Source organism: Narcine bancroftii, chromosome 7 (assembly GCF_036971445.1).
Source record: "Narcine bancroftii isolate sNarBan1 chromosome 7, sNarBan1.hap1, whole genome shotgun sequence".
NCBI classification, from domain to species: Eukaryota; Metazoa; Chordata; class Chondrichthyes; order Torpediniformes; family Narcinidae; genus Narcine; species Narcine bancroftii.
In genome coordinates this window covers 45,027,383-45,171,561 of record NC_091475.1, presented here as the reverse complement: position 1 = coordinate 45,171,561, position 144,179 = coordinate 45,027,383, and the positions used below count along the sequence as shown (strand labels likewise).

The 144,179-nt window shown below is 39.7% G+C and overlaps 2 protein-coding genes across 19 annotated transcripts; one reads left to right on the top strand and one right to left on the bottom strand.

Moving 5' to 3' along the window:
• Window positions 1-36,901: 36,901 nt before the first annotated feature.
• fancb (FA complementation group B) lies at window positions 36,902-75,687 on the bottom strand. 5 transcript variants are annotated; one of them, XM_069889928.1, is made up of 10 exons: window positions 75,330-75,417; window positions 72,714-74,101; window positions 69,548-69,703; window positions 68,099-68,197; window positions 63,379-63,507; window positions 62,924-63,090; window positions 61,787-62,244; window positions 55,349-55,577; window positions 42,165-42,237; window positions 36,902-37,266 (listed from the first exon to the last, which is right to left on the bottom strand). In XM_069889928.1, the coding sequence occupies exons 2-9, from the start codon at window positions 73,749-73,751 to the stop codon at window positions 42,201-42,203; spliced, it is 2,313 nt and encodes a 770-aa protein (XP_069746029.1). In that variant the 5' UTR covers window positions 73,752-74,101; window positions 75,330-75,417; the 3' UTR covers window positions 36,902-37,266; window positions 42,165-42,200. The 5 variants fall into 5 exon arrangements, with proteins under 5 accessions (XP_069746029.1, XP_069746030.1, XP_069746028.1 ...); XM_069889929.1 differs by lacking the exons at window positions 36,902-37,266; window positions 42,165-42,237 and adding an exon at window positions 44,182-44,456; XM_069889927.1 differs by lacking the exons at window positions 36,902-37,266; window positions 42,165-42,237; window positions 75,330-75,417 and adding exons at window positions 53,602-54,311; window positions 75,601-75,687.
• mospd2 (motile sperm domain containing 2) lies at window positions 75,422-141,951 on the top strand. Of its 14 annotated transcripts, XR_011341813.1 has the most exons (18): window positions 75,423-75,524; window positions 75,625-75,682; window positions 81,774-81,929; window positions 82,888-82,974; window positions 85,747-85,901; window positions 89,893-89,953; window positions 91,036-91,074; window positions 91,158-91,282; window positions 100,010-100,186; window positions 104,313-104,401; window positions 113,729-113,825; window positions 114,070-114,166; window positions 117,869-118,001; window positions 125,017-125,120; window positions 130,981-131,031; window positions 134,551-134,612; window positions 138,815-138,984; window positions 139,093-141,951. XR_011341813.1 is itself a non-coding variant. In XM_069889931.1 (17 exons), the coding sequence occupies exons 1-17, from the start codon at window positions 75,504-75,506 to the stop codon at window positions 138,875-138,877; spliced, it is 1,575 nt and encodes a 524-aa protein (XP_069746032.1). In that variant the 5' UTR covers window positions 75,423-75,503; the 3' UTR covers window positions 138,878-141,951. The 14 variants fall into 14 exon arrangements, 12 of the variants coding, with proteins under 12 accessions (XP_069746043.1, XP_069746032.1, XP_069746034.1 ...); XM_069889931.1 differs by having other exon boundaries at window positions 138,815-141,951; XM_069889942.1 differs by lacking the exon at window positions 81,774-81,929 and having other exon boundaries at window positions 75,422-75,524; window positions 138,815-141,951.
• Window positions 141,952-144,179: the final 2,228 nt, after the last annotated feature.

Below are 144,179 nucleotides of genomic sequence, written 5' to 3'. Positions count from 1 at the left end.
ATGAGTTGTGTGCTCCAGTACTGTTGGGTCTAGACTTCCTGTGTCACCTTAAAAGCATGACCTTGGAGTTTTCTGATCCCCTCCTCCCAGTAACAGTTCAGAACAGAGGGCCCTCAAAATCAGGACCCACTTGCAGCCTTTCCACGCTGAACATCGACCCTCTCCTTCTATTCTCAAACCTGTCTGGCGACCATAAGCCCATCGCCACCAAGAGCAGGAGGTACAGCGTGGCAGACAGAGAGTTCATAAAGATGGAGACCCAGTGCCTGCTGGAGGAAGGGATCATTGAGCCCAGCACCAGCTCATGGAGAGTGCAAATGGTGGTTGTAAAGGGGGAAAACAAGTCCAGGCTAATAATCAACTATAGCCAAATTATTAACCGATACACACTTCTGGACCCCTCCCTCACATTTCGGATATGATGAACGATATTGCGCAGTATCGGGTCTATTCGACAATCGAACTGAAAGCTGCCTATCACTAGCTGCCAATCCATTCCAAGGCCACCCGTACTTGGCATTTGAGGTGGACTGTATCAGTTCCGGAGGGACCCTTTCGGCATTACCAACTTGGTGTTTATCTTCCAGTGGCAGATGGACAGAATGGTGGACGAGTATGCGTTGAAAACTACCTTCCCCAAACTCAATAATGTCATCATCTGTGGCCACACCATGGAAGACCATCACGCCAATCTCCAGAGCTTTCTCCATGTGGCGAGAACCCTGAATATCACTTACAACTCCGACAAGTGTGTATTCAGGACTACACAACTGGCTCTCCTTGGCTGTGGTAGAGAATGGCGTCATTGGCCCCAATCCTGATAGGATGAGCCCCCTGTTAGAGCTCCACCTCCCTAAGACCACAAAGGCTTTGAGGAGATGCCTGGGATTTTACTCATATTACGCCCAGTGGATCCCTCAATACACCAACAAGGTTCACCTACTCTTAAAAGCCACTACTTTCCTCCTCTCGGCTAAAGCCCAGATGGCTTTCAATGACCTCTGAAGCCACATTGCAAAAGCCGCCATGCATGCAGTGGATGAGAATGTACCTTTCCATGTGGAAAGTGATGCTTCGGACATAGCCCTGGCCCCTACCCTCAATTAGGCAGGCAGGCAGGCTGCCTTTTTCTCACGGACGCTTCAAGGCCATAAGCTCTGGAACCCGTCAGTGGAAAAGGAGACTCAGGCCAGTGTAGAAGTCATAAGGCACTGGAGGCACTACCTGGCTGGTAAAAGATTTATGCTCCTCATGGACTAGTGCTTTGTCGCATTCATGTTCAGCAACGTCAAGAGGGGAAAAATCAAGAATGACAGAATTGCTAGATGGAGGATCGAACTCTCCACCTTCAGTTATGACATAGCTTATCAGCCAGGAGCCCCTAATGATCCCCCAGATGCCTTGTCCAGGGGATGTTGTGCCTCTGCAGACATCGGCCAACTGCGGTCTATGCATAATGAGCTTTGCCATTTGGGGTCACCCACATAGCTCATTTTGTTAAGACCCACAATTTGCCCTATTCGATAGAAGATGTCAGGGAGATAACCAGGTCATGCCAGATCTGCACTGAGTGTAAGCCGCACTTCTATCGCCCTGCAAAAGCACACCTGATCAAGTCATCCAGGCCCTTCGAACGGCTCAGTGTCGATTTTAAGGGACCTCTCCCCTCCACGAACGGGAACATCTTCTCCCTCTCGGTCATCGATGAGTACTCCCACTTCCCATTCACCATTCTTTGCTCAAACATGTCCACCTCATTGGTTATGAAAGCCCTAGACTTCATTTTCACTCTGTTCGGGTATCCCGGCTATATTCATAGTGACTGGGCCTCAGACTTCATGAGTGAAGAACTGCGTCAATATCTGCTGGTGAGGGCATCGCACCCAGCAGGACTACAAGCTACAACCCCTGGAGGAACGGACAGGTTGAAAAAGAAAACGCCACGATCTGGAAGGCTATCAAACTTGCCCTGAAGCAAAAAGGCCTTCCAGACTCTCACAAGCAGGATGTCCTCCCCATCGCGCTCCACTCTATTTGGTCACTACTCTGTACTGCAAACAATGCTACTCCTCACGAGCGACTGTTCACGTTCGACATAAGGTCAGCATTGGGCCCTACATTTCCAGCCTTGCTCATTAGTCCTGGTCCAGTCCTACTTAAGAAGCACATGAGGAGAAGCAAGACCAACTCCCGGTAGGAGAGGGTGAAACTGCTCCATGCCAATCCCACATACGCCTACGTGGAGTACCCAGATAGCAGGGAGGACACCGTCTCCATCAGGGACCAGGCACCTGCTGGAACAGAGGGTCCATTGCCTCAGGTGCCCCATAAGCTACTGAGATCTTTCTTTCCACCTCCACTCAGGGCCTCAGGGGATTCAAATGCACTTAACATCCCTCTATTACACCAAGTTACGTAGTGTTGAGGTGACATTACAGTTATGCACTTAATTCAACAACTGGATAATACAAACAAATGTTAAGAAAGAATGAGAGGGGTGAGGAGAAAATGTAAAAGCAAGGTTGTGGCATATATGAGAAGGGAGGATATGGTGCACCTTTATCAAACTTGATTGTGCTGCAGCTTGACAACTGCTTGCATTTCTGGTCACCGCTCAAGAGAAGAGATGTGATCACAGTGGAGAAGGTGCAAAGCAGTGTTACGGGGTATTTGCTGGATATATGAAGAGAGAGTAGAGAGGCTGGGTTTATTTTCCTTGGACAGGTGGAGGCTGAGGAATGAGCTGACTGAGGGATATCACAGCAGGATAGAGAGTAGGAAATGTTGCCCTTTGTTAGAAGTGTCGTAAAAAGTAGGATATGGGTTTAGAATAAAAGGGAAGTGCTTAACAAGCAATTTAAGTTTTTTTTCCACCAAGAGGGTGGTTGGAATCTGGAATTCCAAAGTGGAAACAGGCACTCTCCAGCATTTCAGAAATATCTAGGAAAAAACTTGAATTGCCAAGATATTGAAGGCCCAGGGTAGGTAAACGGCATTGGTGTATATTGTAATTGGCTAACAGTATGGACATGGTGGCTGAAGGCCCTTTTCCTGTGGAGTGTGGCTCTGTGTGATTAAAAAGTGAATGAAACAAAAAAAGATCAATCAAAGGAAAAATGACAGAAAGCAAGGGAAAGAGAGAGAGCAAAAGCAACTAATTTATGAGCCATGGGTCACCCATAGAAACATCAGAGAGAATGGGACTGATGAAGTAGCGGAAAGATTCTGGGGATAGATTTAAGGGTATTTTATATTCTGCTTGAAATGATGAATGAAAATTGAAACTGACTTAAATGTACCATTTATTTGCCACTAAAAACAATCTATTTCCTTAAGTGCTCGAACAAAGCCAGCAGTTTCCCAGTTTCTGTTAACTGATGGATGGAAACTGTACACTCACTGATGTACTGAAAAACATGGTTTGGACACTGCCAGGTGAAAGGTAAAAGCAAAAGAGTACTTTGGAAAGAAAGGGATTGCAGCTGGCTGATGTGTGCTGAGGACTTTGGAGTGCTTGAGCAAGAATCGCTAAAGGTTGGTTTGCAGGTGTAGCAGGCTATCAAGAAAGCAAATGGAATGTTGGCCTTCATTGTTAGAGGGATTGAATTTAAGAGCAGGGAGGTAATGCAGCAACTGTACAAAGTATTGGTGAGACCGCATTTGGAGTACTGCATGCAGTTCTGGCCTCCTTACTTGAGGATGAATGTACTGGTTTTGGAGGCGGTGCAAAGGACGTTCACCAGGTTGATAACAGGGAAGAAAGGGTTGGCCTATGAGGAGAGATGGCATCATCTGGGACTGTACACGCTGGAATTTAGAACAATGAGAGGGGGATCTTGTAAAAACATAAAATTATGAAAGGAATAGATAAGATTAAGGTAGGTATTCCCATTGGTAAGGGAGACTAGAAGTAAGGGACACAGCCTCAAGATTCAGGGTAGTAAATTTAGGACGGAGATGAAGAGGAACTGCTTTTCCCAGAAGGCGATGAATCTATGGAATTCGCTGCCTATTGGAGGCAGTGGAGGCGACCTCAGTAAATAGATTTAAGACAAGATTGGATAGATTTCTACATAGTAAGGGAATTAAGGGATATAGAGAAAAGGCAGGTAGGGGGAGACAAGCCTATCATTAGATCAGCCATGATCTCATTGAGCAGGCTCGACGGGCTGGATGGCCAACTCGTGCTCTAATTTCTTATGTACTCAGACTCAAAATTTACATGAAGGATCATCGTAAGCCAAAAGTACTAGGCATGCTCAATAAAGCCTCAGAACAAAATATACACAGTCTATTCTTCACTTATACGAGCTGAATGAAACCTATCTGAAATTGTTGTGGTGTCAGAGGTGTGCGATATCTCACCAAGTATAAAAGTCATGTACATGTTTCTATAGAAACAATCACACTTGCCGTATTAGCTTATGTGACGCTGTGTGGTAGTTTTAACAATACTATTGTCTGCTGCTGTCCAAGCACAAAGGGAGGTTACATTATCATTACAGTCTCTATTCCAAGAAATTCAAATGCACTTAAATAAAATTACTGTACAAAATGAACTGAGTTAACCTGGGTCTGTTCATGATGTGCTGGGAGGTATTTATTTGCAAACTTTATGGAAATACATGTGTTCCCCTAATCAACTGCTCCTACAGCACAGGAGCAGGCTCTTTGGCTCAACGTGTCCTTGCTGAACCTTCAGGACTGTGGACTCATATTCTTGTACTGCCTGATGTCGTCAGTTTGCACTTAGTGGAAAGATTGTCCATTGAATCACAGCACCACTGAAAGTGTAAGTGTTGGTTAGGTATTTGTATTCATATGTTTAAATTAGTTGGGTAGAAATTAAGTAATATAAGAGAAGCCCCCTTCCTTTGAATAGAGAGCAAGAGGGGCTCCCCAACTCCATACAGCACAGAAAAGTGGGAAACATGACACTGATCAAGAGCTAAGAAGATGAGATGTGCATTCTGACAAGGAACTTGATCCTATTGGGAGAGCAAGCCAGTAATGTGTACTGACTCCGTCCGCTGAAGGTCCAGTCATTTTCAGATTGACAGCTTGTGACTAGTAAAGTGCAACACCGAGCGATGCTGGGGCCATCACTGTTTACAAAATCTTTTGATAAATTACAGGAAGGAAGTAAAGGCGTGGTCACCAAAATTGTACATGACACAAAGGATGTTATAAAGTGGAAAGGGATAACATGTCTTGAGATGGGATCAAAGGGTAGAAAAGCCAGGCAATGATCTTCGTGCGTGGAGGCTGTTTGGAATGGATTTCCTGCAATTATTGGAATAATAATTGTTAGCTCGCTGCTACATTCATAACTTATCCTGTTCATCACCTATTGTGATTCAATGGTTTTGTGGCTAAGTTTGCAGATGATACCAGATTGGTGAGGAACAGTAAGTGCTGAAACAAACTGAAAGTTTGCAGAGAGACTTGGACAGTTGAGGAGAGTGGGCAAAGAAATGACAGAGATACAATGTTGAGAAATGTAGGGTTGTACATTTTGGAAGAAGAAATAAACAGGCAGATTATTATTTGGAGTGGAAAAAAATTCAAAATTCGGGACTTGGGGGTCCTGGTGCAGGATACCCTAAAGATTAACCACCAGGTTGGATTGGCAGTAAAGAAAGGGAATGCTATGTTGGCATTCATTTCAAAAGGAATAGTGCAGAAGAGTAAAGAGGTGTTGATGAGGCTCTATGGGACACTGATGAGACCTCATTTGGAGTACTGTGTGCAGTTTTGGGCTCCTTATCACAGAAGGGATGTACTGATGTTGGAGAGAGTTCAGAGAAGAATTACTAGGATGATTCCTGGAATGAAAAGGCTAACATATGAGGAACATTTATCAGCTCTTGGACTGTATTCATTGGAGTATAGAAGAATGAGAGGGGGTCTCATAGAAACATTTTGAATGGTAAAAGGATTGGACAGAGTAGATGTGAATAAGATGTTTCCTTTGGTGGATGAGTCCAGGACAAGAGGGCAAAGTCCTAGAATTGGAAGATACCCATTTAAAAAAGAGATGAGGAGAAATCTCTTTAACCAGAGGGCCATGGATTTGTGGAATTCATTGCCACATACAGCTGTGGAGGCCCAATCATTGGGGGAGTGTTAGATATCTAATTAGTCAGGGTATCAAGGGATATGAGGAAAGGCCCGAAATTGGGACTAGATGAGAAAATGGTTTAGCTCATAGTGGAGTGGCAGAGCAGAATCGATGGACTAAATGGCCTTCTTCTGTTCTTTTATCTTGTGATCTGCTCTCATTCTACCCGTGATACGCGTGTAAAGTGATACTAAAAATACAGTGCTAAAGTAATAAAGTCGACGGCACTAAAAGCAAATGTCAATGCAATTTGGAGTGTTGTGCCCTGAACAAAACCATAGCACATCTCTTCTGAGCATTACAGTCTCTGGGTGGTTGAGACTTAGTAGACTTGCATTTCTGTACCACTTGATCACTACTGAATGTGGCATTAACAAACAGATCAGGCCAATTGCTTAGATCTATGCAAGTACATTTATTTATATGGACATACTACATTTGAAACAGCTTATAAGTGCACTATGCCATTTCTGAGAAAGAAACAAAAAGAAACTGGAATTACTTTGTGGGTAGATGGTTATTTTAAGTAAGTTTTGCTCCATTCATAATAATGTTACTATAGATAGGAGTGTGTTCTCTGAAGTGCAGAGGCACATTTAAGTAAATGCCTTGTTTTCTATTCACCTCCTGTAACATAAATATTTTTTATGTTTTTATGTAATTGGTCAGAGAGAAGTATGGAAGAAAACAAAACTTGACTGCTTCACAGGGAAGGGGGTAATCTATTCCGTCACACTGGGTTTTTCTTTATCAAAGAATACTACTGGAATCTGTTCTTTGCTCAGACACACATCCTTGGCCAATGGGGCTCAGAGGGTTAGAAATGTGTTCGATTAAAAGAGAATGTCACAGGAATTTAATCAAGAACTGATCTCAAAATAAAGCCACATGACATGCTCTTCCCAATCTTTTACTTCACTAAACTGCACAACAATAGCAACGTCAGAGCAGGTGAACGAGAAAATCTGCGGAGGTTGGGTTCTAGTGCAGTGCACAAAAGTGCTGGAGAAACTCAGCAGGTCCCACATCGTACGTAGGAAGTAAAAGGCAGGCGATACTTCAGGCCTGAGTCCTTCAGAGAAGTGGTGATAATCAGGCAGAGTAAAAATAAAAAAGGTGGGGATGGGGGGGGGGGGGGGGATAATCAGAGCAGTCACAGTAATATTTGTTCTCAAAAACCAAACACACAGGGTATCAAATGTTGATGTCAATCACATTGTTTATCTGGACAATACAGGGATTTGTATCTCTGCCATGTGCCCTCATGAAATGGAGTAATGAATCAAATGCCACTCAAATTTCCATAGATAACCAGAAGGTTGTTTGACTTCTATCTCAGTGTCAGAGTTTAATTTTATTTATTTTTTCACATTATTTTGCAACAATTGATAATCAAGTCACTCTGCTCACCACAAAGGGTAGAGGCAAAAAATGAACTGTAAAATGAACTGTTATGTTATCTCTGATAGACGAGAGGATGCATCCACCCCATTCTACTATCATATTAACTGGCCTGACCAGAAGAAGGTTTGCACAACAGCTGGACTGAGCTTATTTTTGAAGGGATTGGGGATACAATCAGCAAAGCAAAGTGGTTTTGGCAGATATTTCCATAGGCAAGGACCCAGGCTTTTCTAATTGAGCTTATTTACTTGCTGTTCTTTCAAAACACAACCTGGGGGAACTTTATTATGGTTAGCAGGGGCAGGATACCGGTGGTGATTCGACCACCAGTCTACTGCAGGTGGCGATCTCTGTACCTGCAGGAAGACCACCTAAGGGGCTGACTCCACCTGGCCGGCTGTCAATCAGCTGACCTGAATATAAACCTGAGCCGGCTCCTGAGCCAGTCACACAAGGAGTCACCAAGGCTTGAACTGGCGTTCAGACTTTTACTGGAATAAAGCCTGTTGTACAGTCTTTTGAGTTTTGTGCTTGTTTGATGCTACCTCAGTGCACCACAATACCATCTGTAGACAAACTGGATTCAGGGCAAAAGTGGGAGGGAAGGGAGACTGAGCAACTGGAAAAATTGATTGAGTCCTTGGGCAAGAAGTGTGAAGCATCTTTTGGGGTCTTTGCAAATCCACATCCTGAAAACAAGAGTTCTGTGTAAAAGACAATCTGTCTTTATGTGCTAGTCTATGATTGAAAGATGGAAGCCATGGTGATTGGTACATCACGATTAATCAGGCCGACAGTGGCTTAGAAGAGGAAGCAGTTGTAACCTAATTTACACATGCAGCCATCTTCAGCTCCTGATTGTTTCAGGGCTTCTCCCCATAAATTTTCTCTTCAGTATATGGAAGGCATGCTCAATTGGATTTAGATCAGGTGACTGTTATTGCCATTCAAGAATATTCCAGATTTTAGCTTTGAAAAACTCTTTTCTTGCTTTAGCAGTATGTTTGGGATCATTGTCTTACTGTAGGATGAAGTGCCGTCCAATGAGTTTGGGGGCATTTGCTTGAATTTGAGATGTTTCTATACATCTCAGAATTATTTTTTCTACTGTCATCAGCATTACATCATCAATGAAGATAAGTGCATCTCTGATCAGGTCCTCCGTGTTCACTGCAGCCAGCACACCCTTGAAGTCACAGGCCCGTCCAAGCGCAGGTCCCGAAGGCACTTGCACTCAATTCCCCAGGTCACTGCTTACAGGTAGTCAGGAGGTACCTAGCATCGACCTCATTTACCTTCTTCCGGTACTGGCTTTTCTGTATGTCCATTGCTGCTGGGTACGACTAGGCATCCCTGATCATTGAGTATACCAGGGGCCCGACATGGGAATACAGTTTTTGCACCCTGTCATCGTCTGATCGGACAATAGCAGAGGAGGCCTGCAGGAATGCTTTGAAGCAATGCAGCCAGAGGTCAAAGCTGTTGGATGTGTCAGGCGATTATGGGTCGAGGTCCAGCTTTTCTGACTTCAGGATCTGATCCATTATCAAAAATACTGTTGTGAATAAAATTGATGCACCATCAATAACTGCAAAGTCTAGAAGTTGTAGAGAGAAACTGATAGGCTTTTATTCAAAACAGAATGGATGTCCATCCATGTTGGCCAACTATCCTGGACTGAGAGGGGGCTATGGCACAGTCACCTTTATTCAGGGTTAATGGGAAGAGCCTCAGGCACAGTCAGCGCATCCAAACCTATACACAATGGTTTACCACAGTGAACAAGGGGCAACATGAAGTTTGCAAGCCAGAAGTTGTCAGACTTACTGTATCTAGAGCTCATTTTTCCCGTACAATGAACTATGTGATTTTTTTATATGAAAGTTAGCCATCATCCCATGTATAGCTTTAGTTCCCTTTAGATATTTTCCTCTCTTTTGATGAATATGCTCCCTTCATACATGCATGCCAGGAACAGTGAATAATTACACAAATGGTCATGCATTGAAAATTGATTGCTATTGGCACATTACCTTTCAGGCAAGATTTCTACTAATTCGCAAATTTAAAAAAAAAATATATATCTCGCACACACACACACACACACACACACACACACACACACACACACACACACACACACACACACACACACACACACACACACACACACACACACACACACACACAATACCAGTGGTCATTTTTTATCTCATAAATACCTATATAACAGTTGTGCACTCAAATGTCAATTGAGGTCGAAGCATTTCAAAGCGAATAGGATTTTCAATAGAAAGACTATTGGTTCCTTTTAAATTTCCAAACAATATATTTTTAACTGCATACCTTTTGATTGTCTTCATTTAAAATTTTTCAGTGGACTCTATGTTATTTAAAAAAAATTGTTCTTCATCCAGGCTTAATTGGGCCAACCAATAAGAAAAAATACTATCACAAACAGGCTCACTAAATGATTTCACAATTCCACAGTGCATCAATCTCCGATGCTTGAATTTGACCAGGTGATGTTTGAATTTCAATATATTTCTATATCTTCAGTGACATGATTCAACATGCAGATATAAATTTCCATAAATGATTTTACTGCAGTATTTTTCACCAGAACATAGTTATTCTGTAAAATTGATGGGGTGCAATCCCAGTTAAAATGACAAATAAAATGGTGGTGCTGTAACAGCAGCTCTACTATTGGCAGGAATCCAGAAGAGTTGGGAGTGGAGGCACAGTACTGCTCCCTGGGGTTTTATTGCCTGCTTATGATGCTGACAGCCCCAGACAGGCTTTAAACAGCTTGATAAAGGGGCCAACAGTGTTTTTCTAAACATCTTGTAAACCACTGAAGTCTGTTCCCAAGATGGCAGCGCCCATACTTGGCAACGAACCACAAGAATTCGCGAACTCGGGGGATCAACAAACTGATACATGTTTATTTCCACCCTTCAAAAATGTACAAGGTCAGCTGGATAATTGGATGCAATTGGGTTTCAATGTCCACAATCAGCTTCTACCGAGTTGTAACTAAATTGAAATTTAAAACTCAAATACTCTAGTTCCAGGTTCATCCTTATGAAAGTTTACTGCACCCTCTGTAACATAATAACATCGTTATTGTTTATTGCTGGAGAAACTGAAAACTAATGTCGGGAGGTTATTCTTCAGCGCGACATAACATTGATGAGACAACATCTGAAAAACAGTACAGTAACATTCTCCTTATTTAAAGCAGAGGCATTTCACGGATGAGCCGACTGATCCCGGGCCGTGTTCGCGGACGAGGCCTCCTTGCCCAGGCTGCCGGCCTATATGGAGATGATTAAAAACCTTTCCAAAGAGGAGCGGCCTAGCAACGCCGAAGCCACCTCTTGGCAACCGTCACAAACTCGGTGGGCAGGACGGGACCAATGACGCCGACTCGAGTACTAACCCGCGTGGACAGGCCGCCTACCTCAGCTGCACCATTTCATCTGATGCAAGGATCGACAACGAAATAGACAACAGACCCGCCAAGGCAAATAGTGCCTTTGGAAGACTACACAAAAGAGTCTGAAAAAACAACCACCTGAAGAAACACACAAAGATCAGTGTGTACAGAGCTGTTGTCATACCCACGCTCATGTTCAGCTCCGAATCATAGGTCCTCTACTGGCATCACCTACGGCTCCTAGAACGCTTCCATCAGCGCTGTCTCCGCTCCATCCTCAACATTTATTGGAGTGACTTCATCACCTACATCGAAGTACTCGAGCTGGCAGAGTCTGCAAGCATCGAATCCAAGCTGCTGAAGACCCAACTGCGCTGGGTGGGTCACGTCTCCAGAATGGAGAACCATCGCCTTCCCAAGATTGTGTTATATGGCGAGCTCTCCACTGGCCACCGAGACAGAGGTGCACCAAAGAAGAGGTACAAGGACTGCTTAAAGAAATCTCTTGGTGCCTGCCACATTGACCACCGCCAGTGGGCTGATATCGCCTCCAACCGTGCATCTTGGTGCCTCACAGTTCGGCGGGCAGCAACCTCCTTTGAAGAAGACCGCAGAGCCCACCTCACTGACAAAAGACAAAGGAGGAAAAACCCAACACCCAACCCCAACCCACCAATTTTCCCTTGCAACCACTGCAACTGTGCCTGCCTGTCCCGCATCGGACTTGTCAGTCATCAGCGAGCCTGCAGCAGACGTGGATATACCCCTCCATAAATCTTCGTCCGCGAAGTCAAGTCAAAGAAGAAAGAAGATTTAAAGCAGAGCGTTAATACATTGGAGGCAGTTCAGAATAAAAATTCTGAAGGTTTGGGAAGGTTGTCTTTTAAGGACTGCATGGCCTTGAATCTTCCAGAGTAAGAGATAACTTGATTGAAAGGTTTTCAAACAGTGGATGTGGAGAAGTTGTTTCCTCTTGAGGGATCTGGAAATAGAGGTCAGTTGGAAAATAAAGGGTCCCATATTAAGCATGAGTTGAAGCATAAATTCACGAAATGACTCTTTGGAATTCTTTTCCTCAAAAGGGCAGTGGAAGCAGAGAATTTGAATATACAAAGGTAAATAGAATTTTGATAAAGGGTCCCATCTGAAACAATGACTGACCATTTCTCTCCATGGAGCTGCCTGACTTGTTGAGTTCCCTCCACCTTATCTTTGTTTGCTCAAGATTCCAGCATCTATAGATTATTTTTTTGTTTTTCTAAGATACATGCACATTTTCAATAGAGAGAAATTTGGAGTTACAGTTCCAATCAGATCAGGCACAATCTTATTTCAATGCCAGTTCTGACTCAAGGGTCTAAGTTGCCTTATTCCGGGGCTGTTCGTGTGTTCCTGGCCATGTTTTCTTTTAGTGCAGCTGGCAGCAGGACCCATGCCTTGTTCTATAGTTGAGTTTGTGACTGCATCAGTAATACCACAGCTCATTAAAGCAGCTAACATCCCAAACACTGCTCTTTGATGAGATCCATCAGGTGAATTGCTCTCTGAAGACTCTGGGTAGATCTGGCTTCCACCTGAAAGCCATTCAGGGAAATATAGATTGGCAGAAAGAATAACTACTCTAATCACTAAAGGGGAGATAATAGATGCACATCTCATATGACGTACTTTAATCTGTGGATCCAGAACTGCAAATCTCAAATACAAAGCAAACAAGTCACCGTCAATTCAATCCAATCTTGTTTTTGTGTGTCAGCAGGGTACACGATTTCCTCCTCTGTAATATCGGGTCTGAACTTGGAATTACTTTGAAGTTGACACTGGTGATATAAACTGTGAAAGGTTTTCACTTTCCCATCAATGTATTGGCATCATTTACCTTGGGATGTCCAAAATTATACCTGAGATAATCAGCTTCTGCATTGTTTTCTCAATGAACCGTGCATTTATTGAACGACATATTAACATGTACTCCTGAAGCTGAAAATAAAATGGAGTCATATTTGAGGCTAGATCAATTTAAAAATTTCTGACAAGACAGTGATAGATTTTGGTGGTTCAGGGTATTGAGATAATGAGACAAGGGAAATGGACTGAGTAGGGTCCAGGTTCAAGATAACCCATTAAATAGCAGAACAGACTTGTGAATTGGAGTGGTGTACTTGTGTTCTATTGTTCTTGTTTTCAGGGAATTATAATTCCTCATCTTTTCAAAAGTTAAATAATCAAAACAAAATTTCACCTCTGCACAAGAGGGGATAATATAGATTTTTAGGAACTACCAACAAAATTATATACTCCATAACCCTTTTTTCTGAGACTGGTTTTCTACTCGACCACTGGCAGGTTTATTCTGGTGTTCATACTGTAGTTCACTCATGGACCTAGTCTGCAGTATATATGATGAAGATGTTGCGGACCGAGCGATCACACAGCTGGACAGACAGAATCGCCGCACTGAGCGGCTGGCACAGAATGGTGGGGGCTCCCCTTCTTTGCCCAGGAGAATTCCGTGTTTGCAGACCCGCGTGGGTTGATGAAGCACATTGCTTCCCTGCTGGCATGTTGCCAGAGAGACAATGACTCTGCAGCGTGCTAACTTCACTCCCTTTGGTTTTTAATTTTTTTTTCACACTATGAACCATATTAATCAAAATACACACAAACATTTCCCTCTTGAATATACACAGTGTTATTTTCTCCCCTTTTTTCCCCCTCCCTTCCTTCCCTCCCTCCCACCCCCTCCAAATCCATTAAACGTTCAACATATACAATACAATAAACCCATTAAATAATGTCATCACACAATGAAAATAAACAAGAAAATTGTGTCATCTACTTTTACACACTGGGTCAGTACATTTTGTCTTCTTCTCATTTTATCATTTTAGGGGGTGGAGGTCTGTGGTAGGCCCTCTCTGTTGTGTTCCATGTACGGTTCCCAAATTTGTTCAAATAATGTGAATTTATTTTTTAAATTATATGTTTTTTTCCAATGGAATACATTTATTCATTTCCATGTACCATTGCTGTACTCTCAGGCTCTCTTCTGATTTCCAAGTTGACATTATGCATTTTTTGGCTACAGCTAAGGCTATCATAATGAATCTTTTTTGTGCTTCATCCAATTTGAGGCCTAAATCTTTATTGCTTATGTTGCTTAAAAGAAAGATCTCTGGATTTTTTGGTATGTTGCTTTTTGTGATTTTATTTAATACCTGATTTAGATCTTCCCAAAACTTTTCCACTTTCTCACATGTCCAAATTGCATGTACTGTTGTTCCCGTTTCCTTCTTACAGCGAAAACATCTATCTGATACTGTTGGGTCCCATTTATTTAACTTTTGGGGCGTGATATATACCCTGTGTAACCAATTATATTGTATCATGCGTAACCTCGTGTTTATTGTATTTCTCATAGTTCCGGAGCATAGCTTTTCCTATGTTTCATTTTTTATCTTTATGTTTAGATTTTTTTTCCCACTTTTGTTTGGTTTTACAGCTTATTTCATCGTTCTCTTTCTCTTGCAACTTGATGTACATGTTTGTTATAAATCTTTTAATTATCATTGTGTCTGTAATCACATATTCAAAGCTGCTTCCTTCTGGTAACCTCAGCCTGCTTCCCAATTTGTCCTTTAAGTAGGTTTTCAGTTGGTGGTATGCAAACATTGTACCATGAGTTATTCCATATTGGTACTTCATTTGTTCAAAAGATAATAAATTATTTCCCAAAAAACAATTTTCTATTCTTTTAATTCCTTTTCTCTCCCATTCTCTAAAGGAAAAGGTCATCTATTGTGAAAGGGATTAGCTGATTTTGCGTCAATAATAATTTTGGTAATTGGTAATTTGTTTTTTTTTCCTTTCTGCGTGAATCTTCTTCCAATTGTTGAGCAGATGGTGCAATACTGATGAACTTCTATATTGCACCAGTTTTTCATCCACTTATATAGTATATGTTCTGGTACCTTCTCCCCTATTTTATCTAGCTCTATCTTGGTCCAATCTGGTTTTTCCCTTGTTTGATAAAAATCTGATAGATATCTTTATTGTGGTGCTCTATAATAATTTTTAAAGTTTGGTAGCTGCAAACCACTTGTTTGTACCATTCTGTTAATTTATCTAATGCTATCCTTGGTTTCTCCCCTTTCCATAAGAATTTCCTTATTATTTTCTTTAGTTCATTAAAAAATTTCTCTGTTAAAGGAATTGGTAACGATTGAAATAGGTATTGTATCCTTGGGAAGATATTCATTTTAATGCAATTTACTCTTCCTATCAGTGTTAGTGGTAAATCTTTCCAATGTTCTAAGTCATCTTGTAATTTATTCATTAATGGCTGATAATTTAATTTGTATAAATGGCCTAGATTATTATCTAGTCTAATACCTAGGTATCGGATTGCTTGTGTCTTCCATTTACATGGTGATTCTTTTTTAAACTTTGTGTAATCTGCATTATTCATTGGCATCGATTACTTCACTCCCTTTTGTGAGGTGCACTGACATCACTCCCCTTTATGAAGCGCGTTGACTTCTCTCCCCTTTATGAAGCACTCTGACATCACTCCCCTTTATGAAGCGCGTTGACTTCACTCCCCTTTATGAAGCGCGTTGACTTCTCTCCCCTTTATGAAGCACTCTGACAACACTCCCCTTTGTGAGGCACACGATTGTTTAAAATTAAAAACAGTTGGCAGTTGACTCTTCTCTGGTAAGCTGTGTTTCTTGAACTCTGTAGTTAGTCCCACTAAACTCGTGACCCTGATGGGTGCTCAACGTCTTTTGAGCCCCAACAATGAAACATAGTGAGAAAGCCTGCAGAATGGATGCCACTACTGTGCTGCACACTGTGGCTGTGAAACTGCCCACCTTCTGGTCTCTCAGACCACGTCCATGGTCTGAGGCTCAGTCCCACATTAGGAACAGAACAAATGAAGCCACCAAATTCTGGCATGTAGTCGCCTCATTAGATGAAGATTCTGCTGCCAAGGTAGATGATTTTATCAACAATCTGCCCGAGGAGGATCAATACAGTGCTTTTAAGGCACATTTCCTCGCAGCTTTCAGCATGTCTGACCTGGAAAGAGGCACACGCTTACTCCACCTCGATGATTTGGGGGACAGAAGGCCATCAGAACTGTTGAATTAAATGCTTGCATTAGCAGATGGCCACTTCAACAGCTTAATGTTCAAGGTAACCTTCTTAGAACAGCTCCCTCATGACATCGCCCTGCTGCTCTCTTCTGCTGACTTCTCCAAACCAAGGGAAGTGGCGAGGGAGGTAGACAGACTTCACAGGGTACCGCAGTCTCTTGTGGCAAGGTTTCAACAGGTCACCTTGGGCAGTCAAGTCAATGTACCCACCGGTTCTACGGCACTTCACGAGCTACTGAGGAAGAAAAAGCCACTGGAGAACAGTGAGTGGTGTTTCTACCACAGAAAGTGGGGCAGGAGCATGCACTGCTGTGTGCTACTGTGCAGTTATGTGGTTGACTTCCAGGGAAACGACAACACCAACCGCCACTGATGGCTTCAGCGGTCGGTGACCAGACCGACCTATATGCCACTGATCAGCACATAGGATGAAAACTGCTAGTCGACACCAGAGCTTAGCTCAGTATCTTCCAATCATCCTCTTACGAGCAGGAATCTCGAGTGCCTCAAGCTGACTTGCATGCTGCCAATGGCACTACAATTAGCAGTTATGGTACTAAGTCGATACAACTGGTATTAGGCGACACACCTTACTGCTAGACTTGCATGCTAGTGGCTGTAGGACAGCCCATTTTGGGAATGGACTTCCTGAGGGCACATGACTTGTTGGTAGATGTGAAACAGCACCATTTGGTCCATGCCACCACATTCCACATATGCCCACTTTCTTCATGTCATCAGTTGGCAACACCGCTACATGTGCAAACATTCGCCACCGATGATTTTGTGAATGTATTAGCAGAGTTTCATGAACTACTTACAGCTTTCCTTTTCGTCTACCTCAATGGCATCTTAGTGGCCAGCGAGTCAACGCAAGAGTACAGACAACACCTGCGACAATTGTTCCAGAGGCTTTGGGATTTCGGCCTTTCTATCAACCTTGCAAAGTGTGCATTTGGCAAACACACAATTGACTTTTTGGGACATAGGATTTTGAACGCAGGCGCAACCCCACTTCCAGACAAAGTATCAGCCATTTGGGCCTTCTCAAAGCCCACTACAGTTAAAGGGCTACAAGAATTCCTGGGAATGGTTAACTTTTATAACAGGTTCATCCCAGCAGCTGCCAGGATCATGAAGCCCTTGTTCCACATCCTCACCAGCAAACCTATAAAACTGCTCTGGACTACAAAGGCCACAGAAGCATTTGACGAAGCAAAAGAGGTGCTTTCAAAGGTAACCATGTTGGCCTACCCCCATTTGCATGCCCCGCTTGTGCTCACATCAGATGCATCAGACATCGCTGTGGGGGCCATCCTAGAACAGAAAATATATGCCCACCTGAATTAAAGTACAGCATTTTCAACCGGGAGTTGTTGGTGCTTTATCTGGCCATCAAACATTTCAGATATTTTCTCGAGGGCAGGCATTTTACTGCGTTTACCGACCATAAGCCTCTAACATTTGCCCTTGCCAAGATTACGGATCCCTGGTCAGCGCAGCAGCAGAGGTATCTGGCCTATATTTCTGAATTTACCTCTGATGTGCAGCATTTGTCTGGTAAAGACAATGTTGTAGCTGATGTCTTGTCCAGGACAGAGGGCAATGTGATTACAGGATGGCTGGATCTCCAGGCTCACGCAATAGCCCAACAAGAGGACCAGGAGGTACAAGCTTTCCGTACAGCTGCTCTTAGGCAATGTTCCATTGGGCCCCGACCAGGTGAACATTCTTTGTGATACTTCAATCAGCCACTCACGATCAATCATCCCATTGTCTTGGCAGAGGAAACTTTTATACCACATTACCAGTCCATCTAACCTCTGACAGGGGAACTCAGTTTACTTCAACCTTGTGGAAAAACCTGGCGAGACTTTGTGGTACGCAATTACACCATACTACAGCGTACCACCCGCAGGCTAATGGGCTAGTGGAAGGTTTCCACCAGCATCTGAAACAAGCCTTGTGGGCAAGAATTAACAGGCCTAAGTGGGCAGATGAGTTACTCATAGGGAGTCTTGGTTTTCAAAGAATATTGGAAATTTGGTTAGGAGAAAAAGGGAGGTGTACAAGAGGTATAAAGAGCAGGGAGCTGAGAGTTTGAAGGAGGACTACAAGGAGTGTAGAAGGAATCTTAAGAAAGAAATTAGAAAGGCCAAAAAAAGGCACGAAGAGGCTATGGCAGACAGAGTAAAAATAAATCCAAAGGGTTTCTATAGGTACATTAAAAGTAAAAGATTAGTGAGAGATAAAATTGGACCCCTTGTAGATAGCGAAGGTAGGCTGAGTGAGAAGTCAGAGGAAATGGGGGAAATTTTGAATGATTTCTTTGCCTTGGTATTCACTAGGGAAAAAATATTGAACCAGTTGAGGTAAATAAAAATAGTGGGGAGGTCATGAAGCATATAAGGATAACCGAGGAGGTAGTGATGGCTGTGTTGAAAGAGATAAAGGTGGATAAATCTCCGGGACCGGACAAAATATTCCCAAGGACACTCAGGGAGGCTAGTGGACAGATAGTGGGTCCATTAACAGAGATATTTAGGATGTCACTGGTCACGGGGGTAGTGCCAAAGGATTGGAGGGTGGCGCATGTGGTTCCACTGTTTAAGAAAGGGTCCAAATGTAAACCTGGGATTTATAGGCCCGTGAGTCTGACGTCTGTGGTGGGTAAGTTGATGGAAAGTGTTCTGAGGGATGGTATTTACAAATATTTGGAGGTAAGGGATTGATAGGGAGTAATCAGCATGGTTTTGTCAGGGGTAGATCATGCTTGACAAACCTGATTGAGTTTTTCGAGGGGGTTACAAAAAAGGTTGATGAAGGGAAAGCTGTGGATGTTGTCTATTTAGACTTCAGTAAAGCTTTTGACAAAGTTCCCCACAGGAGGTTAGGAAAAAAGGTGGAGGCATTAGGTATAAATAAGGAGGTAGTGAAATGGATTCAGCAATGGTTGGATGGGAGGTGTCAGAGAGTAGTGGTAGAAAATTGTTTGTCCAATTGGAGGCCGGTGACTAGGGAGTTCCTCAGGGATCGGTCCTGGGTCCACTATTGTTATATATATTAACGATCTGGAAGTAGGGGTGGAGAATTGGATAAGCAAGTTTGCGGATGATACAAAGATTGGTGGTGTTGTGGACAGTGAGGAAGATTACCGTAGATTAAAAGGTGATTTAGGAAGGCTGGAGGTGTGGGCTGAGAAATGGCTGATGGAATTTAATACAGATAAGTGTGAGGTGTTACATTTTGGAAAGGCAAATCTAAATAGGTCGTATGCATTAAATGGTAGGCTATTGAGATGTGCAGAGCAACAAAGGGATTTAGGAGTGATGGTAAATAGTACCCTCAAGGCTGATACTCAGGTAGATGGTGTGGTGAAGAAGGCATTTGGAATGTTGGCATTCATAAATCGGAGTATTGAATTCAAGAGTAGGGAGGTTATGATGAAATTGAACAAGGCATTGGTGAGGCCAAATTTGGAGTACTGTGTACAGTTTTGATTACCAAATTATAGGAAAGATATAAACAAAATAGAGAGAGTACAGAGAAGGTTCACAAAAATGTTGACAGGATTTCAAGGTTTGAGTTACAGGGAAAGGTTGTGCAGACTAGGGCTTTTTTTCTCTGGAGCATAGAAGATTGAGGGGGGACTTGATAGAGGTGTTTAAGATTTTAAAAGGGACAGAGAGTAAATGTGGATAGGCTTTTTCAATTAAGAGTGGGGGAGATTCAAACTAGAGGGCATGATTTAAGATTGAAGGGGAAAAATTATAAGGGGAACATGAGGGGAAATTTCTTTACGCAAAAGGTGGTAGGGATGTGGAATGAAGCTTCCGGCAGACGTAGTTGAGGCGGGATCATTGGTTACATTTAAGGAAAGACTGGATCGTTACATGGAGAGGAGAGGACTGGAGGGGTATGGACCGGGTGCTGGTCAGTGGGACTAGGTTACGGCATGGACTAGTAAGGCCGAACTGGCCTGTTCTGTGCTGTAAGTGGTTATATGGTTATATGGGTGCTGTTGGGTATTAGAGCAGCACCTAAGGATAACCTGGAGACTTCTTCAGCAGAATTAGTGTACAAGTTTCCACTCCTAGTACCGGCAGACATCAATCCTTCTCCAGCCAAAGATAGATCCTCGTTTACAGAGGAATTACAAGAACTAAGAAACAAGATGGGTACCCTGGCTCCAGCTCCAGCAACTCATCATGGATCATTGGCTACACATGTGCCTGCTGCTCTTAACTCTACTTTTTGTATCTTTGTTCAACATCCATCCCACGCTACACTCCTGCAGCAACCTTACAAGGGCCTTTATAAAGTGATGCAGCACAATGGATCTACGGTGCTATTGGACATTGGTGGTCGACCAGAACTTTTTACACAAGACAGACTGAAGCCTGCACACATGGACATTGCTGAACCTGTGCATGTCCTACCTCCCTAGTGACATCACTCCCCTTTGTGAGGTGCGCGATTCGTTAAAAAAACAAAACAGTTAGTAGTTGACTCTTCAATGGTAAGCTGTGTTTCTTGAGCTCTGCAGTTAATACCACTAAAAAAGGTTAAAAATAGCCGGAGTCCAAAGTTTTAAGGCTCAAAGACGCAGCATGACTGCACTTATTAAGAAAGCCTTTGAGCTCTACTTCAGTTGCAAAATTGGAGACCATATTTGTTGTGCAACATGTGCAGCCAACCTGTTTATGTGAATAAACATGTTAAATTCAATAAAATCTAACTTAATTTTTCTCCAATTTCCTATGTGATGCAGCAGATCTAAAATTATCTTTATGTTCAGCTTGAAGTTGTCGATCATAATCCTCAAGTTCTTTTCAGGAAGCAAACTTTTTTCCAATTTAAAACCTAAAATCTAATTCCCAACCCACAGAACCTTTGTTCTTATTTTGTCACCAATACCTGTGTGGGCCACAGTAACTCAATCTGTCTTGTTCTACTTCAAGTTTTTCACCAGCTCCAAGGAGATCTCAGTAACCCTCGCACTGAGCCCTGAAGATTGCAGACAACATTGTTTCTCTCTTTAAATGCATTGTTCGCTACCCATATTATATTCTGTTTCACTCCACCACCTTGAATGATCCCCTGTACCATTATGGTATTGTCAATTGCTCCTGCTCCCTGCCCCTCAATGTCACACACACAGACTGAGAGAACCACACACTGCTGGATAAGTACAATCTGAGGCTCCTTAATGATGGGTCCTCATACCTGCCTCACAGTCAATTGTTCCTTAGCAATGACCGAATCTACTCCACTTAATCTAAGGGTTGTGGCTGCCTCCTTGAACAAAGTCTCCAGGTAATTTTTTTCCACCTTGAATCGTGCCCGAAACTCAGCCCCCCTGCACATCAACTCCAAATTGGTGTCCTTCAATTGCAGACATTTACTACAATCCTGTGGATTGTGGCAGAATCTCCCAGCTTTCACAAGCCTCAGCATTAACAAAATACCCGCCCCATGACGGTAGTCATAATTTATTGGTTTAACTCGTAATTATTGTATGTTTTGAATTGGCCATTTGTACTTGTTTATACTCATTCAGCAACATCCTGCACATTACACTTATCAAATCTTGCCTTTCCTATACACTGAACTATCTAAAATTTTTTAATCCAGAGAACTCTCTTCCTTTACTCAATGATTTCTCATTTTACAATCTCTCAGAGACTTCAGTTCATTGTACTTTGTATTGACTTCCTGTCTGACTGCAATGAGATCTTAAGAGTGGAAAATTTTCTCAGCAGTTTCCTACTCTTGAAGCTCAGTCAGAGATCTCCCACTCTAAACTGTGCTAATGACCTCTAACTGTTTCTACTCACTCAGTCACCTCCTGCTCCTGTTCTTAGCTGTCTCCCAGTTCCTGGACCCACTGAGTAATCTGCTCTGAAAATGTCCCAGAAGAACGTGGAACTCCCCCCTCCCCCCATCCCTCGCAGCCATACATTATCATCCCCTTCCTCATGGCAGAAATAACCAAACAAACTAAGCATAGATAGTAGATTTGAAAGATGACGTTGAAATCCTCTGGGCCTAAAAGATCCAGCTTCAGTCTACTCTAAGTAGTCTGGGCCTGCAGACATTGGATGTGTAAAAGCAGACATGAAAGGACATTCAAGCAATCCTGCTGAAGAGCAGAATGATGAACAGTAGTATCCAAAGTTATGGGGGAGTCTGACCTTTCAAAGTTGCATGTGGATCTTTAATGCATGTAATTGTGCTGCAGGGTAAACTGTTACATTGACCTTCATTGCACAGGCTTGATGATGTCGACAGCCCCCCCTTTGGGCATTGAAAAGATGGACTTCAAGCAGTATGACAAATCAGTGCCAGACGGCTCCATTTTGACTACATGGAGTGTAAATACTTCAATACTTCATTTGGTTGTGTATATCCTTCATCAGATGAAGGATGCCCAAGTGAATTCCTCAACTGCCTAAGAGTCATGTCTAATCTCTCCCTCTAGTGAGCTAACATCTATGCTACAATTTCCTTCACCCCGGCTACTGTGCATTTGTGCCTGAGATCTCATCAGGCGTGTGTCCTTCCTTTATCAGTGCACATGTTGTGTAAGTCTCAAAACTAGTAATGGTCTCTTCAAGATCTCTGGAGGCCACAGTGGAGTCTCTCCTTTAAGAGGTGGTAAGTGATACACTTACAATGCTTGATATTTGAAGAAATTTAGAAAGAAGTTGAGTTACTGTTTCAGGTCGATGACTTTTAATCAGATTCTTGCTAATTCTAGCCAGTAATTGGAGACCCACAAAATGTTAACTAAACTGGTTCCAGTGCAAGAATCAGATGAATTATATTGTTCTTCCCAGGCCAGTTTCAAGAGCATTTCTTCCCCTTTAACTCCACTAACAAATAGATCACAAAGAACATTCGCAATGAAGCACTGTGGTTGGGGAAATGATTCAGCTTTCCACTGATTTATAGTGGCTCCGCTGAGCTGCTCATGATGTTTTGCAGTCCAAATTCTGCATTTAAGCCCTCTTTCATCCAATTAATGAGTGGAAGTGAAAAGTCGGAATTTTACTTCCCCATAATGCTGATCTAACTTCAACTATGAAAAGACATGAGAGATTCATCAGCAAAGAAAATTCCATGGTTTCTAAAAATAAAACACATGGAGGAAGAGAATTCTCTCTTGGTTATTACCTCCAAGAGTGAAAGAAATTGTTGCTTCACATCTATGGTTTCTGATAGTGATGCAATGATGAACAGATGTCATCACAGATGTGATGTAAAACGAAACAAAAACAGAGAATGATGGAAAACTCATCAGATCAAGGGCTATTTACGAAGAATGGAACTTTAGGCCCATGAATTTTCATCTTTGCAGGCTGGGTGATGAGTTATTGATCTGAAATGTTAATCTTATTTTCAGAGTGCTCCTGGCATTTCCTTTTTTTTAAATTTTAGCTGTAACATCTGCATCTAGATCACATGCATTGCTAAAAGGCAGGCTTTCTCAATAGAGGCATACAACCAGGATTATTTTCTTTGCATTCCATTTGATGAGTTGTGGCCAGAGGGGAAGAATGGTATTCACGACAAACTATTATTTTTAATCCTGAAAGTTTACCGTTGTGCCTGCTTCCCTGAGGAGTGTATTCCCCTTATGCACCAATTTTTTCATTAAGGATATTTGTAAAATAGATAGAAATAAAATTTGATACTTTTACACATTTGACATCCATTATTATTGAAAGAGCGCAGAAGCAAAATATTGCTGACCTTAGTAATTTGAATTGAACCTCACAAATGCTGGAAATATTCCGCAGGCCAAGCAGCATCTGTGGGGAAGAAGAAAGAGCTACTGTCTCACTATCAAGGGCACCATGGGTTTTCACAAAAAGTAATAACCATATAACAAGTTACAGTACTGAAACAGGCCATATCGGCCCTTCTAGTCCGCACCGAATTACATGAAACTCCACTAATTCCATCTACCCACTCCCTTGCCCATAACCCTCCAACTCCCTCACATCCATGTACTCATCTAACTTCCTCTTAAATGACAGAATTACCCTGCCGCAACTACCTCTTCGGGAAGATCATTCCACTCAGCCACCACTCTCTGAGTGAAGAAGCATCGTCTTATATTACTCCTAAAGTTTTGCCCCCTAACCCTTAACTTAAGACCCTTTGTTCCAATCTCCCCTACCCTCAGGAGAAAGTGCCTATTCACATCTATTCCCTTCATAATTTTAGATACCTCTATCAAATCCCCTCTCCACCTTCTATGCTCCAATAAATAAAGTAATGTTCACATACCCTCAAAGAGGGAGATGCCAGAAATATGTTTACCAGACTCCTAATAACCATAACCATATAACCATTTTCAGTGCGGAAACAGGCCATGTCGGCCTTTCAAGTCCGCACCGGTTCACTAGAACAACTCCACTAGCTCAATCCTCCCGCTCTGGTGAATCTTTTTCTAATTATGGATTGTGTTGGCCCATTGCTGAAGACAAAACTGGAAATCAGTATTTGTGAACCGTCTCCAGGTTTCCAGAAGTAATACCACTTAAAAATATTAAAGCTAAAACTGTGTCAAGTGCTTTTGTGAAATTTTTCACTTTGTTTGGTCTGCCTAAAGAGATCCCATCAGAGCAGGGGTATAAATTTACGTCAGAACTGTTTCAGAGAGTTTATAATTTTTGAGCTAAACAGATCATGTTATCTGCATATCATCTAAAATCTCCAGGGACCTTGGGGAAGTTCCATTTGACCTTAAGAATGATAATTCAAAATGTATTCTGCTTAGGAGAAAAATCATCGTCATCCTGAAATGTTCATTCCGTTTCTCCCTCCCTCTGCCTGAATTACTGTGTATTTTAATGTTTTTAATTTAAAGGTACAACACACTAACAGCCCCTTCTGGCACATGAGCCCATTCTGACCAAACACACCAAAGAATCTATAAACCCCATATGTATTTGGAGGGTGGGAGGAAACCCACACAGTCATGGAGAGAATGTACAAGCACCTTACAGATAGTGCTGGATTCTAACCTGGGTTACCGGTGCTGCACTATAACCATGCAGGCCTAACGGTATTTATAGCATGTTTTAATTTTCTATTGAAAAGTCAATGATAGGTTTAAAATTCTCTAATTAAACAATAAATGAAAATTGCTTAAAGCAAGTCATTTGACACCACTGAGATATTTCTTATTTAATCAAGTTCTCCATGAACTAACTGAGCTAATTTAAACTCTTGGTGGAAAGCTGTTGGCAATGGACAGAGGCTGAGGAGAACATAGTTGTTTCGTAAGTCTTATTTGCAGAACTAGCTCCTCATAAAATGTAATATCCACATCCCCTCAACATCCAGACATACTGTGTATGGACATTCTTCACATTTTGTAAAGAATCAGTAAGAAGCAAAATCAATGATCACATTAGTCACATTGTTTATGGTAAAGTTCAGATGCATGGACATGGTTAAAGAGTTTTGGAAAGATAAAATGAATAATGCAGTAATTCATTGTGATAGTACAGATTCTATCACCAATGTGTATATGTACATATATACAGATGGTAGTGTAGGATGACTGTGATTGGCTGAGAGTGTAGCCACACCTACTGGCAGGTCTTAAAGGATTGCTCCTAGCCAGACCAGGTCATTCTGGACTGGTCGACCTACTTGTGATACGCTCCAGTCTTTTAGTTAATAAAAGCCTTGGTTTGGATTAACAAGTCTTTGGTTCTTTCGACGCGCACTACATTCAGCTAAAAAGTAGCTGATTTTATACTCGTGTTTAAGCAAAGGGCCAATCTGATCCTTTGAGGAATGCCAGTGTGATGCTGCAGCGGCTGATGGAAGAAAAAATGATGAAATCAATTTTTTAAAAAGTGGAAATGAGAAAGAAAAAATGAAAGAAAATAGAAAGAGGAAAAGAAATGGAAAGAAGACAAAAAGAACATCCACAGCAGTTGATAAGGAGGAATGTTTCAAACCCTTTACCTACTCATCCTCTATTACATTGAATTCTTTGGACAAGACACCATTGCTTATAAACAGGTAATCAAATAATTTTTATAAGAAAATAGCAATTTTGCACACCTGTGTATTTATGCTCTTTCGAGACCTTGATCCCAAACTATCAGTCTTAACTGACATGATTTAAATTCCCTATGTCTACACCTATGGATAAGACTTCTGAGCTACAGAAATGGCATGATATTTCTTACTGTTGACAATAAATGCAGATAATAATGGACAATAAATTTCAATTAGTTGCAACCTCGTACACTTGTTATCAATTATAAGGAAAGAAGATGACCTTTTTTTTTCAGCAAGCAAGACTAATCTGTCCAGGCCAATAATCCATTCAATTGCCAGCATAAAACACTGACATGCCCTGTGCACACAAGGAAACAATAAAGTTCAATTGGAGTTGGACAGAATCGTACCTATTGAATGTGAAAACATATCAAGAAATTAGTGAGCAAAAGGAAAACAAATTGTGCAGACTGTGGTGAACAACTTTAGAGAGCTTGCTGAAAAAAATGATAGGTGAATAAGCTTATTTTGATTTGAAATTTTAAATACATATTTACCTCAATGCAATTTAACAGGGGTTTATTAGTAGTTTATTAGTGCCTTAAAATAACAAGGAAACACTGGTTACAAAGAAGAGATAAGGTCCTTGAACTGAAGTATTAATCCTGTTTCTCTTTCCATGGATGTCCACTGAGCTGCTAGATGTTTCCAGCATTTTGTATTTTTATTTTAGATTTCCAGAATCTGCAGATTTTTTGTATTTTCATGTACATTTACATGTGAATAGGCCCTCTACATAAGAACATGATGTGTGCTAAAATTGTGTTTCTTGGGTTCTGAGATAATTAAAAGTTTCATGCTAGTAAGCATAATTCATCCTAATAAAGTTCAGATATAAGAAAAAGTTTAAGGAGGTTTCAATCAAAGCAGTTATTAAATTCCAGCTGCTTAGAAAGGATCGCTGATTTAAGCTCATCTTTAAGCAGCATTGGATGTGCACAGCTAACATGTGGAATCTACTGGATATCAATGAGGCCTAGCATATGGCTAGGAAAAAGAAGAATTACAAATGCAGCACTCCAGAGGAAAAGCCATTGCTGTTCTCCAGCAATTATTAAAAGTTCCTCTCTCCAAGTGGTTCCCACCAAGTAGCCAATTTCATGTGTCACTCTTTTTCTACCATGCCTACCCCCAGGTTGATCCTGATTTGTTAATCGGCATTTCTCCAAAATCTCTCTCCTTCACTCTGCCTCTTTTCCATTCTATGTCCTTATCCTCACTTCTCATGACCTTGTCGCTCTCCTGCTGCCAAACCAGGCTTGAGTCCCTCTCCCATCAGTCTAGGGTGTCCCTCTCATCGCTTCTTCTGATGAGCAGTAGTCCTAACTTAGCATACCACAGGGTAAAAAAAATGAAGATAAAAGGCATGTCGTGGTTGTGGAAGGAAGAGCGTTTAGGAACAGAAGCATGGGAATTACATCAGATCGCCAATAAAGGTGCTGCCAATAATGGTGGGATCCTGTGAGTTATTATGAGTCCAGAGGACCCCAAAACCCAGCAGCAATAGATATGCACCACAACAAAGGGTTACTTAAACAAAAGTTGCTTTTAATTATCTTTAAACATGAAAATAGAATCAAACTTTAACTTATCTCTATTGACTCACTTAACCTACTTAACTCCCTTCTAATTCTAATTGCACGTGTGTGTCAGTTCAGCAAAGTTCTTTGGTTCATAGTCCAATCTCACAGGTTGCAGGCAATGCTTATACTGTGCACAGAAGTTAACATGAATAAAGTTCACCAGGCTTTGGTTTTCCGAGAGAGAGTTTTTCTTGTTCCGGACATCCAGATCTGATTCCTTTTTAACCAGCCGCTCCAATGTCTTGCTGACAAAAGTTGCCCCCTTCAGGGTTCTCAAGGTGATAACCTCTTTCTTTCAGGTCACCACAGAGTTCCTTTCTGTTTCTCCTATTCCAAGGGAAACACTGGGCAGCCTGTCCTCTCCTTTGACGAGGCCATCTTCCAAAGCTTGCCAGCTTATCCCTCTGGAACCAATGTCTCTCTCCTCTCTCTCTACCTCCCTCCTCTCTGAGAGCAGAGTCTGGGTTTTTTTCTGTTCTCTACCTGCAAAGATCACATGACCCTCCAGACAGCAAGTTCTGTTTTCCAGACAAAGCTGCTACTGCCTGTTGTTACATTTGTTGCCTTTTGCAAATGACAGTCCATCATAAGTCTGAGCACTCTTGCAAAAGCTCCTGCAAAAACTCTGAGTTTTAAAGTGTTTGTGTGTGGCCTTCTCTAACAAACCTTTCCCAGTTAATCTCCCAAACACCTCTATATACTCTGTCACAGAGAGAAGCAGGAAGACTTAAGAGCAAGACATAGTGTAAGCAGAGTAGCTGGGAGAAGGCTGCCATAAGCTTATTGTAGATAACTGCCACATCATGATGACAAAATTCCAAAGAGATGTTAGGACTCCTTTCCTTGCATACTTGTTATGCCCACATCCTCACTCCTTATCACCAAATCAAACCTTTTTTTAAACATGTTATTTGTTTTAAGAAAGTACAGAAGACACCAAATCAAACCTTGACCTGCTTTCCAATTCTTCTGCTGCTTTTGTTGACCATCTTATCTTATTTCCGTTGCTTTTATCTCTAATGTAAAATCTTCACTGGTCATCCAGTGATACAGATCATCCAAAGAAGATATCAAAGCTTCTTGCAGAATGTGGATAATCAGGGAAGTCACCGGTGTCCCTACTGACTTCATCTGCAAGTGCATCCAGCTGCAGTTCTTTACAGACCATGTCTGGGAGCTGGAGCTGGATGAATTCCGGGAGTTATGTAGAGGCAGTCACACTTGGGAGGCAGGAGGAAATGATGGGGGAGGGGAGAGCTCACTGAACGGAGAGGGAAAAGCTGGAGAGCTGGGAGAAAGGTGACCAAAGGATGGGAAAGAGAGGGAGACAGGGGTGTACCCTAATGGAAACCAGAGAAGTCGATGTAAATGTCATCTGATTGGAGAGTGCCCAGACAGAATATTAGGTGCTGCTCCTCCAATTTGCGGGTGGCCTTGGTTTGGCAGTGCCTGAGACCATGGACAGACATGTTGGCATCGGGAGTGGGATGCAGAATTGAAATGGTTAGCCACTGGGAGATCCACACCATTGCTGCAGACAGAGTAAAAGTGCTCTTATTACATTTTTATGTATTATTGTGTGACAATAAACTAAATCTTTAAACCAAGATATGGAATTTTCTCCTCAGCTCTTATTCTTGGTGATTTGAATTTCCAAGCTCAACTCTCATGCCTTCCCTTTCAAACCACTCCTGGGCCTCTGTGAACTTTCCCTCCATGTAAACTTCACACCAGAAAAAGCAAATAAATCTGTGTAGTAAACTGGGATTCACTCGAAGTGTGCTGTACTGACGACTGGTCCCACCTCCCTGCACCTCCCCCTGGGGCCCGTCTAAACCCGCTTAAACCGAGAATCCCTCTGAAGCCTGTTCATGAACCCTACCTGTGTTGTAAGCTAATAAAAGTGTTAGTTCTCCCTCCAGTCGAGTGTGAGCTTTTATCTACGCTACAATCTGCAAATGCTCGAAATCTGAATCAAAACGCATCTTATAGTGAGCAGGCCAGCCAGCATCCATGAAGAGAGAATCAATGAAAGAACCTTGGCTCAATTACTTCATGAGTAGAAAATTTCTTATGCCTAAAAATCAGACATGTGAATGTCACCATCCACCGTAAATCAAAACATTGCTGATGTTGAAAATTGGAAATGAAAACAGGAGATGCTGGAAGCACTCAGTGACTCGAGCAGCACCTTTGGAAAGAGAAATGGTTCACATTTTCAGTCTGGGACTCTCCATCAGAATGTGGAAAGAGAGAAACACAATTTAAATTTCGGTAGGAAGGAAGATAGGGCAGTGAAGGGTGGAAAAAAAAGATTATCTCTGACAGTGTGAGTTCAGATGGGTTAATGGTACCATTTGCAAGCATAGAAAGCTTTGTCTGTGTAATACGTTGTAAATAGCAAAGCTGAGAGACATGACCAGCGGGGTAGATGTTAATGAACAGAATAATAAAAACGGAGCCAAACTGATGACAGTCAGAAGCTGCCAGTTCTAATACAGATGGAAAGAAAGACTGAGTTATTTAAAAATCAGAGAATTTAATACTGAGTTTTATATTTCATTGTTTTCAGTCCCTGCCACCAATCCATTCATTAATGATTGACTCCATCCCTCTTCCTGACACCAAGCAAGGATAGTTCCTGATGTTGGTTTGGTTTTTGTTCACGACATCAGGTTCCAACTGTTTGACCAGTCCATGACTAATTTCACCTTCTCCCATTTCTACAAATTCATCAAACCCTCCCCTTCATCCATTTATGATACGAGAAAAACACACACATAAATGTTGGAGGAACTCAGCCGGTGTCGCAGCATCCAGAGGAATAAGGAATAAGCAAAGAACAGGAAGGCTTAACCTTTTGATATCCTTGTCGCTGAGCCTTCTGCTCCTTCCAATTCCAGCTCATTCCCACACATTTTGTCCCCTCCTCGCCTCACCCATCTCCTTTATAACCTTCTCTAGTTTACAGCCTTCCTGGAAAACTGTGCCTTTCAAATCTGCGCTCCTCTGCATCTCTGAATTTCACTGAATCCTCTTTCATTTTGTAGCCATGAATGGAATTAGCTGTTGTTGATTCAGTTTTGACAATTACATCAATTCCTTGCCAAAATAGATGTGGCATTTCAAGAGAATTATTTATCTGGTTATATATTTAGCAGGAACATGATCAGTAAAGCTGGTAAGGACTGCTTAGTGAATTAAAAAAGCCTGGTGATAAATCAGCTTTGATTTGCTGAAATTCCATCTCCACGACAGAGGGACTCTGCATTTTAGTTGATTTAGACTGCAGCAAATTTGTGAGTCAGAACTGACTATTTCAGCCAATGTGAAAAATGTGGCAGGCTTTTAGTTTTAGCTGGTAAAAGTCTCAAATATAAAACCCTACGTATGTAACCTGATACATGAATGGTTAATTAAGAAAGCTATGCACGTCAACTAAGCATCATTGATTGATTTTTTTCATGTGGCAAGGTGATGGATGTCAATGCACTGATAGGGAACTGAAAGCTTTTCATATTTTAGACATCCAGCATCAAACCAGACATAGTACTTTGTGACACAGAACTCAGTTCGATGTGCTTTGATGAAGAAATGTATCTAAGCCAACCGGTCATAAGAGATTGGTTTGGAGATAATGAAATTATTAGATTTTGATTTGAATACTTCTGTATTCTTCTTCTTCCTTTGGGCAGTTCGTTGGGATCAATGATAGCATGTCCAAAGACTTAAACAAGGAAGTCTACAGATGCTGGGGTTGAGTGCAATACACAAATGTGCTGAAGAAACTCAGCAGGACATCCAGCATCCATAGGAAGTAAAGGTTGTCCAAAGTTTGGGGTCTGACAAAGGGCACAGGCCGAAAGATTAATGACCCTTTACTTCCAATGGATGCTGCGTGACCCGCTGAGTTTCTCCAGCACATTTGTGTATCGACTTGATTCCAACACTCGTTCTTTGGATCCTGATGAAGCTGATGAGACAATTCAAGGTTGAAAATTCAAATTTATTGTCAGAGTACATACACAATATCATATACAACCCTGAGATTCTTTTACCTGTGGGCCAGGCAAAATTTCAACTTATCGGTAATGGTAAACTGTACTCAAGAAAATTATATGTATACAAAAGAGAGAAATATAAACAAAGAAAGAACTGTAAACAAACTAACTGTGCAAATACAGTAAAAATTCATTTTTAGTAATAAATAATGTGTAAAGTAGAACACCTTAAATGAGTCTCTGATTGAGTTTGCTGTTTAGGAGTCTGATGGTGGAGGGGTAGCAATGGTTCCTGAACTTGTTGGTACAAGTCTTGTGGCACCTGTAACTCTTTCCTAATGGCAGCAGCGAGGACAGAGCGTGTCCTTGATGATCACTGCTACTCTCCAATGCCAACATTCCATATAGATTGTCTCGATGGTGGGGAGATTTTTGCCTGTGATGCATGGGCTGTCCACTACCTTTTTCAGAGATTTTTGCTCAAATGTATTGGTGCCCTCATACCAAGCCACGTTGTAGCCAGTCAGCACTCTTTCCACTACACATCTTTAGAAGTTTTCCAAGGTTTCCGATGTCATACCGAATCTCTGCAAACTCCTTAGGAAGTAGAGGCACTGATATGCTTTCTTCATCATGACATTAATGTGTTGGGTTCAGGAAAGATCCTCCAAGATACTGACTCCCAGGAATTTAAATTTGCTCACCCTGTCCACCTCTCATCCTCCAATCATCACTGGAACGGACACCTCTGGCTTTTCTTTCCTGTAGTCAACAATCAGCTCATTGGTTTTGGTGACATTGAGTGAGAGGTTGTTGTTAGTACACCATTCAGCCACGTTTTCAACCTCCCTCCTGTAAGCTGACTCATTGACCCTTTTTATGCAGCTCGCTACTGTGGTAACGTTAGCAAATTTGTAAATGCAGTTGTTGTCATACTGAACCCATGCAGTTGTAGGCTCTTTCAAATTGCAGCACCCGGGTAGCCCACCTGGGACCTGGGTGAGATTACTGGGTTGTGTGTGGTTCCTGAACCTTTCAAAAATCAGCTTAACCTACCTGTTAAATTGGGAACCCATCAATTTAAGGGGGATCTGCCCCTGCGATGATGTGGTGAGTGATGCATCATGGTGCTATGGGGAATCCTGTGTACTTTCTGTTCCCTTTCTGTTTAAATTTCCAGAGAAACTGGGTGAGCTATTTCTCCTTTCAAATAGGTGGAGGAGGTCACCCAGGTGAGTTTTACAGGGTTCCTTGACCATCTCCGCATTAGATCTGGGACCCCGGTAGATTTTGACTAGGCTTGCCTGGTTCAGCCCTTTCAAATAGCCCTGTACCTGGGTCTTCAACCTAAATTGCCTGGTTAACCCCATTTTACAAGGCACTTTGAAAGGGCCTACATGTGGGTGTAAAGTGAGTAGAGTAGGGGGCTAAGAACACCACCCTGTGGTGTTCCAGTGCAGGTGGAGATTGTGGAGGAGATTTTCTTGCCAATTCTCACTGATTGGGGTCTTGGATGTGATGAAATCTAGGATTAAATTACATAGTGAGGCCCATGTCTTGGGGTTTACTGATCAGTTTTGACAGAAGTGCAGTGTTGCCGAAACTCACAGGAGTGCTGCTCTGGCACCTCAGGGGGCAGCTCCGGGCACCTCTTGCAGCTGCTCTGCCATCTCCTTGTCACTGTTTTTGGTAAGCTCCAGCGCCTAAAAAATTGGCACTGCACCCTTGAGTTTTGAGGCAATAGTAATGTTGATTGCCAAACTGTAGTCCTGATGTATGCACCTTTGTTGTCTATTTGTTCTAGGGTTTTGTATAGAGCCAGTGAGATTGTTTCTACCATAGATCTGTTGCTGTGGTCAGCATATTGGAATGGATCCACGTTGCCACTCAGACAGGAGCTGATATGCTTCAATCCCTGCCTTCCAAAACACTTCATCACTGCGGATTTGAGTGCCACTGGTCATTTAGGCAGGTTACCACACTCTTCTTGGGCGTAGGTATGATTGAGGCTTGTTTGAAACAGGTACCACACCCTGCCGGGGTGAGATGTTGAAGATAGCCACGAATACATTGGCAAGTTGGTCAGCATAGGTTTTTAGTACTCAGCCGGGTACTCCGTTTGGACCAGATGCTTTCCTTGATTTCACTCTCCTGAAGGCAGCTTGTACGTCATCTTTGGATACTGACAGAAGAGAATCATCAGGGGACATGGTTCTTCCTTGCTTTAGTCATCAAGGAAGATTCCTTTATCATCAAGTTCCCATGGACCAGTCACCAGCAGACTGAAGACCATTAAGAGGGTCAACAAACTCGGCCAGAGATGGTTCAGGAGGTTCTTCAAGGGTAGGTAAGTAATTGGAGTGGTGATTTGTTCCTGATGAATAAACCTAAGATCCCAAAACCACCGAAAATGCTCCTTCTCCATTTTGAGCTGTCACAGGCCAAGAAATCGCTCAGGATTGTGAGAATGTAATATTTTTAAGGCAGATTCTTAAATCAATTGAGCTGTTGTTTCCACTGTCCATCTTGTAAGCCCTTTGCCTTAACAGTCCTTGGGAATTCAGTCTCTTTCAGGTCTAGTGGTAGACATGGAAACATTGCAGCCTGCCCATTAGATGTGATCGAGCATGATTCAGATCCCTATAAACTGAAAATGGACAATGACATTGATTTGATTAATTGTGCAAACAGTGTTGAAATTGTCTCTCTCTCATGCTTTGAGATGCCTGCTGCAGGTCATCAATAACTCGGAAGTCTACAGTAGGATGGAATCACAGCTGCCCAGTAAACCATTGTCTTCATATCTGATATGAGCTGATCTTCAAACACTATTTTCCTCAGATGTCTCAAAGGATGTGCTGGAATGTTGAAATTAATGGTGAAATTCAACAGCATGGGCTGCCTTTGGTGGGAGGTGGCTCCGAATATATGGAAGTGGTTCACATTTACCAGGGTTTGGCCGTGGACCTTTATTGCCAAGGGAGCGGTTTCTTACAGAGCAGCCAGATTGGAAGAAGACCTTTATCTTACAGAACTGAAGAGTAAGTCTCATTATTTTGTATGGTTCAATGAATGAGTTGACTGTGATTTAGGGCTTCACCTCTGAACGTGTACACATACAAGCCTCGTCTGCAATCTTTATTCACAATCAAAGTGGGAATACCTCTTGAATGCCTTTCAGAGCATGGAGTATCCATGGCTCTGCCCAACCCATTCTACCTCTATCACTTTCCATTAATGTTTCCTTAGCTTTTGTTTTCAGTTCTAAAGGACATATTTGAAAAATGTACCTTTTTCTACAAATGTTCAGTGTCCTATTGTATTCCCCACATTTTGTTTCTTTTTCCTTCTTGTTCCAGCAAAGCCTTCTATAATTTCCATCCTCATTCTCATTTGAATGACGGAAAAAAAAATTACCACCTTCTATTAATGAAAATAATAAACAGCTATCAGGTATTAGAACCTGTTATTACATTACCTAAATTGTTCTGAACATGTTTTAATGGTGAAGTATCTAGTATGTTCAATTCATGATCCAGTAACCTCCAGTTATAGCATTAAATGGGTTAACTCTGGACATTTCTGAACAATACATTACTACTACCTTGTGTCATAGGATGCATTATTTAATAATGAAATACCTCACAACCTATTTATTTGATGAATGAAGGCTGTCAGAAGCAATTCAGCGGTGATAGATACTCTGTGAGGTTTTTAGCATGTTAGCTGAAACTGCGCACAAGAATGTTTAGAGTTTAATAGTCTCTGACAGCTTGATTAAGCTCAAAGGTATGTGTGACTGTGTTGTTTGAACCATTCACAAATTGCTCCTACTCTCAAAGTATTGCAATTCACAAACCAACATGTATTTTCAAAACGCCCGTCAAAATACTTTTACCTTCTTTCTACCCCTTCCTTGACCATATGTTCCTTGTACAAGAGAGCAGGACAGTCCAGGCCACTTTATTTTAGCTTGATCAATTCATAAAGGTACCATCTTATTAGTTCACAGTGGGAGTTTGCCCAGACGTTCTCCTTAGTAATCCAATTGCCACTCAGTACTTCCCCTCCCTCTCGACCAGGAATTCAGAATAAAGTATGGCCAGTTTAAGATTGAGTTGAAGAATTTTGTATCTTAGATAATGATGAATCTTCAGAATTCTCTTCTTTCTACGGCAGATTAAAATTATTCAAGACTGATTCTGCTACCGTCTATCTCAAAGTTTATAAGGGATCAAACAACTGAAGCCGGGATCAACAAGGATTCGATTGAATGGCAGAGAAGGTCAGCAGGACCATGTGGCCTTCTGATCAAAATTAAGAATAAAATGCTCAACATTTGCAAAAGCACATTCAAAACAAACATTATCCAAATGTTCAAAAGAAGATGGCCTTCATATTTACCTATGGTTGTCACAAGCTAAGAAAGGAGGTGACAGCAAGCTACCGTAATCATAAACGCCAGCTGACAGCCTCCTGTCTCCAATTCAGAGTAGAGCCAACTCATTCATATATTGCTATATTACAGCCTCATTACAACTGCAACGCTCCTATTCAAGTGGCCTGTATAAGTCAGAGATCAGTTTAATATCAACCAACAAGCGAACAGTTATTGGCAGAAGCAAGGAACAGATTTAAGTAATGAGTGCAAAATCAGCAATGTTGTTCCTTCCCTGACTACAGTTTATTATTCAGTTTTGACAATTGCTCATTCATTGCTGTTTGCAATACTGGGTGATGCGATGGCAACTATTCATTCACATATTCACTCTGTCTGATTTCTGGAGTTATCCAATTTAGCCAAAGGGAGTTGGGGATCAATGTTGTAGGTGTATCTTCTTGTATCTTTCCTATTTACTGATGCTACCTGATCCCTGTTAACTCATTGCATACTATCAATACCCTTTCCTACTCCCACTTTCAAATCAAGGTATATTTGGAGATGGTGATGGTCAGTGTGATGGATGCTAATTAACAAGTCGGACTTTGGAGGATATAGAACATTGCTAGATTATTCCTAGCAAGGATGAATATTCATTAGTACTGTACTATATAAAGGATTGAAAATACAAAGCAGACCAGAAAATTTGTTTAATTGTGTGATTCAAGTTGCCACAAGCAGCGACTTGTTTGCAATGCATAATTCTAAGTACAAATTTTGGATTGTTTGGAGAGGACATGTAGAGAAGACTGTTGCATTGTCCCATTTTAGAATTGTGCAATTCTCAAGAAAGAAACACATTTTTTTCCTTTTCTGACCATAATTTAGAACCGATGAAGCAGGACTAAGAGTAGGCTAGGTTTGTCCTTTGTGACTGGTCAGATGTTCAATAAAATTGCACTGATCCAATCTTGGCTTCTGTACCACATTCACATTCCTTGACTCCAATTTCTGCCAATGTCCCAAAAGGTGCAATTTGGTTGGTTCATTTGCAAAACGACATGGTGTGCAGCTGAGTGGCAGAATCTGGAATAAGTTAACAAGAATGTGGGGAGAATAAAATAAATTTAGTGTAAATGAACATGGTTACAATGATCCAAGATTTTGGTGAAACCACACATGCAGTATTGTGCACAGAGGCTCTAAAAGCTCAGTGGTTAGAGCACTGGTCTTATAAACCAGGGGGTCACGAGTTCGTCCCTCGCTGGGACCTAATTGTGAATAAAGATTGCAGACAAGGCTTGCGTATGTACACGTTCAGAGGTGCAACCCTAAATCACAGTCAACTTATTCATTGAACCATACAAAATAATGAGACTTATTCTTCAATTCTGTGAGGGACGCTGGTCAAAGTGGTGACTTTCTGGGTTCCTTATAGTAGACAAAGTTAAAGAGTTTCATGTATGATGCATTCTAAATGTAGTATTACATGACAATAATGGAACCTTTACCTTTCTGGTCATAGGTAAGAAATATATAATTCAGGTGCAAAGGGTGCAGAAAATATTCAGAAGAATAATACTGGGGCGGAGGAGTTAATAATGAGATATATAGATAGGTGATTTCCTCCCTTCCCATAGTGCAGGAGGCTGAGGGGAACCTGATGGAGGCTTTTAAAATCAAGAGGGGCATCAATAAGATAATTACCCTCAACCCCTCACAGTTAATTGATAGAAACATGGCCTGTAATAAACACTAATCAAAGCCATAAAATGCTTCTAACCAGGATGATGTTATAAACACAAGAGTGGGGGGAGGTTTTTGATTTGTATTGCAGTCTTCATGATCTGAGACTATTGTGAAACATTTTCTATCCAAATTTCTGAAAAGTAGACTCTGCGCCGTGCTCATCCCTATTGAACCACAATTGGAAGAAGAGTAGTAAAAACAAAAAATGATTTCTGGGTGAAGTTTACTATGTCTATCACACCTGTCCCTCAATAGTAATTGGCCAGAGTGATCTGAGGGTCATTCAGTGGACCAACTGATTCACAGAGCGAGAGAACTACACTCAGGTTGGGGAGAAGAGTTTAAAAAGGAGCATTTTGTGGAGCTTGTTAGGTACTGCGAGAGCAGGACTGTGAAAAAGGAGAAGCATTTAAAAAGCACCAAGAGACTTAAGTACATGTTTAAATTCCTCCATTGGCCAATTAGCTATAGCTAAAGGAAGGTAAGGTGTGGCTCTGTTGGTAAGGAATGGCATTAAATCATTAGAAAGAGGTGACAGATTATGTTGTGTTTGTATTGTATATAGATATGTTCTTTGGAGATAAATTGGGGCAGGTTTTTTTAGTGTAGGTCACATACAAACACTTCAAAACAGATCTCGTGTAAAATACTGGAGCTCTGCTCAAGCCAGATAGGGCAGCTCCTGGGGGCCTTTGCAAAGCTTTGGGGAGTGCCCAAGAGACTTCACTAATGGATTGTTGTTTTGAAAAGCAACAGATGAAAGAGATCGGAGGAGTAGTTGGGAGTCGCAGGCTGTCTGAGAGTGCAGCTTGCTGTTCTAAGAGGGTCATGTGGGTTTTGCAAGCAGAGAGAGTTGAACAGTTTTTTCTCTGAGAGAGAGATCAGTTCTGCAATGCTACAGCCAGCAGCAGCAGGTGGGACTGGAACAGGACAAGCTGGAAAGCTTGTGGAAAACCCCCATTTGGAAGATGGATTGTGAGTGCTTAGTTCAGCCTGGTTAAAGCCCTTGTGGTTCATACAAGAAGAAAGGACTGGCTGCCTAATGTTTCACTTGAAATAAGAGAAACAAAAAGGAACTCTGTAATGACCTGAAAGAAAGAGGTTATGGGGCAAGTTTCTTCACCAAGACACTGACGCATTTGATTAAAAGGGATCAGTTTGTGTGTGTCCAGGAACAACAAATCTCTCTCTGAAAACTGACAAGAACCTTCCTGAGCGGTAACTATTTACCTTTCAAGCACCAAAGCCTGGTACTTCATAAATGTTAAATTCTGTGCACAGTATAAGAATTGCCTGTAACTAATGAACTTGGAGGAATGAGAAGTGAGATTGGACTGTGAATCAAATAACTTTTCTGAACTTGCATACACATTATATGCACGTGCGCTTAGAATTATAAGGGGATTATGTTAGGTTAGTTAATCGTGATAAGTTAAAGTGTGATCCTGTTTTCATTTTTAAAGATGATTAAGTAACCATTTGTCTTGGTGAATATCTATTGCTGCTGGGATTTGGGGTCCTCTGGGCTCGTAACAAACTAAATTAGTATTTTGCATCCATCTGTACTGTGGAAGATATTGACAGCCTGCCAGATGCCAAAGGGCATCAGGGAAGGGAAGTGAGTACAATTACTATTTCAAGGGAGAAGGTGCTCAGAAAGCTGAATGTTCTAAAAGGTGGATAAGTCTCCCGGACCAGATGGATTGCACCTTTGGGTTCTAAATGGAGTTGCAGTAGAAATTGTGGAGGCGTTGGTAATGATCTTACAAGAATTGATAGATTCTGATATGGTCCCAGAGGACTGGAAAAAAGCTAATGTCACCCAACTATTCAAGAAGGGAGGGAGGCAGTAGAAAGGAAATCATAGATCAGTGTTTGGGAATATATTTGAGTTGATTGTCAAAGATGGGGTAACTGAGTACATTGAGGCACTTGACAATAGGCCTTAGACAGTATGGTTTCCTTAGGGAAAAATCTTGTTTGACAAACTTATTGGAATTTTTTGAAGAAGTGACAAGCAGGCTGGATAAAGGAGATGCAGTAGATGCTTATGTCTTTGGATTTTCAGAAGTTCTTTGACAAGGTGCCACACATGAAGTTACTTAAGAAGATAAGTGCCTGTGGTAGAACAAGAAACATATTAGTGTGGGGTAAACCATTGGCTAATTGCCGGGCAAGAGAGTCAGAATATAGGGATCACATTCTGGTTAGTTGCCACTTGCAAGTGGTGTTCTACATAGGCTGGTTTTGGGGCGACTTCTTTTTCTGTTCTATATTCATGATTTGGATTATGGAATGAATGGCTTTGTGACCAAGTAGAGAAGCTCAAAAGAAGTTCACAAGGATGATTCCAGGAATGAAAGGGTTATCATGCGAGAAGTGTTTGACAGCTCTCGGCCTGTATTTGTGGAAATTTAGGAGAATGAAGGGAGATTACATGGCTCTGCGATAGAGGCGTTGGGAGCTCTGACAGGTGGACGGCTGATTGTGGGCTGATAGGAGGTTCCGTGACTGGAGTGGCAGGAGCTCCAGAGGCCGGGTTGTCTAGGCATCAAGAGCTTGGATGGGTGGGTGGTTGGGGTCAAAACTAGGGGGTCATCTTTTATACAGATCATACTGAAAACACCTGATTTTTGGTCTAAAAATGTGGTGGAAAATTATTACATGGGATCAACTATTACACGAGAATATGCAGTAGGTATTATTCTGCATTTAAAGAGAGACATTCAAAACAAAGCTGGCAAAATTAAACTGGACCTCAATGGGACATAGTGGGCAGAAATACTATATATTGTGCAACAATCTGGGACTTCCTGGCCTTCATGCCAACAGAGCTCAATGTATGAGTGCAAAATCAAGGCTGCTGCAATTGCAAATTTTGCCAGCTAATGATTTCAGATCACATTGTGGCCTTCCTGAATTCGCCAACATGTTTTCCTTCTGGCCCTATTAAGCTGCTTTTATAAACTTTTTACTACCAGAACCTTTGCTTGACACCTATCTCTGAGGAAGTTAATTTATCAAATGTTAGATGCCTAATTTGTAAGTTTACTAATCTATCCTTGCTGTCATGTCTCATCTGTTCAGGTTATGTTTTTATTTTTCCCTTGTGTGTTATTACCCACCATGCCCTATTGTGTTTCACCTGCGTCTGATTACCCACCTGTGTCCTATTAGCCTCCCCTCCCCTTGTGTATAAGTGGTGTGCTCTCATCCCTCTTTGTCAGTTTGTTCTAGCTTTTCCTTGTGTTAGCCCACTTGTGAGTGTTTTTGATCTTTGGACTGGGTTTTTTTGCCCCTGCCCCCTGATTTATTTGGCCCTTTGCTGATTGACCACCTGTACTGAACTTGTATTTCCTAGTGAAGATCCTGATAATCACTGAACTGAGTTGTGTGTTTGGGTCTATTCTCTGTGAGTCTAATTCCTTGATACTTGCAACTTGTTGTGTTCCTCCTTGTTACTGATGACCCTGTCAACTTGGTATCATCCACTGATTTATAACTTGTCTTTCTGATTGTCAAGTTTCAATTGGAAATATAAATTGCATGTGTTGCAGTCCTGTCACATTGAAAAGGCACACTTTCCCCTAATTTTTTTTTCCAACTGAAGCCAGTTAGAATTTCAGGTATCTACTTGTCTCTGGTCTGATTCTCCACTCGTATCCTTTAATATATCAAAGGCCTCTTGGAAAACTTGATCAATTCCATCTATTACATTACGCAAGGCATCCTTTCGGCAATACTTCAAATAATTAAATTTGAAGGGTTATACAAGACCAACTTTTGAAATCTATGAACACCATTCACTATTATATCTTTGGTTTCTGGATGATTTTATTAGAATTTCTGCTTTGTAAAGATTCCTTACATTTTCCTCTACTTGTTCCTTTTTGACAATTGGTCTAATGCAGGGGTTCCCAACCTGGGATACATGTACCCCCAGTGGTATATTTGCACAGGGGTACATTGAGTCTGAGAGAATAACCACTACAGTGCAATACATGGTGTTGCAATCTGCTGTCAGATTGCACAATGTCATGTTTTTTAAAAATCCTTAACTTTTAGGGGTACACAGAAACCTACAAAAATGCCCAAGGGGTAGAGAGGAACAAAAAGGTTGGGAACCCCTGGTCTAATGTTACTTATCTAATACACCAGGCCCTGTGGATTGGTACAACAATGCAGTTGAAGGAAAGGTTGTCTCATAGTTCCAATTGTTTGGGTTCAATACTGACCTCCGGTGCTGTCTGTGTAAAAGTTTGACATTCTCCCTATGACCCTGGGAACTCCTCTTGGTTGTCTGCTTTCCTGCAAATCAGGAAAGGTGGATAGGTGATTGTTAGAATGTGGGAGTGGTAGCTCGTTAAAATGTGGGGAGAATAACATTAGTGTAATTGAGTACTGGTGGTCAGTCTGGAGTTGCTGGATCTCTGTTCTGTTCTCCAGGTAAAATTGTGCAAATATTTCTAACAAAATTAAATTTAGAGGGCACGCATGCTGGGACCAGGAGCAGCTCTTTCACTTGTATGCATGTGTTATCTCTCCCTCAATTGCTCACAAACACACTCTTGCCTACACACCTTTAACACTTACTCCCTCTCATGCTCACATGTTCTCTGTCTTTTTTTCCCTCTCAGCCACACACAGCTCACATGAAAGTACTCTCTCCTACTCACACACAATGAACACATACACTTCCCCTCACACACGTACAATCTCTTTCTCAGTCTCGCACATGTATATGCATACCACACACTCACTCCTCTCGCTCCATTATTTTTTTCCTGCATTTTGTTGGAATGGGTCAAACAGTGTCCCCTAGTTACTATACGTAACTGTTTGTTACATTGGTGTAGAATTCTTACTGGTCAGCCTCTCAAAATCAAAACTATGAAATAAAAGGAGAAATTTTTGCTGCAATTTTTCAGGACAGCTCTTTTCTCTCATTCATTGGAATAATTTCTGTGGGCAGAGTTCTTTGAGGAAGGAAATCTATGAAAGTTTATTCAGCCGTGTTGGACTCCCAACAGTGCACAACACAAGTCCACAGCTGACATCCTGCTGAGGGAAGGCTGCCCTACAGTGTTTCCTCAGGAATTGCCCAAATCTATCAGCTGATCCATTGTCGATTCAGCAGATTTTCACCATTATTTTTCTCCATATGAGTAAATATCTGTAAAATTGCCTCTTTTACCACTCTGGATTCTTTTAAAATATATGATTGCGAACTATTCAGATGAAGTATGGTAATTTTTTTAAGTTTAATTCCTTGACTTAATATTAGTGTTTTTCATTTTGAGAGCAGTTAGACCATTTTTTATCTTCCAATGTTATGCCCACGACTCTGACATCTTAGTAATTATTTAATATTTCAATAATAAGGCTCTTGGTGCCTGCCACATTGACCACCGCCAGTGGGCTGATCTCACCTCCAACCATGCATCTTGGCGCCTCACAGTTCGGCGGGCAGCAACCTCCTTTGAAGAAGACCGCAGAGCCCACCTCACTGACAAAAGACAAAGGAGGAAAAACCCAACACCCAACCCCAACCCACCAATTTTCCCTTGCAACCGCTGCAACCGTGTCTGCCTGTCCCGCCACAAACGAGCCTGCAGCTGATGTGGACATTACCCCTCCATAAATCTTCATCCGCGAAGCCAAGCCAAAGAAAAGAAGAATATTTCAATATTACTGCTTCTGATTTTTTATCTTGCCCTTCTCTGAGGCTCTATTCCCAGTCCAATTAAAAAAAAAGATAAATCTCTGGAATATTTTACTGTTTAGTTTTAGGTTCATTGAAAATTTATTTTTCTAAATGGCTTTTTTGACTTCTAATCTCTTAAAATTCTCCCTTGATATATACTCCCCTGATGTTCATAATTTGTACTTTTTTCCTAATTTTTCTACATTTTTTCATTCATCTGTGGTACTGGACTATTATTTTTTTTCCTGCATTTTGTTAGCATGGGTCAAACAGTGCCCCTAGTGGCTAGACATAACTGTTTGTAACATCATTGGAGAATTCTTACTGGTCAGCCTCTCAAAATCAGATTTTTTTCTGCCTTTGAACTGGTTGTTGCAGAGTTGATTGTTAAAGTGAGGAGGAATGCCATTTTGGGGAGGGTGTGGCTGCAGGTTTGGGATGATGTGTGGTCAGCAGAAAAGTTGCTTTCATTTGCATAGCGTATCCTCCAGAGGGAATGTAACAAACTCTAGGTCAGAAAAATTTTGTACATTCAGTGGAAACCATGGTTTTAACGTTTCACCCTTTGTCCTTTTTATTTTTCATGAAGAGAATTGTCACACTTTCTCCAATAAAAGGTTATTTCACTCGAAAATAAGATTCCTGCCAAAGCAAGGCCAGTTTTGAGCAAAGTTTAAACGTGTTGCTGCATCACTCAAGATAATGCCATCGACTATCAAAGGCATGGTCCGCACCTTGAGTCGTGTGGTATCTAATCAACACAGCACAAAATGAAAAGAACTTCGGGTTCTTACAAAAGCAGTTGCCATGTCATTCTGCATACCTATGAATGGAAGAAAATATATTAACACAGTCGGTTTTGCTTTCTGGATATGAAAGCATAATTGTGAAGGGAAAAAAATCATCAATTTTAAAAACCTACTCTGCAGCAATGATACAACTGAATACTGACTTTTTAAAACCAGAGTTGAATTATATATGCATTCTCCTACTGTATATTACTGTAAATGTAGTTCAGGTCTGCCACATTCAATTATAACAATAACCTGATAATCTTGCTGCATTGCAAAGCAAAGAAAATGGCAGGAAAAAATGACGCCAGCAGCTTACTGGGACTCCTGAATGCACTGCCAATGAATCATTGAGATGTGAATCATTTAATTAATTGCCAGAAAATTACATTTTTTTTCTCTGACAAGATGAAGGTAATGACCTGTATTTGAACTTCACTTTGGTTGAGAAATTTTCAGATAAATAAGAAATAAGTTGGTTCTAATTTTAGCTGCAAATTAAATCCAAGCAAAGTCGGAAGTTATTTTCATCATTGCTGATTATTAAAGCTATAATTACACTTGTTCAAATGTACAAGTGATGGTTTTGAGTACACTTGGCAACAATAGTAGCATAATATAATGGTTGAACCTTAAATTGGGTAACTAGTAATTTAATCCTGTAACGGATTCCACACCTGAATTAAAACAACACTTGGGGCTTCTTGAATGGCTTATGGATGAAAGAACAAGCCCATTGTTTGAGTATGGACCTCTACATTTACGATTAATACAGCTCTCATTTGATTCAAAATGGAAAGATCACTAAACCATATGGCAGAAAAAAAATCAAGTAGTGTTAAGAATGCAACCTATAATCTTGCCCTGCAAGCAATGTTTCTAAATTAATTAATTTCCCTGAATGTAATTTGCATATTTTCATATCCAATACAATTTAGGTTGTGAAGATTTTTTCTGACACTGCTTCTGCATTGGAGATGAATTCTAACACCCTGATGTGTGATTTACCATGGTTTTAAAAACTTCATAAGATTAATATATAATTGCGGTACTGGCAGAGATTAATTAAGTTTATTTGTGTCCTTGTTTGGTTTCTGCTCGACAATCTAATTCATCACTTCTTTTCCTCTCTCTTTCAGGATTCTTCCCTTCTCTATTCCCCATTTCTTCTCATTCCAGCATGCTACTACCTTTTTACATTTTTGCTAAAATTCCAACCTAAGATCCCTGGGACTCCACAACTGGTTGCAATATCTCTGCCTTCCCGATTGCCCCCAGATTTTCTGATTGCCTCACAATTGCCCTCACCTCTGAATTATCTGATTGTGTGTACATTTCATGAAATGTACAAAGGGAAGGGTGGAGGGGGTTACTCATTCATCTCAACTGTTTGGACAGTTCTGAATTTTGCTACTTAAGGCCCAGGAGCAAATTAAGTTTGTCTTCCTTAGAGAAGTATTTCATATACTTTCCCATCCAGTAGGTTTCAAAGCCTTCAACATCATTCAGTATTAGGGAAGACTCCATGATCCCATGTTCACAAGAGTGTGATGTAACCTTAGCATCCTGCTTAGCTCAAGACTGAAATGCCAAGTCCATATTTTTTCTATTGCATGATTCATCTTCTTCCCCACTTCTGCCCCACACATCTTGTGCTGACTTCCAATCCACATTCTTATCATCAATCCATGGATTTTTGGCCATCATCCCATACTCTATCTTGTAACTTAGTTTGATTTTAAGAAAAACTTGCTGACCAATTCCTAATTTGCTTAAGTAATGTAGGTTGAGGGACAAATATTGGTCAAGGAGAGCCACTCTCAATGCATCACCCTTATTTGAAGGAGTGGGACTCAAAAGGTTTGGTATTAATTGAAGATCGTTTTGAGTCAGGTTTATTTTTTTCATTTGATAGACTTGGGCAGAAGTTTGGGATTTCACAAAATGCGTTGTTTGCTTATTATCAAATATGTGATTTTTTTAATGCATAAGTTTGGTTGAGAATTGATATTACCAAGGCAATCGAAGTTTGAAATATTGCTTATGGATAAGGGAAAGAAAGGGTTTGTTTCAGAGATGTATTTGTTATTACAATTAAAAATGAAGAAGCTTGGAATGTTGAGAGTAAAAGATAAATGGGAACGGGACTTAGCTGTGGTCACCCCTGAGGAAGTATGGTCTGATTTATATTTACATAGTGTTACAAAATTAGTTAATGTATGTTACAGTTTAATTAATTATAACTTTCTACATCAGTTATCTTTAATTCCAGAAAAGTTAGAGGTATGGCTTTAGGGATTCTGATTTGTGTTTTAGATTTGGAGACCAGATAGGTACTTTTATACATTCTGTGTGGGAATGTCCAAAGGTTAAACCTTTTTGGGAAAAGATTATTAAGTTTTTGCAAGATTTATTTCAAACAGATTTACTTATGGATTCATGGCTGTGCTTATTAGGTTATATGAATCCATTAATAACACGTTTAGATAAATTTTAGATTGCATTTATTCGTTTAAGTCTGGCAATTGCTAGGAAATGCAACTTGGAAAAATGATGTAGAATTAAGTATACAGAGGTGGCATAATGAAATTCAATCATGTTTGTATTTAGAGAAAATTACATATAATTGGAGAAATAACTATCATTTTTTTGAAAATATGTGGACTCCATATTTGAAATGTATGAAGTTAAATGTTATGTAAACACCATTCTTGTTTCCATTGCAATTCAACCCACTGTATTTATATTTTTTAATATATTTTTTGTACGTTAAGCTCCGTGGGGAGGGAGGGATAGTAAGGGATGGGTGGGGGGGGGGGTAGGGGGGAATAGGGTTTTTTTTCATATGACTTTTTTTGTACTATTTAGGAAACTCTTAAATAATTTTTTCAAAAAAAGAGAGCCTCTCCATAAAACCACTAGATGTGGGAGCAGAATCAGGCTATTCGGCCATTGAGTCTGCTCCACCATTCAAAACATGGCTGATGTATTTTTCCTCTCAACCACATTCTCCTTCCTTGCCTCGTAACCTATGACACTTGAACTAATCAAGAACCAATCAATCTCCACTTTAACTGTACCCAATGACTTGGCTTCCACATCTGTCTGAGCCAGCAAATTCCACAGACTCACCACCCTCTAGCTGAAGAAATTACTCCTCATCTCCATGCTAAATGGATGTTCTTTTCTTTCTGAGGCTGTGCCCTCTGGCTCTAGGCTCTCCCACTCCTGAAAAAGTACTTGCCATGTCACTCTATCCAGCCCTTAAGATAGTATCATATTTTGGGTCCATCTGAGAAAGACCATGAAATCCTGATTTATCATCTCTGATGACACCACCCATGATTGTATACCATCCTCTCCGTATTCAATAGGAGGGTCAGTGTATATACAGGAAACTCCGATTATCCAAAATCAGGTTATCTGAAATTTTTTGGGCCCTGAAGTGATGTCATTTCACCTCCAAAAAATTTCAGATAAGTGAGGATATCTGTAATAATCAGAAATCCTCAGTTATCCAAATTTTCTTTCAGAGCTGAACTGATGTCACAAGTAAAAAAAAATTTGGATAAACCTCTGAGTAGTTTTTGGTGTTGGATTTATCTTATTTTGTTCAGGCTTTTTTGGTGAGAATTAAACATCATTTTATGCTTAAAAGCCTTCCCTTGTTGATTGTTGTTGCATAAACGACTGGCTTACAAAATCAAGGCTCATGGGATTGGGGGCAAAGTATTGATGTGGATTGAGAACTGGCTGGCAGGTAGAAGACAGAGAGTTGGGATAAATGGCTCGTTTTCTGAGTGGCAGGTGATGACCAGTGGGGTGCCACAGGGATCTGTACTGGGACCCCAGCTGTTCACAATTTACATTAATGATCTGGATGAGGGGATTGTATGTAATATCTCCAAATTTGCAGATGACACTAAGCTAGAAGGGGTTGTATGCACAGAAGAGGGGGTCAGGAAGCTCCAGTGTGATTTGGATAAATTGAGGCAGATACATGGCAAATGCACTACAATGTGGATAAATGTGAGGTTATCCACTTTGGTAATACAAACCGGAGGGCAGATTACTATTTGAATGGCAATAGATTAAGAGATGGGGAAGTGCAGAGAGACCGAGGGGTACTTGTACACCAGTCTCTGAAGGCAAGCTTGCAGGTACAGCAGGTGGTTAAAAAGGCAAATGGTATGTTGGCCTTCATATCAAGAGGGTTTGAGTATAGGAACAAGGATACCTTACTGCAGCTGCACAGGGTCTTAGTGAGACCCCACCTGGAGTATTGTGTGCAGTTTTGGTCACCTTATCTAAGGAAGGATGTTCTTGCAATGGAGGGAGTGCAGAGGCGATTCACCAGGCTGATACCTGGAATGGCAGGAATGACTTATGAGGAAAGATTGCGCAAATTGGGATTGTACTCGCTGGAGTTTAGAAGATTGAGAGGGGATCTCATAGAGACATATAAAATTCTGGCAGGACTGGACAGAATGGATGCAGATGGGATATTTCCAATGATGGGAAAATCCAGAACCCGGGGCCATGGTTTGAGGATAATAGGCAAACCATTTAGGACCGAGATGAGGAGGAATTTCTTTACCCAGAGGGTGGTGAATCTGTGGAATTCATTGCCACAGAGGGCAGTAGAGGCAGGCTCATTAAATATATTTAAGAGGGAATTAGATCTATTTCTTCAGTATAAGGGTATTAAAGGTTACGGAGAGAAGGCGGGGACGGGGTACTGAACTTTAAGATCAGCCATGATCTCGTTGAATGGCGGAGCAGGCTCGAAGGGTCGAATGACCTACTCCTATCTTCTATGTTTCTATGTTTAAACACTGTTACAAGTGATTTGCTGATGCTACTGACCAGTTATCCAAAAATATTGTTTATCCAAAATAGGCCCAATTGTGACCATTTAGGATAATTGGAGTTGTACTGTATATGTACTGGTAATATAGGCTAACCTTGTTTCTTTATTCCATTATAATAACCCTACATTTATCAGAAACTTGGAAAACACCAAACAGTTGGAAAAAGGATTATAACACAAATAATTTCAAGCGTCAAAAATTTGATTAGATTAATGTGGGGATTGAGCACAGATGGTGAGTCAGTATGAATGCAATAAATCTCTAGTTGGGTGCTTTAAGAGGACATTGGAACACGCTGTAATAAATCACTAGTTACATTTTAGCCCTCAGCCCTCAATATGTTACCCTTTCATGGATTTCTTTCAGTAAATAGAATTTGAGTAATGAGAAGTTTTGTGCATGCAGTCATAAGAGCTAGAATTGTTTTAGACTGAAAAGTCCCCCCAAGTAAAATTTTAGTATAACATGCAAATTGATGGAACTGAGATTACAAGAAGGAATGTAGATTTATTCCATAGTATAAAATGTAAGAACTTGAATAGTGAACTATGTTAGAGCTGTCATATCCATCATGCCTTCTGTCATTTACATATTCTGTAACATTAAGAAAGCAGGACGTCAAGCGCTGAAGAGCTGGCTTCCTGCTTTGCGGAAACTGCCAAAATGTTTGGCCTGGAAGTCAGCCTGAAGAAAACTGAGGTCCTCCATCAGCCAGCTCCCCACCATGACTACCAGCCCCCCCACATCTCCATCGGGCACACAAAACTCAAAACGGTCAACCAGTTTACCTATCTCGGCTGCACCATTTCATCAGATGCAAGGATCGACAATGAGATAGACAACAGACTCGCCAAGGCAAATAGCGCCTTTGGAAGACTACACAAAAGAGTCTGGAAAAACAACCAACTGAAAAACCTCACAAAGATAAGCGTATATAGAGCCGTTGTCATACCCACACTCCTGTTCGGCTCCAAATCATGGGTCATCTACCGACACCACCTACGGCTCCTAGAACGCTTCCACCAGCGTTGTCTCCGCTCCATCCTCAACATCCATTGGAGCGCTTACACCCCTAACGTCGAAGTACTCGAGATGGCAGAGGTCGACAGCATCGAGTCCACGCTGCTGAAGATCCAGCTGCGCTGGATGGGTCACGTCTCCAGAATGGAGGACCATCGCCTTCCCAAGATCCTGTTATATGGCGAGCTCTCCACTGGCCACCGTGACAGAGGTGCACCAAAGAAAAGGTACAAGGACTGCCTAAAGAAATCTCTTGGTGCCTGCCACATTGACCACCGAGAGTGGGCTGATAACGCCTCAAACCGTGCATCTTGGCGCCTCACAGTTTGGCGGGCAGCAACCTCCTTTGAAGAAGACCGCAGAGCCCACCTCACGAACAAAAGGCAAAGGAGGAAAAACCCAACACCCAACCCCAACCAACCAATTTTCCCTTGCAACCGCTGCAATCGTGTCTGCCTGTCCCGCATCGGACTTGTCAGCCACAAACGAGCCTGCAGCTGACGTGGACTTTTTACCCCCTCCATAAATCTTCGTCTGCGAAGCCAAGCCAAAGAAAAGAAAGAACATTAAGAAAGCAACGATTGATAATAAAGGCATCATGGGCCTTTGATGGTTAGTGCCCATAATACAAATTCTGAACTTAGTTACCTATTTTATTGTACACTTCATAAAACATCTGTGATAAAGTATTTGTTTTTAAATATTGGAATCTTGATCCTTTATGGAGAATTCAGTTTCGGATCTGCCACCTGCTATTTTCACAGAATATGGAGTACCCTGCTGCTTTGAAACTGCATTGAACATTGTGTCTGTATGCAGGAGAATCCAGGATGCTGTGTTACTTTATAAGTACAGCAGGTAATAAGAAAGAACTGGGCATACCAATTCACAGATGAGGATTAGGGTGGTGATACCTGTTGACCAGCCATATGATATAGATCAACTCTGCACCATACTGCTTTGCAAGGCAATACAGACTTCAGTTGATTTGTTTTAATGAAGTGCCTGTTAGAATTCAGCACCATGCTGAGATACTTGTCTTACTGGACCTGACAGTAGAGTAGGGAATGTTTATTCTGTACACATAACTTATCTCCCAAGATAAATATATCCATTGCATGGTAACTGAACTTGCAACATCAGTAATATTTTCACATGCCCAGGTGAGTGGCAGCCATTTGCACAAATCTTCTGTTCCTTAAATAGGTTTTATTTCAGGGTTGTCATGTTTCAGGATCCTTATTCCTATGACTCAAACCTTTCTCTCTGCAGAACTATCCAATCTTTACTAAATTTACTTAGCACATTTCAAATCTTTACCAATTTAAATTGTTATTCTAGATATGGCAAAAAGTTTATCTGGTTTATTACATTTTTCTTTATATTTGTGAAGCATTATGTGAGGCACATAATCAAGCTAGGGGCATGATGGCTAATTACATTTCTCAAAGTTGTTGATCGCCATTAGGATCCATGGAACTGTAGCTGCTTGAATTTGGAATAGGCTTTCCGACAGAAGATAAAGGGTGGGAGCCTGGAGGTTAGTGATGAGTGGTGTTTTGCAGTGATCTGTTCTGGGACCCCTGCTCTGTGATTTTCATAAATGAATATTGGAGGGTTGGGTCAATAAGTTTGCAGATGACGCAAAGGATGGAAGTGTTGTGCATAGTGTAAAAGGTTGTCATAGGTTACAACAAGAAAGACAGGATGCAGATTTGGGCAGAGAAATGTGGATGGAGTTCAATCTGGATAAAGGTTAAGTGATTAACTTTGGAAGGCTGAACTTGGAGTACATGGTTAATGGCAGGATCCTTAACAGTATAGAGGTTCTGAGAGATCTTGGATCCAAGTCCATAGATTCCTCAAAGTTGTGCAAGTTGGGTGGTTAAGAAGGTATAGTGTTTAAGAGTCACGAGTTAATGTTCCATCTCTACAAAACTCTGGTTCGACTATACTTGTGTTCAGATCTGGTCACCTTATTACAGGAAGGATATACAAGCTTTAGAGAGTGCAGAGATTTACCAGGATCTTGGCAGGAATGGAGAACATTTCTTATTAAGTAAGGCTGACCAAGTTATGATTTTTCTCTTTGGAGCGATGGAAGGATGAGCAGTAACTTAAGAGGAATACAAGATTATGAGAAGCACAGAAAGGATGGACAGCAGTACTTTTTCCCAGGGTGACAATGACAAGTACCAGAGAACATCTGTTTAAGATAAGTGGAGGAAAGTTTTGGGGAGATGTCAGAGTTAAGTTTTTTCTTACAATGGGTGCCTGGAATGCATTGTTGAGGGTTGGTGGAGACTGATACAATAAGGACATTTAAAAGATTCTTAGATGGGTAGATGGATGTAAGAAAAATAGAGGGAAATGGGTGTGAGGTATGGATTAGATTGGTGTGGAGATTTGCATATTTTTGTACAACATTGTGGGCTGAAGGGCCTGCATTGTGCTGCATTGTTCTTTGTTTGATAATTCTCCAGCCATGCCAGAAAGTACTTTTTTTTTCCATTCAAAGCCAGAGAAACATCTGCGTTCTCTAATGTACACCACCTTTCTAGAAAGCATCAAAACCTCAATGCTACATTTCTGGTGAACCATGAGTACTTCCCTCAAATAAGATTTTCAATGGGCTTCTTTTCAAATCCAAGTTGTCAGAGTTTCATCAATTATTTTCATCCCATTGCTCACACAGCAGCCTCTTGAAAGGTTTATTGTTGAGTAAATCTTAAGTAGAAATCCCTCTCAGCAGCCTAGAAGACCATTGTATTTTCCTATAATTGCCACTAATGGGAAAAATTGGCTCAGCTCAGCTTCCTGATACTAGGCATGGTCTAAATTTACTTTTAGAGCTTTTTAAAAAAAAACACATTATAAATTTTGGTTGTAGTTAGCCCAGCTATGAAATACTGAGTTTACAACAATCCAGTTACTAGAGGCAAGCAGATTTCCCTGATTGACCAGTTTTACTTGTCTTTGGAAAGAGTGGAGAGGCCTTCTGACAGAAGGCAGTCCAGGCAATCCCTTGACAGGTTCTTAGTTTCTCTGCCTGCAGTAGTCACTGTTTATGGCCTGCTGTTCCTTATTGAAGTACTAGTGGTGACACTGGCAGTGTATGTGGCTGCAAACACATGAGTGTTTGTGCGGGGGTAACAAGGCACATGCCAGTGTCATCAGAAACAGAACCAACACAGTTAATTCCACACTTGATAATGTCAGAGATAAAAGAAAATTGATTTTTTGATATAGCATTTATCTTTGATGCAAATCAAACCAACAAAATATGCTAATTGGGGAATTCAATTTTAAAGAATTTATAGCAATTGAGTTTCCCTACCATCTCCCCATCATCAAATCAAGAATGAAATAGAGTAGCTTGTTATATTGTCTAGAATGTGCACTGTTCTACACAAGGGTAAAGATTATTTTGGAGCTACAACAAAGACTATTCAAAATAGCATATCAAAGTATGAAAAGAGCAGAAAGGATCAAATAAATATTTTGTGTCTAATCAAATGATCTTCTCTGATGTATTGAAAGAAATTAGGCCTCAACTATTAAATAGAAAATGAATTTTGGAATTTAGAGAGCCTCCACGCAGAGGCATCAGTGTTCAGCTGCATGTCCGTCAACTTCTTAATTATTTCTCTATACTGAGGCACCATGATTGATAGATTTATCCCCAAAATACTTTGTTCTTGTTCGATTTGAAATTTCTTTCGGTATTCCTGGAGCTTTCCCTCACTATCCAAATGAGGAGAGCTCTGAAAAATGTTCTGTTTTTTCTCTGTTTTGGCTCTCCTCGTGAACTCATTCTCCGCTTCTACGACTGCAGAAGTAATGCAGTTTCTGAAAGCAAGTATTTCTTGGTCAAGAGCATGTCCCATCATGTCTGTCATTTGGTCTTCAGTTCCAGTACTCATGTGTGTTATTTCACAACCTTTTGAAAGGATTCCTATCAGACCACTAAGGAACATCAGCAAAGATGATTGATTCCTATGGAAAAATAAAAAATGGAAAACTGTGATGAAGATGTGTGGACTGAAAAAGAATTGCTGAAACAAATAGAGAAAGCCTGGTTTGTACAACTTTTACCATTATCTCTTGAGATTCCAAACTCTTCTTCAGCCAATGCAATACATTTTCTATCAACTTGTTTTTCACACAACTATATGATCTCATTTCTAAACAAATCCCACAAGCAGCAAATGAGATAAATGTTTATTTGGCATTAGTTATGGTCAGAACTTCAGAAGAAAACCTCATTCCTTTTCAAGGGATTATAATTTTATACTTACACCTGAATGGGCAGATAAACTCAGTTTTAAAATTCATCTAAACTCAGTTTAAAAATTCATCTGAACTCATTCTCTTATGCTGGAGGACTCCCTCACTATTAAAATTAATTTTGAATCATTTTGGAAAGTGGGGCAGAATTACAATTCTTTGACAAGCTAAAGAAGCTGTTTCATCAATGAAAAGAATTCTCATTTTTTCAGTGACTGCCGTAAAGTAAATATTGTTATACAAACCCCACTTTTTGTGATGATACTCTATCAATTTACCAAAATGATACAATTACAAAAAAAATTATTTGATAATAAGGAACATATTTTCTCAGAACTATACTGTTCATTTCAGTAACAAATTCAGTTGACATCAAAACAAAGGACCATATTTGGAAAGCTTGACTTATTTTAACACTGAAATGAGATTAATTCTTTAACATCATTCACATTTTCATGATGTATAAATACAATTTTGTACAACTTATTCTGTTGTCTGGAAGTTTTGTTTCAGGAAGATAATTCATGACGTTACTTGTTATCTAAAATGAAGGAACAATGTCAATTCATTCCTGCATGTTTCATACTGATGGTATGTACATACTTTTGAATACTTTCATGACATGGTAACATGTGAAAATAATCAAATTTGATTTTTTCAGAATAAAAGGAAAATAAGGGAAAACTTTTAAGTACTCTTGTTGGGGGGGGGGGGGTGGGGGGAAACATTTCAAGGAAGGAGCTTACCTCCAGATTACTGTTAAAATTCCTTTAAATGGATTTTGTAGATGCCAGTTGAGAAGAAATCCCATTTTTAAGCATAGCCAATATTCTGCATTGATATTCAGAAGCTCACATTGCATTGAACCCAAAAGCCATTCTTTCACTGGAGCTAGTGTATAATCGGGGGAGTAGATTCTGAAGTATGATCTTTGGGAGGTTGCTAAAATAGCACAAAAATCTTCGACTGCCTCATCTGTGGAAATAAAATCAGTATTCAAATAAGTAATCTGTAGGTTGGGCATAAAAATGTATGAAAAATGTTTTAAAATATTCCAGTTATTTTTATTTCGGTTTAACATGAAAATGTGGCATTTCAATTTCTCTAAATTATGAAAACTTAGAAATATTTTATCTGACTGTATAATTCTGGTGAAATGATCTATGCACAGAATTAAAACATTATAAAAATCACACTGGGATCATAGATTATTTAAATTATACAATAACATTAAAAAAAATCTATAATGGTAAGCAAATTGTCTTTTTTAAACCAAAAGTGAAATCTTTATGAGAAAACTACTGGAAGTAGAAACAAAGCAATGACAATTTAAAAGTGAGGCTTTATAAAGTCTAAATCCTGGCGAAATCCAATGAAGACTTTATAACTAGATTTGATCATTTGTTTTTAAGAGTACTCCTCAAATTTTTATTTAATTTCAAATATCTATACTTTGGCTCATCTGGGAGGGTAGAAAATAGTTTATATAAAAGAAGTTTAAAAAGATTGAATTAGTGACAACATCTCAAGCTATTCAAAGATGCAATGTACTTAAACAGTTTTGACAGTGAATCAGATTATTTCATCGTGCACAATGCCAAATGGTTCTGGAACATTTCCATTTCTCAGTTGAAGGAAGAAATTGATTTTCCAATAGAAAATTATGCTCATTAAATATTAAAGTGTAAAAAAAATTAATGTGTCAATCTATTTTGTTGCTCTACTGCTAGATTCTTAATTCTATTTACTATTAATTTTATTTATTAACTTAATGTTTTAGCATTTTGCTGTTTTATTTACTTCAGTCAGGAGTGAACAAAATAGACTGATGGATTTCAACAGCATGTACTTTTTTTTAGATGCAGGCAAATCTATCAAAATTAATTAGAGTTGGCTTTCTTCCTGGATTGTAGGGACCTTAATGTCAGTTTATTTCTTCTCTCTCTAGAGGCTGAATGCTATGCTATATGCAGCTTTCTCTTCAACATTTCATCTTTTGCCTTTTCAATTTCATTTCCGAAAGTGTCGAACCTTACAGATTTTTGTTGAATATTAGCGAAAATAATGGTACAAGGATAGTGCATTAACTTCTTCATAGTACTATTGTTACCATAATACCTCTAAGAAACCTTGGCCTAAAAGGTTATCAACTGGATTTTTTTTCTGGGATTTAAAAATATTTGATCTGCTTACTTTGGGAAAAGAAAATAATTTACATTAATATTGAGCTGTTCACTATCTGATAAAGATAATCTGCTTTAGTTATGTCAATTGATTGGTATTGGTCAGGTCACTACGGGCAATTCCTATGCCAAGGGACCTTTTATATCATCCAGACTGATTGAAAGTACCATTGTGTGTTATCCAAAAGTATTTAATAGTTCCAAAATATTTTAACTAAAGCCTGAATGCAAAGACTACAAGTTAATAAGCTTTAATAATCCAAGAAGCTATCTGAATGAATTTAGAGGATGGAAGTTAATGATGCTCAGAAACTTCTTTAAAACTTTTTTAAAGAGGGAAGAAAAACCAACCTTGTTACTTCTGGGATTAAAAAAAAACTATAACCTGAGGTGTTCTAGCAGATCTCCTTTGACTAGTCAAAGATAAATAACACACTACTTTAGAATGAAACTAGGTTTAACAAACAAAATGACATGGATTTATTTGGAAAACAGTTAAGGTAGCATTCTGGCAGAGCACTAGCAACTGTTCCGGCTACCTTGACAGAAAATCATCTGAAGAAAGTCTTAAATTCTAAGGTAACCAAAAAAGAAAAAAATTGACTGGAAATTCCATCTGCAACTACATTAGGTCAGAGTTGTGAACAAATTAGCACATTTCACTGGAAGAAATTAACTTGTATTCATTGTTTTCTTTTCTACATGGTTTTGGAAATTATCAGTGAGTACAACTCTAGACATTGATATTTATGATTAGAGCTACAATGGAGTAGTTTAAGCTTTTAAAAGTATATTCAAAAGCTAAGGAATTTCAATCTGAGGTAGGAAATGTAATTTGATAATATAAATATATGTGCAAAGATTTCAAATTGGATATCTATTATTAGGAAAAAGGGGATAATTTCAATATTAACACAATGGAAAAGAAATATAAAAGATAATTGTTTAATGAAGGGAAAGTCTATTTCAGGCAATACAGGTTCTGTGAAATGTAATTTTTTTCTGGATGTGAAAGATATGGCAATCAGCCAGAGCTGCAAAAAATTTAAATCTGCAACAAATTGATAACATTGTCAGTGCATGTTAATGAAGTCTAGTTAAGTTTAAAAGCTGTATTTAAATCAAATGAGAGAGAGAGAGAGAGCGAGAGAGAAGAAGAGGAGAGCGAGAGAGAAAGAGGAGAGAGAGAAGAGGAGAGAGAGAGAAGAGGAGAGAGAGAGAAGAGGAGAGAGAGAGAAGAGGAGAGAGAGAGAAGAGGAGAGAGAGAGAAGAGGAGAGAGAGAGAAGAGGAGAGAGAGAAGAGGAGAGAGAGAGAAGAGGAGAGAGAGAGAAGAGGAGAGAGAGAGAAGAGGAGAGAGAGAGAAGAGGAGAGAGAGAGGAGGAGAGAGAGAGAGAGCGAGAGAGAAGAGGAGAGTGAGAGAGAAAGAAAGGAGAGAGAGAAGAGGAGAGAGAGAGAGAAGAGGAGAGAGAGAGAGGAGAGAGAGAGAGAAGAGGAGAGAGAGAGAAGAGGAGAGAGAGAGAAGAGGAGAGAGAGAGAAGAGGAGAGAGAGAGAAGAGGAGAGAGAGAGAAGAGGAGAGAAGGAAGAGAAGAGGAGAGAGAGAAGAGAAGAGGAGAGAGAGAAGAGAAGAGGAGAGAGAGAATAGAAGAGGAGAGAGAGAGAGAAGAAGAGAGAGAGAGAAGAGGAGAGAGAGAGAAGAGGAGAGAGAGAGAAGAGGAGAGAGAGAGAGAAGAGGAGAGAGAGAAGAGGAGAGAGAGAGAGAAGAGGAGAGAGAGAGAGGAGGAGAGAGAGAGAGAAGAGGAGAGAGAGAGAGGAGGAGAGAGAGAGAGAAGAGGAGAGAGAGAGAGAAGAGGAGAGAGAGAGAAGAAGAGGAGAGAGAGAGAAGAAGAGCAGAGAGAGAGAAAGAAGAGGAGAGAGAAAGAGAGGAGAGAGAGAGAAAGAAAGGAGAGAGAGAAAGAGAGAAGAGGAGAGAAAGAAAGAGAAGAGAGAGAGAGAGAAGAGGGGAGAGAGAGAGAGAAGAGAAGAGAAGAGAGAGATTACCATAGCCACTTAATAATTGCCAATGTGAAAAGAAAATTCTACTATACTACAGCATTTTTATTTCACTTCACATGATAGAACCATAGAACACTACAGCAGAGAAACAAACCACTTTGGCCCTTCTAGTCTGTGCCGTACCATTTTTGTTCGCCGAGTCCCACTGATCTGTACCCAGTCCATAGCCCTCCATACCTCTCCCATCCGTGTACCTGTCCAAATTCTTCTTAAATGTTAAAACTGAGCCAACATTCACCACTTCAGCTGGCAGCTCGTTTCATGCTCCCACCACTCCTCGTGAAGAAGTTTCCCCTTAAACTTTTCCCCTTTCACCCTTAACCCATGTCCTCAGTGAAAAAAAGCCTATCCACATTTACTCTTTTTATCCCCTCATAATTTTAAATACCTCTATCAAATCTCCCTTCATTCTTCTACACTCCAGGGAATAATTTCCTAATTTGTTTAGCCTTCCCCTGTAATTCAGTTCCTGAAGTTCGGGCATCATCCTAGTAAATCTCCTCTACACTCTTTCTAGCTTATTGATATCTTTCCTGTAGTTAGGTGACCAAAACTCCACAGAATACTCCAAATTTGGCCTTGTCAATGTCTTACACAACTTTACCATAACATCCCAATTCCCATACTCAATACTTTGATTTATGCCAAAAGCTCTCCTTACAACTCTATCCACCTGTGACACCACTTTCAGGGAATTATGTATCTGTATTCCTAGGTTCCTCTGTTCTACCTCACTCCTCAGTGCCCTACCATTTACCATGCATGTCCTTTCTTGCTTTGTCCTTCCAAAATGCAACACCTTACATTTGTCTGCATTAAATTCCATCTGCCATTTTTCCAGTTGATCTAGATCTCTCTGCATGCTTTGAAAACCTTCTTTGCTGTCCACAACGCCTCTAATCTTCATGTCATCTGCAAACTTGCAGATCCAATTTACCACTTTATCATCTAGATTATTGATATAGATGACAAACAACAATGATCCCAGCACTGATCTCTGAGGCACACTGCTCATAAGCCTCCAGTATGAGAAACAATCTTCCACCTGTCTTCTCTGTCTTCTCCTGTCCATCCATTGTCAAATCCAGTTCACTATTTCACCATGAATACCTAGCGTCTGAACCTTACTGACTAAACTCTAATGTGGTAACTTGTCAAAGGCCTTACTAAAGTCCATGTGGACAACATCCAACTTTTCTGGTAACCTCCTTGAAAAACTCTACAAGAGTGCTTAAACATGACCTACCACAAAGGCACATTGACTATCCATAATCAGTTTCTGGCTATCCAAATAATTGTATATCCTATCTCTTAAAACACCTTCCAATCATTTACTTACTACTGACATCAGGCTGACCAGCCAATAATTTCCAGGGTGACTGTTGGAGCCTTTTTTAAACAATAGAGCTACCCTCCAAAAAGATATTTTAAATATTTCTGCCAGAGCCCCAGAAATTTTAAAACTAGCCTCTGTCAAGATCTGAGGAATATCTTGTCAGATCCTGGGGATTTATCCACACACATTTTCTTTAAGACAGCAAGTCTCCACTTTAATATGTATATGTTCTATGACCTCACTACTTGCTTTCCTTACTTCCCACTTCTCTGTGCCTGTTTGCTGAGTGAATATGGATGAAAAAAACATTTAAGATTTCCCCAATCTATTTTGGCTCCATAAAAATCCAATTACTCTTACCTTCAAGGGGGCCAATTGTGTGCCTTACTATCCTTTGTCTCTTAATATATGTGTAGAAACCCTGAGAATTTTTTCTTCACATTGTCTGCCAAAGCAACCTCATGTTTTTTTAGCCTTCCTGATTTCTTGATGTTTTTCTTGCATTTTTCAAATGCCTCAATTGCTCCATGTTGCTTATAACCTGCTATACACCTCTCCCTTCTTCTGAACCAGATCCCCAATATCCCTCGAAAACCAAGGTTCCCTGTGCCTACTAACCTTGCCTTTAATCCTGACAGGAACATACAAACTCTGAACTCTTAAAACTTCATCTAAGGTCCTCCACTTACCTCGCACATCCTTGCCTGAAAACAACTTATCCCAATCCATGCATTCTTGATCCTTTCTTATTTCTCCAAAATTACCCTTTCTACAATTTAGAACCTCAACCAGCTCAGTTTGATTTCAGACTAACACCAGAAATGGGAAAATGTTCCCATGATTATGAAAGTGAAATATTTCGAGATTAATCTATAATTATCAAATGTATGATAAATATGTACTATGTTTTAATTATAGTTCAAATTTGTAGTCTTAGTAAATCACAACAGATAGCTGCATCAAGTACTTGTTAGGGAATTGGTGAAAAACAAAGCAAAATGACAATATCAAAGAAACCCAACCCTTTCATTGTGGCTAATGCACAGAAAATATGTTTTGGTATCTTTTATTATTAATTAGGAGATGGTATAAATGAGCTTTCAAGCAAAATTAACACAAGATGCATGGTAAAATGAAATTTTGGATTTGAGTGACATTTTCAGTTGCCTTTTCTGAAGGTCCAGTTCACACCATGACAATCTTTATGAATGCATAGGACAGTAGAGCAAATACAAGATGGAATGTGATTTATATTTGTAAATATATTTAAACAATTTGTCATCAGATGGTGAGTAGAAATGAGAGTCTTGGATGACTTTATTAAAATCTTGAAGATGTGTGGAATTGTCAACTCTGGTAAGTCTATTGGAAATTAAACTTCAAGGCTGTTAAATTATGCATAAACCTCTATACAGACAGTTGCAATCAGATTGAGATGATAATAATTTACAATGAATGTACCTTTTAGCCCAACCAGCTACTTTTCTTCCACTCGAGCCTTCTTCATCAGATATAAAAAAAATTGCTTAAATGCCAATCAATTGAGGCAGTTTTATAAATTACCAACATTTCCAGTTTAACAAATTAATATTAATTTTTTTTAAAATTTACCTGCACATAGCAAATGATTCTGCAATAAGATGGTTGCGTATTTTTCATTCCAGATGTCCTCCAGGTTGAGAGATACTTTTCCACAAAATGAGATCATTCCTACTTTTGTTAACTCAGTTTTTTGGGTAGAACCCATCATCATACCATGCAGTAATACAGAACAGTGAATATTATTGTATGCAAGAAGCGGAGACAGTTTTGTGATAACTGTGACGGTCCGTGTGAGATCTTTGTACATCTGAAAATGTAGATCTTCTTTATGGCAGCTGATCAATTTTTTTGTATCTAGAAAATCCAGTCTTGATTTCTTCAGTGGGGGCTCTACTGGATACTGAGAAAATGATGGTGAAACTCCAGGTTTTCTTAGCTTCACGATTTTACTTTGAGACTGAATCAGTGAAGCATTATTCAGGGGGTCAGGATCCATCACGAGTGACAAACTCACTGAGTCAAAAATTCTGCAGGGAACCAGACAATGTTCAAATCAATTAATCTGTAATTACTAAAAATTGGTTGAAGAAACAAGTTTGACATAATAAGCTTAGTTTGTTATGTACTTCATAAAATTGACATTTAATGTCTTCCTAGTTGCCAGTCTTCGCTCTGTGGGTCAACGGAACGAAGGCCATCATCCTTGACTATGAAGGATAACTCTGAGTTGCCAGTTTATGGGAAGATAAAAAAAACCTGACAACTGACCAATTCAGGAAGGAGTATTTTGGACATTTCACACAAATTATATAGTGGAAGTTTTGTTTTCTGGCATTTTAGAGAGCAGCAAACTCCAGTAACTGGTCTTTCTCTTGAAGCAACCAACGGCAGCACTGAGGAAGTGAAATAATTTAGTTCAGAATAGCAAAAGATTTACTTTAATGCAATGTGCAATGTACTCTTTTCAAGATTTAAAAAAAAATGCAGACAAAAATTATCCCACTTAAGGAGAATGTGCAGACTCCTGATAGAAAACACGAGGATTGAATCAGATTGCTGGTTTACAATGGATTTTAAAATTGGTATATAAATAGCGATAATATCAAACCTTTCCACTGAAATTTCTACAGATATCCCCTTTTTACTCCCAAGTATTTCTTTCAATTGATCACTGGTGACTATTGTTTTTTTTTACAATTTACTTACAATGCAGTGGATTCAGATATTTGTACTCCTACTATCCAGTGGCTATCCACTATCCGCTGCCAAATCTTCTCGACTGGATGATTTAGTGCCTGATTGGTGGAGCAAATCTCTTCAGTGAAGAGCTGTTGGTCAGAATCTTCCTCGTGCCACAGAGAAACCAAACCTTCCTTTGAAGATGCAAAGATTTTTATTGCTAATCTTGTAGAAACAAACTGCTTCATTATAATCATACTTCAAACTTCATAAAGTGGCAATTAAGGAATCTACAGATAAAGTACAAATATGGAAACCATTGATGTGCAAATGGAATTAAAGAGAATTCCAAATTTAGTTTCAGATTGTTTATACATTGTAATATTTGTTCAGCAATACAAGATACAAGCACAAAATTTCATCCATCCATTAAAGTCCACACTAATTATTATTAATGTTATTAATATATGTAAATCTCATACCTCATCAGCACTGGGTAAACGAGTCTGCTTTCCCTGAATAAGGTTTATTAAAGCCTTGGAGGACTGAAGTAAAACTCTTTCTTTTGCTCTTAGCAGGTGCTTTAACTCTTTCAAAGACGCCAAGCCTGACTGAAAGGGGTGAACAAAAATCATGCAAAACAGCTCCATGTACAAAAATAAGAAAGTTAATATCTGATACACAACATTCAAAAATAGTACTCTGAAATGTTCTCAAGAACTCCATTTTCCCTATTCTTAAGAGTTTTATCAAGTGCCCAAATGACTTTTGGTAAGTAAATAAGCATTAAAGGAACATATTCTGTAACATATGAAAATATTAGCTATAAAATTAAGCACAAGCTCAAAGCATCAGAATGTTTTTAAATGAAAAAAAAACTTTTGCTCAGAAATACATTATTAGTCTGGAAAGCATACACAAAATATTCAACCGCATGTACTTCTAACTAATAGAAAACCTACAAAATATCCTTTGCACAAGTGAACAACTAAGGAATTTACTTCACTTCTTTGAAGATATTTTAAATCACACCATATCCTGATTTATATTGAATAAAAGTGTAGTGAGTGATTACCAGTAATTCAGGTTGCTGAGATTAAATCAGAAACTTGTTTATTTGACTTCTTTGAAGAAAGGAAGCAACGCCAAAGGAAAATATAAACTGATATAACAGGGAAAAAAATTATCTCCAGTTTGAGAAGTTTAATATTTAATGTTCATTTAAACAGAAGCCATAAGAGCTTAATCTTATCTGACCACAAATGAGTAATTTCTCAATTTTAAATAAATGGAATATTTTTAATTCCTCTCTGAACCATGAGTGGATTTTGAATGGATTACTTCAAGTAACTCCTATAGGGATACTTCAAAGATTTGAATTTTCTGAAATTAATCTTTTGCCACGTTTGTTTCGTGGTTTGAACTTGGCTATTTTAAATACAAATGAAAGTAAATGCAATTCTTTACAATATCATATTGCTTCTTCCCCAAGTGGGCCGTCTGTAACTTCCTCACTCTCTAGCTGCAGTAAAGTTTTCTTTAATATCATTCTGTATTAGATTTCAGCGGTAGAAAATGTGAAAATATTTAAAATAAAATTTAGATCAATCTAATTCTATTGTTCGCCCAGTAATATGATATTTGAAAACATTTCTGTTGAATAACTTTGTCTAAGTCGGTACGAATTGGAAACAACATCTCCTCCTCACTGATCATCAACACAGGCGCACCCCAAGGATGTGTGCTTAGCCCACTGCTCTACTTGTTATACACCCACGTCTGTGTGGCCAAGTTTGCTGAGGACATCACAGTTGTTGGCAGAATCACAAATGGAAATAAAGTGTACAGAAGGGAGATAGATAGCTCATTGAATGGTGTAATGCCAACAACCTCGTGTTTAATGTCAGCAAAACCAAGGAGATGATTGTGGGCTTCAGGAGAATGTCAGGGGAACACAACCCAGTCCTCATTGAAAGCTCAGTAGTAGAAAGGATCGAGGGCTTCAAATTCCTCGGTGTCAACATCTCTGAGAATCTATGCTAGAGCAACCACAAAGAAGACTCCCCAGCAGCTATACTTTGTAAAGTGTCTGAGGAGATTCAGTTTGTCACCGAAGACTCTCGTAAACTTCTACAGGTGTTCCATGGAGAGAATTCTGGCTGGTTGCTTCACTGCCTGGTATGGAGGTGCCAACACTCAGGACAAGAATAAACTCCAGAGGGTTATTAACTCAGACTGCGATATCACAGGCACCCAACTTCACTCCATCGAGGACATCTACATGAGGCGGTGCCTTAAAAAAGTAGACTCTATCCTCAAAAATCCCCATCACCAAGGCCATGCCCTCTTCATTCTGCTACCATCAGGGGGAAAGTACAGGAGCCAAAAGACAAGCACTCAATGGCACAAGGACAGCTTCTTCCCCGCTGCTATCAGATTCCTGAATAATCAATGATCCAAAGACACTGCCTTACTTTTTGTGCTCTGTTATTATTATTTTTATAGTAATGTTGTAAGATGGTTATAATATGAATGTTTGCTCTCTGATGTTGCTGGAAACACTGAATTTCATGACTTGTCCATGACAATAAATCCTGATTCTGATTCATACCTCAGTCTAAATTAAACCAATGTTAAGATTAAAATGTGGAAAAAATATTACATAGAGTGATTTGATAACTTCTTTCTATTCAATTTTCACAACATTTTCTTCATTTATTGATCCCTTTGGATTGTTTCTAACAGCAGCCATCTTTATTATTTTGCTTAAGCAGCCTCAATTCATGAGTGCTCCTCAAAGGTAATGGTTTGACCTTGGAAAGAAAGCTTTTATAAGGTGAAATTTAAAATGTATCACCTTACAAATACCCAATGTAAAGCAAAAGCATGCCTACTTCATGTTACATTACTCTTTATAACGAATGCTGTATGTATGAATGCTAACCACACTTTTCAAATGATGCACAACTCATTGTGGGTGAAAGCATGATTTAGAGATGGCATTCACTGCATAAACTCGACACTTACAGGTGATGTACGTTAGGGATGGTGGAGATGCTGAAATTATCTAGAATAAAGATAAGCAACAAAGTAAACTGACTAACCACAGAGAAGAAAAAAAGGCAGTAATGCCACGGTGGTAAGAGTTGCAAGGTAAGATGTGTCTGTATCTAGAAGACAGAGCAGAGGTCTCACCAAATAGAAGCTAAGAAGTAGTACAAGTAGATAGCTACTTGTGCAGAACGTAAGGATTGGTTGTCGTATAGCAACGTTCAGTACCCTTGTGAATTTTTTTTCCGTAACATTTCAATTCTTCTTATTCAACCATCTCTGCAGATCTAGAAGCTGAAGCATGACAACTGGTTTCCTTTCCTCTCAGCGCAATATAATCCTCTCTCTTTTCCCTTTCAGTTTATCTTTCACATAATGGAAGACCAAAAAAAATGAAGATTCATTATCCCCTCATTTTGCATATTCACAACCACCATTTTAAATTCTTCTGCGATGAAAAAGAGGGGCACAATGCACTTGAGCAACATTGAACAGCTATCTGTGGTTTCCTATTATTTTCAACATCTGTTTATTATCAAGCAAGTGCAGTCCTGCTCACTATGGGAGGAAGGCCTACCAGTGTATCCTTTCTAACAATTGATTAACATTATGATTGACCTGTGTACGCTTCCTTTAGATACCAACTGCATACGAACACATCCATTTCCATGGTGCGTGCAGAAGTGTTCCAAGTATCAAATCCTATTTATTGTCATGTAGCAGAAATGTAATATTACGCAAAATTGCCTTTAGTCTGCCATAAGGCAAAGATTCACCATTAGTATTGCCTTTTGCCCCTGAGAAAGAGAAGTAAAAGAGAATCCTCTCAGAGTCTTGAGTGTTTGTGATTCACCTCCAGCGCTCCCACAGTCCTCACAGCTGCTCAAATCTACAATTTATTTCAAACAGTCAGCAAGCCAAGTCCAGATCCAAACCTTCAACATGATGAGGAAAGCCTTCAGCACCCAGAGACCTTCGGGAGCCCTTCTTGTCCTAAGTGCCCTCTCGACTCCTGGCTCTGACACCTGTCTTCACAAGCCAGTCTGCAGCAGCCTAGTTTGAATCCTTTGACCTCAAATCAGCAGCCTACATGGGTTCCTTACCTGTAACTCACCAACAGCTCAATGCCTGTGTGAGACCCTCAACTACAAAACCCCTCAATGGTCTGTCACCATCCTTGTGTTGTCTCCACTGCTTCTGCTTCTCAGCATGGGGTGTTCTCCTGTTACTGGTGCCCTGCATATGTCTGGTGCTTCCCCGGAGTCTGCAACCCCTTGAGCCCACTGCCATGTACAGGCACTGCTATCAAAGCCCCAGACCCAATGGTCGCAGAATTTTAAATAAAACACCTCCAGTTCTTCAACAGGTCATTGAAAGCTTGTATGATGCTGTCGGCAGACAGACTATCCAGTAGGACCATCGGGGAGCACTGTGTCTCCACTCCCCGCTCTCAAGTCCTCACCAGCAGCACACTGCTATTACAACAGATGTGACAACATTGACATACCAGCATTTTCAAGCAACTATCACCACAGAGTAAACTGAACTAGGAATGCAAACTAATTTTGTTGTAATGTGGTAACAATAAATTGATTTGCAATGGTCCAAATGAAAATTACAACTCAGATTACTATTACCGAACAGATATCAGTCATCAAATCAATTATTACCATTCACATAAAAATTTAACCACTGGGAGAGTTACACGTATTTTAAAGCAAAAATACATACCAATGAAAAAAAAGCAATAAAATGGTACTTCAAAGCATAGTAGTTTTGAATACATGAACCACTTTATGAAATCTTCCTAATATATATCATAGTGTTTTTTTCAAAAGGTTTTATCCCCATAAACATTATATGCCACTCGATTTGAAATTCACTTGGAAGTCATTTGAATTAAAGCAAATGGTACTGTACTGCTAAATCCAAGGGCAAGTCAAAGCTGTTTTCACTGTCTTTGTAACCCCTTGAGTAAAAACAAAAGACAGTGACGGGTAGCATGTGCAAATTGCTGTGCTCTCCCACTAATATATTACTGATAAACCTCAAGGTCTGTAAATGACCATTAGTTTTCAGTATTATCTGGTACAATCATCTGTCAATACTGAAAAAAAATCATGCACAAATATTTTACATAAAATTACAAACCTGCAGTCTTGCCTCTAGGGCTTGAATTGTGAGGTGATAATTCACATGTGCTGAGTTATTAATCTGTATTCCTTTCTCTTCAGCAAGCCCAGAGTTAACCTAGATCATAAAAATATTTAAATAATTCATAACAGAATGAAAAGATTGTTAAAGTGGAAATATTAAGGCAAAATTTCATCTGAAAAACTAATTTCCTATTTCTGTGAACATGCACATTAACTGAAAGGAGTTACTTTATTAATTTGTTTCTTGTCTGCCACTTTTTTTCTTGTGAAGCAATCTGCTATATTACAAAGGCATTCATCTTAACCCCTCTCTCCCCGCACATCTCCACCAAATGATGAGATAGTATGGTGCAGGGGTGAAAATATCAAGAAGAAGTAATCGGCTTCCATTCTTGGACATTTTTTATTGCTTCTTTGACAATGCTCCTGCAAAATATGCAGAAGAGATAACATTTAAAGGACCAGAGAAGATGAATAAGTTGTACAGGTCAACTCAACTGCAAGTCAGTGCAACATCCCTAATATTAGTTGCCTTGCCTTTGAAAGCCCAATTACTGAAATATCAGTGGGATTTTAACCACAGTAATGCTGCTTCACAGAAAAGCTGCTTCATCACAACTCCAGTGACCTGGGTTCAACCCTGACCTCCATTGGTATTGTTGTGGTGTTAATACATTCTCTCTGTGATCACATGGATTTACCCATATTCTCTTACAACATTCTAAAGACATGCTCATTGGTAGATTAACTGATATAATAAATTGTGTATAACAGAAACCTGAGAGGTAGAATATGGTAGGATGTGAGTGGATTCTATGAAGGAAAGGTTAAAAATTGATAGGGACTCGATTGCCCTTTGAGTCTCAATGGCTGAAATGTTCTTCTATGCCATAAAAAAAATATAAAATATGGGATAGCCCTATTGATAACTTCATTGATAAAGTCTAACAAAATACAGTAAAATCCCTGGTATTTGGAATTCAAGCAACCGGCAGCCTCAAGCAACCAGCAAAAAAATAGAGGAAAATAAATATCCTAAAAATAAGTAAGTTTAAAACTGACGCGCCTTGCCATAAGTTCGCCAATTCATGCAACCACGCAATCTCAAGCAACCAGAAAATACACTTATCCAGCATCTACAAATCTCCATATTACAGGGGTTTTAATGTACAAGGTTTTAAATTTTTACATTAGTTGCTTAATTTATTAAACTTTTGAGGGAAAATAATTTATCAGCCTGAATAGTTTCCTAATTTAGGTGGCCATCATCATGGCAGACAGTATCGATGACTAAACTGGGCTAAAATATCCTCTTCTAGTTTAAAAAAAAGTATTGAGCACAAGTTTAAATGTCAACACTTTAATTTGGAAAGACAGAGAGCTGAAGATTGAGGAAACAACAGAAAATAGAAGCATAACTCTAAAATAAAAAGCCATAACTTACTGTGTAATGAAATTCACCAAGATCAGTCAGAATAAAATCTTCCAGACAATCTTCAATAGTGGAAGTTCCACTGGAGAACAACAAAATTTGTTCTGTTCCTACTCTCAAGAAGTCATCCAACTGCACTGACCAAATGCCTTGCCAAACAGCAACAACCTACAGTAAAAATAATTCATATAACTAAATGCGTCCCAAATTTCATACATTTATATCAAAGAATGTAATATAAATCTTGAACAGTTCTAATAATTTCCAACATAAACTGTTGTTTGAATTGGAACAATTATTAAAAATTGTTGAGCCAAATATGTAAATCTTACATTTTAAAAGAATTCTAAATATTAAATTTCAATATATCTAATATTAATCCTAATTAATCATAAACATGTTGGTTTATGTATATTTTATAATTTTTTAAAAATACCCAATTTTTTTTTCTTTTCAAGTTTTTTTTAAGGGATGGGGGTTTTCGTCTTTTTTTCTTAGGGTCTTTGAGGAATTGGGTGGGTTATTCTTTTCTTTCTTTTTTTCTTTCTATTTTCTTTTTCAATTTGTAAAAGCCACGTATGACAAACTATGAATGAAATATATGTAATTGATTGTATGGCATCTATAAATAAGATAAAAATTGGTGAGCCATCTCAACTTATGGCATCCTAATGCTCAAATAAATACAAATAATTTGACTGATGTACTCTTTGGAGAGGTTACTAACTCACTTCAGAATTAAATCTTTCATAACAATTTCTTGCACTTTGACGACCAGACCATCCATCTCCAGTTTTAGATTCTTTATTCATTTGGAAAAGATGACAGATAAATCTTAAAAATGCATAAGCTAAATCCTTTTTCACAACTGCCACGTTAAAAATTCCTTTGGGCAAGGAAACATGACAAACACCTGTTGCAAGTAAAATTTTCATCTTCGATTTCTGTTTAATCTTTGGTGCAGTAGCCTGTCTCATGATTTTAAAATACTGCTGAATACTGAAAATAAAATGAAAGAATCCTTGCAGTTTATATTTTAATGAGAAAACATTTCATTAGAACCATGTACAAAGGGATGTGGTGTTAGTAAGTTTTAAAAAAACGGATCCTTTTGTGCTCGGCAATGTCTGTTGCAATTCAAAGTGGTACACAGAGCCCATATTCCTAAAATTAAATTGTCTCATTTTAATTCGGACATAAATCCCTGATGTGATAAACGTAAAACAGGTGATGCTTCTTTAATTCATATGTTCTGGACATGCCCTAGCTTAAGAAAATTTTGGAAAGAAGTTTTTCAAACATTAGCGGTGATTCTCAATTTAAAATTGGAACCTAATCCTTTAATTGGACTTTTTGTAACATTCTGAGAAGATGATGTTTTACTAACTTCAATACTGCGTTTATCTTTAACTTTGTTGATGGCCAGATGTGCAATTTTGATTAAGTGGAAATATCCCACCTATACATGCACAACAGCTAAGGAATATTATGTCTTGTTTAAATTTAGAAAAAAATAAATATGTAGGCAATGATTCAAAAATTAAATTCCAAATGATATGGGACCCATTCATTGACGACTACTATAACTTTAAGATTTAGTGTTAATCTGGAATTTTGGCATTGTGTTGCCACACTCTAGGATTGTGCAACTTTGATTTATGAACGTTAATCTTCAACCTTGTTTAGGGGAAGGGGTTTTGAAATTTATTTCCTTTGTTATGTTCTATTTTATTATCATACTTGTGGTTTGGAACTTTTACTTATGATCATTTTTGTAACTTTTTACCTTCTTGGTCTTGTCACATATTTCATAATAATATTGTTCAACTTTTCTATTCTAAAATATTAATAAAACATTTTAAAAAGAAAGAACCATGTACAGAAAGTGTTAATAACACGATCATTAATTATAATCCAAACAGGGCAAAATCTGGATTTTAACACCATTTATTACTAATACAATATAAAATTACAAATATGTAAATGATTATTGATATTTAATTTATGAAATCAGACATTAAATAAAAGAATGGAAATGACTAAGTGATTTAAAACAAACGAAATAATCTGGAAGAAAAAATTCACATTGAAGGCCACAGAAACATTGAGCTTCAGAGTATCTGGCTTTCTTTGCAACATATGGACAATTTTGCTTTCTGCAAACTTAGTGAAGTCATAATCAATAAATTGTTAATTTAAATAGTTTCTTTTTTCACTGTAAACATAAAACATAGCAGAATTTTTTTCTAAATGTATTCAACTAAATTAAGATCATGGAAACATGCTTATACATTTTGATACTGATTTTCATACTCTAATATTATTATTTTAAAATTGTGAACTGCCAAAACAATGAGATGGTATGCTGTAAAAAAATAACCAATTTTCATTGTCTTAATTTTGTTAAGCAGCATTTATCCACGCCTGAAATAACTTCCTGTGACTATAGGACTCGTAAACTACTGTGGTTCATACTTCTCAATCTGTCTGTAGCTTTGAAGATGAACTTCAGATAACTTTGCTCTGGCTTCACTAAGACTACCAACTTTTAATTTAGCCACATTGCCTGACTCTGCCGGAAATGCTAATCCTTGCCTGTCACCTCCACCCTGATAATTTCTAATAAATACTCAGCTCATGTCAGAACTCACATTAAGTTTGATCCGTCCATCAAAACTTTGTTATAAATCTATTTTTTATGTCCAATTGTGCAAAATATTTATTTCAAAATCTCTTCCATGTTTTTAAATCCATCCATTTATTTTCTCAGACCTAAATACTTCCAAGTTGATTCCATTAATACTGGCCTCATAAGCAATTTAATTAAAGATGTCAGGAAATCCTACTTAGGCCTGCCAATGCCCCAATTACTTCCCTAAAATTCATTGCTTTTATTTCTTTAAGGTATCCTCTAAGTCACTTCTATTTGACCTATTATTGAGGCAGTTTGTCATTTTCGTTTCTTTGAACCTCTTGGGCTACTCTACAATGATGATGTTTTGAAAAGTTTAATTCACCAGAGACAAATGGCACCTCACTTTCAAATTTTAATTTATAAAATCTTTTTGAAAAGTTAAAAACTTCCACCAGCAAAAGCTTTGGTTTGTTTATGTTGGTCTATGAAAGATTGGAGTCCTGGACCTGTTGGAGATTAAAAACATGGTTATTCCTACTGTACCTGCCAATTTTCCTTTGAGACAGTACAAACACTTCCAGCCTGAGAAGATACAAGGAAGAGACAATTCTCTCTGCCAGTTTTGGCCATTTTTATCTCACAGGCATCTTCAAAAGGAAGCTGGCAGACATTTTTGGAAACACAATTTTCAAACATAACCAGTTGATTTTTGCATGTGGTTGCTATAATTGTGGTCTTTAATTGATTTTCTGTATCATTCGAAGAACAAATTAGTATATGTGTAACTACTGTGCTGTAAGCATTTGGGATGAAATGGTGGGTGCACAATTTTTTATTATTTATGGAATAACTGATAAATTCACTTCCCCAGATCTGTTTATCAGCTTGAGAAACTTCAGTTTCATCATGTTTTATAGGTCCTGTAGCTTTCTTTGCACCCAATATAATAACATGTCCATCAGAAATTTCTCCAATCCACGTAACTGCAGTAAGAGAAATTGGAATATTCAAAATTCCATTTGTTTGAGGAGATACATGTAAAACTTGATTGCCACAACTCCAGTAAACACTGGGCCCAGTCAACAGGGTGAGATTCTCCTTCATTTCATAATCCAGTTCAAAGTCCATATGTTGCTCAAACGTATTTGAATTCTGCAACATTAGCAACATATATCCAAATTTAGAACCTTTTTTTTGCTTCTTTAGCAGTATACAAGGGCAATTTTTTCCTGTTCTTGAATCGATTGCGCAACCACAAGCAATAATTTGTGAATATGATTTTTTTTGATTAGGGATATATTTTCCTTCAAATTTCTTCATGAATTTACCCGATTCGGAATCAAACGTCATCCTTTTGAACTGCAACATGGCAACAGTTTTCCCACTGGGATGTTTTTCCTTGGACATAATGAACAAAATCACCTCTCCATTTAAAGTTGTAACATTCACATTCTTTTTGAAGGATTCCAGCTCCATTTCAAGCACCTGACTTTCTTTTTTAAGAAAAACAAGATCTTGATTTGGTGATTCAAATTTTAAACTGTAATGATGAAAACAAGTTCTTAAATAATGATGTTCCATCAAAATTTAATTTCAAGTTCATTCTGAAATGTTTCAAAGTTGCCTTTTAGACCAAGCTCAGCTTTGATAGCGTTTCAAAGTAATACTTTTGTCAAGAGAAACAACATGCATCATCTCTAAAAATGTAATGAATTCCTTTTGTGGGTGGGGAACACCACCACATTTATTATGTTGCAGCTGCTCTTCATTTGACGTTATGTATTCTATCCAGGATATTTCAGATCTCGATTCAGCAGACAACATTCAGCAGATGTCGCAGTTTTCTGCAGTGCGGGGAACTTCATTTTGGAGACATGATGAGATATAGTTTTCAATTAGCAGAATGATCATTTCAGAACGCAATTTCCAAACTGTAGAAGAAAGATTGGTACATACACATCATCGGCAGCAAATAGAGAAATAACTAAATCGAGCACCAGCACATGTATGGGAAGCTACCTAGAGCAATAAACCTAGCCCATGTACCAAGTGCCTTCTGGTTCTTGCTGTCTGTGTACGTGGTGTTCCCAACTTCACCTTCTTCCCTGTACATGGCAGTAATCCTCCTTCTGCTCATTCCCTGGACCCATTAATGCTGTACCCACCATCACCTTCCTGTTCCTTACTCCCTGGATCTGGTGGATTCATTCTGTTCCTTTACCACTGGGCCCAGAGACCCATCTGTCCATTGACCCTATATCTTCTTGGATGATAACACTTGCCCCGACCCTCTACCTGAACACCTGTGCAACCCCTGCTCCTGGTGACCATGCTTGTCCCATGCCCCTGGTGCTCTCAATTGCCCCTTGACCCTCTACCTTCCCCTTGATCCTGCACTGAGCAATTCTGCCCAGCAATTCTGCACTGCACTACCCCACTTGCTCCCACCTGCTCCTGTACCCAATGGATATGCACCTTGTTGCTGAATCATATACTGAGGTGCATACTTGCCCCCTACCCTGAATCTGGAGATTCCATTTCTCCCTGTCCCTGTGCGATCTGATTAGCCCTTGGACACTGTAATCCTTTGTCCTCTGCCCCATAATCAAAATGACCTCCTGCCGCCGCACCCATCAACCTCATCTGACCCTTGCACTGTTCATGATAATCTGATTACCCCCACTGTTGTAACGACACCCTCCTACCCCTGCCCCTGTACCCAGAGAACCCATTTTCCCCTGCCATCTGTATCCAGAGTCTCCATCTACCCCAGCACCCACCCACTTGCTGGAGACCCTGTCTACCTTCTGTACCCGAAGACCTTGCTGCCCCCTGCCCCGGAGACCCCGTCTCCCCCCTGCACCAGGAGAGCCCATTTGCCCACTGCCCCTGGAGACCCCATCTGCCCCCTGTACCCAGAGACCCCACCTGCCCCCGGAAACCCTGTCTGGTCTCTGCCCCTGGACACCCTGTCAGCCTTCTGCCCCTGGAGACCCTGTCTGGCCTCTACTCCCAGAGATCCTGTCTACCCTTACGACCTGATACCCGATCTGCCCCCCACCCCCCCCCGTTACCCCCGACCCGCCCCCCAGCCCCCACCCCCCACCCCCCACCCCCCACCCCCGACCCCATCTTGCCCCTGCTCCCGTCTCCCTTTACCCGATGATTCGCTGGGCTCGCATCCCTGCAGGGCCGCGGGGCGGGACGAGAGCGGCCACTGTCAATAAACGAATACCGTTCCCGTGCGAGCTCGGCACGTTGGAGAAGGCCGACGACGATCGGCGCGAGGGAAGGTGAGAGGTCAGGGCGGTCACGTGACCAGGACGCGCGGTCATGGCTGCTGATCGGCTGCCGGTAAGACCGTGTGTCGGGGGTTGAGAGACCCTACCGGGGGGGGGGGCAGGGCAGGGCTGGGCAGGGCAGCGCTCACCCTTAACCGTTCTTTGTTTTCCAGGACAAAGAGAAGCTCATAAGCGAGACGAGGCAGCGCTTTGGACGCGAGTATTTGCAAGGTATCGTGCAGGCTGCGTTCGCGAAGCGGGACGGGGGCTCCCCGGCTCCAGTTGTGGTGGGGGAGGCCGGGGCTGCGATCCTCATTCCCCCGTGAACTTGGTCCTGTTGAGTGCAGGAGTGAGTCGTCTGGCGACGTGAGGAGGGGAAGGGAAGGGAAGGGAGGGGAGGGGGGGGGTGGTTGCGTGAAAGTTGGCCTCTTCAGCTAATGGTTACTCCACTGGCAACGAACTGCAGGGGTATGACTGTCCACCTGCACATCCACAGCCGTTGGAAAGAAGGACCAGGGCAATGAATTCCCCAGCATGACATCCAACTCAGTCAAATGGTCAAAACTGAATCAAAACGCGGCTTATTTAACTTCTGCCGGTGCCGCCTTAGTGTGACAAACTTGTCAGCTGTGTATTTTTTCCCCAAATTTTGTTTTTAATTGGGATTTGCAACTGCAACAATATCCAAATATAGAGATTGACATTTCAGTGCCCCAAAACACCTTTTGAAGATGCTATGCTATCAAGAATCGACCTATTGGCTTCACTGGGGTTCTGATGGTGGATAGATATGACCCCTTGTAGTCAACAGTATATTTGAATTTAAAATATATACTTCTACTAGCTCAGTGCTAGCTTGTGGATTCATTCTGGGCCTTGATGCTTTTTGTTTGCACTGCTGTTGAAGTCTTATTCATAACTTTCACAGATCCAGGTTTGACTTTTGCACATGCACTCTTGAGATGGGTTTTGGCGTTGAAATTTAAGTCGCAGCCATTCTCGATCATTAGCAAAGTAACGGAAGATATTTTTAACTTCTTAAAAAATTTAGACGTGGGCCAGTCCGTCCTGCCCAATTTACACCCCGTTAACCTATACCCCTGGTACATTTTGAATAGTGAGGGGAAATCGGAGCCCCCAGAGAAAACCCACGCAGACGTGGGGAGAATGTACTGTAACGAATTTGTATTAACTTTTATTTTAATGTTAAACTATATTTTTATAAAAAAGTCTTACTAAAGTAAATTATGTTAAAATATTGTATCTGTATTCTTAGTAAGTTAACTGTGGGTTGGTACAGGGTCACACACTGGTCACAGCACATTTATAGAAAACTATTGTTTTCTGACAAGTGTTCATTCTCAGAGTGGACTTGTCTTGGACAGACAGCTAATGGCTCTTAATCAAGAATTGCTGAAGGAAGCCATCTGCTTTTAATCAAAGCCACTTGAACAGAGTTGAAGTCAGGTTGTTATGGAATGGTTTTGGAAAAGGAACAGAATTTTGGTAGGAATAAAACTGATGGTCATGTGGTTTCCAAGAATTGGGACTCACCTCAGTGATGTAACGGTCCCATGCTTTGGAGAAATTTATTACTGAATTCAAACATTCTGAGTTCAGTTTTGGAAACGTTCAGCTTGGAGTATAGAGTCAAAACAGGAGTTGAAACCTTGTGAAAGATAGGGTTGAGTTACAGTAACCAGAATTGATGCTGTTCTGTGTTACTCCTGGAAAAAAGGGAAGACCCTTTTGCTGTCTCTTTGGAAAAGAGGACAGATTTCTACTGGGTCTATTTTTGTGTGACTATTTTGTTTAACCGACAATGGTTTGTGACTTCATTGTGAAAGAAAATAGTCATTGTGAGTAAAAAGGCTGAAGATGTAATGTTTAAATGTGCTTTATGATTATTTCTGAACTGAGAATTTAAGAACTTCAAGCAATACTAAAATGATGTTGAACTTTTAAAGGTTGATTTTTCAGAGTGGGATTTTAATTATACATACACATACATTTACATTTGCGCATAGTAGGGTTAACTTCAGAGATAAGTAAGAAATGTTATGTTATTGATTGTTTAATTTAATTAAAAAAACATTATTTTGAATTTGCCATTGTCTGGTGAATTTTCCATTTCTGTTCCTGTGTTAGGGCAAGCAAAGTCCCTTTAGTCCCAAAAATAATTGAAAGGGTTGTTAGTTTGTAAAAGTAGAAACTCCTTACAGACAGCGTGGGATTTGAACACTGGTCTGGTTCTGATCGTTGGTGCTGTGAAGGCGTTATGATAACCGGTGCACCAACTGTGCTGCCATTTTGCTGGTGCTTTTGTGTGGCTCATCACTGTCTGAGTTTAATAGCTTTATTATAGCTGTAGTCCAAACTCTGAGTAGAGAGCTGAATTTCAGAGGTGTGGGAAAAGTGACTGGCATGTGATTGTTGCATCAAACATTCCTAATAAAGCTGAATAATTCCTAATAAAGCATATCAGCTCCTGTCTGAGTGGTGACATGGGTACGTTCCAGTTCGCCTATTGTAGCAACAGGTCTGCAGCAGATGCTATCTCACTGGCTCTACACAAAACCCTGGACTGTAAATCTACAACTGTGTGGCTTGGTACAACAATAATACCATCTACTAATTTGCTGACTATACCACTGTAGTGGGTTGTATAAAGGAAGGTGATGAGTCAGCATTCAGAAGGAGGATTGAAGACTTGGCTGAATGATGCATCAACAACAACCTTGCACTCAATGCCACCAAAGCTAAGAAGCTGATTGTTGACTTCAGGAAGGTAAAGCCAGAGGTTTAAATCCAATGATCATTGGGGGATCAGAGGTGGAGAGGGTGAGCAAACTTAAGTTCTTGGGAGGATCTTTCTTGGGTTAAACACACCAAAGGCATCGTGAAGAAAGCACATTAGTGCCTCTACTTCCTTAGGAGTTTGCAGAGATTTGGTATAACACCAGAAACCCTGACAAATTTCTACAGAGGCTACATCACGGTCTGGTATGGGAACACCAATACCTTTGAGCATAAAGCCCTGCAAAAGTTAGTGGACACAGCCCAGGACATCAAAGGTAAAATCCTCTCCATTATTGAGAACATATAGAGGGAACGCTGCTGTCAAAGAGCAGCAGCAATCCTCAAGGATCCACACCACCTAGTACACACTCTGTTCTCACTGCTGCCATTGGGAAAGAGGTATTATTGTCACAAGACTCGCACCACCAAGTTTAGGAACAGCTGCTCCCCCTCCACCATCAGACTCCTCAACAACAAACTCAATCAGGGACTCATTTAAGGATTCTTTCTTGTGCAATTTTCTCTAGTTTGCTTACACTTGTTATCTGTTTACAGTTCTATTTATTTACATGTATATATTTACAGTTTTTTGTTTGCACTACCAATAAGTGGTAATTCTGCCTTGCTCGCAGAAAAAGAATCTCAATTATTTTTGAGGTCATGTATGTACTCTGACAATAAATCTGAAATTATTGAGCTTCAAGAGAAACATTCCATTAGGTAGGGTCATACTTGGCATCAAGGAAGAAAGTTATGAACTTGAGTTGTTGCTGTATTCCTATTTCACACCCTGCTCCCTCACAATATGATAAACCCCACGACTCGAACAGTTAAGTGACTACATGTTCTGGGCTGCTTGAACAAATAGGAGTACCATGGACTTGACAAACTGCGTGCAAAGTGAACTGTAATCGTTTGGCTAAATTGCACATCACAGAGAGGGTGAAGCAATGTGCACAACTGGCCTGGATGTCATCCACTAGCCATCAAATCTGAATGTATAACTTTAATGTGTACCTTTTCAGTTCTTCCTTATTCTAGTCATGCAAAAGAAGTAGTTCAACTTCTGAATGACAAAACTTTCAATTATTTGCATATTAAGAGCATAATGGAATTCTTCCCCCTTTGCCTCCGAGTGCAACTTAAGAAATGCTCAGACTTAATTCCAGTTGTTTGACTGCTTAGAACATGTTGTCTACCCTGTTAAGAATTCATTAACTCAGACTTCAGACTACTGTGCTGCAGTGCAGTCGATGTACTAAGAGTTCTGTCTGTTTCTTCCCTATATTATTTAGGGCAGCAGACACATGGGAATACTGTAACAGGCAAGAAAAACGTGTGGTTCTGTCATGGCTACTAAGTATATGTGCAGGACTTCTAAACAGTACAAAGATCCTGATTTATTCATAGAGACTTCCAGTGATTTTTGTTTGCTCACGCCATCTTTTCAGTGGATGGCCACGTCTTGGCCATATTGCCTGCCATCCTGTGAAGGAATAAAATCTTTCGACTGAATCTCTAAGTAATACCAGATGGTAAATTGCCTTAGATAGACTGTGAGGAAGCTGGTGCAGAACAGGCAGGTGAAAATGAAAAATAAGGATACATATCTTGTTGGTGTAAGATTGAGAACCAGGTCTTGTGTGCTTAAGATTGATAAGGAAGGAAGTAAATACTCATTTCTTGGTGACTGTTGGAGCTTAGACTCTCTAGCCACAGCAACTGTAAGTTTCCACAGAAGAACCTGATTATGTATTTGGAGCAGAGGATGAAAATGAGCAAACAATTCTTGCATTGAAAATATGGCAACATAGTGATTTCATCGTGCTAATTGGCTCCTATAATTTATTTGCCAGTTGTGATTTCCTCAATATTGGTTATCGATAATAATATTTCATGCTCCCAAGAGACGTGACCTGACTCCATTGTGTTTGCACACTGTACCCTATAGGGAGTACTGCATAACAACATTACACGAGTTCTTTTTATTTTGGTGCGTATTATGCATTTGCTGGTATCTGTGAGAACCTATTGTTCTGTGGCAGGATTACCTTTGCTTCTAGTTGTTTGGCATTTGATTTGAAGGTAGAAGGAAAGCAACACTTTTCCATTGTTCTCTGCCAAAAGTTGATTCTCTTTTTTTTTCTAAAATGTTGTGTCACCTGCTGAACATTTCCAACAATTTTTATTTGTAGCTTAAATTGATGATGGACCCTTGTTTCAGAAGCGGGGTGCTTTGAAGCAATTCAAGTGTGGAGTTAAGTTTGCCAGATAGAAGTATAATTTGTCTTCATCAAACTGATCAACTATTTTGTTAATATTTACATGGAGAAAATTGTGTCTCCTTTTTGAATACCAAACATCCAAACTTTGATCATAAAAACTAAAACTTGTGGAAAGTAAACAAAATTATTGACTTGGCTAGGAAATTTATGGGAACAACAATAATTATAAATCAGACTGATGTGCTATCTCTCACTCCCTCCCCCCCCCCCCACCCCGTCCCGTCCGCCTGAGTCGTGCTGCCGTCTCTCCCCACCTCACCCGCCTGCTGTACCAGTGCTAGGGGAACTGCCGCCTTCTCGGTCCCCCTGTGCTGGCACTGGTACAGCAGTTTCAGTTGTGTGGGGGAATCATGGGTAGCAATGACAGTCGTTGAGCTGCCACTGGGCTGACTGAAAGTGCCACAACACTGGATGGGCGTCAGTATGGGTGATTCCGAGGCACTTATGAAGTAGTGGAATGCTACTTGGGTACATGGGAGTTGAGCTGGGGTCACTTTGGGTCGTGTTTGGTGCCATACTCCATCTTTGATGAGCAGATGCCAATTACCGAAAAAGTGCCAGCTTTTGGAGGTTGCTGGTTTTAGGAATTCTGGATAAAAGGTTAGGCACCTTTAATGATGCTGCATATTTTCAAAACACAACTTTCAGTAGTAATAAGAGCTAGAGACCAGAGATGGCAGATTAAACACAAGTTCTCATGTAATCTTGACATGTTGCCAATTATTTTAGGATCTGAAAATTCAGTGATTTGAGATCTTCAGGTGGATGAAATTGTTACTTTTATGGCTAAAATTCAAAGCTAAACCAAAATCACTTTCTCATTTTGATAATATGTTTTTTTTTGTATTTTCTTTTGGTCTCTCCTATGTCAGAACTCTGGCAGGAGTGTTCCGAATGCTTTGTGTGAAGCAATAAGTATTTTTAATACAATATCTCTAATTTGAACATTTGCATCTATATGGATTCAGTATGGATGATGTATTTGATGGGGAGGATCCACAAACTGCAGAATAATCTTATGATGTAAACAGAGGTAGAATTTAGAAAATAGGTGAGTTTTTTGGTAATTGAGATTCATTTGGCAGTGACCCAAGGATCCACGAAGTTTGTCTTGGATGTGAGCTGTAGCTTTGATGTTTCAGAAGATCTGTTTGGCTAAAGGTGGAAGCTTGCTATCTAATTTTAATTGTTTAGGAAGGGTTTCTTCAGATTACTAAAATGAATTTCTTTTTCTGTAGATAAAGCTGAGAAATATGATTCTCGAGATGTTGAAAGACTAGAGAAAGATAAAGTGTGGGTTGAGAGCTATTTGCAATGGAGGCATTACAGTGTGGACGATACTTTGAAAATGATTGATGAGAGTTTTCAGTGGAGAAAAGAATATTCTGTTCATGGTAAGTTTTCAAAATGAAAATATGATTATGCTAAATTTTCAGAGGGAACCTTTTCACCAGGTTCCAAAAAACTTCTTTGAGTTGCCATGTACTTATGTGCCAGGATGGGGAATGCAATTCTTCTATGGCAACTTATTGGGATATGTACATGTTGGTGGTGTCGGAAAGGATTAAGCTATTATCAGCTTTTTATTGTTTTTTTTTAATCCACATTACACCATGGAATAAATAGTTAACTTGTAAATAGTTAACTTGCTTTCAGATGACCTCTATTGGACCTGACATAACATCACTTACTTATTTTTACCTATTTGACCTGCTGAGTTTCTCCTGCATTCTGTTTTTACTTCAACCACTGTGTCTACAGATGTTCATGTTTTACTTCTTTATTGGATCTGTACTTAGTTAGAAACCTGCAGGATAGGGAAACCTACATACTGCCCAATTCTGGTATGTAGAGGAAGCAAAAACATGATGTTTTAGAAAAGTGTACACGAAAATTGTTGGTAAAATAACAAATGTCTAACTTGCAAATTATTGGTGCTTTTATACAATATTTAAGGTGGCTGGAGTCTAGGTTTAGTTATTCAGCTGCTGAATGTAAAAATGAAGTGTAAAAATATATTTAATAAGGTTTGAGTTTTGACAAGTAATCAACTTTTGGCATCCTTTCAACAGTAACTGAAGTCAGTATGTTGAATGCATGACTGGTAACTGAAATAAAGTTTTGGCCTCCATCTTACAAAAGGCATTAAGGAAGTTTACAATGCCTCAGCAGTGATGGAGGGAGACCAATAATTTCAACATGGTGATGTAAAATTGTGTGCAATTTGTGTATCACATCCTTGAAATGTCATTCCCAAAAATATTTAATTAAATGTAGAAATAGATTGATAGATTTGCTCAAGCACATCTGTAGACTTTCTTGTTTAACTTTTATTATATATGCTTGCTACAGATTTAAGCGAGTCCAATCTTCCTAAATGGACTTTTGAAACTGGAGCGGTTTACCTTCATGGATATGATAAAGAAGGCAACAAAATATGTAAGTTTCAGCTTGTTTGCTGTATTTAATTGCTAGGTTAGGTAAATGATGTAATTGAATGGTAAAATAGTTTTGAGGTTCGACTGCTTGTGTTTTTTTTACTGATGACCGAATATTTCTGCATTCTCAGGATTGCATTTCCCTCTGCAATTTTTTTGAACAATTGATTGTTTTGAAGGGTAATGAGTTATTGATTGACTTTATATTTAAAAAAAAACTTATCAAGCGCCTAAACAATCACCCATTGATGTATATTTTGCCTTATTTTAAAATCAATTATTATTTAACATGAATTTTTGTATGAAAAAATACTGTTGTAATGTCCACTAACAGTCCAAAATAGTTGTGACAAGTTGATAAGATAAACAATGTCATAATTTTGGATTTTGGCAAAATTGGTTTGGATGTGTCTTTTTTTTTTGGCCGGTCTTTACTCTGCCATGAGTCTTCTCCCATTAACCTGATGAAACTGCTTTGCAAGTGTTCTGTAATTATCAAATGACTTGCATTCATTAAAGGTTGTTGAGCGACAGTCTTTGGGCCATGTTGTGCTGAGTTTTCAAACAATCTCCTCAAACAGAATTAAGTGCATTCATTTTATGGAGGATTGACTGCTTGTGTCTCAAGACCAGTCATTCTCAATATAGACCAATCATGAAGAGGAACATAAGTATAAGAAATAGAAAAAGTAGGGCTCTTGGCTGCACAACAATTTTGGGATTTCTGTTTAACCATGCATGTGTCGACGTTGGAAGCCGAAATCCAATTTACAATTTGTTAATGATGACATCTGTTATTCTGCAACAAAGTCTGGGTGAATATCTTTATTTGTAGGTGTGTAGCTCAGTACAACAATAACACCATCTACTAATTTGCCAATGAAAACATGGTAGTGGGTTGTAAAAAAGAAAAGGATGTCAACATACAGGATGGGGATTGAAAAACGTGGCTGAATGGTGCCCCAACAACAACCTTCCACTCAATATCACCAAAACTAAGGAATCAAATGTTGACTTCAGGAAAGGAAAGCCAAAGGTATTGTGATAGTACAGATTCTATCACCAATGTGTCTATGTACAGATTCTAGTGTAGGATGACTATGATTGGCTGAGAGTGTAGCCGCACCTACTGGCAGGTCTTCAAGGATTGCTCCTAGCCAGACCAGGTCATTCGGGACTGGTCGACTGACTTATGATATGCTCCGGTCTTTTCGTTAATAAAAGCCTTGGTTTGGATCAACAAGACTTTGGTTCTTTCGACGCACATTCCAGGTATACAATCCAGTGATCTTTGGGGGATTAGAAGTGGAGAGGGTGAGCATTTTTGGGTTCTTGGGAGTCATTATCTGGGAGGATGTTTCCTGAAACCCACACACCAATGGCATCGTGAAGAAATCATCTCAGCGCCTCTACTTCAGGAGTTTGCACCTGAAACCCTGGCAAATTTCAACTGACCAGCTGCATCGCGGTCTGGTATGGGACCACCCATACCCCTGAGCGTAAAGCCCTCCAAAAGTAGTGGACACAGCCCAGGACATCACAGGCAAAACCCTTTCCTCTACTGAGAACATCTACAGGGAACGCTGTCGTCGGAGGGCAGCAGCAGTTAATCATCAAAGACCCACACCACCCAGCACATGCTCTGTTCTCGCTGCTGCCATCAGGAAAGAGATATGAGTGCCACAAGACTCACACCACCAGGTTCAGGAACAGCTGCTCCACCATCAGACTCCTCAACAAGGGACTCATTTAAGGACTCTTAGTTGTGCACTTGATTGATTTTCTTTTTGTTCTCTATATTCCACAGTCAGTTTGTTTACATTTGTTTTCTGTTTACAGTTCTTTTTTTGTTTACATGCTTACGCTGCATACAGCTTTTTTTGCAATGCCAATTAGTGGTAATTTTGCCACGCCTGCGGGAAAAAGAAATCTTAGGGTTTATATGATGTCAGGTATGTACTCTGACAATAAGTCTGAAATCTTAATTTTGTCCATTGCAATGGCGATGAAAACTGACTTCTATAGTTGAATAATACAAGAAAGCTCAACTCATTTTAGCTGAAATAGCACAACACCAATTCTGATCTAATGACTTAGCTGGCACTCATTTGTTTGATATTGACTTTCAGGGATGTTTGATAACATCTGCATTTTTCAGTTCAAGTGCAAAAAAAAAATGACTTGTCAAAATTATGGAAATTTCATAAAAAGTGAAAATTATTTGCAAACTTGTTTATATCTAGTACAACTCCGATTATCCGAAATGGCCAGGAATGCGCCTATGTCGGATAAACTTTTTTGGGATAACTGGCCATTTTTTTTTTAAAAGCAGCTCAGTAGCAGCAGCAAATCACTTGTAAGTGTTTAAAGAACAACAAACGAGGGAAGGTACTTTAAGCATTAAAATAACGTTTAATTCTCACCAAAAGCTGGCCTGCCCGGAGGCTGTTCTCCTTGATGACGCTGGGACAAGGGATTCTTCCGATCGCTTGCGGTTGGGAGACAGTGGCAAGCAGTTTGAGAAGGAAAGTTGGAGAGAAAAGTTAATAGGGGATGTTAAAGAAGAAATGGAAAGAGAGAAGGGAGGGAGTTACCTGAAACGAGGACAAATGTAATTCTAATTTCATGTCGAGTAAATATTTTTTCGGATAAATGAGGAATCCGACTTCATATAACCTGATTTGTACTGTAGTAGTAACACTGATGTTGTCTTAATTTGCAGAACTAAATTGGACTTGACGGTTGATTAAAACTCTGACATTCTTTTTGCCAGTTTGGTTTAGAGTAAAATTACACATCAAAGATGCGAAGACAGCTTTGGAAAAAAAGAAGTATGCTGCCTTCTGGTTAGAACGTTATTGCAAAAGAGAGCAAGGGAAACCTATTACAGTGGTATTTGACTTGACTGAAACTGGATTAAACAATATCGTAAGTACCACCACATCTTTTTTGGCATGCATTCAAGTTTTCTTGGTGGATGCTAATGGTAAAAGAGACAGATACTGGTGGGGTGTGAGCTTAAGGAAGAAAGTGAGGTTTGTAGTGCCTCTTACCTAATCTTTCAGATGAATATGAACATCTAATTGCATTGAAATCAATACTTTTACAAATGTGGACTCTGTAAATTGACTATGCTTAGCAGTAAGTTGTCAGTCTTCAGAGTGGTAGCACATTTTCCACAAAGTAATTCCACTCTGGAAAATTTAAGCACAGTGCACCTCATTGGTATTGTGTCTGAAGCACAGACATTTCAATTGGGCATTAATCTATAACCTCTTTCTTGGGTGGATGTAAAACATCTGAATACATGATTTGAAAAAGCAGAAGGGAGTTTTTGCAGTATCCCATTGAATATTTGTCTATAAATCAACATTGGTTGAGCCATGGCCAGATAAATCTAGCAATCTCATGGATTTTCTTTGAGGTTACCAGAAAGGTTGATGATGTAAAGAGAGTGGATGCTGTCTACATGGACTTCCTGCATTGGAAGTTAGTTAGGAAGGCTCCATCGCTTGGTGCTCATGGTGAGGTAGTAAATTCGATTAGACATTGGCTTCATGGGAGAAGCTAGTGGATAATTGCATCTCTCACTGGAGGCCTTTAGCTAGTGGTCTGTCTCGAGGATCAGTAGTGGCTCCCCTGTTATTTTTCATCTATATCAATGATCTAGATGATAATATAGTAAATTGGTAAATAGTTAGGCACAGACTGTGAGGGCAGAAGGGCCTGTTTCTGTGATGTAGTTTTCTATGGTTTTAATCTATGGATCCTGGCTTTGTGCTAATGGGGTATGTTATTCCCATTATAAGAGACCTTTTTAGTTCAATAAATCCAGTGTTGGCAATTTTTTAAACAAAAGAAAAATTCTCAATTTCTCAGCCAGAAGGCTGAGTACAGGGTTAATGGTTGGTTACTTAGGAGTGTGGATGAACAGAGGGACCTTGGGGTTCAAATTCCTACATCCCTCAAGGTCTTGCACAGTTAGGAAGGCCTGTGCAATGGTGAACTTCATTAATAGGGAAATTGAGTTCAGGAATAAAGAGTAATCTCTGGTAAAGCCAAACTTCGAGTATATTGTTCATTATAGGAAGGATGTGGAAGCTGTGGAGAGGGTGCAGAGGAGATTTATCAGGATGTTACCTGGATTGGTAAACATGTCTTATGAGGCAAGGTTAGCAGAGCTAAAACTTTTCTCTTTGGAGCGTAGAAGGATGAGAGGAGACTACTGGATTGAGAGGCATAGCCAGTGCCTGTTTCCCAGGGCAGGAATACCAAACATCAGATGATACATACAAAGTGAAAGGAGAGAAATTCATGGGAGACGTCAGAGGTAGGTTTTTAATGCAGAGAATTGTGATTCCTGGAATGCTTTGCCAGGGATGGTGGTGGAAGCTGAAACATTAGGAGCATTTAAGAGACTCTTCGACAGGCTCATAATGGAAGAAAAGTCTACAGGGTAGGAAGGGTTTAGGTTGTTTTTTTGTGGAATATGAGTTAGCACAGCATTGAGGGCCAAAGGACTTGTACTGTGCTGTAGTGTTCTACATTCTTTCAAGATCTAGCACCTTTACTTCCTCAGGAGTTTGCGGAGGTTTGGTATGACACCAGAAACCCTGACAAATTTCTACAGATCTGTGGTGGAAAATGTGCTCATCGGGTACATCACAGTCTGGTAAGGGGACATCAATACCCCTGAGCGTAAAGCCCTGAAAAAGGTAGTGGACACAGCCTGGTACATCACAGGCAAAACCCTCCCCATTATCGAGAACATCTACGAGGAATGCTGCTGTTGGAGAGCAGCAGGAATCATGAGGATCCACGCCACCCGGCACAGGCTCTGTTCTAGTTGTTGACATTAAGAAAGAGGTATAATTGTCACAAGACCTGCATCACCAGGTTCAGGAATACCTGCTACCCCCTCCACCATCAGATGCCTCAACAACAAACTCAATCAGGGACAAGTTTAAGGACTCTTCTTGTGCACTTTATTGATTTTTATTTTTGTTCTCTGTATTGGTTAGTCAGTTTGTTATCAGTTTACAGTTCTTCATCTGTTTACTTGTATATGCTGTGTACAGTTTTTTTGCATTATCAATAAGTAGTAATTCTGTCTTGCCTGCAGGAAAAATAATCTCAGGATAGTATGTGGCGTCATGTATGTATGCTGACAAAAGATCGGAAATCTCACTTCCTAGCCGTTGAAGAACCAAGCCCAAAATTATTCAGAGATCCATGATCTCTCTTTCCATTTGAATCCCTTAGCTATTATTCTCTGTAGCAAGATGCATTGTATTGCTAGGGAGAAAAGTGGACTTGCTTTCCTATCATAAATTCAATATTGCATTTTAGCATCATTTGAGATGGAAACCTTTTCAACTGGTGTGGTTGTTAACACAAACTGACATCCAAAAGTTTTTGAGTTAAGGATCGTATCATTTTTTAAATTCAGAAAATTGTATGATGATACTATTCTAGGAAATGCATGTACTTGTAATCTGAATTTCAAAATTGGTGTAGGAACATAGGAAGTAGGAACAGGATTAGGCTAAAAATGGCCCATCGAGCCGGCTCCACCATTCAATATGATCATGGCTGATCTAATTTATGACCTACCTGTCTTCTCCCCATATCCCCTAATTCCTCTATCATGTAAAAATTTATCTAACCAAAGTTTAAATATGTTTAATGAGGCAGCCTCAACCACTTCCCTGGTTAGAGAATTCCAAACATTCACTACTCTCTGGGAAAAACTATTTTTCCTCATCTCTGTCCTAAATCTACTCCCCCGAATCTTGAGACTGTGTCAAAAAACCTTCCTACATTTATCCTATCCATACCCTTCATAATTCTATATGTTTCTATAAGATCTCCTCTCATTCTTCTGAATTCGAGCGAATACAATCCTAGACGATTTAATCTTTCATCATAAGTCAACCCCTTCATCCCAGGGATCAACCTAGTAAACCTCCTCTGGACCGTCTCCAAAGCCAGTATATCCTTCCTCAAATATGGAGACCAGAACTGGACACAGTACTCCAGGTGCGGTCTCACCAGTACCTTATACAGTTGTAACATTACCTCCCTACTCCTGAATTCAATTCCTCTAGCGATGAAGGCCAACATTCCATTTTCTTTAATAACCTGCTGCACCTGCAACCTAACTTTTTGCGATTCATGCACAAGCACTCCCAAGTCCCTCTGCACAACAGCATGCTATAGTTTTTCACCCTTTAAATAATATTCAGCTCTTTTATTTTTCTTGCCAAAGTGGATAACCTCACACTTACTAACATTGTACTCCATCTGCCAGACCTTTGCCCACTCATCCAGCTTAACTATATCCCTCTGCAGACTCTCCACATCCTCATAACAATTTGCTCTTCCACTCAATTTGGTGTCATTCGCAAACTTGGCTACACCACATTTTGTCCCCTCCTCCAAGTCATTAATGTAAATGATGAACAGTTGTAGTCCTAACACTGACCCCTGCGGCACCCCACTTACCACTCTATGCCAACCTGAAAAACTCCCATTTATCCCGAATCTCTGCCTCCTGTCAGACAACCAATTTTCAATCCAGGCCAATATACTTCCCCGGACTCCACTTTCCTGTAACTTACTGATAAGTCTCTTGTGCGGCACGCTTTCTGGAAATCCAAATATATAACATCAATTTTGTGAAGTAATCAGCTTGGAGAAATAACTATTGTGACAAAGCCATTTGCACTTTCCTGCAGTAAGCAAAATATCAAGAAAAAATAATTTTGTTAGAGGTCCTACTTCTAAATTTAATATTTTATTAACTGGCTCTGAAATATGCAGTTTATAATGATTGTTTTAAATGTGTAAAAGTTGAAAGATTGTTGACTTCAAAAATGTGTAGGATTTTTCAAAATAATATACTTTTCCTGATTTCTAGGATATGGACTTTGTGCGTTTTATCATCAACTGTTTTAAGATATATTATCCCAAGTACCTTTGTAAGTACCGGTACTTTATAACACTTTAACCACTTTCTTCTCTTCAAATATTAATTGTTTTTGTATGTTTTTTTGCTGTTTAATTGAAGTTTCATTTCATGGTAGGGATGGGTGCATGCAGTACCAATGTACTAATGATATTTTGAAAGTAATGTTTGGCCTTGACTGCATTCCAAATGCCTCATTAGATAACAATGAAGTGAGCTTTAGTATGGATAGGAAAGTAAAATGCTCTGAATTTAAAGTAGGAAAAAAGGTAAAAGAAGAATATGGCCTAGCAGAGAATGTGAGATGTCAATTTTTTTTAACCAACTAGAGATTCAGATACATACAACTTGGGGTTTTCATTTGAATCAACGAACTGATTCGTTTTTTAATTTTCAAATATTTATCCTCTTTGAAAAGTTATTATAAGATCTCAGTGCCATTGCTGTTTTCGATGAGCAATTTGATAAACTAGTGAAGTTCTAGTTTGCAAAATTTTAAATAAAGTGACGTTCCTTCTTGTTACTTGTATCACAATAGGAGGACATTTTCCACTTTAAAATTTGACTTTTAGTTTTAACTGCAACTAGTTACTGCTGCATTTTCAGCCCACCTTTGAACTGCCAAAAGTAATATACCAAAAGCTCCATTTAATTTGAATTGGCTTAGATTTGTTATAATTTCTGAATTTTGCAAAGTATGGTGGCTATCCTACATTTAAAAACAAAAAGCCCACCTATTTTTACTGCTTTAAGACTTGGTGAAATTTTGCCTTAGTCGTATGTTGGTAATCTTTCCTTATCTGTTGATGAAGAAATATGCAACACAATTTACCAGTTAGAGATCTGAAGAAGTACAGTCATGCAATTAAGGTCAATTACAGATTTAATTGTAACCATATCCATTGCAGAATTGGATGCCATGATATGTGAAAAGCTTCAAATTTGTTTTAGACTAGTGTTTTTACTATAACTGATTTATCAATCTAAGTTGGGAAGAGTTCAATGAGCTCATTGATTAGATTATTTAAATTTATTGAAATATCCTTTAATTAATTTGTGCTTTCTTGACTTTAAAATTATAAATCTCTCTTGCAGCCAAAATGGTCATATATGAAATGCCATGGATTATGAATGGTAAGTATCCTAATGCAAATTAAATGATTAATTTTGGATAGATGGACACTGATCATTGAATAAAGATTTTTTTTTTCCTGCAGCTGCCTGGAAGCTTGTGAAAACGTGGTTGGGACCAGATGCCTTAAACCTGCTAAAATTTGCCAACAAAACAGATGTGCAAGAGTATATAAATATTGAATATTTGCCAGCACACATGGGAGGAATTGTAAGTTGTACTATTCTGGTTAAAGGTGTATGTCATTAGGTTGGTGGTAATATAACACTTGTCATGTTTATGTTTCATAATGACACAATTTTCTCAAAGGTCAATGTTTAAAGGTGATTTAAGATTTTTTTTAAAACAAAAAAAATTAAGGTAATTTGATAGAGCTAATGAAGTGAATTTGGTTGGGTGACCAGAGCGGAGTGTATTCAAATTGTTATCAGTAGGGTGTAGGCTATCAATAGCATAATGCCCATCTCTTTTATTTCTGGAACCCACATTATTTTAGGATTTGGATCATTGACCTTCATACAATGACATTGATTTGTGGTTCCGAAATATCTCTGGACACCAGCTGATTCTTATTTTTCTTTTTTTTAGAAGTTATTTTAGATCTGCACATTATTTGATCTCTTGTAATGCATTTTATTCATCTCAATCTTGCCCAATTTGTCCATTAACCTTGTTCTAATTTTATTATTCTAATTTCTATAAGGTAGCTTAATTTATGTCAACAAGATTAGAAATGTGGCTTTCAGTACTATAATTTTGACACCCCACCCCACCCCCTACCTCCTCTAACTCCCACAACTACCTGGACTACTCGTCCTCACACCCTGTCCCCTGTAAGGACTCCATCCCCTTCTCTCCATTTCTCCGTCTCTGCTGCATCTGCTCCCAAGGTGAGGTCTTCTAGTCCAGAATCTCTGAAATGTCAACCTTCCACAAATGTGGCTTCCCCTCCACCACTATAAACTTGGCCCTCACCCGCATCTCCTCCATTCCGTGTTCATCTGCTCTAGCATACCCCCCCCATCCCCACCTGGAAACAATAAACACAGAATCCCCCCCTCGTCCTCACCTACTACCCCATCAGCCTCCGCATCCAACACATTATCCGCCGGAATATCTGAAGCTTACTACAGGACCCCACCACGAGACATTTTTCCTTCTCCAGGAAAACCATTATCCAAGATACTCAAATTTATATCAAGGACATCTACAACAGGCAGTATCCTAAGAAAGCAGCCTCTATCATCAAGGACCCTCACCACCCAGGCCATGCCCTCTTCTCACTGCTATCATCAGGAAGGAGATACAAGAGCCTCAAGATAGACCCCCAATGGTACAAAAATAGCTTCTTCCCCTCCATCATCAGACTTCTGAATGGACAATGATCCATAGATACTACCTCACTTTCTCTTCTTTTGCACTAATTTATTTCTAAAAATGCAGTTTATAGCAATTTTTGGATCTGTAATTCTGTTTTTTAAAAAAAAAGGTGGGCAATATAGTAGATAAAGAACAGCTATGGATGTACCTGTATGAGTGATGAGACTAGGTCTCTTATGGCATTAAAGCAAAACCATTCTCTCCAAATGGTTGCGTAGAACAAAATAGTACAGTACAGGTTCTTTGGCCCTTGATGCTGTACCAACCTACATGTTCCTTCCACAAAAAAAAGTTCTACATTCTCCCTACCCCAGACTCCACAAATCCCACACGATCAGAATTGGTGGGGGTGATAAAACACAGGATTCTGTTGACACCGTGATTAAGTTAAAAGAACACACAAATGCGAGAGAAACTCGGCAAGTTATACAGTGCCTTTATGTAGCAAACGTGAAGAAACATACCAACATTTCGGGCTTGAGCCCTTCATCAGTTGTGGGGGAGCTTGAGACACGTCCGAACAAAAAGGGGAAGGGGTGTGGTGAGGGTGGGATATGACAGATGGAGATGGGGGAGAAACACGCAGGTGGGGGAGGAGAAAAAGGAGTCTAGGGTTAGGTGGAGAGAGAAAGGAAGTAGGAACTGGAATAACTAGTTAAAGGGGGGGGGGGAGGAAAGCAAGCTGATTAGTGAAATGCAGTGAACTCGGTGTTCATGCCCTGGGGTTGGAGAGGGCCCAGATGAAAAATGAGGTGTTGTTTCTCCAATCTGCAGGGTGGAGTAGCATGAAAGGCCATGGACAGACATGTGAGCTTGAGAGTGTGACTCAGAATTGAAATGGTTGGCTACAGGGAGGTCGCTTTTGTTGTGGATGGAGAGAAGGTGCTGTGCGAAGTAATCTCCTAATCTGCGACTAGTCACTCCGATGTAGAGAAGGACACAGAGAGTGAGTAAATGAGTTCTTTGGAGGTACAGGTGAAGTGCTGCTTCACGGACTGTTAGGGACCTCAGACTGTGGTGAGGGAGGAGGTGTGGGTGTAGGTATTACACCTCCTACAACCACAGTGGAAGGTGCTGGGGGGTCAGGGGGCGATGGGTGGGGAAGGAAGGGTGCACAAGGAAGTCACGGAGGGAGTGGTCCCTACGGTCTTGTACTGTGCTATTTTGTTGTGTGTAACCATTTGCAGAGAATGGTTTTGCTTTAATGCCATAAGAGACCTAGTCTCATCACTCATACAGGTACATCCATAGCTGTTCAAGCCGCATATTCCAACTCCTCTCAGAGAGGGATAATCTCCGCAGTGCAGCCCTCTGCCGATCAATCTGAATGTACAGCCGCGCTAAGCAGCTGTTTTGGGACGGGCTGATGATGCCGTCAGCCCGCAACCCATCTCCCCACTCAACCCCTCTCCCCCCCAAGTCAGGGGCAACGGGGGACTGTCAGTGGGGGCTGGCGCGGGCTGGGACAGCCGCACCGGGCCACTTCAGCTTACGGGGGAGCTCTCTGCGGCTCAAAACTCAGCAGAGCAATGGCTGTCTTCCTTACCCATAATCCCCCACACAGTTGGAAGTGCTCTGGGAACTGTTGTACAAATTTTGATTTGACCATGTAGAAATTACAGATCTCCCATTTCAAAGCACCATAATGTTTGGTTTCACAGGTGTTTGTGATTGCTCATGTTTAATTGCTTCATTGGTACAAGTCTGAGAGCAAGGATTGCATCTAAGCTTTTGATTACCTTTGGAGTCTGTAGTTGCCATTTTTTTTTTAACATGAGGGCCAGAGTTGTGCCAGTAGGCCTTTTCACACTGCCATGTAAAATGGGGATTCCCAATAAATTTTCCCAAGAACCCTTGCATGAACCAGTGGTATAAAAATATCAGGCTGGGAAAATTACCTGGGTCCGCAGCTCTACCTCTTCCCACACTCTCCTTGCAGTCTGAATCAGCAAATGTCAGCGCTGCTTCTGTGGACTTGAAGGTGACTTTGCAGTTCCAGTCTGGAAGCGCAAAGTCTAGCACAATGGTGGCACCAGAGGCCGTTTTTGTAATAACTGTGGCTGCTGCTTTGCAACGCCGTTCACGGCCTTCCACCAGTTTTTGACAGCGCTTGTCTTTGAAGCTGATGTAGGCTTCATCACACAGGATTCACCAATGGAACCTGTCAGCAGCCGCAGCTTCTAGTTCTCTTGTCAGGATTCCACAGTAGTGTGGGGTTTCCTTCACAGCATCTTTATAGCTCTTGCATGGATGACCTTGAGGTCTCCTTTTGGCCTTCAGCTCACTATAGAGCAGCTGGTGAGGCAAACGGAGGTCATCCATTCTGATGACCTGTCCAACCCACCGTATCTGGGCTCTGATAATCAGGGACTCATGGACTTTGCGTGACCCAAGACCTCCAAGTTGGAGACATAGTCTTGCCAATGGATGGAAGGATGGAACAGATGGCGCGAATGTGGAATTTCTCTAGTTGCTTGATGTGACATCGGTACAGAGTCCAGGTCTCATCCATATGGGAGAGGAGGGATGACCATGGCTCTGTAGACTTTCAGCTTTGTGGAGATGTGGATGTACCTCTCTGGTACGTAGCCTCCCCAGACCCTGGCTGGTCTTGCTGATCCTGGAGTCAATTTCTTTGTCCAAGATGATGCTCCTTAAGTATTTTAAGATGGGTGTCGTCAACAGTGATTTTTGGTTTTATGGGGTTCATGTTTGGCATGGACTGATGGAGTAGTTCAATCTTGTTCAGGTTGATGATCAGGCCAAAGAACGTAGCAGCATCTGAGAATTTGTTTAGCATTAACTATAGATCATTATCTTTGTGTGCCAAGAGCTCACAGTCATCAGCAAAAAGGCTTTCTTGAATGACTGTGTAGAGGCACTTGGTCCGTACATTCAAGTGGTGAAGAACAAAGGAAGAGCTGTCCAATTGGTACCTGATGGACATTCCCTCCTTAAGACTTTGGACAGCACGTGACCACATGTAAGTGAAAAACCGATTGACCAAGACTTGAGCTAGTACACAACCCTGCTTCACACCATTAGAAATGGGAAATTGAGGTGCTGTATTTCCACTGCAGAAGACCTGTCCTGCCATTCTGTCATTTTTATGAATTTCCTTGGGCATCCATAACATCTTGGGATGATCCAGAGTAAAGGGACTTGTTCTGCTCAATGCACTTCTCCTGAACTTGTCTCGCAGAAAATATCATGTCCACTGTACTCTATTCTGGCCAAAAGCCACACTGCGCCTCTGGAAAATTCCTTTCTGAGACTGTGATAAGTCTGTTCAGGAGGATGCAAGCGAAAAATCTTGCCTGCAATAGACAGCAGTGAGATACCCATGTAGTTTACACAGTTTGATTTTGCTTCCCTTATTTTTGTAGAGAGCCACGATGAGGTAATCACGGAAGTTGACAGGCATCTTGTCTGTGATCCAGATACATCTGTAATGCATAAAGTGTGATGCACCTGTAATGCATAAAGTGTGATGCACCTGTAATGCATAAAGTGTGATGCACCTGTAATGCATAAAGTGTGATGCACCTGTAATGCATAAAGTGTGATGCACCTGTAATGCATAAAGTGTGATGCACCTGTAATGCATAAAGTGTGATGCACCTGTAATGCATAAAGTGTGATGCACCTGTAATGCATAAAGTGTGATGCACCTGTAATGCATAAAGTGTGATGCACCTGTAATGCATAAAGTGTGATGCACCTGTAATGCATAAAGTGTGATGCACCTGTAATGCATAAAGTGTGATGCACCTGTAATGCATAAAGTGTGATGCACCTGTAATGCATAAAGTGTGATGCACCTGTAATGCATAAAGTGTGATGCACCTGTAATGCATAAAGTGTGATGCACCTGTAATGCAAAAAGTGTGATGCACCTGTAATGCAAAAAGTGTGATGCACCTGTAATGCAAAAAGTGTGATGCACCTGTAATGCAAAAAGTGTGATGCACCTGTAATGCAAAAAGTGTGATGCACCTGTAATGCAAAAAGTGTGATGCACCTGTAATGCAAAAAGTGTGATGCACCTGTAATGCAAAAAGTGTGATGCACCTGTAATGCAAAAAGTGTGATGCACCTGTAATGCAAAAAGTGTGATGCACCTGTAATGCAAAAAGTGTGATGCACCTGTAATGCAAAAAGTGTGATGCACCTGTAATGCATAAAGTGTGATGCACCTGTAATGCATAAAGTGTGATGCACCTGTAATGCATAAAGTGTGATGCACCTGTAATGCATAAAGTGTGATGCACCTGTAATGCATAAAGTGTGATGCACCTGTAATGCATAAAGTGTGATGCACCTGTAATGCATAAAGTGTGATGCACCTGTAATGCATAAAGTGTGATGCACCTGTAATGCATAAAGTGTGATGCACCTGTAATGCATAAAGTGTGATGCACCTGTAATGCATAAAGTGTGATGCACCTGTAATGCATAAAGTGTGATGCACCTGTAATGCATAAAGTGTGATGCACCTGTAATGCATAAAGTGTGATGCACCTGTAATGCATAAAGTGTGATGCACCTGTAATGCATAAAGTGTGATGCACCTGTAATGCATAAAGTGTGATGCACCTGTAATGCATAAAGTGTGATGCACCTGTAATGCATAAAGTGTGATGCACCTGTAATGCATAAAGTGTGATGCACCTGTAATGCATAAAGTGTGATGCACCTGTAATGCATAAAGTGTGATGCACCTGTAATGCATAAAGTGTGATGCACCTGTAATGCATAAAGTGTGATACACCTGTAATGCATAAAGTGTGATACACCTGTAATGCATAAAGTGTATGCTAGTGAGCTAAGTACTCCAAGGGGCTGGTAGGCCAAGGAAGACCTCCACTGCTGATGACAGAGAGTTCTCATCATAATGAATAAAAATCCCTAAATGTCTGTCCAACCGATCAGAAACGGTCTGGAAGGCAGGGTGGATGTGTCAATTACCACTGTCTGCAGAAGACTTCATGATCAGAAATACAGAGGCTACACTGCTAGATGCAAACCACCAGTCAGCTGTGGAAACTGGATGGCCAGATTACGTTCTGCCAAGAAGTATTTAAGAGTCTGCAGAATTCTGGAAAAAGATCTTGGAGGACAGATGAGACCGTCAGCATGATGGCAAGGACAAAGTCAGGATGGAGAAAGGAATTGCCCAAGATCCAGAGCCTGCCACCTTATCTGTGAAACGTGGTGATGGGAGTGTTATGATCTGGGCATGTATGGCTACCACAAATACACTTGTATCATTGATGATGCAACTGTTGATAGCAGTAACAAAATGAATTCTAAGGTGTACAGAAAAATCTTATCTGCTCAAGTTCAAGCAAATACCTCCAAACTCATTGAAAGGCGCTTCATCCTACAGCAAGACAATGATCCCAAACACACTGCTTAAAAAAAAGGGTTTTTAAAAGCAAAAATCTGAAAAATTCTTGAAGGGTCAAGTCAGTCACCTGATCTAAATCCAATTGAGTAATGCCTTGCATATGCTGAAGAGAAAGCCCCCGAAATGAGCAGGAGCTGAAGATGGCTGCAGTGGAGATGTGGTAAAGTATCAGTAGAGAAGATACTCAGCACCTGTTGATGTCTATGAATCACAGACTTCAAGCAGTCATTGCATGCAAGAGATATGCATCAAAGCATTAAACCTGACTACTTTAATCTGCATACCATTGCTATGTCCTAAATATTATGGTGCTCTAAAATGAGGGGTAATTTCTATGGTCAAACCAAAATGTGCACAAATACCCTATAATAAAATTTATGTCACTTCAATCACATGTAACTTGATAGATTACAAATTTAAAACTGTGGAACATGGGGGCAAATAAAGGAAAATCTGTGTCTTTGTCCCAAACATTATGGAAGGCACTGTATGACCTTTCTTGATGATCTCAATTAGGCAACTTAAGGAATAAAAAGCTTATGATTGTCCACAATGACTTTAAATGATGTAAATTTTGGAGAAGTAGAATGAGTAATTTTTTTTGTAGTAGTTATGCTCTACATTTAATACTTTTGCAATGATGATGTGACCTTGGTTGTGTTTTTCCATTACCTTTGTATACCACCAATGTTCAATTATAAAGATGATAAAAGATAATTATCTATTGAGTTTGTCATAAACATTGCACTGAACAAGTATTTGTTGTTTTAAAAAAAACATAATGGTGAAGTTAATTGAATTAAAAAAAAATTAAGATAGAGAGGTAACAAATATTCAGTTATCCTAGTGCAGGGTTCTGCAACCTGCGACTCCAGAGCTGCATGCGATTCTTTCATCCCTCTGCCGTGGCTCCCCGTGGCTTTGAAAAAATAATGTGAATACAGTAAATGGCTATTTACTTAGTTTTATCAATGTAATAATTATTATTTTGGAGATTAAGGTGATCTTGCAACATTAAAATAAAACGTGTTTTAATATTTCGTCAATCAAGATTTACATCACAGCACTATAGTGGTTGATAAACAAACCTTTTGAAGGAATGTAACTTCTGAAACTTTTGCAACTGGTCAAATATTTTGATAGAAACCAAATTAATTTTACTAAGTTTAAGCATAAAAACAATCCCCATGGCTTTTATTCTCCATTAAGAATGTTGTTCAAGATTTACTGTTACTGGTCTACTATTTATGATGGGTTTGTAGTGAACATGCAGTTTGCTTTTGTGTGCTTATTTCAAACTGAAGGTGTTTTCTTTTTACAAAAAAAACCCTTCCCTTAGAGCATGCTGCATAGTGACATAGCAGGTGGTGCCTTATAACTCTTAACGACAAGTGTTTGAACCTGACTACTGGTGCTTTCTGTGAGACACCTCTCATTTTCCGATTTCTATCTGATGCTAGAGGTTCCTCTCTCATCTGAAAGATTTGCTGATTATTAGATTAATTGGCTGCTGCAGTCTCCCTCCAGGAGTATGGCAGCAAATTAGATGATTTAGTCTGCATCTGAGATTGTAGATTAGATGGAAGATATTATCATAATAATAAAATAGTGTCATATTACATGAAATTTCTTTTTTCCTGCTGCAAGGCAGACAGATTTGCCACCAGCAGGAATTGGCCAAGCGTCTCTTACAGTCAGACTTGTGGTCCGAGAGAGAGAAACAAAAGAAAGAAAGTTGTTCTCCCCACCCCAAGTGACTGAGTATTCATAGATTCACCTTCAGCACTTCTGGAGCCACATAGTCCAGTCCAAACTATTGGCTGCCTGAGCTCCAGATCTAAACCTTTGACACCTCTTCACACCTGGTACTCCACCAGTCAGTTTGAGCCAGTCTCCAGTGGTCTGCAGCCCAACGCAAGTCTCCGATGACAGTCTCCAGCAGCCTACACCTTCCGCAGATTACTCTCCTCAAGTCACCAGCAGCCCACTGCATGCATTAATTATGGAGAAATGTGAGAGGAAAGAGATTGATAGATTTGCTCAACATTTGAATAGCAAATGGCATCCAATGTCATAAGAAATGGAAATGTATAAATATTGTTTTCATGTATATAAAAAAAAATAATCTCTAACAATTCTTCTTTTAGGATCCTTTTAAATACAGCTACCCACCATTGCCAGATGATGATTTTCAAACTCCCATCAGTGAAAATGGCCCAATCCCAGGTGAAGATGAATTGGATGATAAAGAAAAAGGAGATGGGATCTGCAAAGAAATTGTTGATACTAATTGCAATGAAGAATCTATGCTGAAACCTAAAAAGGTAGAACTTGAATTGTTGTCTCACTAAATCAGATAATTTCAAATCTGCAATGATCATTAAGCTTTCAGGACTTTCTTGAGTTCCCTTTCCTAAAATCGGAAACATTTGTTTACATATAATTTTGTGTATTTTTGCTATGCAAGTTGTGGGATTACTATATTGACAACGTGATGGATGGACAGGTGTCTGTAAAGCTAAATCGAAAACAAATATAAAACGTGGGTGAATTAGGTGGATAAAGGTCATGAGCCCTCAACAGCCTAGAGTTGTGTAATCTTGGTCACTAACAATTGATAAAGCTAATTTATGAAGGAAAGAAAATGCAGTATAATTTTGCAAAGCTTCTATTGTTCAATAGCCCAGATCACAAAGTCAGGGGTAGCTGAAAGATTAAAAGAAAATTTTACATGGGAGGACAAATGTGCAGATTGAATGTAATAAAAACCACAGAAGCATTCAAAATGTTATTGAGAAGAAATGGACAATGTGCAGAACTTTTTAATGAGCTGGACAACACCAAATAATTCTATAAATGTACTAGGAAGATGGCTTTAGAGGTGGTGGAGAGAAGATTCACCAGATTCCAAAAATTAATGTGTCTGAAAGATTAAGTAGCTTCGGCCCATACTCGGAGTTTAGAAAGTTGAGGGGCGAATCTAATGGAAATGCATAAAATTATGAAATGAATAGATAAGACAGGAACAGGGTGGATGTTTTCACTGGCATGTAAGACTAGAACTAGGGAACATAGCCTCAATTCAGGGGAGTAGATTAAAACCGATGAGGAGGAACTGATTCACCCAGAGAGTAGTGAATCTGGAGTTCTTTTTCCAAGGAAGTAGTGGAGGCTGCCTCATTGGATTATATAAGAGACAGGTTTTTGAGTAATCCAAGAATTAAGTGCAAGTGAAGCAGTTCGTGGCCCAATCAGCCATGGTCTTGTTGAATGGTGAAGCAGGGTTATTGGTCCAGATAGCCTACTCCTGTGTCTATTTTTCACATCTTGTATTCTAAATTATTCACCAAGAGGATTGTGGGCCTGTTAAAGGTACATTCAAGTAAGATCACAACACACAACCAAGTGCTTGACTTGAAAAAGAGTGCATTCTTACGTTTTTGAGCTGTAAAAATGGGTATAAACTTCTAGAGCTGGAGTGAAAATAGAAACAAGTCAAAGGTGGAACCTAGTAAATTTAATAAGCCAGAGAATGAAGTTATAATGTTTATAGGATGAATAGACAGAGCTCCCTTGATGACCATTAATATTTAATGTAATATTATATTGGTTCTGAGCAGGAGAAGCCAGAATGTTTTTGATGCTCTGAGGGAAGTTCTTGGATTCCTTATTTACTGTGAGAGGACTGGATGGATTTATTTGTCTTGGCCTGGTTATGGTTTCTATTTCCATTATATTGACCTTAAAACATTCAGGATAAGTTTTAAAAAATGTTGTCCTGAACTAGGAGAAGTTTATATATTTTGAGAAGAATTCTGAAATGGGCAATATGTGGAGGGAAAAATGGCTGAGGCTGGAAAAGTGGTGGTCTTTGAAATGAGATCCAAAGGTCCCCCCCCCCCTCCCCCACTGAGCTAAGCATATTGGAACTAGAATGTGGCTGTTTTCTAAATTATGATTGATAGCTGTTGGTTAAATAAGTATATTAGAAAATTTCAGAGTGAAGGAAATAGAATATCATGCCAGATTAGCTTTGATATTTTTGGAATAGCCTTGGGTGCTGAATGACTTGTTTCTGTTTCTATAATATGCTATAATACTGTATGCCATGTTTGTTTTCAGTCTAGCGAAAATAATTAGTTTCCATTTGGTTTGAGGGTGTTTCCATTAATTGCATTTGTTCATAAGAAACATTTCAGGTGGGATTTCTATAGTTTGCATATCGTCCTGGCTTTTTAAAACAATAGTTTTTCGTGAGTCCTAGATTTAAATTTGGATTTTGTACTTTGTGTTGCTTAACACAATCCGTACAATCCCTCCTCCCTCCTTGCTGCAAGTCAAATGATTGGAGAGCTGATTATTTAAAAAGTAACATTTCATGTGTCTTCACCCAAAAGGGAGATTTCTATTCTCACTCTGTTGCATCGAAGTAGACAATAGATGAGCACAATATCACTCCAGCATTTGCAGCGTAGGGTCCAGGCAGAAATCAGTAGTTTTAAACTTGTGCTCCATCTTGATAATTGATGAAATTTGCACCTCATTGATCTGATTTTTCACTATTGTTTATGGGTCATAACGTCTACCTCTCTCCATTTACACGTTCTCATTTCTTGTAATCTTCCTGGGCCTTGGCTTTTGACATTCATCATCCAGCATCTGAAATGACTAGATGTGCTTGTGAAGGTTGCATCCACTATTTTTTCCTCTCACTTTGGAAAGGTGGGCCATTGAAAATGGGGGTGCATGAATTAAATTTTACTTTTTTTAAACAAAATTGAGACCTACAGCATGGGGGTAACAGGCCATTTCATCCCTCAAGTCCATGCTGCCCCATTTGTATCTAATTAACACACCCTGGTAGGTTTCAAACAGTGGAGGAAACAGGAGCCCACAGGGAGAACATTCAAACTCCTTACAGACAGCGCAGGATTCGAACTCTGGTGTTGCGCCATCCGTACCATCCCCACTGGCAAACAGTTCTGCTTCAATGAGTTTTCTTTTCCATGTCCCTGAAGATTTCAGAAAATTGGATATGGATCTGAAAAATATGCAGTGCGGATGATCAATGCTCAACCCTGCATTTTCATCAATATTTGATTTCCATTATATGTTATGGGGTTATATAAAGAGCCAACAGAAATTGCCAAAGCTAAGCAATTTTTGTGTTGCAAGTTAATATATTATCAAAATTGATGCATTTAAAATGTCCTCTATTTTTCTTGTTAAAGCACAAAAAGACATTTAATATTTGTAAATGTGGCAGTTATACTTGAAAAATGCAGTACCTCGAGGCTTTCATTCTATATAATCTGAACAAGTGAACTCCTAGTGCTGTACAACTTTTTTATAATCCATCTACACATCTGGATGCTGGCTTTTAATAAATGCAATGGTGATAGTAACACCTACAAATTTCCCGATGATGCCACACTAGTGGGTTGTTTATAGGAAGGGATGAGTCAGCATAGAGGATGGAGATTGTAAACGTACCTGAATGGTGCACCAACAACAACCCTGCACTCAATGTCACCAAAACCAAGGAGCTGATTATTGACCTCAGGAAAGGAAAACCAAAGTATGCAATGAAGTGAACATTGGGGGATCAGAGGTAGAGAGGGCGAGCAAATTTAGGTTCTCGGGAGTCACTATCTCAGACGATCTTTCCTGGACCCAACACGCCATTCTTAACGTGAAGAAAGCACGTCAGCACCTCTACTTCCTCTGGAGTTTGTGGAGGTTAGATATGTCACCAGAGACCCTGGCAAATTTCTACAGAGGTGTGGTGGAAAGTTTGCTGACCAGCTGCATCACAATCTGGTATGGGGACACCAATACCCCGGAGCATAAAGCCCTGCAAAAGGTAGTGGACACAGCCTAGGGCATAACAGGCAAACCTCCCCACTATTGAGTACATCCACAGTGAATATTTTCATCGGAGGCCAGCAGCAATCCAGCAAATGCTCTGTTCTCACTGCTTCCATCAGGAGAGAGGTGTGGGTGCCACAAGACTCTCAGCACCAGGATTGGGAACAGCTGTTACACCTCCATCAGTCTCCTCAATGACAACGCAATCAGGGACTCATTTAAAGACTCTTGTGCACTTTATTAATTTTCCGTTATTCTCTCTGTATTGTGCAGTTAGTTTGTTTACATTCATTATCTGGTTAGTTTTTTTTTAAAAACTCGTTTACATGTTTATGCTGTGTACAGTTTATTTTTTCACTACCAATTAGTGGAAATTCTGCCATGCCTGCAGGAAAAAAGGAACCACAGGGTTGTATGTGATGTATGTACTCTGACAATAAATCTGATGTTTTTTCACTCTATTTCCTCTTTTGGATTTGACTTTAAAATTCATCTAAAATTCTGCATAACTTTTCTCATTTGGAAATAAAATAAAATGAATATAATTAATAACTTCCTCTTCATGTTTTGTTTTGCATGCAGGTTTCCTTTGATAATGAACGATCAGATTTGAAGGCAAAATCGGTGAAGAAACCACAAACAGTTTTTAGAGGATCATTGCTTCAAATAAGGTACAATATTTGGTTACATTTACTCATCCTTTCTCATGGCAGTGTAAATTAAATATGCAATCCAGGCAGTATTTTATGGTGATTCGGTTATTCTGTCTTTTGATTGCTTAATTAACTGAGTTTCATGATTGGTATTGTCAGTGGTTTAATAGCAATTGAGTGCTGGTATCATTAACTGTCTTTGCTTTTAGTATTTAATGAAAAGATGTGGAGGAAAATGGGCAAAATGTATGCAGATCATGATGGTATGCACTGACCAAGTAGTTCTGATGGAGGGATGGTTTGGTGATTTTTGCCAGAATAGCCAGGATGTCTTCCAGGTGCTGGAACAAGAAATGATATGGATTGTTAGAAATACACTAGGAATTTGTCAGGTGAGACTCAGCTGTCCTCTCCATTGCATGTGCACCCTGTAAGTAGAGAGACCAGACTCTGGTCCATCTGTTCCTCTGTTTTCTGTCCACCATGAATATATCATTTAATTTAATTATTAGGTTTTGTTTTTAATTTCTTGTATGGCCCTTCATCAGAAGCATTCTACACATTATTAATTAGTTTACCTTTAATCTGTTTTGTCAGTTACAACATCAAAATTTCAATCATTGCTGAGCATGTTGACATTTTGTTATTTGCTGTTGCCATTTTCTCAGTAATAGATTTCAGGTATTTTTCCCTACCACTGATGCCTTCTAATTGGGCTATTTATCAAAATCAAAATTTATTTTCATAAACAAGTCATGAAATTCGGTGTTCTTAAATAGTGGGGTTAAGCTTTTTTATCTGTAGGAACCTCTGGAATTTTGTAAAATTTCACTGAGTATATTTACTGTCTCCATAACTGCCATCTTTAAAATACAAAGATTGGTGTCCTTGTGATTTATTCAATTGTGCCCACTAATTTCTCAAACAACTATTTCACTAATGCTAATGTCTTAAGAGTGCTTGATTTACTGTAGAGCTCCACTATTTCCAGGAGGTCTTCAGTGAAGACGGACAAAAAAATGCTTGTTTAATTTAACTGCCATTTCCCAATTCCCCAATATAATTTCTTCTGTCTCTGTTAAAGAAGGAATCTAAATTAACTTCTGATCTTTTTCTGTTGCATAGAAGCCCTTGTAATTATTATGTCTCTTTCAAACTTCTCTTGTATCCCCACCAGATTCTCCCTTTCACCAAAATAAGGAAAATTCACAGTGGCCAGTTAACCTTCTAATCCACGTGCCTTTTCCTTTAATTTGATCATAAATTTGATAGCCACTGCTGCTACTATTTCTTTGCTATTTATATCCATATATTTTCAATATACAGTACTCTGAAATTATGCTTAAGCACCACTTTCCTGTTGCTTGGCTTCACCCAAATTGATTCCTTTCTTTTCCAATCTTTTTATTGTTATTATAATTTATAAACACATACAGTTCAAAGAGATATGAAAAATACATAGCAAATAACGAATTAATACAGAGATATTAAACAATAATATTGCAGAATAAAAATATATCATAAAAAAATTTTAAATCAGTTTAGAGTATGAACTATCTCTAAAAAAAATGATATAATTAATAAAAATATATAAAAAAGAGAAAAAAAAACCCCAAAAAGGAAGAAAAAACAAATCTGAATTAAAAACTTAAAAAAAAACCTACCGATATAGCTAAACCATGCCGATCACTCCGATCTCATCTAACAGCCCAATTATCATACATAATCATAAAAAGAAAACAGAGCCAGATCAACTCACAACAAATGAAAATATTGAATAAATGGTCGCCAGGTTAACTCAAACTTAGAAGGGGATTCATAGACAGAGTTTCTAATTTTCTCTAAATTTAAACATAGTATAGTTTGGGTAAACCATTGGAAAACAGTGGGAGGATTAACCTCTTTCCAATTCAATAGTATAGATCTTCTAGCCATTAGTGTAAGAAAAGCAATCATACGATCCGCAGGAAGAGATAAATAAGTCAAATCTATCATAGGTAATCCAAAAATTGCAGTAATGGGATGTGGTTGTAAATCAATATTCAAAACGGTAGATATAATGGAAAAAATAAATTCTGGGACTTTTGGAAAGTTTAAAATGATTGGGAAAGAGAACTCAACCTTCATATTTCCAATGAAAATTGGAATAAAATTCTGCGACTGGTAAACTCCTCTTCTCTATGTGCAAAACATTCACTGATACAGTTTAAAGTTGTTCATAGAGCTCATATGTCTAAAGATAAACTCCATCGCTTTTATTTTCATATCGATCCTATATGTGATAAATGTCAATTGGAAATAGCTTCCCTTACACATATGTTTTGGTCCTGTCCCTCTTTACAGAATTATTGGAAGGAAATTTTTTCCACCCAAATTGATTCCGATAGTTGATTTTCAGAACAAAGAAATTTCTCTCCCCGGTGTTTATCCCTTCCTTTGCCATCAGAGCTGTCTCCCCCACCCCGCCCCCAAACACAAATGGATCATTTCACCTCTCACTTGAAGATCATGGCAATAAGTTGAAAAATTGCTATTGTTGGACATATGAAATAGAACCGGATGTTGATAATACCCAGCAGTGTGTGCAACATCTGTGGAGTGACAACATTAGAGATAATGCTAGAAGGTACACATAATACCCATTTCATGTTTGAGTGTTATGTGCATTCAATAGTTTTAGCTTTGGTATCTTTTTTTTCTGGCCTGACTCTACTTAGAGGCATATTGCTATACTTGTGTGCACTGGCCCATCTGAACAGATCCCAGTTATCTTCTTGCTGTTCTGCACAACCACTTTATCCTTTCACTTGATCTCTGAATTTCTTCTCTTCAGAACCCTGCCTGCTTTATTTAATTTGCTTGGTCTTGGACTGTCCAAGATAATGATTGCTAGTGGTCAAAGTTCAAGTTCAGATTTATTGTCAGAGTACATACATGTCATCGCATACAACCCTGCAGCCTTGGCAGAATTTCTAGTGCAAAAAACTACTTAAGAAATGGTGTATACAAAAATGAGATGTGTAATTAAATAAAGAAATGTAAACAAACTGCAATAAAGAAAATAATAAATATTTGGTAATAAGTACCATATATTTCGGCATACAAGTTGACCAACCCCCTCTTTAAGCCTCATTTTAATTTTTATGGTGTATGCAGTGTATAAGTTGACCTCCCCCCACCCCCCCACCGCAAAAAGCTCGTGATGCCATGGATGGGACTGGCATATACCTTGACTTTGACCGCCCCCCCCCCCCATCAAAAGCTCATGATGTGCCATTCACCGACATAGACATTGACCCACACCCCCCCCCAATAGATCACGCAGATTGATCAGCTGGGTGTTAGTTGGAGGTGATTGCTATCACACAATGCAGCACGCGACGAAAATATAAAGCGAGATTTAAGTTCAAAGATATAAAAATGGCCAAGAAAGCCAACTATTGAACTGCTGCAAGAAAATTTGATGGGCATGAGAAGTTGGTAAGAGATTGGAGGAAGAAAGAAGAGACTTTAAAAAAAAATATATCAAAAAGGCAACGTTCTTTGAGAAAAGAAATCACTCATTGGCCAGAGTTGGAAAATCACGTTGCAGAATGGAGATGTGAACAGAGGGAAGATTGCTACATAGTCACCCGAAATAAAGTAACATTTGCACTGCAGTGGGCCAAGTGGCATCCAAACCTCAGGGATGATTTTGAGGCTACAAAAGGCTGGTGCAATCATTTCATGAACAGGAAAAATCTGGTATTACGCCAAAAAAAAAAATTGCGCCGAAACTACCAAAACATCCATGATCATAAAGTTGTAAGTTTTCACCAGTTTATTATACGGAACCGACAGAAACACCTGTTTGCATTGGTACATCTCAGAAACCTGGACAAAACCCCCATGAATTTTGACATGATAGACAATAGAACAGTGGAATCTAAAGGTGTTAAAACGGTGCAAACCAGAAGTACATGCCACAAAAGGACCAGGTTTACCATGGTGTTATCGTGCATGACCAACAGGAATAAAGTCGAGACCCATGGTAATCTTCAAGTGCAAAATTAAACCAAAAATTAAATTCCCTGCAGGTATCGTTGTACATTGTCATGAAGATGAATGGATGAAAATGGTGTAAAACTATGGATAGACAATGTGTGGAACATGCGGCCAGGCGGTTTACACAAAGAACAGAGTTTGCTGGTCTGGGATATGTTTATTAGCCACTTAACTGAGAACACCAAGTTGATTAGCACTACATAATACTTGGATGCAGTTATCCCACGTGGTTTAACGTCTATATTGCAGCCTCTCGATGTCTGCTTGGATAAACCATTCAAAAATCATGTGCGTGAGAAATGGAATACACGGATGTCGAGTGCACAAAAGTCATTTACAAAAGGCGGGGTAGTGCATACTGCATCACTTGGATATGTTTTGTAACTTCATGCTCAAGGCGTGAGACAAAGTTAAAGACTGATAAAATTGTTTTTAAAAAGTGTGACATCTCTTCTGCAATTGAAGGCATGGAAAATTTATTGTGGGACACTGATGAAGCTGAAACCATCTCATCAGATACAGACTGGGACCCATATGATGACTGTTTAAACAGTGAGAGTATGGATGTGCTTGCTGCCATCTTTGGTTCAGACAATAGCAAGAGTGATTTTGAAGGGTTCTAAATGTGTTGTTTTCAGACAATGATAGCGATTTGAAGGGTGCTAATTGTTTCCAATAAAAATCTCAATGAAAATCTGTCGCAGTCGGGTTTTTCAAGGGTCGACGTACACTGGATCGGTGCAGATTGGATTTTGAGTTGAATTTAAGATCTCAAACGTATATCCAGCATACAAGTTGACCATTTTTTTTTAGATATTTTTGGGTTTCACGACTCGACTTGTACGCCGAAATATACAGTAATGTGCAAAGCAAGAGTTCTTAAATGAGTCTCTGAGATTGTTGTTTTGGAGCCTAGCAACTGTTCCTAGACCTAGTGAAACAAGTCTCATAGCACCTACACCTCTTTTCTGATGGCAGTGAAAACAGAGCATATCCTGGATGGTGTGATTGTTGATAATTGATGCTAGTCTCTGACGTCAGTGTTCTATTTGAATTTTCTCAATGGTGGTGGGGTGGGGGGGGGGGGTCTTGTGGTGTACTGGGCTATGTCTACTATCTTTTTGCTTTTGACTCAGTGGTATTGGTGCCCCCATACCAGGCTGTGATGTAGCAGGTCAGCACACGTTCTATTGCACATCGACAGAAGTTTGTCAAAGTTTCCGATGTTATACCAAACCTGTAAACTCTTGAAGTAGAGGCATTAATGTGCTTTCTTCACATTGACATTAACATGTTGGGCCCAGGAAAGGTCCTCACCCTCTCAACCTCTGATTCACCAATGATCATTGGATCATACACCTCTGGTTTTCCCTTCCTCATTTTACAATCAGCTCCTTGGTTTTAGTGACATTGAATGTGAGGTTGTTGTCCATACACCATTCAGCCAAGTTTTCAATCTTCCTCCTGTGTACTGACTCAGTGCACCTTTCTGTACAACTCGCTACTATGGTATCAGCAGCAAATTTGTAGATGATGTGGTTGTCGTACGTAGCCACACGGTCATAGATGAAAAGCAAGCAGAGCAGGTGGCTAAGTACGCTGCCCTGTAGTGCTCTGGCACTGATGGAGATTATGGAGGAGATGTTCCAAATCTAGGAATTGAAATAGATCTCTGTCAGATCTAAATCTCAGCCTGCTTTTATTTACCAGGTGCTTGTTGCGAAAAAATTAATAGAGATTATCATTCTAGTTTTTAAATTTGGATTCTAGCTACTGTAATCCTTCATCCAAACAATCATCTTTGAATGAAGTCATTCGCTTCACGTGGAGTATGACCATGTTCCTCTCAAGCCACAAGGAGAGATTAAGTGATATGTCAAGTCACCTTTATCATTCATACTATGCTGGCATGGTGTAGACGGAATAGCATATTTTCAGGACCATGGAGCATATTTACATAACTATAAGGTAGAATAGAAGTTAAACACATTGAAAAATTAAAAGATTAAGAGGTATACAGTAAAAAGTCCACGATACTCTATCCACATGTTCTGGAAATTCAGGAGTCTGACAGCTGGGGAGGTGGTGGAGGGGTGGGGGAAGAAACTGTTACCCAATCTGGACGTGAGTGCTACAATACCTCCTACTAGATGGCAGAAGAGAGAACAGTTTGTATAAGGAGTGTGTGGAGTCCTTCACAATGTTTATTGCCTTTTGCTTGCATTGAGTGTTGTAGATGTCCTTCAAGGTAGGAAGAGAGCCCCAATGATCTTTTCTGCTGATTTCACTATCCTCTGCAGGGTCTTGCAGTCCAAGGAGGTACAGATTCCATACTGTGAAGCACTTGCACAGTATGCTCTCGATTACATTCTCTGTAGAATGTAGTGAGGATGGAGGGTGGGAGATGAATTTTCCTCAGCCATCGCAGGATGTAGAGGCACTGCTTGGGCTTTCTTGGCTATGCAGCTGGTGTTAAGGGACCAGGTGAGATTCTCCACCAAGTGTACTCCAAAAGAACTTTATACTCTTGACATTGTCAACAGTGGAGTAGTCAATGGTCAGCAGAGACTGGTCCCCTGGGCCCTCCTGAAGTTGACAACCATCTCTTTTGGTTTTTTAAAAAACCGTTAAGATGCAGGTTGTTGGCTCTGCACCAGTCCATTAGTGACTGCACTTCATCTCTGTATGCTGACTCGTCATTCTTACTGATTAGGCCCACCACAGTCATGGCGACAGTGAACTTGTTGATGTGGCTTGAGCTGTGTTTAGCTGCACAGTCGTGGGTTGGCAGAGTGAACAGCAGTGGACTCGGCACGCAGCCCTGGGGGGGACCCCATGCTCAGTGTGATGGTCTTGGAGGTTCTGTTACTGATCCATTTCCCTCCTGTACACTTCCTCATTGCTGTCTGAGATTCTGCCATTAACCGTGGTGTCATCGATAAGTTCGTAGATGATATTTGAATTGTGCTGAGCCGCACACTTTTAGATGTAGAGCAGTGGACTAAGCATGCATCCTTGTGGTGCGCCTGTTTTGATTATCAGTGAGAAGGTGATGTTGTTTCTGATTCATACTGCTTCTGATGAAGAAGTCAAGGAACTTGTTGCAGAGGTCCAGGTTTTGGAGCTTGTTAACCAGTACTGAGGGGATGAAGGCATGGAAACCTGAGCTATAGTCAATGAAGAGTAGTCTAATGTATATATTGCTATTGATTAGGTGATCCAGAGCTGACTGGAGAGCCAGTGATAATGCATCTGCTGAGCAATTGTGGCAGCAGGCAAATTGCAATAGGTCCAGATCTTGGGTAAAAGTTTATATTGGCCATGATAAACCACTCAACACATTTCATCACAGGAGCTGAGTGCTACTGGATGACATCACTGAGGCACTTCACTCTCCTCTTGGGCACCAGTATGATTGATGCTCTTTTGAAGCATGATTTGCAACAATGAAAAATTGAAAATATCCATGAATACTCTTGATATTTGGTTGGCACAGGTTTTTCAGTACCCTGCTACATATGCCATCAGGGCCTGATGGCTTGTGAGGGTTCACCCTCTTGAAGAATGTTCTGATATTGGCCTCGGATTCAGATATCAGGGACGTCTGCTTCTGCAGAGATTCTCATTGGTTCTGTTGAGTTCTCCTTCTCAAGTGGGCATAAAAGGTGTTCAACTCATCGGGTAGTGAAACATCGCAGCCATTTATGGGGTTTGGCCTTGCCTTGTAGGATTAATAGCCTGCAATCCCTGATGAGTGTCTGAATGTCTCTAGGTTCCCTTGGAATTGCCCTTTTGCTTGCTGAGATAGCCTTCCATAGATCATAGATCATAACTGGGCTTCCTGAAGAATTCTGGATCATTGGTCTTAAACTCATTGACCTCAGCCTCAGCAGGTGGCAAATCTTTTGATTCATCTACGGCTTCTGGTTGGGACACACACTTAATCCATGCAGGTCTTGAAGTCGGTGACAGCCATGGTATATTCATTCAAGTTTGAGGATGTATCCCTGAATATGGTCCTGTCCACCGATTCAAAGCAGACCAGCAAACGTTGCTCTGCATCACTTGTCTATACTTTCAATAGTGCTGAAGTCTTCAGTCTCTGCTTGTACGGCAGAGGTATTAGTACGGGCAGGTAATCAGACTTGCCCTTTCAGTCATGGGATGGCTCAGTAGGTGTTCTTCATAGTGGTATAGTGAATCTCAGTGGTCAAGCATGTTGGCTCCTCTGGTTTTGTAGGTAATGTGTTGGTGATAGAGACTTCTTAAGATTGGCCTGGTTGATGTCCCATACAATGATTGGGAAGGGATCAGGATGTGTCTCAAGGCTGCTACACACAGTACTCAGTAACACTTCCCCTCCCCCCACTTCAGTGTTAGCCTGGAGAAGAATGTATACAATGACCAAGATGATGGCAGCAAACTCCCTCTGCAAAAAAAATATACAACACTTGATCTTCATGATGGAGGGTGAAGCCCTCCGGAAGTAGCGCTGTGTCCATAATGCCCTTGTTCAGCCATGTCTTGGTGAAGCAATCACACAGCATTCCCTGATGTAATCTGGCTCTGAGTTCATCCTGTTTACTTTTCAAAGATTGCACTTTTCCCAGGAGGATGGTCAAGAGCAGAGGCCTCTGGGCCTGGCATCCAAGTTGACCTGTAGCCCCTTCACCGTGCCCCACCCCCCTCCTCTCCCCTCCACTGCTTGTGCATTGTTGGGTCTTGTTTAAATGGCCTGTGCTCTGGTTGTTTAAATTGCCCATAGTCTTGTCAGTTTGCTCTTCCCTGCAATTGCTATTATCTACCAATGTCCTTAGAATAGTGTTACTTACTGGCAAGTTTATTTTTATAGCTGTGGGTTCATGGGTTGAACCTGAGAGTACAATCTGAGCATTGTGCATCCCTTGTATTTCTTGAATGTTGATTTTGAGATTGAGAAATACAGAGTATTTCAGAGATTGTAATTGGGTTTTTTAGCACATATTTGACATGATGCAAAGAGACAAAACAATCAATGTTGAAGACGACCAGATCCATTCCCGCCTGACCTGGAGCAGTGATTGAAGTCGTCTGTAATATGGCCAAAAGAGATTAAGTTTGTAAAACTCAAGGCAATTTACTTTTCAACCACACTTGATTTGGGTCTGGAATCACACCGGACAGACTGGATAAGGACAGTGAATTTCCTTTCCTACTTTCTTTTGTCATGATAAAGAGTTCTGTAATCAGCGTTATTATAGATACAATCTTCTCAAATCAAAATATTAAATTGTTCTTTCTTTTTGTTTGGGGGAAATCTAGTCCAGCTGAAGATATTCACTTTGGCTCAAAAGAAAGTGGAGAAACAAAATGTTTGATTGTTCTGACCAATGTGACAAAGAATTCAGTTGCTTTCAAGGCAAGTTCTTTATTCTATGTCAAACTGAATGGATAATGATCAATTTGCTTTCACAGATGTTTTTAATTGTAGTTATAGAAATTAGCTGAAACTAGAACAAAATTTCTTAAATATTTCAGAAGAAATATGGATTTAGTTCTTATTCTTTCCCTATATTTATTGGATGAGATTGTGATGTATTTTGTGATTCCTAGATTGGAAGAAAATAGGTATAATATTGAACCCTGTGTTTTATCCAATATAGGTTAGAACAACAGCCCCTGATAAATACAGAGTGAAACCCAGTAATGGCAGCTTTGAACCTGGTACTTCATTGGACATTATTGTATCACTTCATGGAGGTATAAAAGTTCTGGTCCTACTATTTAAATGCCATTGTTAAGTAATGGTCTTAGCCATGCTCTGTTAAGCGTGATGGTAAATGTAAAGTAAATGAATACTATTAGTAATGCAAGATATTTATGCAAAATGGATATTTTGTAATAATTAAGTCATCTGCCTAAAGTTTTTTTTAATCACCATTCCAATTAATTGAAGATAGGATTTTGTGCTTCATTCAATTAGTTCCAAACTTTATGTTGAAGTAATGTTTTAGAAATAGCTGCACAATATTAAATATTGCTATTTTTTGTATGTCTTTCCATTTGTGTCTATTGTCCTCTTAAGGAAAAAATAGAATCAGTCGTCTGGGAATTGCAACTTAAAGTTGATTTTCAAAGGAAAAAGATCAAAATCTAAGTGCCCACTCTTATAACTTTCTTGTCAAATAACAAACGAAAGTGAACTGAAAGTTGTCAAAACTCTGAAGCATCATGTAGAACATAGTGAAAATGGATTTGGTGCTGATATTTGGATTTGTGCCTTTTAAATTAGCAGTAAATAATTTTTTTTCCCTTACTTAGCTTCTTAAAAACAACAGAACCCAAATAGAATTCAGCTAGTCAAGCAGCATCTGTGAAGACAAAAGGTGCAAGTTGGTATTTCAGGATGAGACCCTGCATGAGGATTGAGAGGGAACAGATTCAAAACAGTGATGGGATCTCCTTGGTGCTCACCTTTTCACCCACCAGTCCCAGATCCAAAACATCACCTTCTACCATTTTCGCCAGCTTCAATGCAATTCAAAAACCTGTCACATCTTTCTTCCACACATTTCTGTTTCTGGAATTTGCTAGAATACTCATGTTTCCTGGGACTTCCCCCTGCAAATGAAGCAGGTTTTAGATTTGTCCCTTTACATTCCCCAGAGTCTAAAATAGATGAGACCAAAGTTCACCTGCACCTCTTCCAACCTGGTCTATTGGATTTGATGGTCACAGGGGGGGAAACCAAATGTAGACTCAGCAACTGTTTTGTTGAGGAATTACTATTTCAAGTTTCTGCTTGTATTCCACTTTAACTCACTTCTCACCCCCACACAAACCTCTACTTTTTCCCTTGCCACGGAGCGCCCAAAATTAAATTGGAACAACAACATCTTCAACTTGCAGCTCAATAGTCAGAGTTTTCTAACTTTGGTAACCCAGTGTTCTCCATAAAAATGTATGAGTTTGTCTACTTAATTTTTTCCTCCCTTTGTTCATCCATCTTATCTGGTTCCTTCATTTCCCTTCCCCACCCCCCAATCTAGTTCCAGCTGCCCATAATCCCCTCCCAACTGGTCGCACTATTCACAACATTTCTCCCACCACCCTGGCATGTTATTTGCCTCCATTCAGTTATGATTTTTACTCCTTCCTTAACGGTGTGTCCGGAACAAGGACATAAATTATGAATCAAATATACACCGTGGAGCATTAATATGAACAACAAATGTTTAGATGTGTGTGGCAGTTTCTCTTAAAAACTTGTGTCATTGTTTATGTTGACTAAAATGTAAAGTTCCTGCAATTATTCGAGCTGCACAATGTTAGAGGCAGATGGGAAAGTTTGCATTGTTTCATGTGGAAAATGAGATGCAGTCAAAATGACTATTGCATCTAGTTAGACAGGGAAGTCTGCAGACACTGTGATTGTCGGGTAATACACAATAGTGCATAACCAATGTTTTGGGCCTCAGCCCTTTGTCAAGAGAAGATGAAGACCTAGACATCTACTCTAGGAACTTGCAGAAGAGTGTGGATACTGGGTGGTAAGAACAATTCAATAGTGAAGCTCATTCAAGAGCCTAAATGTTTCTTCATTTGCTCATGTCTGTCATTGTGAGCAGTGGCATCTCAAAAATGAACAGTCATATCAAGAAAATTCATGACCAAGCATAAAGAAAAAGGATATTTTCTGAAGATTTTATCCAGTATTATCAGCACAGATTTATTGGGGAATAGAATATAGAAGGAATAGTCTGTGAAGGAAAAAAAATGGTGGGGAGATAAAATTCAGGTAGTTGTGAAAGTTCAAGTTTCTGGAGTAATGTACAATTTGTAATTGATCACTCTCCTGAACAAAGTACTCTTTATTGAAAATCCAAAGTGCTTGCAATTATGAATTCTGTGTTTTCTCCTCCTGCAGTACCCATAAAATTATGTATCTAATAACACTCTTGAATTCAACTCTCCTCTTCCTGAAATAGTGTAACCAAATCTGCTTCTATGCTCCTCTGTGCATCAACTTTACACTGAATAATTTGTATAATGCGTTCTAATCCCGCAATGTAGGAGGGATCAAGTACATTTTAAAAAAAAAATATAGCTTGTTAATTTTAGATATTGTAGAAACTGGCTGACTTGGAGGGAGGACGAGACCTTCCAATGACACAGAAAGCACTTTGCCTCTTTATATTCATAATGTTGCCATAGTAATTCCAACAAGCTGATTTGGGGGAAAAAAAAATCAGTTTCACTGCTCCAAAATAGGTTTTAAAAAGGATCGGAGAATGTTACTTTAGAATCTTGGACTCTCATTTTAATTTTCTGGTGTGGAATTGGGCCTCATGCAATTATCCATTCTTGATAGTCCCAGCAGATCTACATTGAGTGCTCCTTTTGACTCGTTGCCTTTTCTATCATGCACGTGAGTAGCTGCACAGAGCTCATTGTTCTAAGACTTTGCGTATTTGAGAAGCATTGAAAAATTGGAGCCCAAGGCTGCTACTCATTTTCTGATAGCAGTCCAGGATGTGTGCTTACAAAACTTACAACCTTTGAGATTTTTTTGGTTCAGAAGCACTTGTTATTTTTGCAGCATCTGTTTCATATCTTCCTGTAGTATGTTTAAATTTTGAATTCGACCATCATAGCTGGTTTTATTACTTGCATTCTGGAAATGTATATTTTCAGATCAGTTTTAGGGTGACATTACATTATGCAGTGTTCCATGTGAAGGTATTGAACTATGATTTCTTGGCAGTACAGATACCTAACATAAATTTGGATCCAAAATCCCATTGATTTCAGTGGGAATTGTAGAGTTGTGGACATGAAAACAAAGGCATATTATTTTTTATTTGGGTTTGATGTTTTGATTTTCATTTTTTTTTGGATATTTTGAGCAGGTGTATTTGGTTAAATTTACTTCAATCCAAACCTACTGATGGATAAAGCTGAAAAAGTGGTTACATCATTGATGTCACAGCTTTGAGGGGATTTTTGGAGTGAACATTATTCATTGTGCTTCCAGGAGTCTTGTCATGCAGAATAATAACGTGTTCAGGTTGCTTTTAGGCTGGCAAGATAGATCCTCCAGACCAGGCAGGTACAAGAGTCCAAGGTGATGATTCTGTCTAAACAATTAGGTTTGCACAATTCAGCCTTGTTCTACAGCAAACAACAAGGCACCTGACTCATTGCTGTTTTTGGTAAAAAGCAGTCCACAAAACTCGTGTGGCTCGTGCTTCTCTTTTCAACATCAATTGTCATCGTATTAATTCAAATTGGTCACCGTACCTAGCAAGAGTGATGCCATCAGGATGGCTGAAGAGCCAATCACACAGAAGAATTATTACATGGCAAGCCAGGCATCCATTGTTTTGAAATGCCCAAGGCATTAAAGAAATAGCTTCTTTAATTAAAGGCTGTTTTGCCTTAAAACTGTTTCTGCTTTCCTAGGTGTTGAGGCCTCCCCACAGGACAGGTTTTTGGTCATGGCAGCTGAGATGAACCAAGCTGCAGGAGCCACAGCCCCTCCTGATCTGTGTCAGTTCTGGAAGGAAGTAGCAAGAGACCAAGTGATGGAGCACAGGTGATTGATAAAGGGATTTTTTTTTGCCTGAATGATCCATTTTTACCTGCTTTAACACTTGGAGGCTGGTGATACATGAATTTGATTGGATGGAATGTGGTAGATTATAGTATTCTAAATGGGAGAGGATGAATTTGAGTTATGATTCATTACAGAATGCTGGAACTACTCCAATGTTAAAAGGAAAAAACTTTGTCATGAGCAGTTAGAGCATGGTGATGCTTTTTGTTTACTGCATTTGCATCTCTATATTATAACAATTTCATCAAATCAAGTAAATGAATGATGATCACCTGGAGTATGATCAAGTTGCCCATGTGTGGTCACGCTAATTCATGACTATCCACATGAGTTAACAAGCTAACTGTGGTTTTTGCCTATTTTGGTCACCAAATCATTCGGGGATTGATTATTTCTTTTGAAGTGGAACACTTGGTACGTTTTAAATAACTGCCACTTTGATTTGATTAAAAAAATACTGTTATTTCATAAACCGATTGATTAAATGTATCTGAGGCTTGGGAATATTGACTGCTTTCTGAATGTTCATAATTTAGGGTCTGTTTCTGTATGATGAATGGGTATATACATTTTAGTCCGACACAAACCCCCCCCCCATGAAACTGAAGTTCTTTATTAACTGGTCCTCAGCATGTTTTAGTTGAAACATTCACAGTGAGGATATAATGGGTGCGGTGGATAGAGGGGAACAGGTTGATGTTGTGTATTTGGATTTCCAGAAAGTGTTTGATAAGGTGCCACACAAGAGACTTATCAGTAAGTTACAGGAAAGTGGAGTCCGGGGAAGTATATTGGCCTGGATTGAAAATTGGTTGTCTGACAGGAGGCAGAGAGTCGGGATAAATGGGAGTTTTTCAGGTTGGCAGGGAGTGGTAAGTGGGGTGCCACAGGGGTCAGTGTTAGGCCCACAACTGTTCATCATTTACATTGATGACTTGGAGGAGGGGACAAAATGTGGTGTAGCCAAGTTTGCGGATGACACCAAATTGAGTGGAAGAGCAAATTGAAATGAGGATGTGGAGAGTCTGCAGAGGGATAGAGTTAAGCTGGATGAGTGGGCAAAGGTCTGGCACATGGAGTACAATGTTAGTAAGTGTGAAGTTATCCACTTTGGCAAGAAAAATAAAAGAGCTGAATATTATTTAAAGGGTGAAAAACTACAGCATGCTGTTGTGCAGAGGGACTTGGGAGTGCTTGTGCATGAATCGCAAAAAGTTAGGTTGCAGGTGCAGCAGGTTATTAAAGAAAATGGAATGTTGGCCTTCATCGCTAGAGGAATTGAATTCAGGAGTAGGGAGGTGATGTTGCAGCTGTATAAGGTACTGGTGAGACCGCACCTGGAGTACTGTGTCTAGTTCTGGTCTCCATATTTGAGGAAGGATATACTGGCTTTGGAGACGGCCCAGAGGAGGTTTACTAGGTTGATCCTTGGGATGAAGGGGTTGACTTATGATGAAAGATTAAATCTTCTAGGATTGTATTCGCTCGAGTTCCAAAGAATGAGAGGAGATCTTATAGAAACATATAGGATTATGAAGGGTATGGATAGGTTAGATGTAGGAAGGTTTTTTGAGCTGGCCGGGGAAAATAAAACGAGAGGACACAGTCTCAAGATTCGGGGGAGTAGATTTAGGACAGAGATGAGGAAAAATAGTTTTTCCCAGAGAGTAGTGAATGTTTGGAATTCTCTATCCAGGGAAGTGGTTGAGGCTGCTTCATTAAACGTATTTAAAATTCTGTCAGATAAATTTTTACATGATAGAGGAATTGGGGGATATGGGGAGAAGGCAGGTAGGTGGAGTTGGGTCATAAATTAGATCAGCCATGATCGTATTGAATGGCGGAGCAGGCTCACTGGGCCATTTTTGGCCTACTCCTCTTCCTACTTCCTATGTTCCCATGTTCCATCATCCATTGGGTAGCAGAAGCACATAGTTAATAGTGCAGCTTAATGGAATTCTGAATGTGACCCTTGAACCATTGAAGAGTACAGCACAGAAACCAGCCTCTCTGGCCCTTCTAGTCTGTGCTGAACCATTTTCTGCCTAGTCCCACAAACCTGCACCCACTCCATAGCCTTCTAGTGCAGGAACTGGACTTTCAAATTTTATTGGATCAGTAAGATTCTGTGCAGTTGAAACCTACTGAAGCAGGGAGCACAGACTGCCGCAAACTGCAGAGCGGGATCACAGGAGACGTGGGAGGCTGTTGGAAGTGCTGCTGGAGAAGGCAGAAGCATGGAAAATGGGCTGGCATCAGGTTAGACTGAGAATTAACCCCTTCAGACCCATGCTTCCGACAATCTTGCTCTCAAATGTAAGATCGCTGGAGAAGATAATGGGTTATCTGAGGCTACATTTGAACAAGAGAGAACTGCATAGCTACTGTGCTCTGGTGATTTCAGAAATGTGGCACCAGGACACCATTCCAGACTGAGCAATCCAGTTGGAAGGCCTTATCTCCTTCAGGGCAGACAGAGACAAAGACTCCAGGAGGGAGACTATGCAGTTACATCAACGAGAATTGGTGCACCAATGTCTCTGTTGTGAAAATATTTCTGCTCAACAGAGATGGAGTACCTCAGTGAAATGCAGCCCCTTCTACTTGCCCATGAAATTCTCAACCTGGCGAATTAAGAGCAATGACTGATCACCTTCTATGCACTTTAATGAGAAGAACAGAATGACGTCAAAGAAAGCTCTGTGTCCTCCTGATTGATGGGTCCCCTGTGTAGCTGAGGCCGAGGTGAGGAGAACCCTATCCAAGGTGAACCCACACAAGGTGGCAGGACCAGACAACCTATCTAGTCAGATACTGAAGGACTGTGCAGACAAATTGACAGAGGTTTTCACAGACATCTTCAACACATCACTGCAGCAATCCATTATTTCTGCAAGGTTCAAAACAGCCACCATCATCCCAGTACCCAAGAGAGCGACAATAATAGACCTCGACTATCACCCTGTGGCACTGACCTCTGCCATTATGAAATGCTTTGAGCGTCTGGTGATGAAGTGTATCAAAGCAAACCTCCCAAAGACTCTTGATCCATTTCAATTTGTCTATAGAAGAAATAATTCCACAGACAATGCCTTGTCCCTCCACTCCTACTTGACTCACTTGAAGAATGACACATCATATGCTGTTTATCGACTTGAGCTCTGCATTTAAGGCAATTATGCTCCAGAGGCTGGTGGAGAAGCTGACCTCGCTGGGACTGAACACCCATCTCTGTAATTGGATTCTTCATTGCCTAACGTAAAGACAACAGATTGTTCAGATCAGCAGCAGAATGTCAAATACCGTCACGCTGAGTACCCTGGGACTGTGTGCTCGGCCTGCTCCTCTTCACAGTACTGACTCTTGACTGGAACCTCCAGTTCAGCTGCAACAGATCATCAAGTTTGGAGATGACACAACAGCAGTTGGTCTCAGCAGCAACAGCGAGTCGCACTGTAGAGAAGAGGAGGAAAATCTCGTGAAATGGTGTGGGAATAATAACTTGAGTCTTAACATGGACATGGGAGATGATTATGGACTTCAAGAGAACCGGGGTGACTACTCTCCACTGCACATTGATAGCTTGGTAGTGGAGGGAGGAGAGAACAGCAAGTTCCTCAAGAGTCCAATTAAGAAATGACCTATCCCGAACTCACGACATCTCCTGACTTGTCAGGAGGGTACAACAGCAACTGCACTTCCTGAGAAGGCTGAGGCAGGAAAGGTTACTGGCCACAATCCTGTAAACATTTGACAAGAGCTCTATTGAGCATCCTGGCTGGCTCATCACAATGTGGTATGTTTGCTGTAGAGCATTGCATCAGATGTCAATCCACAAGGCCATAAGAATGACAGAGAGGATCCTTCCTCCCCCCACCCTTCCCCGATCGTCGTCTGAAGAGGGCTCGCAAAACTGTTGAGGACCCCTATCACCCCACATATAGCATCTTCCAGTTGCTCCTGGTGAGGAGTATCTGACCCAGAACCACCAGGCTGAGAAAGAGCTAAGGGCTTCTTCCCTTGGGCAGTGAGACTGCTGAACAACTGATAAACTGCTCATGCAAACCCTCTGATACTCTACTATTTATTTAACAATATTTAATTTTATGGATGGATATATGTATTGCATATACAGCGTTTGTCTGTAATTGTTTGCATGTTTTTTTGCACCGAGGACTGGAGAACACTGTTGATGGGTTGTACTTGTCCAACTGGATGATAATCAGCTTGAACTTTGATTTTATACATCTGAACTGTCATATCTGTGCCTTTAATAATTTTTGCATTCCTCATTTGGGATCTCTCCCTTTCACCTCTCTGCCTTATCTTTCCATGGAAGACGTACCCGGTTTACTCCATCTCCTTTAAATTGAAAAGCAGCACCATGATTTCCTTTCTATAATTCAACAACTGAAAAATGCACACCTTACTTGAGCTGTGGCCTAATTAATATTTTGTATAGTTGTATCATACTTGTTCTTATGTTTTGTATTCTGGTGAATGAAAGCAAATATCCTGCAACTTCCTTCACTAACTTGCTGCTACGTTAGGTAATCTACTAAATCCTTCTATTTCTCGATATTCCCACAGCTCTTATAGTTCAGTGTACATTTTGCTACCTTATTTGTCCTCCCAAAATGTTGGACTTTGCAATTCGAGGGTAGAAGCAACCCTCCAGTGACATCCCTCTGCCTCCTAATACTCTGGCAATTTTTGATCCTGTATGCCAAGTTGCATTGAATCTCATGAGCTCCAACCACTTGGTTCAATCACCCATGCGTACGCTTGTTAATGTCTTTCCTCAACCATAGTTCATCAACCAGAGTCCCATCATCTTTCAGCCTTTTCTTCCTCCCCACAATGATACCACTGCTGACTACCTGATTAATCTCTCCTTTCCACGTGTAAATTAATGCAATCCCACAAATTTTTCCCTGCCATTGATATTGAACTCTCAGGCCTATAAATTACCTGGCTTTTTTATGCTGCCTTTCATGAATGAAGATGCTCTATTTGCTAGTGTCCAATCATCTGGTATCTCGCTCACGCCAGCAAAAAAAAAAATCCCTCTCAGAGCCCCAGCGTCTTCTTTCATGTCTCTTATTGCAGCCTGGGATACAGCACATCGGTCATTGTGGATATACCCATTTTGTAGCCTGCAAAAGCATCTGTTCCTTTTTATTAAAAATAGTTTTGTGCTTCAGAGTTTAGTGTTGCCTCCTTGAATTCTTCCATTACTATATCCTTATTTCCAAATGCAGATGAGAAGTATACATTTAAGACATCCTCTGGCTCAGTGAACAAGTTGACCATTTTGGTCCCAGATATGTTTTGCTATTTTTTCTGGATAACCTCTTGCCCTTAAGAATGCCTTGGGATGTTTCTTGTTGTCCATAGTGATATTTTATGCCTCCTCTTTGCCCTTTTTAGTGCCCTGCTCCAAAATTTGCATTTTTAATCATGCTTTACTGAATTACACTTTCTGATTGATGTGCTTTTTTTCCTCTGTCCAACACTTGAAATCCAGAATTCCTTTGATTTTTTTTTCTCTCTCAAAAACGCATAGATTCTGAGCTTCCTCTATGATTCCCACCTGTCAGATGTCAACTTGCTTTGAAGTAGCTCACCTTGGCTGACTTGCAGGTTCCAATCTTATGATGGTAAAATTAGCCTTTCCCACCTCAGCACCCCCCCCCCCCCACTTTTTAAAAAAAAAAATTTTTAAAAATTTCAATTTGTCCTTTTCCCTTCCCTTAAACTTGATGTTCTTGATCACCTGAATTTTTGGCTTGAGGAATGGCAGATGGAGTTTAACTCCGAGTGTTAATCATTGTATTTTGGTAAGTTAATGCGAGACAGGACTTGTACAATAAATGGTGGGACCTTGGGCAGTATTGTAGAACATAAAGTACGAGGATTCATAATTTTACTGAACGTGGTGATACAGGTAGACAGGGTAGTAAAAAGGCATTTGTCACATACCTCTGAGTGGAAACTCTGCAAATGGTAATGGACGCAGCCCAGTACATCAATGGCAAAGCTATCCCAACCATTGAGAAATCTACATAGAATGCTGATGTTGAAGAGCAGTGGCAATCATCAGGATCCAGACCACCTAGGTAATGCACTGTTCTTGTTGCTACCATCAGGAAAGAGGAATAGATGCCTCAAGACTCACATCACCAGCTTCAGGAACAGATGCTACCCCTCCACCATCCGATTCCTTAAAAACAAACTCTGAAACTCATTTAAGGACTGTTGCTCTGCACCTTATTTATTACTGAATTTTTTCTGTATTTGCACAGTCAGTTTGTCTATCCTTCTTTCTTTCTTTACATTTCTCTGATTATGTATCTTTAGTTCAGTTTTTTTCTACAATAAATTTGAACTTTGCAATTCTGGTAGCTTAGCTAGAGGAAGGATGCGATCAGATTGGTGAGGGTTTTTTAAAAAAAAAAGACTGACATAAGTGGTACTGCAACTGGAGGGTGTGAGTTACAGGGTGAGTCTGTACAGGCTGGGTTGTTTTTCCCTGAAACATAGGTGAGTGCTTTTACCACAGAGGGTGAGGAGTGTATGGAACAAACTGCTAGAAGAACTGATGAGGCAAGTACAATTATGTCATTCAAAAGACATTTGGACAGACGCATAGATAGGAAAAACTTGGAGGGATATGGGGCAAGTCCAGGCAAGTGGGGTTATCTCAGATGAGCAGCTTGGTGGGCCTGGATGAGTTGGCTGAAGGGCCTGTTATTGTGCATAGCAACTCTGACTTTTGCAGTCACTTGTCTTCAAAATACTTTCCCACTGGCACAAATTATTTACCTTGTTCCAAAACATCAGGTACTTCGTAGAATAACTTTGTAGAATAAGTGCTTTGTAAAATGACATTGTCCTTGGTTTGAAATCGTTTTTATTCCGATTGTAAAATGTAAATACATGTTTTGCACAATAATTTAATTTTGAAGTTCTTTCCAATTATTATACTTTGCAGATTAAGGTGCCATGTCATTGAAAACTCCAAGGCTGTTGCCAAAGAGAATCTCGTTAAAGGGCCAACAATTTTTACCAACCAAGAAGATTTGCATTCAAGGGTAGGTAAGCTTTCATTTTGAAGTAATTGTTTGTATAATGTTTCTTAGTCAGAATAAAATTTTAAACTAGATTTTGCAACCCAAGCTTGCTAACATAATTAGCACACCATGATTTGCCATGCCTCTTGGTGCTTGTGTTGTACCAACATATTATTGACAAGCAAGTTACAGTAGTCTGGCAGTCTCAGTGCTCTGAATCACTTAACAGGTGAACCAAGTTATTTTTAATAATGTGGGCTAGTCCTGGATGAAATTGTCAAAAATGTAGGGGGCGTGACTAAAATGCTGCAATCTTGAACATAGAGAGGATCAGGGAATACCATTGGAGAGAAATGGTCGATATTTTGAGTCAGACCCTTAGATTTGTGAAAAACGTTGCATTGTTGTAAAAAGTTCTGGGATTGAACTGAAATCAAATCTACATTTGGAGAAAATATACAGTCTTCGAGTATTAGACATTCATATGGCAACTGTTAATTTTAAAAGGAATGCCAGTGATAAATCATCAACTGATTCTGACGCCATCATTATCAACATTGCTGCACTTATTTATAGTTGTCATCATGAGTGTTCAGCATTGGGCAAAGAAAATGAATATCAGAATGTGAGTGTACATATTTTAGATTTGTTAATTAATAGGTAACGTGGTTTTCAATTATTAGAGAATTGCCATTAGTAGATCTCTCGCAAGCAGTGAGAAAAATTATATACTGTACAGGATTTGTGAATAATTGATTGTTATAGTATATATGTGATTATATGCAAGTGAATATTGCAAATAGATCAATGGAGAAAATACAGCGCCCTCCATCATGTTTGGGACAAAGACACTATTTTCCTTTATTTGCCCATGTGCTCCACAGATTTAAATTTGTAATCAAACAATTCATATATAATTAAAGTACACATTCCAAATTTTATTCATGATTATTTGTATACATTTTGGTTTGACCATGTAGAAATTACAGGACTTTTTATACATGGTTTCCTTCCCCCCACTCCAACCCCAATTTCAGAGTACCATAATGTTTGGGGCATTTGGGTTCACGGGTGTTTGTGCTTACTTAGGTCTGTTTAATTGCTTCATTGGTGCAGGTATAAGAGAGCTAGACTTGCTGCAAAGCTTTTGATCATCTTTGGGATATATAGTTGCCATTTTTCAACATGAAGACCAGGAATTGTGCCAATGAAAGTCAAAGAAGCCATTATGAGGCTGAAAAGCAAGAATCAAACTGTAAGAGAGAATGCCCAAACCTTAGGATTACCAAAATTAACTGTTTGGAACATCATGGGGGTGGGGGGAGGGAAAGATTGGCGGTAGTGCTGATGGAGCTGCCGCAGTGGCAGCGCTGCTTCTGGTGCAGAGATGCAGTGCTCCCACAAGGTCTATTCGACTGCAGTCAGCTCAACATGGGCTTTGAACAGCCTGTGGAGGAAGCAAACAGGGATTTTTATTTGGAATCCTGGGGGTCTGCGCCCAAGGTGGCGGTGCCACAAAGGGCTGCAGACTCTGGGGAAGCAGACGTCCTGGATCAGGGCACCAGAAGATGGGAAGATCATGCACAGCCTGAGAGGGAGAAGCGGAGACAACTTGTGGGAATGACCACAGTGGGCCAGTAAGGGGGCTATGCGGCCTAAGGGCCAGTGCATGCGGTGGGTTGCTGGTGACGCGAGGCGAGGAGACTGGAGATTGGCTCGAACTGGCTGGAGGAGAACCAGGATGCGAGGAGGTGCTGATGGCACTGAAGGGTCTCTGACTGTGTCAGAGGTTTGGGTCGGGAGCTCAGGTTGCCAATGGTTTGGACTGGACTCTGGCTACGGAGGTTGTGGAAGCACTGGAGGTGGATCCACAGACATTCGGTGTCTCTGGGAGGGACTCTCTTTTACTTCTCTCTCTCTGACTGTAGATCTGACTGTAAAATACGATGCTGTTTTATTACTATGACAATAAATTGAATCTTGAAGAAGAAAGCATTGAGCTCAGTAATCACAAAGGGATGAAAGATGGCAACTGCTGAAGACAGAGGAATTCTCATTATAATGAATAAAAATCCCCAAACACCTGTCCGGCAGATCAGAAACACTCTTCAGCAGGCAGGTGTGTAATTATCAATAACTGCTGTCTGCAGAAGACTTCATGAACAAATCCAGAAGCTACACTGCAAAATGTAAACTACTAGTTAGCCACAGGAGCAGTATAGCCAGATTATAGTTTGCCAAGAAGTATTTAAGAGCCTGCAGAAATCTGGAAAAAAAAGTCTTGTGGACAGATGAGACCAAGATTATTCTTGTATCAGAGTGATGGCAAGAGCAAAGTGTGGAGGCATATTGGAACTGCCAAGATCCTAAGCGTACCACCTCATCTGTGAAATGTGTGGGGAGGGTGTTTATTTCCTAGGCATGTATGGCAGCCACAGGTTCTAGTGCACTTATCTTCATTGATGTAACTACCTATGGCAGTAAAAAAATGAATTGAGGGCTATAGAAACAGCTGTTCAAGTAAATGCTTCCAAATTAATTGAATGGCATTTCATCCTATATCAACAGAAAAATCCCAAGCACACTGCTAAAGTAACAAAGGAGTTTTTCAGAGCTATAAACTGAAAAATCTCAATCCAATTGAGCATGCCTTCCATATGCTGAAGAGAATACATAAGGCGACAAGCCCTCAAACCAGGCAGGACCTAAAGATGGCTGCAGTAGAGGCCTGGCAGAGCATCACCAGAGAGGATACTCAGCACCTGATGATACCTACAAATCAGACTTCATGGTGTCGTTGCATGCAAGGAATATGCACCAAAGTACAGTAAAATCCCTATTATCCAGCCTAAGGGGATCGTGGATGTCAGAGATGGGAATTTTCCTGTTGACTGAGACTCGGTCTAGCAATGCCTAAGACACTTGCGTTAAAAATACCTCTTTTAAAAGAGTGCAAAATCTAAAGTAACTTGAAAAGAAAATCAATGTTGTCTTTAATTATGTAATGTTCACTTTAATCAGCTAATCCCTGTAACTTGCAAAATGTAACTGCATTGCGCTAACTCCTACCTTGCCACCATCATAATTAGCTGCCCCCCCCCCCCCAGTACTGACAACTCAACTCATCTCCACGCCAGTGTATCAGTCAGGCCTGCAGCACAACCTGATTCTCCTCCACACCAATGTCCCGGTCAGGCTATCAGCACACCTTCCTTTAAAGTTGAACCCTGGTAGCTTGCACTGTAATAATAGTGTTGTGCTAATCATGCTGCCATCCTAAATAACTAGCCCCACCCACCAACTCCCCTTCCCAAGATTACAGATAAAGTGTTGCTAACATACTTATTAATATTACCAGGCAGGAACAGGGAGACATTTTGGTAGAGGCAAGCGGCATTAAACAGCTCTTCATCCTGGGCACTGCCATTTTATTCAAACACAAATTTATTGAAACTTTACTCAAACATTTGCTGCAGGCAGGGCATGACCAGGGTGGTCCACTGGCTGAATGTTTGTTCCTAAAGGATTATGTGATGCTCCAGGGAACTTTTACAATTTTAAAATTTCACTTAAAACTTTATTTATTCTTATTTATTTATATATTTGTTTTCCCCTTTTTGCCAATTGTTTGAGTTTACAGTTGATTGAGGGCCAGATAATGGGGATTTTACTGTACTAAACATGACTATTTCAAAATACATACTACTATGTCCCAAATATTTTGGTGCCCTGAAATGAGGGGACTAGGTATAAAGACTGCTGTAATTTCTACATGGTCAAACCTAAATGTTTACAAATAACCTTGAATAAAATCTGGAATGTGCCCTTCAGTTATATGTGAATTGTTTGATTACAAATTTAAAACTGTGGAGCACAGGGACAAATATAGGGAAAAAAAAGTGTCTTTGTCCCGAAAATTATGGAGGGCACTGTATATAAAGATATTAAGATTAAAGAGTTCACAGAAAATACACACCTTGGTGTTAAATGCATATGGGTTGTGCAATTTTAGAAGCTTGATCTAATTTATCAAAAAAAAAATATTTATAATAGTCCAAATGAGTAAAATGAGGTGAAAAGTGTTTCAGTGATTATAATTTCATTTTTGTGTATCTAAGATGAAAACAATAGTTCCCTTCTTAATTTGTCTTAACTGGATGTACATGAATGAGACCGGAATTGCTTTACTCCCCACTCAGACAATTTATTTTCACTTCCTGTTTTAAAATTTACTTTTTGTGCCATGGGACGAAATTAAGGAAACTATTATTGAGTCTCGACCAAATAAAACTGTTTTATCAGAACACTTTAAGATGCTAGTTAATTACAATTTCAGAGGGAACCGTGGACAAGATTGTCTCAGTGCCTCCTATTCTTAAGCAACCCAAAGCCATGTGATCTGCAGAGGACCAAATTAGGAAACCTGTAAAGTCAGTAAATCATTTGGTACAGGTTCACAATCCTTTATCCAGAACCTTTGGGGGACAGTGTGTTCCAAATTTTGGATTTTTCCGGATTTCAGAAAGCCAGATTTAAGCTCCCTGAATTGTGCACACCCCCTCCCAATCGCACTGCCGGTCTTCTCCCACCCCCCTCCACTCGCCCGCATGACTGGCGCTGCCGGTTTCTCTCCCCACTTGCCGGATTTTGGAGCTTTCCAGATAAAGAATTGTGTACCTGTATATCCCAACAATCCACTGCCTTTCTCCCCCCGTTCGGCAAATAAGCAAGATTTGCTTGCTCAAAATGTCAGTCCCACAATTCAATGCTAACACTATTCTCAATGTCACCGAGCCCTTCACCCACACTAAATGCTGGGCTTTGTTGCACCAATTTCCCACATGCACGTTAATGTAACTCTGTGATCTCAAGCCTACTCTTGGTGGAGAGGGGGAGAAGAAAGGATAGTGTAATAGATTTCGCCTCCAAAATTGTGCAAAATTATTCTGTCCAAACCAGTTGTTGCCATCATCTACCCTCAATCATTGTAAAGAATTACTTTCTAATCAAGAATGTAATCAAACAAATGTGATATTTGCTCTTTCTTTCCCTCTCTGCAAATTTTCTCTACTTCCTGGTCCTGAAATGCTGATTCTTTCCAGTATATTCTAGAAATTTTTAATTAAACTTCTGATATTCATGGATGTATACAGTAGGGCAGTTGTGCAAAAACATGGTCAAAACCGAAAGTTTTAATTACAGTGGAAGAGGTGGAGAAGTTTATGAAAGGAATACTAAAATGTGGGTCCTGAGCAGCTGAAAGCATGGCTGACATTGTGAAATTTGGGGTGTGCAAAAGATCAGTGATCTGAGCAATGTAAGGCTGCAGGTGGAGAAACTGGAGTGGGATTTCAAAATGCAGTTAAGAATTTTAAATTTGTGTTCTGGATAGATAAAATCAGCCATTTGTTATTTCAGCATCCAATACTGTCTGTTTTATGTGCAAGGCCTATAATTTCACTTCAGTCATGCCTCAATGTCCCCTTGTGATTTTCTTATAGGCTCTTTGTTGTTGGCCCAGAAATGGGCTCCATAAATGTTAAACAGATGTGAAATTGCAGTCAAAATATGTACTCCAAGGAAATTCATTAATTCCATCTCAGGAATACATCATCTGACTCCTCTGTAGCTTTCTCCATTTTATTTTCCACAACACTGAGAATGCCTATTGCCAAAATAAATTGTCTTGTGCAATGTCCTTGAGGCACAAGAAGTTAGATTTGGGCTTCCTAAATTTGTTTTGGGTATTCCATTGGGGTGTACACACTTGTGGTGAAGTAGTAATTTGTAATTAATGTGTTTAAAAATGTGTTTCAGTTTAATTTTGCTGGTTGCAGCAGAATTTTACTTGCATAGTTTCTTCTGTCATAACCTTTCTTTTGCAGCTCTATTTAAAGTTGTGTTTGGTCAGCTAATTCAGCTCGTGGTTGTGCATGGTATGTAACTTTATTAGTAATTATGTACAGAGCAGTTATATGAATTGTGAAATTTTTGTCTTATTACATTTTGTTTTAACAGATGACTAAATTAATAATAATCAGTAGACGACTGGAAGAACGGATTGATCGTTGTCTCTTATTCCTGCAATTATTAACTGGCATGGTTGCGTTATTAGTGGCCATTACCATTCCATCTTTGTATCTCCAATCCTCAGATAAGGACATGCAGTAACTGAACCAAGTTTTTGTTCCACACAAGATTATATACCAAAGTAACTGATTTTTCTTTCCTCCGATCCTCTTAAAAAGTCGCCAACAATATGCTGTACAATGAAGGCCACAAAATGACTAATTTTGTTTTGTATTCTGCCATATTTTGAAACTCTTTGATAAGATTTGTAATATAAGAAATTAACATTTAAAAAAAAAAATAGTTGTTTAATTATATCGAATTGTGACTGATTTGGCAGTCAATCTATAATATATCTTGGTGCTACTAATAACATGAGCAAAAATTATTTAAATCATTGTTTTCTCCAGAATTATTTTGGTATAATTCTGAAGTCTATTAGAAAAATAAAAAATAGGTCATATTTCATGTTGATTTCTCAGTGCTTTTGTGAAATGTGAGAGCAAAATCTGTATCTGATTTGGCTTGGATACTCCCTGTAATTTGTGTTCAGTACTGAGGTTCCCAGAACATGTTGAATTGTCTAGCATAAGGGTTCAAGGGAAATAACTAGCTGTTACTTGTCCTAAAATGCTAGAATTATGACATGAATGTAACTTTTTATAATTTTTAAAAAGTTGGAAAAATAATATCATTTACCAGGGAATTGCTGTTGAGATTTTCTATTCTGAAGTTGGTCATTGTGGATGTAGTAATTTAAAGAAATGACAAGTACTAGGTTATACAGAGTGTTTTGGGTAAATCATGTTGACTGTTGTTGGTTTAGTATGTGGACATTAATTTTTTTTAAAAATTGAGGTCTAAGATGTTGGATAATTTGATATAAATGATCCATTTCTTTTCATTATACTTTCAATATTTTTCATTTTGATTTAAATTTTCTTCTTGCTTTATAGTTAATATTATGTAAAAATTCAAAATCCTGTGTCCAGATTCTCAATCGCACAAATTCGTCTTCTCAGATAAGAACAAAAGCACAGTGAAAACCAACAATAGTGAGCAAAGTTTCCCTTAAATCTCAAGGTAACTGGAGGTTATTTGCATGCAAAGTGGTTTTCCTTTAAACATTTTTGCAAACACCATTGTCAGTGCTGCTGCTTCAGTGGAAAAGTTCCAAAATCTGTTTGCTTTTTAAAAAAAAACAGAATGAAAACTTGGATTTAAATCTCAATTTTATGAGGCTCTTTGGAGAACATTATAATTATCCAAAACCCTATTACATTCAAGAAGAAACAAGCACTTGAAGTTTAATTCCATCTATAATTATTATCTGCAATCTGGTTACTTGTCTGTTCAAAGTTTTGCTCTTTAGTTTGTCTCTTATCAATGGAGACTGGTAAATGGTGGCAAGAGATTTCTTGAGAAATCATGGTACGTTGTGCCATGCAATTGATATTTGTGTATTAACAAACCTAAGCTGCAAACATTTGACTAGGAAAATCTATTGGTCCCTAAATTGATTTCATTAAAATGTTAAAGGATAGCATCATGAGTTTCAAACACAAATGCAGATTTGATTGTAATAGAAGTAGAAAATATGAAGTTAAAATCACTTCAGTGACTGTATAAGAGTCTTACTGGATTGTGATGATTGCATTATTTTTTTTCTTTGATTTTTTTTTTAAGAACAAATCTAGTTGTATATCTCTGAAGCTGAAAGCATTTCAATTATTGGGACTTCATACTTGAAGAAAACAAATATAAAAGAAATAATTTGTAAAGTTACTAATTTAAGAATTTTATAATGGAGTTCTGATGTAATGCATGGTATGTTAAGGTATTGATTATCACTGCAGAGCCAGAAATTTAAATTAAAATGCACTTTATGGTATAACTTTTGATCCTTGTCTTAATACTGCAAAAGGATTGTTTGCAAGTGTTATTTGAAAATAAACATTATTTGTAACCACATTTCAAGAACAAATGCCAATTTATTAGAAACTTTTATTACAGAACTGCAATTATGATTAAAATTTAAAAATTAAAAATGCATGGATAAATTGCAGAAGCATGTATTATTTGTATGTGTTTATCATGTTAGAGGCTAATTTTACATAAGAACAAGGAAGAATAATTATGGTATGTTTAGTTTAAAGATGGATGCTTGTGGGATTGACTCAATGGGCTGGAGGGCCCATTTCCATGCTGTATATCGCTATGACTCCAGAAATATAATATTTTTGCAATGCAAGATCAGATGGCAGATGAATAAAGAAATTACTGCTTCTGGCCAAACAAAAGTTTGAGAGCAACATCTAGAATAATACTCGATGATAATACTACTCTATAATTACGCTATATATTAATTTGTTGATTGCCCTGCCCTTTGAATTTGTGTCAACATCTTCCCTAATGCAGGGTCTTGACCAAAACATCGACCATCTTCTGTCTCCACAGGTGCAGTCAGATCTACTGAGCTTCTCCAGCAATTTTTTATTTGCTTCACATTCCAGCATCTATAGTCTTTTGTATCTCCAATTTCAGTTCTGAAACTTTCCAAATAAATGGTTTTAATTTGTGGTTGCAAATGTGAAAAGTATGAAGATTAATGGAGGAGAAAACTGTACCAATATTAAATAACTCCTTGTTTGTTGCAAATAGTGGATGTTCAGTTTTCTGCAAGATTTGCTGTATAATAATTTGCAGTAATTAGTGGATTTTACTTTCTCCAGTCTTGGGTGCTGAAATCAGTTGTGCCTCTACCATCAACCATTTCAAATGGGAACCTGCTAACTAAATAAACTGGCTCATGGTAAACACTCAAATGGCTATGTATTTGAAATAGACTTTTTTAAAATATCAAGAGTGACCTGGTTAACATGGTGGTTAGTCTAACACTATTACAATGGCAATGACTCAGGTTTAAATCCGGCGCTGACTGTAAGGAGTTTGTACATTCTTCCTGTGTCTCTGTGGGTTTCCTCCGGGTGCTACAGATGCCTCCAACCCTTCAAAACATATAGGTGTAGTGGGTTAATTGGGGTATTTTGGTGGTCGGGTCGGAAGGGCCTGTTACCATGCTGTATGCCTGAGTTTAATTTAAAAACATGTTGCATCATCTTGGACCTCTTTAGAATTGAAGGTACATTATTAATAAATTTTTGAGCTATTGAAAATAATCAGCGTTCTAATACAATTATCAGTACAAGAATTACAACGTGCAAGTCAATTTTGAAAGATTTTTAAGTTGTTCTGTAAGAATCAGAATATATAATTTTATTAATCACTTCTCTTCCATGCAGATAATTAAGCTCATGGACTGGTTCTATTAATCCAGAATTCAATAAGCATTTGATTGCTTTGTAAACTTTGGGTTTTCTTTTCAGAGATCGTGCTGATCTTATCAATACAGGTTGGATCTGTAGCGTTCAACTTGACTTCATCACTGGTGAGCACTTTATCCACCTCTTTCCCTGAATGATTTAATAGTCTAAGGTCAGTTGATTTGAATGTAGGTTGGGTATGGAGAAACTATGGAATATTAGTAACCAGATGAAAAGAGGAAGAAAGTGCCCAAGTAATATTGCTCAACGTATGAAGGAGATCTTAATTTAAAAGTCTGATGAAGCCAGGCAAGAAAAATCTGTGGCAACCCTCTGCCAGACTTTCATTTTATTCCTTGCCCAAAAGACAAAAGCATCAATCTTTTGTCCAGCTCTTTGCAAAGTATTCATTATGACCCAGTTACATAAATATAAATTGTTGTATGGTCCGAACATATTTCCCTCGCTGCCGAACTTTTCTCCATGAATATTGTGCCTCGTGCGTGGTTTGTAGAATATTTGAAGATGCTGGGAGTAAAAAAAAAAAATGGTTTGCCATATATTAAATGAGTTCAAATTTAAAGTTCTGCTTTCAACCCTTCAGGGCAGCATTAAAATATTAAATCTTATTTTGATGAAAGGTTTCAACTTTCATTTTTTCATTTTGGGGAGATTTGAATAAATTTACTCTGCAACTTTAAAAATACATTGGTAAGACTACACTTAATTCTGATGTTGAGATTGGGTCACCTGTTTTTAGTTTCCCTGGAGAGGAATGACTTGATGAGGGTATATAAAATGGGAAGAGTTATCTATCTTTTCCCTATGGTAGGGGTATCAAAATTGGGAAGCTTAGGTTTTGGATAAGGAGTTTAAAGAGGATCCAAGGGGAAAATTTTTAAAACAAAAAGGCTGTTAGCTGGAACAAGCTTCTCAAGGAGATGGTAGAAGCAGGCATAATTTCAACAAGCAAATATGATGAGGGTAGATGTGCATCTTGGTCAGCATAGGCAAGTTGGGCTGAAGTGTCTGTTTCTATGTTGTTTGACAATAGAAATCTGAATTATTTTGCATTCTTCCACAATGAAAAGTAATCCTTCCAGGTGATATTCTTCATTTTTTAAAAATTATTCATATAGCATGGTAACAGGCCCTTCCAGCCTACAAGCCCATGCAGTCCAATCAATTTACAACCCTCAAACATTTTTTTTTGAAAGATGGGAGGAAACCAGAGCACCCAAAGGAAACCCACACAGACATTAGGAGAACATACAAACTCCTCACAGCCAATGCTGGATTTGAACCAGAGTCACTGATAATGTAATATCTATGCCCTAACTTCTATGCTCACCTTGCTGCCCACCCATCAAGGACATGGCTCATAAGATGCAGGAGAAGAATTGGGCAATTCAGCCCATCAAGTCTGCATGTGAGCGTATAACTTATCAGGATGTTTTTGAAAGATCTTTAAGGGATGGAGAATTTAGCACCATGAGTATCAGATGTTATCTCAATTTGTAGGTAGGCGCTTAATTTCTGTTTGAATTTTCACCTATTTAAAATTAGAGGGTCCCTGGTTGTCAGTAGAGAAACCAAACATTCTTTATCCTACCAGCTTGCTGATGTACTTTTTTTTTTAAGTCAAATTCATCTTTTGGTGTTTAAATATTCTGAAGTAATTAATTTAATCTTCTCATAATAACTATTGAATTTGCAAACCGATTCAATGCACTACAGTTATTAAGGAGATCAAGATAATGTGATATCAGCATAGGGAATGTGAAGCTAATATAGAAGATTGACCATTATTGAAAGACAACACAGGGACAGCTGGCCAACTAGTTAATTGCCTGTTTCCTGCATCACCAGAAGCAAAAGAACTAATTTTAAAAGAAAGGTCTGCCACTTTCCATCACCACCCCCCCCCCCCCCCCACAAAAAGAAATGAAGAAGGCAGACTTCTGCCCCTTCCTTTGCTCTTTGAAAGTCCCTTCACTGCTCCCTCCTTTCCAAGCTGTTTATCATAATTCCCTTCTTGGAACTCTTCCAAGACTACATAAAAAGCAGTTAGGTTTTCTCTGAAACAAAAAGCCTACTCCAATTCAGAATCAGAATTTATTGTCCTGAACAAGTGTCATTAAATGCATAGTATTGGGGCAGCATTGCTGTGCATTACAGGTCCAAGAGTTGAGTGCAACTTGTTCTGACACAGCTCAACTAGCTCATCTATCTCATTCCTGTACACTTCCTCATTGGTGTCATTGGCAAATTTATAGAATTGTGCCTAGCTGCACAGTCATGGGTGTAGGGAGTAGAGCAGTGGGATATGTATGTCTCCTTGAGGTGTGTCTCTGTTGATTGTCAGTGAGGAGATATTGTTTCCAATTTGTACTTGCTGTGGTTTTCCAATGAGGAACTAAAGAATCCAGTTGCAGAGAGATGTGCACAGGCCCATGTTTCAAAGTGTGCTGACCAAGACTGATGGACAATTGAAGTTAATACTATTTGAAATAGAATATTTTGGTAATGTAGGTAATTTAAAATTTATGCAGACTATTAACTCTACAGTTGCACAAGGGAAAATAGGAATAGAGTTCACTCACGATTCCCATTCTCAACCCTATCTGTAAACAAAGGTATTTGGAGCTTTATGCTGATGGTTATCCTAAAGATATTTTTTCAAGTGTTGTCAGGTGAAGGGTCTCGGAAAATCGTTATTTAAATGATGGTCTATTGAGTCATTTTAACACCCAAAATGTGTAACCTCTTTTGTCAAACAGAAACTGGATCTATGGTCACCAGATTTGTGGCAACCACCCATTTACACTGATCTTGCACTGATCCCATTCCCCACACTCTCCTTTAACCTTAGCCCACCCCTCAAGATACCCTCACCAATGCACAGAGCAGTTTTCAGTGGCCAAGAGAAAACTGAAGCCCACAGCATAAGCCTATGCAGTCACAAAAAGAATGTTTACCCATAGTTGAGATTAAACCTGGATTATTGGAGTCATGAGGCACCAGCTAACTGTGACTGTGCCAGAAGCTAATGGAGTCTTTTTTTTTTTCAATTTTTCAAGTTATACTAGTTAATGGTGATTAGACCTGGGGAATCTAATTCAGAAAAGCAATCTTCTATAATAAGACTGGTATACACCAGCTTCAATCTAGCTCAAATGGGTTATTTTGAGCTTGATGTTATTTTCCCCATACCGTCGTTTACCCCCCCACACCAAATGTTGCATTTATGACTTTCTTTTTGGAATGAAATCACTGATCTACAAACATAGAAAGAGGTTTGCTTCTATCCACTAACAAATTTTAAACATTTAATGCCACATTAAAATAAATGGGTGTCATTTCAGCCATCACTTGCTGATCAAGCTAGTTTCAGGCAATCCTTTCAAAACCATCATCTCAGATCAATTTCTTGTCAAATTCTCTTGCAAGGAAATCTTTCAAAATCATCTCTCTCTCTCCTGTCTGCTCGCAGTCTAATATTTGTGAGTGCAGTTTTAAGAAATGAATTTGCCAAGCCATCTACTTGACTTCAATACCCTTCTATTGATTGGACATTTATATTAACTGTCAATGAAGTAGTGATAGCCATCACTCAGTGAGTCTCTGAAAGGAGCCAATAATCAAAAATATTCATTGGGCTTGAATATTAACACTGCATTTACAGTTGAAAACAGAAGTCAGAATCTGGGAACGTGAACTATTTATTTTTCCATGGAAGCTGACTAACCTGTTGTGCATTTCCAGCATTTTCTGTTATAAAGCATTGAGTTATTCCCTTCCATTTATTTTCTGTTCTCATTAGCGACCATGTATGGGTCTCAAAATTGGCTACTCACTTGTGTGTGTGTGTGTGTGTGTGTGTGTGTGTGTGTGTGTGTGTGTGTGTGTGTGTGTGTGTGTGTGTGTGTGTGTGTGTGTGTGTGTGTGTGTGTGTGTGTGTGTGTGAATACAGCACTGCAACAGGCCAATTCGGCCTATTAAATAGTCCGTGCCGCCCAATTTACACCCGAGTAATCTACACCCCAGTACTTTTTGAAGGGTGGGAGGAGGAAACTGGAGTCCTTGGAGAAAACCCACCCAGAGATGCAGAGAACGTACAAACTCATTCCAGACAGTGTGGGATTTGAATTCCAGTCCTAATCGCCGGCGCTGTAAAGGTGTCGCGCTAACCGCCACATCAACCATGGACTGCAATCTGGTCAATGGTTGTGTATGCTTTGAATCATGAATTATTGAACTGAAATCTGAAACGTAGAAAAGTTATTGTCACAGATTTTAGCATTGATGACCTTTCTGTTTTTTAAAGGGATCGGGTGGAATTCTGGAATTGGCAGGATCTCAGTCAGGAGAGAAACCTTTCAGAAAATGAGGTTGACTGACTTGTATTAAGGATCAACTAAATTTCAGAATTGCATTCTTGAGCAATAAAAGTTATAAGTTCGTGGCCTGTGAGACAGAATCTTTGGAGAAAGACAAGTAGGTCATCAACCCCGAAGTCTCAACTTTTGTCAGTAACTGAAACTTTCTGTGAATGCTTCCCAACTGCTGAGTATCTTCAGACTTCATTTTGTTTGAAATTTCTAGCGTATGCATTTTTTGATTTGCATCCTGGAACACCCAGTGGAGGTTTTGGAAGTTCCGTGAGGAAAGCAAAGGTGAGTGTTTGAATTTTACATGCCTAGGTCAAGAGACTCAACTCAAAATCTGACTGAATGCTTTAGCCTTGTATGCCAAATATTCCACCTATGCTAATAAACCCAGCTCAAGGGTCAAGGGCAATGTGGGTATGCCATCACCTTCAAATTTTCTTCTGAGCCTCATCCTATATTGCTGAAATTTCATTGTTGCCTGTCCAAATCCTGGGACTCCGACCCATCAGCAGTATGGCAATGCCTTCATCTCCTAGTCCTCAGTGACTCAAGAAAGCAACAGGCTAACTTCTCGGGGAATCAGGGACTTCCATGAAAGCGAATCACTGAGTCTTGCTGCACAGAAAGCAGGCCACCAAGTCCTTGTCATCATCGGCACCTATCTGCATAAATTCACTCAGCTGCATCAGATGTGCAGTGGGCTTCTAGCCATTCAAGTGCTTGTCTTCATGCTTCTCATATGGTGAAAATATCTGTCCCTAACATCTGTTCAAACAATGCATATCAGATTACAACAACTGTGTGGCAAAAATGCCTCCTAGTTCCTTTCTAAACCTGCTACTTTAAATCTACACCCTCTTGACTTCAGTGCCCCCACATAGGCAAATGATTTTTTATCTCATGCCTCTCATAATTTTGTATATCTCTATCTGGACTTGCCCAACCTCTCATGCTCTAGTCTAGGGAAAACAAACCCAGACTATCCAGCCTCTCCTTATAATTGCATGCCCCATCCCAGGCAACAAGCTGGTGAATCTTCTACACCCTCTCCACTATAAGCATTAATCATACATTGAGGTGACCAGAATTACACACAATACTCCAGCATGGTCTAATCTTTTATAAAGATGTAATCCATGTCTGATATTATAGCCCCATACCAATCAAAGCAAGAATCCTGGATTCTGCTTTCACCACTGTAGCCACCATGCTTCCGCTTTCAGGATCTATGGATGCCATCAACAATGTGGGCTTTGCCATTCCGCCCCTGTACCACACTGTCTCTTCAATGCTGCAGGCAAATGAACTCACCCAGAATGTCAACTTGATGGGCATGGCCAAATTGGGTCAAAGACCCTGTTCTGTGCTGTTTTGACTCCTCTTGTGCTGTTACCCTCATGTTAGCTTTACTGAGAGTACAGCCAGGCTTGAGCAATCATTTGTTTCTAAATGTTTATCATCGAATTTCCTCGGTCTCCAGAGAGGAAGATCGGTTCCACTCTATCTGTAAGGCCTAATGTGACTGACAATAATACAGGATATTCTGGTGTTAAAGAAGCAGTAACTATTGTTTCATTTTTTTAATTGCAAAGGAGCATTATTTGAATAGAGCAGAAGGGGGGGGGGGAATCAGAATAATTATAAGATAGTTTTATTCAGCCAAAACTTGTTGCACAGGAAGATCAACTTTAAATGGGAGGAAAGTTTTGCAAACAGCTGCTGAAGGAACCCAGTGGGTAAGGCAGCCAGCGTCCATAGGTTAAAAAAATGTCAGTTGGTTGGGTGTCACTAGTGGAGTGCTGCGTTCTGTGTTGTGTCAAGTATCTTGAGTGTTGTTGATTTTCCTCTGAACAACAGGTTTTGGCTGAATAAAACTACCATGGAATACAAAACTCAATAATTATTCGGATTTTCCCCCCTCTGCTCTATTCAAATAATGCTCCTTTGCAATTAAAAAATGAAACAATAGTTACTGCCTCTTTGTCACCACAATAGCCTGTACCTTTGGTCAGCACAGATGAGTTGGGCAAAAGGACTTGTTTATGTGATGACTAGATTGACCCCTGAGTCAGTTGTGAGTATATTGAAGGTTCAGCTCAAAACATTAGGGAATAGAAAGGGATTGGTTAAACATGACCTGAATTACATGATATACAAATGTATTCTACAGAATAAGGAATTCTAGATTTCTTTGTCAGTGACCTTTTCAATTACCAGCATTCTGAAAACAGGTAAACAGAGGAAATCACCTGTTTTTCAAATGTTAAACTTCTGTTATAAGCTTTATTTTAAGATTAGCAAAGTGCTACGGAGGAATCACCTCACATACTGGAATCTGAAAAGAGTTTTAAGTTTGCTATGTTTTTAAAGGAAATATCTGCATTCGTTTAAGGTATTTTGGTAACATTCTAAACCTTGCAGACATGTCACAACTCAGTGATGCTGTATCCTTGCAGGTAAAGCCTTTGTTTTGAAATTAGATTTAATCTTGTTCAGCTCTCATATTTCCCTTCTGTTTGTACCAAACACCTGCTGAGAAATGTAATTGCAAACTGATTGCTGTTTCCTTTCCCTTTTCATAAATTCATTTTCAAATTCAAACTCGCTCAGATGACATAAGAATAAATAGGAGAGATCTGTTTGTAAATTAGCTGGTGCTCTTTGACTAGGTAGTCTTTCACATTTATTTCCCACAGCTGGGTAATATCTGTGCTTCAGGACCTCAGAACCCATACTGAAAAATGGCTTATTCCAATGAAGTGTAAGGTGCTTGAGTTTTTCACTGCATTAACTCAAATTATGGAAAATTGGTCGTCTTCTCACCTTTTCTGCGATTCATGGTTGATATGCATTTGAAAGTCAGCTGTCCATCTTGGTTCCACAAACAAGTCTGTTTATCTCAAGTTTTAGCTTTGAAATCTTTACTTAACCCTGAGCCTTAGGAACATTGGGGAAGAGAGTTCTAGATCTGCCTTCAAAGCTTCTGAATGCAATTGTTTTAAATTTTGCTGATAATTTTGAAGTTACAAAATGTATACTCACTGTCACCAATACAATAAAATTGACAATTATATTATTGGGTCTTCAATGCAATGTTACCAAACAGAAATTCAATCTGACACACATACTGAGATACTAGGACAAGTAGCCAAAGTCTTGGTCAAAGAAGATGTCAAATTTGGGGCTCATTATATGTTAATAGGAGGTCATTTAAAACCTTGGGTTATCACAGTATAGAAGGAGATTTTAGGGGTTTGTCTACAACAGCCTAGCCAGTCCCATTCCCTGATCTATCCCTGTAGCCTTGTAAGATCATTTACTTCAAACCCCATCCAATTACCTTTTTGTGTTTGCTTTCACTTCCCTAATAGGCTGGGATTTCCAAGTCATTACCATCTGCTGCTTGTACAAGTTCTTTCTCAATCACCACTACCCTCTTCTCTTACTTCTGTGTCCCTCATCTTTGCGCAATTAGCACTTCTTTGTGTCCTAACCTGTCGCAATTCATATGGCTCTCCTCGATGCCCTTACTCCAAAGCAGACAAACCCAGTTTCTCCATTCAAACCGAATGAGGCACAGAACTGTGAAGAGGTATTGGGAGGAAATGTCAAAGTTCAAATTTGTTTATCATTTAGTACAACCTGACAAAATGGCATTTGCTGGTCCACAGTACAAACACACATACAGACATAACATATAGACAAATGATACATATACACAGTACATATATTAAAATTAGAGAGTATTCCTGGAGGCAAAAAAAAGACCCAAATAATCTCAGGGATCCCAGACATGCATTTAGGATCTGTCAAAATATCATAACACTCTCAAAACCCTTGGGTGAGAAGGGTGAGGAGAAAAAACAAACTCCTGTTATGGCTAATATATATAAATATGACTTTAAAAGAGATTGTGGGGGTTTAGTGCAGGTCAATTCACAAAACCGATATTAACATTTCACAAAAGATATTTGAAATGCAAGGGCTATGCATGAGCAGAGACTTCGTTTCCACAGTGACTTTGCAGCAGGGGTGGCGAACCTTTTAATTTTTAATTTAGACAAAGAGCACGGTAATAGGCCATTTCGGCCTACGTGCTTGTGCCGTCCAATTAGCCAACACCTCTGGTACGTATTTGTGGGCCGAAATGGCCTGTTACCGTGCTGTCTTCTCTTTGGCTTGGCTTTGCAGACGAAGATTTATGGAGGGGTAACGTCCACGTCAGCTGCAGGCTCATTTGTGGCTGACAAGTCCGATGCGGGACAGGCAGACACGGTTGCAGTGGTTGCAAGGGAAAATTGGTTGGTTGGGGTTAGGTGTTGTGTTTTTCCTCCTTTGTCTTTTGTCAGTGAGGTGGGCTCTGCGGTCTTCTTCAAAGGAGGTTGCTGCCCGCCAAACTGTGAGGCGCCAATATGCACGGTTTGAGGCGATATCAGCCCACTGATGGTGGTCAATGTGGCAGGCACCAAGAGCTTTCTTTAAGCAGTCCTTGTACCTCTTCTTTGGTGCACCTCTGTCTCGGTGGCCAGTGGAGAGCTCGCCATAAAACACGATCTTGGGAAGGCAATGGTCCTCCATTCTGGAGACGTGACCTACCCAGCGCAGTTTGATCTTCAGCAGCGTGGATTTGATGCTGTCGGTCTCTGCCATCTCGAGTACTTTGATGTTGGAGATGAAGTCGCTCCAATGAATGTTGAGGATGGAGCGGAGACAACGCTGGTGGAAGCGTTCTAGGAGCCGTAGGTGATGCCGGTAGAGGACCCATGATTCGGAGCCGAACAGAATTGTGGGTATGACAACGGCTCTGTATACGCTAATCTTTGTGAGGTTTTTCAGTTGGTTGTTTTTCCAGACTCTTTTATCTAGTCTTCCAAAGGCGCTATTTACCTTGGCGAGTCTGTTGTCTATCTCGTTGTCGATCCTTGCATCTGATGAAATGGTGCAGCCGAGATGGGTAAACTGGTTGACCGTTTTGAGTTTTGTGTGCCCGATGGAGATGTGGGGGGGGGGGGGTGCTGGCTGATGGAGGACCTCATTTTTCTTCAGGCTGACTTCCAGCCCAAACATTTTGGCAGTTTCCGCAAAACAGGACGTCAAGTGCTGAAGAGCTGGCTCTGAATGGGCAACTAAAGCGGCATCGTCTGCAAAGAGTAGTTCACGGACAAGTTGCTCCTGTGTCTTGGTGTGAGCTTGCAGGCGCCTCAGATTGAAGAGACTGCCACCCGTGTGGTACCGGATGTAAACAGCGTCTTCATTGTTGAGGTCTTTCATGGCTTGTTTCAGCATCATGCTGAAGAAGAT

Bases quoted from the DNA above. Each gene is read 5' to 3' on its own strand.
- mospd2 (XM_069889931.1), top strand. From the start codon at position 75,504: ATGGCTGCTGATCGGCTGCCG. The intron at 85,902-89,892 runs GTAAGTACCACC...CCTGATTTCTAG, and splicing joins AAACTGGATTAAACAATATC to GATATGGACTTTGTGCGTTT. The intron at 134,613-138,814 runs GTGAGCACTTTA...TGTTTTTTAAAG, and splicing joins TCAACTTGACTTCATCACTG to GGATCGGGTGGAATTCTGGA.
- fancb (XM_069889927.1), bottom strand. From the start codon at position 73,751: ATGGAACATCATTATTTAAGAACTTGTTTTCATCATTACAGTTTAAAA. The intron at 68,198-69,547 runs GTAAGTTATGGC...TTTATGATCTAG, and splicing joins TTGGTGAATTTCATTACACA to GTTAACTCTGGGCTTGCTGA. The intron at 63,508-68,098 runs GTTTGTAATTTT...CACCCCTTTCAG, and splicing joins CCCTAGAGGCAAGACTGCAG to TCAGGCTTGGCGTCTTTGAA.